The sequence below is a fragment of the Coenobita brevimanus genome, chromosome 70 (assembly GCF_032717465.1).
Source record: "Coenobita brevimanus isolate Jiangsu-jjx chromosome 70, ASM3271746v2, whole genome shotgun sequence".
Taxonomy (NCBI): Eukaryota; Metazoa; Arthropoda; class Malacostraca; order Decapoda; family Coenobitidae; genus Coenobita; species Coenobita brevimanus.
Window position 1 is genome coordinate 9,757,680 of NC_137023.1, and position 144,179 is coordinate 9,901,858.

The window sequence follows — 144,179 nt, forward strand, 5'->3', positions numbered from 1 at the left end:
GTGCTACTGTCTGTATCATTTATATACACTAAAAACATGACTGGTGCCAGCACTGAGCCCTGTGGTACTCCACTAATCACTTCTTTCCACGATGAGTAGTTTCCCCTTAGTACTGTTCTCATTTCTCTTTTTATGAGAAAATCTTGCATCCAACAAAACAGTTTGCCTCGAATTCCTCTTTGATGGTATAGTTTCCATAAAAGTCTTTGGTGTGGTACTGTGTCAAATGCTTTCTTGAAATCTAAATAGATACTGTTCACCCATCCTTCTCTTTCCTGTATTGTGTCTGTTACTCTGTCACAGTAGCTCAACAGATTAGTAACACATGATTTTCCTTTTCTGAAACCAAACTGTCTTTCTGTTATCATATTGTGTTCTTCTAGATGATTTACCCAAGCTTTTCTTATAAGCTTTTCTAATACCTTGCTTACAACACTGGTCAGTGATACCGGTCGGTAGTTGAGTGGATTTTATCTATTCCCTTTCTTGAATAAGGGGACAATATTTACTTTCTTCCAAATATCAGGTAGTTTACCTTGACTCAAGGATTTCTTGAAAATTAAAAATAATGGTTTACTTAACTCCTTTGCACATTCTCGTAGTACCCAACATGAAATTTCATCAGGACCATTTGCTTTTCCTTTGTCTATTTTACTTAACTCCTCCTGTATTACTTTTTCTGATATTTGTATATCTGGTAGTATGTGTGGGCATGCATGTTCCACATAGTCCCTCTCAAAATTTTTTTCTTCTGTAAAAACTGATTGGAAATTCTTATTTAGTGCTTCACAAATATCTTTCTCTTGTGTATAGGTGATTCCCTCGTCCGTAATGGATTGTATTACTGTATATATTTTACTTTGGTTTTGCTTCTGATGTAGCTGTAAAATAGCTTCGGTTGATCGCTGCTTTTATTTATGATATCCTCCTCAAACCGTTTTTGGGTTTCCCTCCTTATTCTTGTATAATCGTTTCTTGCCTGTTTGTAATTATTATATGCCCTTTCACTATTGTGTCTTCTGTATCTATTTCACAACAAATCTCTTCTTTCTTTTGATGTTTTACATTCTGTATTGAACCATTTCTGTATTTTCTTATCTGCTTCTTTGTGCTGTGGGATGTACTTCTGGACTCCTATTTAATAAAATTCACAGAATTTTTTATATACAGCATTTAAATCTTGTCCTCTAAGCTCATTTTCCCAATCAACTTCTAAGAAATACTTCTTTAGGTCATGATAATTTCCCTTTTTATAGTTTAGGCTCTCTTTGTAACTTTCATTGCTGTTAACTATGTCATATGCTATTCTGAAGCTGCAATTTAGTACTGCATGGTCGCTTTTGCCGAGTGGAGGGTGATATATTAAACTGTCAATATCATTTTCTTGCCTAGTAAATATGAGATCTAGCATTGAAGGTACATCGAGATCTCTTTTTCTGGTGGTTTCCCTCACATGTTGCGTTAGGAAAAACTCTTGCACGAGATCCAGGAGCTTTTGGTCCCAACAGCTTTCTTGGCTTATTATATCAAGAGTATTCCAATTTATATTTGTATTAAAATCTCCAGTTAGGATAATTCTTTCTGATTTCTCTTCCATATTATCTAGTAATGCTCTTAAACTCTGAACTGTACTCTCTGCCAGGTCCTCATATTCGTCTCTTTCCCATGTGTTTGATCTGGGTGGCATGTACTGTACAAATTGGCTACAATTACTTTCCCTTCAGATGTGTTGATCTCTACTGCAATCAGTTCTACTTGTGAGGGTATATCTAGTTTTATTTCATTGACTTTTAGATTTTTCTTAGTGAATATTATAATTCCTCCTTCTTTTTTTAAGTTTCTATCTCTTCATATATTATATTCCTCTAAGTTTAATATGTCATTTGATATCCTTGGTGTTAATTTTGTTTCAGTTAGGCATATTATTTGTGGTTCATTTTGTCTGACAATCATTTATCTCTAATAATTTAGATACCATTCCATCCACATTTGAGTACATCAACTTAATCATCTTGTTTATTTACTCGTCATGACATGGTTCTACTACCTTCCTCCTTTTTAGTCCCTCCTGTTTATGTACCACTTTCGTACCTGCAATCCTATTACTTCGTAAAAAAATGTGTTCTTCTCTTCTTCTGATCTTCCCTCATTTTTTGTTTTTGCTTCCTCCCTCTTCTCGTTCAATAATTCCAGTTCCTCTTGTGTTAGGCATCTTGTTATCGATACATTTTTGAACTCCTCTTTTTCCATAATATTCTTTGCATTTTTTAGTATCTCTTCCACAGTGTTTACACTCTGGAAAGTTACCTTTAGAGGTCTTGTCTTGCTTTTCTCGTATTTCCCTAACGTTTTGTGTTCCTCCATGTCTTTACCACAGATTTTCTCTGATGCTTCTTTCAATAGACTCATTACATTTGTCATCTCCTTTTTGTCTCTTGAGGTCTTGTTTTTTACTTCTTCCTCTTCTATACCAGTGATTACTATAGATTTGTTGATATCTACTGAATCTCTGACTAACTTTGGATTGTTTTGGATTATTATTTTCAATTCCTTTCTAATGTTTTTTTCTTCCACCCTTGTTTCTAAGTCTTTCTTTACTTTCACCATTTCAGCATACGTGGTTTCCACATCATTTTTGTAGCTTTGCACAGCTTCATTCACCTGTGTTATCTTCTCCTCATTATCACTGCTCTGGTCTATCAGACTGCTTACTTGCCTAATTGTATCATTTTTGAATTCTTCCATAATACTCTCGTGGTTGACTACTCTACTTGCCATTTCACCCATTTTCCTCCTAAGTGTACTCAATTCCACCGATAGTTCACATATGGTTGTGTCTTTCTTGTTGACCTCCCTTCCTAGTTTTTCTATTTCTTCCTTTTGCAAGTGCATCTGCTTCTTTATTTCATCAATCTCATTCTGGAAGGCCATCTCCAGTCTGTGTACACGCTCTACCAGTTTATTGAGAGTCTCCATTTCAACCAGTTCTTGGTAGAAATCATCATCTTGTGTGTGTGCGAAGCAAAGGCACAAGTTGCAAGTTCAATATTCTGGTCAGTACAGGGGTCAGGTTCCATAATAGGAATTGAAGTCCAACGAAATTTCGAAAAATCACAGGCTGCTGACCACGGCAGAATAAACTGAGACTGGCTAGTCTTGCTCGCACTCCGTCCCCGTTCTGCTTGCCAAGCTGACAGTTGCTTAATTTAAATGATCGATAAGTAACTAGCAAATTCCTGTCTAATTATTGCACATTAGTAATAAATAATAATTAATAAATTACTGATGTAATGTAGAACAAGCGATCATTAATTGACAGAACTGACGAAAGTATTATTTTTCGTCATTAATAAATACAACCAAACCGTTGGCATATCTGTATGTTCTCACCAACTCCAGACCTGTATTCGTCGCGTGAGTAGCGAGGAGCATGGTAACGTGTGAGTATGGTCAAAAAGTAGCGGTGCTGTCAGTTCCGCTGCTGGCTAAAAAAAGTAATGGCGTTACCACCATCGCTATTAAAATAGTAGCAGCGTTATGTAGCACTGCTACTAATAGCGGCGCTATTCCCAGCTTTGAGGAGCACCAAGCATCACACATAGAGCGATGTTTTGCAATACTTCCAAAGAAAGACGGAGCGACTCTGAGACTCCGATGAGACATATAGCTCCATAATCCATGCTGGAACAGATGGCCTGTGAATAAAGCGTCCGTAGGACACTGTATGAGGTACCCAGGTTGCGGTGAGAAAGGGCCCTGAGGGCAGCAATGCAGGTAGCCGCCCGCTCCCTTACATATCGGAAATGCCCGGCAAATGTTAGATGGCTGTCGAACCATACACCTAGGTACGGGTGACAGCAAATGATGTCAAGGCGATGACCCCCAAGAAGAAGGGGATGGTCAGGGTGACAAAGACCGAAAGGCAGGCATTTGGTCTTGTGAAAATTGATTTTCAGGCCAAGCTCACAGCATCTGGTGTGAAGGCGGGAAAGTGCAGTTGGTGCCTGGTTGTAGTAGGTTCTTCTGGAGAAGACCAGCGCCAAGTCATCCACATAGCAGAAGAGGGTAACCCCTTGGCCATAGTCAACAGTAAGCAGGTCCTCAACTAGTACACTGAATAGAAGAGGGCTTAGGACACAGCCCTGAGGTGTGCCATTGTCATGTGGGCAGGGGGAATATAATTTGCCCTGAAAACGGACACAAGCAGCATGGCTGTGGAAAAAGTCCCTTACCCAGGAGAGGAGGCAACCACCCAAGCCCTTCGCTGCGAGTGCTGCCAGTACTGCATCCAGGTTAGCAAGTTCAAACGCCTTTTCCAGATCAAGGAAGACAGCCATGCCATGACCACTCCTCAGCTCTCCAAGATAGGAGACTAGGCAATGTTGAGCACTTTTGCCTGGGAGGTAAGCAAAAAGCCGGGGATGGAGCGGCCCCAACCTCCAGGCAAGATGAGAGAGGACAAGCATCTCCGCAGTCTTGGCAATACAACTGAGGAGGGAAATTGGCCTCATGGAAGCCGGGTCACGTGGTTTAGGGATGGAGTGAATAATGGCTGTCTTCCACGATCCAGGGAGACCCCCTTCTAGCCACGAGTGATTGAACAGATCCAGGATAAAAGCCTTCCCTCCCTGGCTGGTGCAAGCCAGGAGGGAGTATAGAAGGCCATCAGGGCCTAGACTGTATCCTTTCTGCCACACAATGCCCGATGCAGCTCCATCACAGTAAAGGGGTGGTCTGCAATGTCAGGACAAAAGCAAGCACGTTCAACAGCATCCCTGCAGGGGCCCGCAAGGCGAGCTTGTAGGTCACTGACAGACTGTGGGAGGTTTGTGGTGGAAGTACGTGCAGCAAAGTGGGTGGCAAGGCGATTCGCCTCGCCTGCAGGGTCAGGATGTGATGGCGGTCTAGCTGGTCGGGGAGAGGAAACAGACTTGATCCTCGCCCATATCTCCCCAAGTATGGAGTGGGAATTAAGTGTCCTACACCATTTCATCCAAGCCTCATCCCGGATGCGACATTTTCCTTGCGAAACATGTTGCCCCACTGCAGCCAGATATCTCCTGGTTGGAGAGGAAGGCCGTCAATGGTAGGTCTTATGGAGCGTGTTAACCCGATGATTCAGCTCCTGGTCCCGTTCGTCGTAGAACCAGTAGTCCTTGATGAAAACCGTGGGTTGCTTGGTGAGGGGAATACTGGCTGCAGTAGCGCGATGCAAGGCATGGGCGACCTGCTCGGCATGGTCCTCAAGGGAATGCGGGGGAACAATATTGTTCAAGGCGACCTCAGCAGCTCGTGCATACTCAGACCAGTGTGCATGCCGTAAGTCCCAGCGCAGTGGAGAAGGTGGAAGAAGAGTTGCCAGCAATTCCATCACCACAGCGAAGTGATCGTTGGTGAGGAATGGGTGTAGGGACCACGTCGACACACTAGCAAGAGACGCAGAGACAAGGAAGAGGTCGAGCCTGCCGCCACTGATGTACGTAGGTTCGGACGAGTTGTTCAATAAGAAGACCCCCGGAGTTTCCTCGATGGTGATGGCAACATGTCACCCTGCCTCATTCACCGGGAGGGGTGAGGAGAGGACAGGATGTTGGGAGTTAAAATCTCTCCCTATAAGGATGGACTCAGCCGCAGCATGATGTAGGAGCTCGCCAATGTCTAAGGTCCCACTGTGGCTCTTATAAATGTTGTAAACAGTCAAGGAGGTTGTGGCAAGCTGCAAGACAACTCCTTGAACCTCAACACCCTCGCTGCAGTAGATAGGAGGGCTACACTCAGTGCAGGGGATGTGATCCCTAACCAGGATGGCACACCCCTGTGTATCACCTGGGACCTTAGGGAGGTAAAAGCCATTGTACCCTCGGAGACTAAAAGGAGAGATGTGGGGAAGGAGTGTCTCTTGTAAAAGGAAGACATGAATATCCTCCCAGATAGCCACCTCCTGGAGGTGAGGGAGCTTACTCCACACTCCTATATAGTTCCACTGAAGGACTTGAAGGCAGCCAGCATCTTCTGAGACCGTGGAGGGTGAGCGGTCTCCTGTGGGAGTCTGTGAGTCCTTCCCTCTGCCTCTACCACTGCTGAGGCTGGAGCTGGCTGGGATGATTTGGTGGTCAGGTTGCAAGGCCGACGATCTGCCTCTACCTCTGTTGAGGCTGGTGTCGGCGCCGGTGAGTTAGTTGCCAGGCTGCGAGGCTGGCACTCTTCCCCTACCCTTTCTGAAGTGTGTGTCAACCTTGGTGAGGTGTTGATTGGGCTGCGAGAACAGCACCTGGCCTCTTGCACTGCTGAGGCTGGCTTCGGTCCTGGCGAGTGGGTGGCCAGTCCGCAAGTTCAACAGCGGTGTGCAGGAATGGGAGGTGCCTTGGTCAGGAGACGAAGTCCATGGAATAGGGGGTGAGGAGCGAAGCAGTCGCTTTGCCTCCACAATGTCCATGAGGATTTGATCGACAGTGGCCACCAGGGGGGTAGTGTTGATGCCGAGCATTGTCTCCAGCATTTGAGCAAAGCTCTGAGCAATTTCCTTTCCAATCAGACACAGGTCCTCTACAGTGAAAAGAACCTGGGGAGAGCTCAGAGGGTGAGGTGGTATGGGAGCAGTTATTGCGATCGGTTGTGGGACTGTGGTCAGAGGCGGATGGTGAACCTCCACAGTATGGACTGATGGGGTGGAGCGGATGGTAGAGGCAGAAAATCGCTCACGTCTTGAGGTGAGAGAGGAGGCACTGCAGGTGTATGGCGCTGCTGGCCCCAGACAAAGGTACCTGGAGGTGCCGGTGTGGAGGTGGCCACTTGCTGCTGCTGAAACCAGGCTACCTGGCGTTCCCGGCCCTGCTGGATGTGTGCAGCTCTGGTGGGGCAGCTGAGGTGCCACGCATGATGTGGGCTGGAGCAGCTGGGGCAATGGGAGGTGACTGGCTCTTTGACTTTGAATTTCACCAGGCAGTGCTCTGTATCGTGAGGGCTGCTGCATATCCCAAAAATGACAGGCCTGTTGCAGGTGGCTCTGTGGTGTCCATATCTCTGACACCTGTAGCAACGGAGAGCTTCGGGGGTATAAGGGCGAAGATAATAAGTGCCCCAGTTCCCTAGGTCGAGAGAGGGCAGTAGAGGACCCCGCAGAGTTATTAGGACCTGGCAAGTCTCCTCCCTGGTGCGCATCCTTTGACACTGTATAGCTTCTTCTACCTGAGGGTGATGTAAAAGGAGATTGACCAGCACCCTCAGGGGATACCCCATGATAATCGCTTTGGTCGACCTGTCCCCTGGTGTGAGCTCCACCAGCCTGATGGGGTTGGTCTCGTCCCGGGTTGCCGCCTTGAGAAGATCGTACATGGCCTCGTCCTTCGGGACTAAGACGGAGCTCCCATCTTTGCCGATAATGTTCTTGGCCCTCAGTTCCTGCAGGTGGTGTTTCAAAGCTGCAACAGCATCGTAGCTCATCTTGTGTCCATCCTGGCGAGGCATACGGAAGGCTGGGTATGATGAGTGGGGTGGAGGGGGCACAGCCACAGTTACCGAAGCTCAAGCAGCAAGAGGAAGCCTGCAAGGAGCCTCGGAGCGGCATCGTTTCCCTGCTCACGGTGTCTTGACTTTTTATTGGTGACAAATGTGAAGCCATCGCCATCAGTACGGGCAGGATCAGCAGCAGAGGGAGCAAGTGAGGCAGCAGGAATGTCAGCATCCACGGTCATCTGCTCGGGGAGGCAAGCTGATTTTGCTGGCCGAGTTTTAGAAGGGGAGGCACAGGTGGCAGGCCGAGACAAAAGGCCAGAGGTAGGAGACGAGGTGGTAGTCAGGGAGGAACAGGGATCTACAGGAGCAGAGGAGTGAGAGCTGGAGGTGGAGGAGCGTCACTCCATCTTACTCCCCTTCGTGCTAGAAGGCCTAGCAGAACCTAAGCGCTGGGGCTGAGGTCGTGGGATATGAGAAGGACCAGAAGATCGGGTACTAGAAGCCTCCAGGACTTAAAGGCAGCAGACTCACAAAGAAAGACTACACACACGCTAGACACACACAGACAGCACACACACACTCCAAAAGAATAACAGAAAAACGGTCAAGTCCCTACAGTGACGGGCAACCTATGCTCCCCGCCCTCTAAAGGGTGACGTAGGAGGCCCCACCACTCCCCCGTGAGGGTCTTTCCTAATGTAACAGAGCCACCCTCATTGCCTCCTTTAACCAGGCCCTAATGGCGCTCCTTCATGGAAGTGCCCTAATGGCACCCCTTCAGGGTTCGACGTCGTACTACAGTGAGGGACACTAATGGCAGGCAAAAACACACACACACACACACACACACACACACACACACACACACACACACACACACACACACACACACAAGCAAACTCACACTCACACAAATGCAAAGTCAGACAGCAGTCTACTCTTCTGAGACAGAGTCCCAGTAAAAGTAGGAAAACAAAAAGTAATCCCACTCAGTGAAAAAGTTTAATTCCCAAAGCTGGCACAAACGGGAAAAACTGCAGAAAATCTTCCTTTATAACAAAGGCAGAGTTCAGTGCTAGAGACAGACGGGCCAGAGGTCTTGACTGCACGGTGGCTGGTCAGGGAATGGCGCCAGAGAGAGAGAGAGAGAGAGAGAGAGAGAGAGAGAGAGAGAGAGAGAGAGAGAGAAAGAGAGAGAGAGAGAGAGAGAGAGTGAGACAGATAAAGAAATCCATGTAAGGAGAAATATAATTTGAAAATAAAGGTTCACCCTCTTTGACAAATCGCCAAAAAAAAAATAAGCAAAGTTATTCAGAAAGGAATGAACTTCATTCATATGCACCAACAGTATATTCAGTTGTTGCTAATGGCTAAGCAATGCCCTATTCCAAGCCTGGGGGGCAGAATCAAGGCGATCCAAACGATCGTGAAGTTTTGAAAATATCGCCTTAACCTGCCGCGTGCCGGCTATTATTAGCCCTCTGGGTTACACCAGTGCCAGCCATTTTTTGATCTTTTTTTCTTTGGCTAGAATTATAGATTTTGATGTGGAAAGTACAAATTTCGCCATTAAAATGCTCACCAAGGCTTGTAAATGAGTTTTTTTTAGTTCTACATACTCGTTTACAGGTATAGCCACTCTCTCATGCTCACCACGTGCATGAGAGAAAACCGTTTCTACATAAGGTATACTCAGGTATTTATTCTGAGAAGGTATAGCAATGTCCAGTACACTTTTCTGATCACTTATTACTTCAGCATTTATCACAATTTGCATGTCTTTCTCACTGTGAATGCATTATCTTACACTTACTTGAAGATAGATACAACTTGACTTCACTATATAGTCCTTACACTTACAAGAAAATATTTACAACTTACACTTACATGAAAATATTTACGAAATGCCTTCACTATGTGCTGCACTGGGTGAGGCACACAGGCAGATTGAGGCAGAGCGAGCGTGAGAGGAGAAGCGAGTGAGTGTATGGCCCTGACAGCCTGGGGGATGGTAAAGGAACAGTTACCTTACATGCCTGCCAATTTTTACCTGCGAATCTTGAAAATGTGGTCACAGTGAAGTTTTTTATTGTAGTCCATTTTAAAACAGCGCTGGCACTGGCCGTGGCATTATGTCAGACCTTTTTAAAATGGCACTGGCACACGGCAGATTAATAGTGAGAGCAAAGGCAGTACTTAAAATGACACCAACAAGATAAGAGACAAAGTGTGATAGGAAACTGAACTGAAGGACGATGTGGAAAGGAATCTCGTGTGTGACTAAACAAATCATCAGTATAGCTTAATTTTCAATAATATGGGTCCGTCATATAGCTTACTTGAGTTACTATGTGGACTGACAGTGGCTGACAACAGACAGAGAAGATAAGCAACTCTTAAGGCAGAAGGTGTCAGCAAGGGGGCTGTGAAAAATATTTGGAGTTATACAAGTCAGTATCCTCACTCAGGCACCAACATGTGAAAAATATTTAGAGGTTCTGGTAAACAAATTGCGGCCCTCTCTCTGGGCACCAAAATGTGAAGAATATTTAATGTATACAAGTCGCGGCACCACTATGTAGGAAATTTCTGGTATTTCCTAATAAACAACTCGTAGGTAGTTACTTTTCCCTAAAGTTGTCCTTAAGTAAATTCAAACAAGTCTCAGAGTTAGGTGAAATGTTACTTAACCTTAACTCACCTACAATAACTATTTCTCTTCTATCTCATAGCTAATCCCCCCTTGAATTGGCCAGTTTGTAAAGGTTACTTAGCTAGTGAAGAGGGAGTGATAGATAACCGATGACGATGGGCTGCTTAGTGTAACTGCTTGGGCAAACAAGCGTCTTGTAGGTGCTTATATACAACGTGCTAGCTTAACTATGTCTAGGAACAGAGTGAGTGAACGCAGCAGGCCCTAACTCCTCATCGAATTGTGGGTTGCCAACTATTAATTAATTACAGTACTAAATACAATTAGATTACATCATGATATGTACAGGGCGAATCGAACAAATTAATCTTAGTTTTAATTAAACTAAAGTTAAACCAAATATTCCCTTTAACTGTGTAAATATCTTAATTCCACATCTGCTTAACACGAAGTTCCTTTTCATCCTCGCCACGCCATCTAACGCACAGAAGGAGTGTAGGTCAGTGGAAAATTCCATATAATTACATGTATTTACAATGTATAGTTGTCCACGAGGGTTAAACGCAGTAGCATTTAATTTATCAATAACAAGAATTATTAAAGAGAATGTAATTTCTGGGTTATAAAAACCGCTTGAACAATTAACAAAGGTCTCAAGTTTTCCTCTGCTTTTAACCTGGGATAACTCATACAAAATGTAGAAAGTGCAACCGCTTTGGGAGAAAATATTTCCCACAGTTTTGGGGCTGGCGGAAAATGATACGCTGTATCATGTAATATGACCCTTAGCCAAGAGTTCCCTCCATAGTTCTCGAGAACCCTGTGCTGCGGCCCTTCTAGGTCGCGCATCCTGACCTGTTTGATCTTCACCATGCACTGGATCCGGAGTGGCTGCTAACTCAAGGGGTACCAGTTTATCAATAGTTTTTAAGCTGGTATGTCCCCTACATTTTATTTTTACGAGTCTCAGTACCCCCTCAGAATCTGGGTGTGTTGAGATCCCTTTAGCTAATGGCCACTGGGATCTTGGCTGTTCAGTCTTCACTAAGACCACCTCTCCTATGTTAATAACTGATTTGTTGCTGGCAGCCTGAGTTCCATAAAACCTTTCTCGTAGGCTCAAAAGATACTCATCGCTCCAATGTCTATTCCAATTATCCAACACCCTTTTCAGACGTTGATATCCCTCCCACAGATGTTGTCCTAAATCATTATTTTCTTTGTTAGGATCATCAATTTTTTCCTTGATATCCACACAAGGCATTGGATGGAGCTTCCTGCCATATAACATATGAGCCGGTGTTAAGGCCTCTAGTGTGTCGCTAGTGTCATCTTGATAAGTCAGGGGTCTATTATTAATCCTGGTTTTAATTTCAGTTAATACTGTTCTTAAATCTTCTCTCGCGATCTTAGTTCTGTGTAATGTTTTCCTCAGGCAGTTCTTGACAATACCAATCATTCTTTCGGTAAATCTATTTTGCCATGGAGCTCTTGGAGCTGTGAACTGCCAAATACAATTCCGGATTCCCAGTGACGACTTGACCTTTGGGTCGTTCAGTATGTTCAACAGTAAAGATGCTGCTCCAACAAAATTAATTCCGTTGTCACTTATTAACTTGCCAGGACAAGACCTTTAGCAGCAAATCTGCAAAAGACATTGAGGAATGTCTCTGAGCTTAGGTCTTCCGCTAATTCTAGATGGACTGCCCTTGTGTAGGTACAAGAAAATAAACAAATGTAAACTTTATGGGGAGTTTCCTCACCTGTAACAGTTATAGCCCCTGTGTAGTCCACTCCTGTTATATGGAAGGGCCGACTTATGTTTACCCTATCCTTCGGTAGGGCTAGTGGTCTTGGGTAGTTATAAGGTCGCTGCTCATACCTCCTACAAATGACACAGTTTTTGAGATATTTTTTAATAACCGGTCTACCCTTAGGAATCCAGTACTTTTCCCCAATTTGGGCTAAGATCTGCGGTACACCTCCATGGAGAGTGGAATCATGGGCTTCTTTTATAATAAGTTGTACAAAGCATCTGCTCCTGGGTAATAAAATGGGATGTTTGGTTTGGATGGGCAAGTCAGCCTTTACCAATCGGCCTCGACATCTTATCAGACCATTTCCGTCTAGGAACAAGCCTAAATTCTTCATCAGCTTATTCGTTTTCCCAGTGTCTTGACCTAAAAGTTTATATATTTCCCCGTAAGAATTTCTTTGTACTCTTTTCAGCCAGTATTCTAGGGGATCTAATTTCTGAAACCCCACCTTCTTATTCAAAAATTCAACAGCCAATTTAGTAGTATTTAGAAGTTGTCTTATTGACGAGAATCGGCCGATGTCAATTACTTCTGGCTCAGGCACTACAGGATCCAAGTTCACTACACTAACCTCGGCAATACTGTACTGTTTCTGCTCAGGCCAATCCTTAGTGAGTAACCATTTAGGACCTTTAAACCACAAGTTATCTTTGATCAGTCTCCTTATGGTCGAGCCTCTCGAGAGCTGATCAGCTGGATTTTGTTTGGAGGACACATGCATGAAATTAAATTTGAAAGACAGCTCTTTAATAGTCTTCACTCTATTACGGACGAAAGGAATTTTACTGTCTTCCTTTCCAATCCAGTAAAGACAAATATCACTGTCAGTCCATATGTAAATATCCTCAAACTGAGTATCAAGAGTAGTGGTTATATACCTGTCCAATTTAGTTCCTACTTCTATGGAAACCAATTCCATTTGAGGTAGGGTTCTTCCTTTAATTGGCACAACTCTGGCTTTGAACATAATAATCTTACTATCCTCTCCTGTTGCGCAATAAGCTACTGCTTCATAGGCCCTTTGAGAAGCATCACAAAATATGTGTAAGTGCGACTTCTCATTACTGTTTATTTCCCTGGGAATACATATGCTTGATGTAGTCTCAAACTCCTTTCTAATCTGTTTCCATTGTTTCACATATGTTTCACCTAATTCAGTGTCCCAGTCTAACTTTTCTCGCCAAGCCTCCCGTACTAAACATTTGCCTCTAATAACTATAGGACTGACCAATCCTAATGGGTCAAATAGTTTGGAAACCTGACTTAACAAGGACCTCTTGGTGAGAGTGACATCAGAGAACTTAATTGGTTTCAAACTTATTACATCAGCTGTTGTATCCCAGTTAAGACGTAACACATTTTGAATTTTAGGAATGTCAGAATCTGGATACTCCTCTTGTATTTTATTCCTCAAAAGCAATGACTTTGTATTCCAGCTCTGTAAAGGCAAATTTGCCTTCCCACATTCGGAATTGGCTACTTCATAAGCCTTCAAAGCTTCCGACTCTGTTTCAGCAACACCTTGCAAATTATCCATATAAAAAGCCCGCCCTCTTTCTGGGCATTTGGCATTTTCAAAATGATGCTTTAAAGTGTTGCAAATTAGGAAAGGACTAGCACAAAAGCCAATGAGCACCGATCGGAAACAGTAAACTTTCAATGGACTATCCTCATTTTGAGGATCCTGAGGCCAGAGGAATTTTGTAAATTTCCTATCCTCCTCTCTCAGTCCTATTCTGAGAAAAGCCTTACTAATGTCTGCTGTGTAAGCATAAGGTTTCTCTCTAAATCTTAGTAACACATTCCCTAACTTCTCTGTTAGTGTAGTTCCAGAGTATAGGCAATCGTTCAAGCTAGCTGATCCCATGGACGCATTACTACTACAATTGAATACTATCCTTATGGGAGTAGTTACTGAATCATTGCTTACAGCATGTTGTGGTGAGTAGTGTCCTTCTTTGTGGTTAACAGGGAATTCTACCTCTTCTATATATTTATTCTTCAATTGATCATTTATAATATCATATACGGTCAGATGTTCTGGTTTATTTCTCAACTTCCTTAGAAGAGAATTTAACTGAGCCTTAGCTGCTTGGTAATTTGCTGGTAACTCAGAATGGTTTAGTTTCCATCCTACCCAGTACTGTCCATCCTTAAATTCCACAGACTGATTATACAAGTCCACGGTTATTTTATCTTCAGGGGTTGGTTCCTCAGAGTGTATTCCTACACTGTCTAGGTCCCATAATTTATGTACAGGTTCAATATTTTCATCCAACAAGTCATTTATCTGAGTAGGTTCTAATTCTGCACCTATTCTAGCTACCATCAATGACTGTGTGGGGGTAACAAAGACTGAGTCTACTAGTTTGGCCTCTCATTTAACTTGTTTTGGAAAAGGCAACTGACCCATAATAAGGTTACCTCCTGGACTCTTGAATAACTCTACCTTATTCCATTTGAAAGTCCTATGTAGGAATCTCCCACAATAATCAGAACCAATTATCATTTTTATGGGACCCACAGTATCTGATTCCACATTCCGTTTAGCCAACTTTATCCCTGAGCTTTGTAGATGATCAGAGGTTTCCTTCAATCCCTTTATGTATATATTTGTCTCCATATTATCAGGCACAGCTGCTGCTGTACGTCATTTATATTTGCCTAATTGTATTACAGGTCTAACTAAATCAAAGGACTGAGCTTTCTTGGTTGTTAAGAATCCTGTAATGGCTAGATTTACCTTGTCAATAATAGGTAACTTTAATTTCTTCACAATGTCTGCAGAAATGAAGGTTTTCTGAGCACCCGTATCAAACAGGGTACATACTAATTGGTTTCTATTCTCAAACAATACTTTCACATCTGCTATTGGTACTGCAGCTGGCATTACTAATGGAGCATTTCCTTTTGCAATTGTCATATTGACGCTTGCAGGTTTAGGAACCAATTTTCATCCTAGGGCATAAAGCACTATGATGATGATCTTTTTTTTGCATTTAAAGCAAAGATTTAATTTAGTCTTACAGTCCGTGCAATTATGTTCGGAGTTCATACAAATTATGCAACACCCTAGTTCCTGAAGCTTTCCTACTCTAGAAGCATAATCGGGATACTGTTGACAAGATGCACTGGAATGTTGCTCACCACAAAATACACACACTTTCCTGTCCTTTACCATGGAAGGTTTTACTTCCTTAATATCCTAAGCATGTCTGTTCCTCAGCCTTTAAGGAGCTAAGGAAAGTACCTATCTTACCTGTCTTTTCATTAGGCACATCCTTAGTTTTCTCTGACTTAACTTTCCCAACCAGTTGGTTAGTGTTTTTTTTCTTTATTTCTGTCTTCTGTTTGACCTCAGTAGTTTTTAATGTTCCTTGCAAATGTTTACAGAGTTGCATCAAGCCTTCCTCAATCTCTTCACAGGAGAAATCATCCTTTAGAGACCTACCATACAAAGCATCCTTGGTTTTTGGTGATAGCTTTAAGGACACAATTCTTGAAAGCACCCAATCTGATGTCTTAATATCTTCGTGAGTACCTAAGGCCTTTAAATTACAACTTATAGTGAAATCCTAAATTTTTGCAAGGAATCAAAATCGTGTCTAGGCGTGGGTAATTCAATTAGAGCCTTCAGTAACTGAGTAATAACTTGCTCCCTGTCTTCGTAGTTTTTTCTAAGGACGGTCAAGGCCACCTCATAATTATTTTCTTCTACTGGTAATTCTTTTATCAGTTGGTATGGTGTTCCTTTGACCTGTCCTAACAGGTATGTAAGTTTACTGACTTTAGGGAGATCTGTTACGAGTATATCGTGTACCAGATATTTTAACTGGTCCCAGAAGGATTTCCAGTTCTGCTCCCCATCAAACTCTGGAAGCGTTATTTGTGGTAACACAGCTCTACTCTGCTGTGCCACAACTTGTGTTTCCGCGGCAGTCTCAGCTAATTTTGGCACTAGTGTCTTTACTACAGTTAAGTATTCTTCTAATTTACCTTCAAACTTCGTAGTTTCTGACTATAAGAGTTCATTATCATCAGCCTTTACTATAGCCGGTTTTAAAGTTAGATAACTTTCTTCATACTTACTCCATCGATCTTTCAGGATATTTAGGAGACTATTTATTTTCTCCTTGGACAGAAGTATTTCGTCCAACGACTGTTTACAATCATTTATGGCTCTAGTTACCCATCCTGCCTTACTACTAGAAGATCTTTGCAATAAAGAAACAGACTTGTTGAATGATTTCTAATTGAATAGTTTAATTATGAATTCCAACCACAAATTTACCCCAACTTAGTAATGATTTGATTATTTTAAATTTTGAAGAGGGTAGGGATTAGGTCCTCTTTGTGCAACTATCCCTCTGGGTTATTAAACCTCTAAGGTTGCATTTACCCCCCCTCTCAGTTTCGAAATATTCATTACAGCTCATCTAATTATTCATTTAATTTTGAGGAGTGTAGGGATTAGGCCTATAATTTCAACCTATCCCCCAGGGTTATTAAACCTCTAGGGTTCTGTTTCATCCCCACACTCATTTGCCAAAACACCCATATTCCCCGAGGTCAGAATTCATTACCTCAATACTCCATAGGCCCACCCATAGCTTGTACAGCATAGAACTCTCCTTTCTTATGTTCTACATAATTTATAAACTTCTGTAGAACCGCTTCCCTACCATGACGGTTCCAATGTATACCATCAGCTTTCAACATTGCTTGGAAGGGCTTGGCATTAAAATGTATGAAATCTCTCCCCAACCTGATCCGTTGCAACTTCCTGTTCACAGCTCTGCTAATTAGTTTATATGTTCCACAACAAACTGGAGAGCCATATGGCAGGTTCCTTGGCTCGAGGAGGGTTATGGCTACTGAGGATTTACAAGAGCCCTATATGGCTCCCACCACTGCTAAAATATTCTCCACCACATCATTGACCTCCACGTCCTCATGGATGTCATTTCCTCCAAGGAACAGGACAGTACGGTCATGCTTACAATCTAATACGGCATTCAGCCTTTCATCTTCAGAGAAAGCGCTTGCCTTTCATCCCGAAGCTCTATAGACACGTACGTCCACGTCTTCCACTTCAACCGAACGTGGTAGTAAACTATGTCCCACAAAAGCAACTTTAAACACATTCAATGCCTCTGCACACATCGGCACTCCTCACTCGGTCAGGGCACCAAAAATGTGAAAAATATTTGGAAGTCGGTATCCTCACTCGAGCACCAACATATGAAAAATATTTAGAGGTTCTGGTAAACAAATCGGGGCCCTCTCTCTGGGCACCAAAATGTGAAGAATATTTAATGTATACAAGCCACGGGACCGCTATGTAGGAAACTTCAGGTATTTCCTAATAAACAACTCGTAGGTCGTTACTCTTCCCTCAAGTTGTCCTTAAGTAAATTCAAACAAGTCTCATAGAGTTAGGTGAAACGTAACTTAACCTTAAATCACCTACAATAACTATTTCTCTTCTATCTCATAGCTAATCCCCCCTTGAATTGGCCAATTCGTAAAGGTTACTTAGCTAGTGAAGAGGGAGTGATCGATAACCGATGACGATGGGCTGCTTAGTGTAACTGCTTGGGCAAACAAGCGTCCTGTAGGTGCTTATATACAACGTGCTAGCTTAACTATGTCTAGGAACAGAGTGAGTGAACGCGGCAGGCCCCAACTCCTCATCGAATTGTGAGTTGCCAACTATTAATTAATTACAGTACTAAATACAGTTAAATTACATCATGATATGTACAGGGCGAATCTAACAAATTAATCTTAGTTTTAATTAAACTTAAGTTAAACCAAATATTCCCTTTAACTGTGTAAATATCTTAATTCCACATCTGCTTAACAAGATGATCCTTATCATCCTCGCCACGTCATCTAACGCGCAGACGGAGTTTAGGTCAGTGGAAAAATCCATATTATTACATGTATTTACAATGTACAGTTGACCACGAGGGTTAAACGCAGTAGCATTTAATTTATCAATTACAAGAATTATTAAAGAGAACGTAATTTCTGGGTTATAAAAACCGCTTGAACAATTAACAACGGTCTCAAGTTTCCTCTGCTTTTAACCAGGGATAACTCATACAAAATGTTGAGAGCGCAACTGCTCTGGGGGAAAATATTTCCCACAGGGGCCATCCCAAATGGCAATTGCATCTCATAGCACATGGACAGCAGATCTTCGACGATCAAGATCGCATTGGATCTACATCACCTATAAAATGACTTCAAATCAATATCTAGTTTAGTAATACAAAAATCGATCGATGGCGACACAGAGAAGACAAAAAGTATGATACAACACTGAGCAGACTGACGCATTAGCGGTTTGTATTGCCAAGATGGGAAAGATCATGACATGATGAAAAAGAAAGTGGAGAAGTGGAATAAGAGAGAGGATGAGGAAGCAAGAAAATTTAATGAGTGTTAAATGTAAACAAGTCTCTGGGTGCATGTTCGAAGTGCTTGCAACAAACCATCTTGATTTTGAATGTTAACTAACTCCGGATCCTGGTTTTATTGCCTTCCCGGGAGAGAACACGGAAAAGCCCCTCAGTTTCAGCAGCACATCTGGAGTGACAATTTGATCCAAAAGATACACTTAACCACCATCTATCCTGTATGTGAATGTCTGAGACATGCTTATGCTGCTGACATAACATTTCAGAACTGGAGGCGGTTAATAGGAATTTCATTAACACTTCAACATAACGATGCCTTTCATATTTTATCCATCATACCTCAAAGCGATTTATTCAGCTAATGGATGACGTCATACAGTGTGATGGAAAAATGGGTGACTTTGGCTCGAGACCTTCCATCTCCCTCCTGCCTTAGGGGATAGAACACGATGAAATTTCATTGGCATGATATTTTTGGAGGTGATCACGCTGTAATTAACGAAAATGTCAGATGTCGGTTGTTAGACACTGGTACTGCTATGACCACAGTAAACACCATACACTTACCACCATATAGACCTTACAAACTTCGTAACTTGTTTCACATTTTATTAATAGTACTTCATTTTCATATACCCAAGACAATAACTGTGGCTATATAACATGGGAAAGTTTAGATTTTGTGCATCCAGTGGTACAAAGTAAGGCTTTATAAAAAAAAATCTGTATACCACCATAAAACAGCAACTTGCGTTCGAGTTTAGTTTCTTGATTTTAGAACTTACTTGTACATGAAAGTCCAAGTTAGTGTGATACAATTCCGGTATATCAAAGTATTTGTAAGTAGGATTTCATTTTTTTTAACGAAAAAAAAAAGTTTGTAGACAGTTAGGGCAAAGGACCTCTAAGGACCATAACATGACAATTACACACACACACACACACACACACACACACACACACACGACTCGTGGAGAATAAATTCATGGTATTCATCCCAATACTAATTTATCTACAAGACTATGTCTAGCGAATGGTGCAAGTTAAGATAAATTAGGGTTCTTGCACATTCTTCTTGCAATTAATATGTGGCTGGAATCTAATTTCAAAAAACTAGTAGTACAGTATTGTGGATAAAAATTATAATCCTGTACGCTCATCGCGTTGGACAAGCTCAGTGTTATGTGACGAAAAGCAGACATTCCACCACTACTCATAACGCGCCCGCAAAATATCGAAAAATCTTTTTTTTTTTTTTTTTTTTTTTGATGGTCGCTCGAGAATAAATAGTGCAAAAAGAAAACAGCTCAGAAGTTAACCTCTTCACACACAAATAACCGTTACTCTGAAAAAATGACAATGCGTACTTGTGTTACCTAGGCTTTGTGGTAGGTGGGGGCGCTCACCATCCACTCACTCGATGTAGTGCTGCTCTCGGATGTCTGCCCTTTCCTCTCCTCCCTCCTTTCCTTCCTTCCTCTTCTCTTTTTCTTTACTTCATTCTTTCCTCGTCCTTCTGCCTGCGGGTGACTTTACACTCTCTCTTTTGTCTTTCCTTCATTCCTTCCTTTTTCTTCTGCCTGTGGGTGACTCTACTGTACACTGAGTGACAAGCCGAGTGGTTTCCTGTACACCAGGAAGCCATTTACTACGCCGGGTGGTAACCATGTAAACAAATTATGGAGCCTGGTGGTTTAGTGGGTAATTGCGGCCCTCCAATCGGATTGGGCCGGTGAAGGTTTGTATCTAAGGGGTGGTTTGGGTTATTGCTCACGTAATGCCACTCAGGGATGAGTGAGGCTGATCACTCTCATCTTTAATGTCAGAACCAACTTGCCTAGTCCCGGGCTCCTACGCTCCTCATGGGGCAACGTAGGACTGGATGATGATGATGTTACCTAGGCTTGCCATTCTTCCCAAAATGTAAGGTGATCAGAGTCCCGCTTTTTTTTTACGTCTGTCACGCTTATTTATTTGCGACTAAAACGTCCCCTTTTTTAGCAAATTATCTTACATGTCCCGCTTTCAGAAAATTATTGTTACATTAGATATAAGATAACCTTCTTTTATGAAACTATGATGAATTAGTAAAATTATGCATAATCCAAACCAAATGAAGTTCCGAATTATTAATACGGAATCTGTTTTACTCACTAACTGACATCATTGATCGGCTATTTACCGTACCATACGCTATGCTCGGAGTTTGTCTAAGACGTTAGTGTTTGATTAGCAGCCTCAGAGTGAGGTACAGCTCTATGTGTGTGTGTGTGTGTATATATATATATATATATATATATATATATATATATATATATATATATATATTTATATATGTAATGCTAGGTGTTTAAGGCTCGACTTCTCGTTCGTCAGACAGCTGACACGGAGAGGGGTTCTCTTTCGAGACCTGGGCTTAGGACAAATAAGAGAGAGGCAGGACACAAAAACTCCAGGCAATAACCTTACACGTGTATTACTCAGTCAGACAAGGGACAACAGCAGATGTTACAAACACAATATTTGGTTAATTACGAACATTCATACCTAGATAATTAGTATCTCACAGGATACTATGGAAGAATACACTAAAATAACATTCGGGGCGGAGTATGCAGAGGTAGTACAGTCCAAGGTCTCTGAGCGCGTGAAGGAGTTAGAGATGATGCTCACTAGGGAAGGGTGTAAGGCACTGAGATCTAATTGTGATTATGGTAGTATGAGGCGGAGTTTATTGGTAGCGTGTTCACTTTACTATTTTCTGGGGGGCAAGGGACTTTTGGTTAATCATTAATACAAACTCCACGGCTTGGGTGTTTCTCTTACTGTGATATGATGGATATTGTGCATTGGTCTTATTCACTGTCACTTTGATTCTAAATGGACTATTCACTGTTCCACCGTGTCACTGTTAGACCATTATTAATCCGATTTCACTTAAAACACTTGGTCTGGTACTACGAATGCACTTTATCACCTCGCCACTGTTATACTACACTAGGGGTGCAGTCATTGTCTCATAAGTTACTGGGCGGCGGGTGCGGTGGGGAGACAAGCCGGCTACAGCTCTGCTGGGGCAGGGGCACCGCCAGGGGTGGCCATGCCGAGAGGGCACGGGATCACGCGCAGGGACGTCTTCTCTTGTCCGGGGCTGTAGGTGGTGAAGGTACCTGTACTTTCCGGGCTGGGGACAGGAATGTGGCCCTCAGGACTGGGGCCGAACAATTGCTTGAACCTCTCGTTCAGGTTCCTGCTGGAGGTAGAGGTCCTCCGCCATCGTAGGGAGGTCCCGCCTGGGCGTTCTGGGGAGGGCCTTGGGATCCCGAGGGCTGCGGCCCCCAGAGCTATGCGGCGCCGTCAGGGAGGGGCTGCGGCACCGGTCTGCATCAGGGTCCGTCAGGTGGGTCTTCTCCAAGGCCAGTCATAGGAAGCAGAGACCGGGGGAGGCTATAGGGCCTCTCCAGTACTCCCCTACATCCTTTGCGTCGGGGTCAGGGAAATTGTCTGATGCTGGGGCAGCGGGGCTGCTCTCTGCCACTTCCGGCCGTGGAGCCTGGCTACTGGCCGTGGCTTCCCAGGGGCGCGACCACAAGGCGGTGAGGCCCGGCTACTGGCCATGGCCTGAGAGGGTGAATAACTACCAGCGAACCCAGGGACACCTTCGGAGCGGCTACCGGCTGTCTGACGAAGGCGGGAGCGGCTACTGGCCAACTCCTGCAGGAGGGGTGGAGAGCAGTTACAGGCCGACTCGGGGACAACACTTTCCGAGCGGCTACCGGCTGTCTGACGAAGGCGGGAGTGGCTGCAGGCCGACTCCTTCAGTAGGAACAAGGAGCAGCTACAGGCCGACTCAGGGGTAACGCCTTCGAAGTGGCTACCAGCTGTCTGATGAAGGTGGGAGCGGCTACAGGCCGACTACTTCAGGAGGGGGTGTGGAGCAACTACAGGCCGTCTCTGGAAGGACACCTTCTGACGAAGGCGGGAGTGACTACAGGCCATCTCCCTGTTACCCTCAGGTTGGCTACTGGCTGATTCCTTAGTGAGTGGTGGGTGGCTATTGGCCATCCCAAGAGGGAAGACACCTTCAGAGAGGCTACTGGCCGACTCCTGAAGAAGGCGGGAGTGGCTACAGGCTGACTCCTTAGGGGCGCTGGCAGGCGCTGGACAGACAGCTCCATCCCGAGATTGGTTGGTGGAAACTCACCCAGAGGGTAGTGCAGGATTCCTGCTATGGTGACGGTGGGAGGGCTCCGAGTCATAGGGGTGTACGGCCCAGGCTGACTTGGGCCGTTGTCACACCGAGTCTCAGTGCACCGCTACTGCTCCTCCGTGGGGTCCTTGTGGGGGTGTCTGGGAGTTCACAGGGGCACTATGCTGAATTCGTGGTGGAGGTGGTTGGGCGTTCCAAGGGACACTATGCTGTATTTTACCACCGTCCGCTTGGAAAAAGTCACGTCCCCATGACTGGAGGCGATAGACGTGAGTATCATGGGTGGCGTACACGGGCTGGAGATTTATGAAGAGGGCTCGCCAGGTAGTAGTGGTGAGGTTTTCATCCTTCTCCACATCACATGTGAGGTAGAGGGTTGTAGGTGGCGGTGGATGAGCGGAGGAGGTGGAGTAGGTGGTGTGGTCCTCGGCCCCTGTGGTTTCGACTGAGGGTAGGTGCCCATACGGCCCATCGGATTCTCATTGTTGTGGTTGTTGCCAGTGGTGTGATGTGGTGCTGAATGCTGGACACCAAGGGTAGGAGACATGTTTTATGCCGGGGTAATGCGGCACAGGGTCTCTGGGGAGTACAGGTGGCTTGGATTTGGGCTTGGTGTAGCATGACAGTGTGAAGTTGAGGTGAAGCGGGTGGGGTGGGAGAGTGGGTGTATTGGGCGGGTGGGCATGAGAGGTGGCCAGAGTGGGTGGTTGTAGTTTTGAGGGTCGGTGTGGGTGAGGAAGTGGGTGTGCGGGGTGGGTGGGGGCAGAAGGTGCGTGCTTTTGGGTGCGGGGTTGGTGAGGCGGGGTGTGGGGAGGTAGGAGTGGGGGTGTGGTGGGTTGGAGGAGGCGGCGGTGGGCGAGAGTGGTGGTGGTGGTGTGTTGGCATGGGCGGGACATGTGGTGCTGGGCGTAGGGGATGGGGCAGCAGGATGAGGTGGTGGCGGAGAGTGGTGGGAGGTTGGTGGTGCAGGTAAGCTGTCAGGTGAGGTGTGAGGTGGGGTGGCAGCCGGCGAGGCGGAGGTGGTAGGAGGGGTGGAGGGGAAGGGGGAGGGGGAGGAGGAGATGTAGCACTCGTAGGCAGGAGGGGGGGGCTGTGCTGGGGCAGGAGGAGGGACAGGGTGTAGGGCTGGGGCAGTAGGAGCAGGAGCATGGAAGGGACGTACATGGCGGTTTTGGAGAGTGCGAGGGGCGCCGTGGTAATCAACGGTAACTTGATAGGGGTTGGGGATGTGGGTGATAGTGTGGGGCCCTGTGAAGCGGGGTGCGAGCTTGTGAGGGGTGGGGAGTTGAGCGATGATGACGGTGTCGCCAGATCAGTAGGGGCTGGATGCTGTGTCGGGGCTGAGGTCCAAGTTATTTCTAAGGTGTGTCAAATGGCGCTTGAGGTGGTGTAGCGGGTCTGTTGCGGGAGCAGAGGTGGATGGTTGCCAGAGCTGCCGAAGGGGCAGTAGGAAGGGTGTCTCACTGAGAATCCGCTCATATGGCAAAACTCCGTCTTCTCTGGGGCAGGAGTTGATGCCCCATTGGACAATTTTTACTTGGGCAGGCCAGTTGTCGTCTTCAGTGGCTTCTATGCATGTGTGGAGTTGATTCATGAGGGTACAATGGCTGCTCTCGCACACTGCATTTCCCTGTGGCCAGTAGGGGGAGGAGTGGGAGATGTTATATCCGAAAATTTTGGTGAGTTCCTCCCAGACTTTCCTGGTGAACTCGGGTGCATTATCCGAGTGGATGGCTTGGGGAATGCCAAAGTAGGGAAAGACGTGTTGGAGGGCATCAGCTACTGTGACAGCGTGATGTTCCTTGGCTGGGCAGGCCACAACGAACTTTGAATAAGTGTCCACGAACGTGATTATGTACTTGTAACCCAATTTTGGGGACAGAGGCCCTACCACGTCGATTGCTAGGAGCTGCCAGGGTTTGTGGGTGGTGATGCGGCCCGATAGTCCTGCGGTACGGGTGATGTCTTTTCCGAGCGCACAGGCACGGCAGCTTTGAATAATTTCCTTGGCAAAGGCGGAGGGGTTGGGTGCCCAGTATGCGTCGTTGAACACTTGCAGCAACTTTTTGGTACCCAGATGGATGCCGTTATGGGTGTGAAGGTGGCGTAAGGCATCGAGAGTGGTGTCAGGGGCCAGGAGGATATGACCAGGGGGGGTTAGGAGGTGGTCGCCCTGCCGGTATAGTGAACAAGTGGGGAGGAATCCATGGGGGTCGCTCCTTGCAGTGCCACTGCTGCAGGAAGTCTGTTTCTGGCTGGACGGCGTGGATGGGGAGCCGGGAGAGGGCGTCCGCGTTGGTATGGAGCTTGCCTGGTCTGTAGGAGATTTCATAATTGAATTCTTCTAGGGCCTCACTCCATCTGATGAGTTGGTCATTGTGGGAGTCTGATTGTCTTAACCACTGAAGGGATTGGTGGTCCGTGATGATGGTGACCTGGGTCCCGGAGAGGTATGCCCTGAAGTGTTGGAGAGCCCATATTATGCCTAAACATTCTCGCTTGGTCATGGCGTAATTTTTCTCTGCCTGATTCAGGGTACAGCTGGCACAGGCAATGATATGCTCACAGCCCTCCTGGACTTGGGCCAACACAGCACCTATGGTGGAGAGGGAGACATTGATGTAGAGGCAGAAGGGGAGGGCATAATCAGGAAAAGCCACGATGGGGGCGGAGATGAGTTTGTCTTTTAGCTGCTGGAAAGCAGCTCGTCTCTCGTCCATCCAGAGGAATGGTTCCCCTTTTTGGGTTAGGTCATGGAAAAGTTTGGCGATGTGGGCAAACCCCTTTACGAAACGGCGGTAGTAGGATGTCAAGCCTAGGAAGGCTCGGATGCCGTGGACGTCCTATGGTGGGGATATGACCACAATGGCGTGGAGCTTGTCGGGGTCTGGGGAGATTCCTGCCTGGGAAATAACATGTCCCAGGAACGAGACGGTCCGAGCAGCCAGGACGCACTTAGAGGGCCGGAGTTTGATGCCTGCCTGATGAATTCTGGTAAAAACTCGGCGGAGGCGCTGCAGGTGGTCGGCCCAGGTTCGGCTGAAGACGATGACGTCATCTAAGTACACCAGGCATATTTCCCATGTGAGGCTGTTGAGGACAGATTTCATTAACCTGGAGAAGGTGGCAGGGGCATTGCAGAGACCGAACAGCAAGACATTAAACTTGTAATGTTTGCCATTACTTTTCGAGAAGGCCGTTTTGCCCCGGTCTTCCTGTCACACAGGGACTTGCCAATATCCAGACTGGAGGTCCAGGGTGGAGAACCAGGATGCTCCATACAGGGAATCCAAGGAATCGTCGATTTGAGGGAGTAGAGTGGCATCTTTGATGGTTATGTCGTTAAGGCGGCAGTAGTCGATGCAGAAACGCATTGTGCCGTCCTTCTTTTCCACTAGGAGGACAGGGGAGGACCAGGGGATGGTGGAGGGGAAAATGATGCCTGCTTCTATCATTTCTTGTACTCGGCGGTCCTCCTCTTCCCGCTATCTAGGGTTCTTCTATCGGGAGGGTTGTCAAATTGGTGGGCCTGTCATATGAAACTCATGCGACAGGTATGTGGTATGTCCTATGTCTGCTGGCCCTGCCACGAACAGATCCTGGAAATCCAGGAGAAGGCGGCGTAGGGTGTCTGACTGATGAGCAGAGAGATGGTCAGGAATGGGTGGCAGGGGGGCAGGGGAGTGGGAGGGGGAAGGGGCACAGGGCTCGGCTTCTTCCATCTCTCCGATTATGAGCCCTTTCGGGAGGGTGAGGGGTGAAAGGGCAAGGTTCGCGATGCAGACTGCCATGCGATGTGGGGGGAGGAAAGTTGGAGACAAAGGCAGGTCGAGAGGGCTCCCAGCGGTAGGAGGGGGGAGAATAAGACAGAGGGGCCGGAGGGCCAGTTGAGGGGCACCCGGGCCTCATGATGAGGGGGAATGGTAACAGCGGCAGCAACGGTGGTGGGAAAAGAGGGAGGAGTGGTAGTGGGAGGGGGCATGGGAGGGGGGGAGGAGGGGGCAAGGGAGGGAGGGAGGGGGCGAGTCTTCTGGCTGGGGCCGTGGTGTACAGGTGCAAATGGCCCAGGTGGGGTTGGGTGGGGCACGGAACTAGAGCTGTCGGTAGTGGCAATCTATGTGGCCCCTAGCTTCTGTAGCAAGTCCAGTCCTAAGTACCCATCATAGTTCCAGCAGGAAGAGTTAAAAATTATAAACTGGTGTTGGGTTGACACCGGCTGGTGGGTGTCAACCCTTAGGGCCCACGTCTCCCCATGGATGGGCAGGGGGCCATCCCCTGCATCCACAAGGTGAGTGACTGTGGGGCAGAGCAGGCCAAAGGTCGATCTGTGGTGGGAGAAGTACTGGCTGTAAAGGCAGGATCTGGCCACTCCCATATCAACCAGAAGTCTGGCTTTTACCCCATTCAGTTTCATCTTGTGGTACACTGGGGGGCGGTACTTGGGGGTAATGGCCCCCACCACCATGGGATGGTGCGGGGGCGGGCCTAAAAATCCAGCTGTCTGGGGCCTCCTTCTTCCTGCTCCTGCTCCTGTTCCCCAGTATTGGTCTCCTCTACAAGTGCCAGTTCGTCTTCTGTGGCCTCGTCCTCCAGAGAGGACACTTTGCATGAACCTGGGGTAGTGGGCTTGCGGCGTGCAGCCTTTAACTGGTCCCGAATGTCATGCAGTGGGTACCTGGAGCTGCAGGCTGTAAACTCCCAGGGATTCACCAAAATCATGTTAGGGTTTTCCCTGTGAGCGGGGCACCGGCGCGTGGGGTGTGCCCTAGGCGGGCTCGGTGGTGGGATGGGGCTGGTGAGAGGCATGGGTGGACGTGGCTTAACTGGGGGAGCCGGAGTCTGAGTGGGAAACTTTTTCACCACATTGATCTGCTGGGGTGTCGGCCGGATGGTCAGGAGGCGTCGTATTAACTGGATGTCTTTATCCATTTCCCCAGTCAGGTCATGGATAGTGAAGTGTTCTTTTAAAACATTGGGAGCACTCTCAGGGGAGTGTTAAAAGTATGCTGTTCCCGGGTTTCCTCATCTGCCTCCGGGTAGGCAGCAGTGACCAGGTGTCTGGCCTGAATTAAGGTATCGTCTAGATTCCCGTCAAACGTAAGACTATCCATTTGGGATAGTGACACCACTTTCCCTAGTGATGGGGTGATGGCCTGCATCACAAATTTTGTGATGTTCTGCCAGGTGAGCTCCAGAACGACTTTCAGTGCTATGTTCGCCGTCACTTTGCCCAGGAGTGGGAGCATGACTGCGATTTTTTGTTGGTCATTATCAAAACCAATATCTAGTAAAGGTTTGATGATCGCCAGATGTGTGTGAACATCATACTGGTCGGGGTCCAACTTGGGCAATTGCACGTGTGGTTTAGTTGCCATTTTGCTGGTATTTCCTTACTACCTCTCTTGTATGCCCGGGTCAAGAACCACCGCTGTCCACCAGTATAATGCTAGGTGTTTAAGGCTCGACTTCTCGTTCGTCAGATACCTAACACGGAGCGGGGTTCTTTTTCAAGACCGGGGCTTAGGACAAATAAGAGAGAGGCAAGACACAAAAACTCCAGGCAATAACCTTACACGTGTATTACTCAATCAGACAAGGGACAACAGCAGATGTTACAAACACAATATTTAGTTAATTACGAACACTTATACCTAGATAATTAGTATCTCACAGGATACTATGGAAGAATACACTAAAATAACATTTGAGGCGAAGTATGCAGAGGTAGTACAGTCCAAGGTCTCTGAGCGCGCGGAGGAGTTAGAGATGAGGCTCACTAGGGGAGGGTGTAAGGCACTGGGGTCTAATTGTGATTATGGTAGTATGAGGCGGAGCTTATTGGTAGTGTGTTCACTTTACTATTTTCTGGGGGGCAAGGGACTTTTGGTTAATCATTAATACAAACTCTACGGCTTGGGTGTTTCTCTTACTGTGATATGATGGGTATTGTGCATTGGTCTTATTCACTGTCACTTTGATTCTATATGGACTATTCACTGTTCCACCTTGTCACTGTTAGACCATAATTATTCCAATTTCACTTAAAACACTTGGTCTAGTACTACGAATGCACTTTATCGCCTTGCCACTGTTATACTACACTAGGGGTGCAGTCACTGTCTCATGGGTCACTGGATGGCGGGTGCGGCGGTGAGACAAGCCGGCTACAGCTCTGCTGGGGCAGGGGCACCGCCAGGGGAGGCCGTGCTTAGAGAGCATGGGATCATGGCAGGGGCGTCATCTCTCATCCGGGGCTGGAGGTGGCGAAGGGGCCCGTACTTTCTGGGCTGGGGACTGGAGTGCAGCCCTCAGGACTGGGGCTGAACAACTGCCTGAACGTCTCGTTCAGGTTCCTGCCGGAGGTAGAGGTTCTCTGCTGTTGAGGCGTAGGGAGGTCCCGCCCGGGCGTTCTGGGGAGGGCCTGGGGTTCCCAAGGGGTGCGACCCCTAGAGCTAGGCGGTGCGGTCAGGGAGGGGCTGCGGCACTGGTCTGCATCAGGGTCCGTCAGGTGGGTCTTCTCCAGGGCCAGTCTTAGGGAGCAGAGACCAGGGGAGACTATAGGGCCTCTCCAGTACTCCCCTACGTCCTCTGCGTCGGGGGTCAGGGAACTCATCTCAAGTGGGGCGACAGGGCTGCTCTCTGCTGCTTCTGGCCGTGGGGCCCAGCTACTGGCCATGGCTTCCCAGGGGCGTGACCACAAGGTGCCGAGGGCCGGCTACTGGCAGTGGCCTGAGACGGTGAATAACTACCAGTAAACCCAGGGACACTTCGGAGTGGCTACCAGCCGTCTGATGTAGGCGGAAGCGGCTACAGGCCGACTCCTGCAGGAGGGGTGGAGAGCAGCTACAGGCCGACTCCGGGAGAACACCAGAGCAGCTACCGGCCGTCTGACGAAGGCGGGAGTGGCTGCAGGCCGACTCTTTCAGTAGGAGCGAGGAGCGGCTACAGGCCGACTCAGGGGCAACGCCTTCGAAGTGGCTACTGGCCATCTGATGAAGGTGGGAGCGGCAACAGGCCGACTCCTAGAGGAGGGGATGTGGAGCAACTACAGGCTGTCTCCGGAAGGACACCTTCTGAAGAAGGCGGGAGCGACTACAGGCCATCTCCTTGTTACCCTCAGGTTGGCTACTGGCAGATTCCTTAGCGAGGAGCAGGTGGCTACTGGCCGTCCCAAGAGGGAAGACACCTTCTGAGAGGCTACTGGCCGACTCCTGAAGAAGGCGGGAGTGGCTGCAGGCTGACTCCTTCGGGGCGCTGGCAGGAGCTGGACAGACAGCTCCACCCCGAGGTTGGTTGGTGGAAACTCGCCCGGAAGGTAGTGCAGGATTCCTGCTATGGCGACGGCGGGAGGGCTCCGAGTCATAGGGGCGTACTGCCCGGGCTAACTTGGGCCATTGTCGCACCGAGTCTCGGTGCGCCGGTGCTGCTCCTCAGTGGGGTCCCTGTGGGAGTGTCTGGGAGTTCACGGGGACACTATACTGAATTCCTGGTGGAGATGGTTGGGCGTTCCACGGGACACTATGCTGTTTTTCTATATATATATATATATATATATATATATATATATATATATATATACACACACACACACACACACACACACAAGTCACAATGTCCCGCTTTTAGCTCAGTAAATCTGGTCACTTTACCAAAATGGCTTCTATAATCCCACTCTTGAAGACAGGTTCCGGCATCCCTTTCTGCCAATAATTGTCTCGAGAAAATGAAAAGGGAAAAATGTGTAAGCTGCACGAACATTGATGGAAAATGAAAGTATGCTTAACCTCGTTTCAAAGGACGATACAAGGAGCAATAAAATGACCAAGGTGAGACACAGAAGCCCAGTTTACCTCTGGTCGGAACATTCAGGTGGTCGACCAATGGCTTAAAAAAAGAGTGAAGTATCTTTTTTGAAGGTCATCCCTCTCACTCTTTGCATAAGATTTCCACCATTGTTTGTACTGTGCATGCATATTTTGTTTAATTGACAAGGAAGTATTACACTTGTGTTCAATCGACCTATACATGTGATTCATGTTTTTTTCATTATTTATAAAGTTGATTGCATCTTCTATATTACTTTGGTGATTCATCTTGGTAACCCAAACAAAGTACGAAAGATCAATGACTGGGTGGGACAGTAATTCTTCGTAAAGCATGAGTGGTATGACAAAAAGTTAATGTCACTTCTAGATGCACGTATATCAAGGCTTTCATTCTATTAACCCCATAGCCATAAATAGCCCTCTCCAAACTTAATGAAATGATCTAGTGGCAGATGTAAAGAAACACAGTGTAACTGTGTTAGTTGTTACTTGCGGCAATGTCCAACAAGTCAATGAGTGGCCATCATTCATCTTCTAGTGGATTTGTTAAAAAGAAGCCTTTGGAGACAAAAGTTGTACCATATTTGGTAAATTGACATGGAGAATCCAAATCTATCATCAGCTGACACCTGAGGTGGCCCCATCTAGCGACAACTTGGGTAATAGTGTGTATATAAAGAGTGTCTTTACTCCCACTGAGCTCTCTAGTAACACATATTGAAAGTGACTTTTTTCCTCGGGACTTTTTAAGTTTATTAGTAGACTAAACACTTCGTTGAAATAAAGAAGAGGAATTTTTGTTTTATTCCTGATACTTAACACCGAATAAATAAACAATAATTCTCTATAGAGCAGTATATGGCAGTCCCATCTGTGTCCTGATTAGCTAGCTATTATGACGTCACTAGTTCCGCCCCCTTACCACACGTCACATGGCGGGAAGACGGTTTGTTTGTGTTAACATTCTATATTTGTAGCAATGGTGTGTTGTAATGTCGCAACATGCGCAAATAATTTGAAAAACTGAGATTTTGAGAAGGAAGTTTGTATCTTTTCATGTATTTCTGCGAAACCAACACCCTGTTACGAAAGTGGCTAGATGCCTGCAAAATAAAGAATCTGTTTCACGTCAAGCAAGTAAAACCATGGCATTTTTTTGCACTATGCATTTTCATCGTAGTGTTTTAACTTTTACCTGTCATATGACAATGTCAAACTCTCTTCAAAGCAAAGTTCGTGCACTGCTTTAAATCTACCAAGACTAGGAAACAACATTCGCAAGCCTGTTTCGTATGAAGATCATACAGTACAAGTATTTTACCAATGCTGACTTTTTGCTTCCAGAACATTAGATTTTTAGTGGAAATAAAAGATTTAAGCTTTCAGTACCATACCTTTTCAATAATCCATGGAGTGACACTATAATAATTTTGTTGTCATAGTTGTGGAAGTGCAGTACAGTATTGTCATCACACGACAAATGTTTTCAGTGCAAAGAATGGGCTACTGAATATACAGGTTGTCTTTTTTCTTTTTTATGCGAGGAAGAAGGAACCAAAGGCCATGAGCCCGCAGTAACAGTTCCCTCCAAGAGACAAACAAAATACAATAGAGAGCCAAATTCAAGATCCGATCATTTTGAGATGCCTGGACACTGCGTTTGAAAGACTGGAGATCATAGCTAGCAGGAAATACAGACAGAGGGAGACAGTTCCAGAGCTGACCTGTTGCATAAATGAAAGACTGGGAGCAACGGTTAACTCTTGCATTAGAGAGTTGGACAGAAAAGGGATGAGAGGTTGCAGCACCCGTCGTAGAGGTGGAGGAATGCAAGCAGACAGTTCAGAGGAGCAGTGACCATTAAAGTAGCGATAGAAAAGAGATAAAGATGCAACAGTGCGGCGAAGAGACAGAGGTTGAAGGGAGTCAGTAAGAGGAGGAGAGTTAATGAGATGAAAACCCTTTGACTCCACCCTATTGAGAAGAGCTGTATGTGGGGAGCTTCCCCACACATGAGAGTTGTACTCCACACGGGCGGATAAAACCCCTGTATAGAGTCAACAATTGAGCAGGGGTAAAGAAAGAGCGGAGTCGGCTTAGCACACTCAATCTCTTGGAAGCAGATTTTACAAGAGATGTAATATGATCTTTCCAAGACAAGTCCCGAGTAAATGAAACCCCAAGCACGTTCTAGGATGATGCAGGATTAAGCTGAATATTATTAAACATTAGTGGGTATACCTGTGGAAGATTTTGTTGGGTTGATAGGTGTAAGAACTGAGTCTTAGATGCATTAAAAACAACCATCTTATTTTTACCCCAGTCAGAGATACAAGCCAAGTCAGACCTTAGGTGTGCCACAGCCTCATCCCCCGCTCGCTGAAGCAACTGCCGAGATGGGCGTTGCGGGAACCGAATGGAAAGGTGAAGGGTGGAGTCATCAGCGTATGAGTGGACAGGGTTAGGTGTACAGCTTAGAAGATCATTGATGAATAAAAGGAAGAGAGTTGGTGATAGGACAGAGCCCTGAGGAACACCACTGTTGATAGATCTAGGAGAAGAACGATGGCCGCCCACAACAGCGGCTATAGAACGACCAGAAAGGAAGCTAGTGATGAAGGCACAGATAGAAGGATAGAAACCGTAGGAGGGCAGTCTGGAATTAAAGATTTATGCCAGACTCGATCGAAAGACTGAGATGTCAAGTGCAATGGCAAAGCTTTCGCCAAAGTCCCGAAAGGAGGATGACCAGGAGTCTGAAAGGTAGGTGAGAAGATCGCCAGTGGAGCATCCCTGACGAAACCCATACTGACGATCGGAAAGAAGGTTGTGATAGGAAAGATGCCTTAAAATTTTTCTATTGAGAATTGACTCGAAAACTTTTGAAATACAGGACGTTAAAGCAATTGGACGATAGTTGGACGGTTGGGAGTGGTCACCCTTCTTTGGGACTGGCTGAATGAGAGCAAACTTCCAGCAAGAAGGAAAGGTACAAGTTGACAGACAAAGGCGAAAGAGTTTGCCTAGGCAGGGTGTAAGCACTGAAGCACAGTTCTTGAGAACAAGAGGAGGGACCCCATCAGGCCCATATGCCTTGTTAGTACTGAGGCCAGTGATGGCAGAAAATACATCAACTGAAGAAATTTTAATGTCAGCCATGAGGAAGTCAGAGGGGGGAAGTGATGGAGGATCAGCACTGGAATCGTCTAAGGTGGAATTGGAGGAGAAAGTCTGTGCGAAGAGATCTGCATAATCAGTAGATGAAATAGCTACAGAACCATCAGAGCAGAAAAGAGGAGGGAAGGATGATGAGGTAAAGTTGTTAGAAAGATTTTTGGCAAGGTGCCAGAAGGAGCGGGAAGAATTCGAGTTGGAGAGTTGAGAGCATTTAGTATGGATGAAATTATTTTTAGTAGAGTGAAGAACAGACTTAGCACGATTCCGGGCAGAAAGGTAAAGATGATGTGATTCAGGGGAGGGTTGGCTCCGGTACCTTTTGTAGGCCCCCTCCTTGTTGCGGCCAGCACTAGAACAAGCGTGATTAAACCAAGGCTTTCTTCTGTTAGTCAAAGGATATGAGAAAGGAATGCATGCTTCCATGCCTGAGAGAATAACCTCCGTAATGCGCAAGGCACACTCAGATGGCTCCTGGCCATGGAAGCAATAATCATTCCATGGAAAATCAAAGAAGTACCGCCTGAGGGCCTCCCAGTCTGCGGCTCCAAAATGCCACAGACGACGTTTCCCTGGAGGGTCCACAGGGCGTACCAGAGTGATAGGACAGGTTAAGGTAATAAGGTTGTGATCGGAGGAGCCCAATGGAGAGAAAAGATTAACAGAGTAAGCAGAAGGATTAGTTGTGAGGAAGAGGTCAAGTATGTTGGAGCTCTCTCCAAGGCGGTCAGGGATACGGGTAGGGTGCTGTACAAGGTGCTCTAGGTCATTAAGGATAAAAAAGATGTAGGCTTGTTCACCAGGTGGATCCGTGAAAGGAGAGGAGAGCCAAAGGTGGTGGTGAACATTGAAATCTCCTAGAATGGAGATTTCAGAGAAAGGAGAAATGGATAGAATGTGTTCCATCGTAGAAGTAAGATAGTCAAAGAATTTTTGATAGTTAGTAGAATTAGGGGATAAGTAAACAGCACAGATATATTTAGTCAGAGAATGACAGGAAAGCCGAAGCCAGAGTGTAGAGAATTCAGAAGAATCGAGTTAAGGAACACGAGAGCAAGATAAGTCGTTGCGTGTATAGACACAACAGCCACCTTTGGCTTTGAAATGAGTATAGAGAAAGTAGGATACAGAAAAGGGTTTGCTGTCAGTTGCCTCAGACAGCTGAGTCTCCGTTAGAAAAAGAAGGTGAGGTTTAGAGAAGGAGAGGTGGTGCTCAACAGAGCGAAAGTTAGAGGAAAGGCCGCGAATGTTGCAGAAATGAAGAAGAAGAGAGTCAGACAGTGGTTCCAGGCACCTCGGGTCGTCACCGGAAGAGGGGCGGATGGTGGGGGCATTTATGGTCCCCCACCCTGGGGACTCCGAGGCTTGATGAAGAGACGCCATTTTTGTTGAATTTAGAATAGGAAGTGTAGTGTGAACTGTGCATGTAGTTTGGTGTAGATAGTTAGAGAAATTTGTACTGGAGAGCATGCTGGCCTACTCTCTGTGTAAATGAGACACTGAAAAAGTTCAGCAAAGGGGGATGGTCAGGAACTGTCTAGTGAGTTTTGTTATTAATGTTATGTTTGAAATATATTATGTATATATAGAATATTGCATTAGTTCTCCAGTACATTTAAATTTTCTTTATTTACGTGAAGATAATTTTCTTTGGATAATAATACCGAACAATTGTGTTTTACTATTGCAAAAATAAGTTAATGGAACTTTTTTTTTCTTTGGCTTAGAATGTCTTGAATAATCATCACCATTTTCTAATGACGAAACTCGCTGGACACCCTGTTTAGTAAAACAGATTTGCTACTGTGGAATTAACAGCATTTAGTTCTGTCGTTTAAGTTCTTATGTAATCAAGATTCTTATCAGTAATGCCTTAGCCTATGCCTTCCTTTTCGTAAAGTTTGGCAAGATAAAGTCTTTCAGATTACGCTTCGTATTCACAGTAAGGCATGACAGAATGAGGATTAGTTACTACGTTTTTTCCCACTTATTTTCGTTTGGTTTTGTTTCTAAGCTTACCCCATTACTGCAGATTCCTGAACTGGGTATTGTCTTTGTTAATATAACCGCAGTATCAGTTTTATGCTTCCCCCCCCCCCCGGAAGCTACTGGCTTCTTATATAGTATCTCAGTGCGTGTATGCTGATGGGCTGTGGTAAATGGGTGTGGCCAGGGCGGCCTTGAGTAAAAGATGCCAACTAGTCGATTTCCTTGAGCCCCACATGCACACACCTCTCTTTGTACACACCTTGCTTAGTTCAAGGAAACTGTTTGACACAAAAGCCTCGCCTCAGGTCTCACAGCAATTCTACTCTTGCTTTGGAGAAGGCTGTTCCCAACCTCTTCACTACAAGAACTCTACCCTAATCCAAGTAAACCCAATGAATACACTTTGTAGTCACAAAATCAGAAACAATGCAGGGTTAATGTGTTACACCAATTATGTGCAGTTTTTATATTCATCAAATGGAATGTGAACAACACAGTATCTTCGAAAACTAAATGTAATGGTTACACTAATTTAAATCCAGGAAAAAATAATTTAGCAGCTCTTCTGAGGTCACTGTTACGTCCAAGGAGGTATATTTCTGTGAAGACACACATTGATTATGCATATCAGTATCTTCCTGAATAGAATACGCAAAGGATAAAGTACTCAGCAAGATTGTTTAGAATGTTGTATCAGCAAAATAAGTTTGAATTAAAATGACTGCAGTGGCTCAATCGGTAGAGAGGTGGCCTGCAGTCCTACCGGAGCCAGGTTCAAATCCCGGCTGGGGCAGGGAACAGTTTAAGGATTTGAATTTCCTAAAAATCAGACTTTATTCATCTACCAGAAGACACGCCGACATGTCGTAAAAATACCCCCGCTAATAGGTACATTTTACATTTGTCTCAGAAACCGGCTAACTATATGCTTAACTATAACCAAATTCTTTTCAGATAATGAGAGGGACCACAGCTATATTTCTGTAAAGTTAGAGCTTTACAACTTTTGAGGTTTTCTCTAAAACGTGTTACAAACAAAACACTGGGTAGATTTGAATTCGGTATGTTCAACTATGTTAAATGGCAAAATATTCAACCAAAATTATCAGCAAACTTTTTTATCGTAGGAATTACAACCAGATAGCTGTATCTCAATTAGTTTATGAAATATTTCGGTTTCAAATATGCATTTTTTTGCACAAAAAATGAATATATAACCTTCAAGAATAGGCCAAGGTCATTTACATTTGGCACAAATATTTGTCTTGTCCTAAAGGTTGCCCTAAGGTACCCTCTTGTATAATATCATCAAGATCTAAGGGAAAAAAAAGTGTTTCGAAAAATAATAATATTACTTACCAAAACAATAAGCTTTACTATATATATGGCAAAGCTTAATCTTGCCAGGGCGAAAGCAAATTATAATATCCCCGTGTCTGACCACAGTGATGAAGAAAAAAGAAAAGAGTTATAAGCAGTTTTTACAAACAAAAATAAGGACAACCACATTGCAATCAGCTTCAGAATGGATAGATTTTGTAAACGACTTCCCTCATATTCTTTATATGAAAAAGTTAGAGTTTCAAAATTGAAGCAAATAGCTAAAAATCAGTATGATGATGAACAGGAGTCTTAGCACCACCGTCATTTGTTGAACAGTTTACATAATGGAAATATTTATCACATTTTAGGAACAGATATTGCCACTGCACCTGCGAAGAAAGGGATCTTCACTAGTTTTATTATGGTTTAATGAAATCCCAATTTTAGGGTAAAATACATGAGAGACAATCATGGATATAATTCTTTCCTTCAGAAGAAGGAAATTACTCCCGATGGTACATTTTGACTCCATATGTAGCCATACAATTTTTCAGCTAATTTTTCCCCTGCTACTACAAACTTGATGTACCGAGCTAAATGCTCAAAATTTATATTACAGTAGAGATTAAAATCGGTTGGAATTTTGTCCGCTAAACCTCATAACATCGTGTGGAGATTGGAAAAACAAAAATAAAAATCCATCATCATACAGAATAGCCAATTGCACTGTGGGATCACACTAAACACAGACTAGTTCGGTGGTTTCGTGGAGTTCAAAATCTTTGTTTGTCTGTGTCAGTTTCTTGTTTGACGTTTCTGGCAGGATAAGGACAAGCGTTGCAGCAAACAGGGAAGTCAGGCTAAACACAACACTGGGTCCCCACACCACCACCTCACCCTGTAACACATACAGCTTTTAAATAAGACTGCTATCTCCACTTCGCCCTGGAACAACTCAAATCTACGCAACCTGGAGTCAAGTTCAGGCATAAACTCGGGTACTCTTAGGTGTTTATTAGATTATGGTACAGGTCGGAGTTGTTGTGATGAGGCTGAACTCTACAATTTAACTGCCAACCTGCCTCTTGCCAGTCACCCTTTCGGCTCTCGTCCCATACTGCTTACGGGCAAAATTCAGAGCCATTCCTAGCTGTCCCAAACTGGTACTCAGAGTCATCAAACCAGGTACCAATGTCACAATCGGCATTAACAATACATGATATGAAATGAAAAGGGTTTACCCCAGGTAAAACACTATCTATCTATCTGTCTATTGCCAGACGCCTCAATTCCGTTTGGGGTGGCCACAAACAAATCGCCTCCACGTCGCCCTGTCCCCCGCCATTTCACTGCCCTTCTCCCAACTCACACCTCCTTCTCTCATATATATTTTTTTTATGTGAGAAAGAAGGAACCAAAGGCCATGAGCCCGCAGTTAACAGTTCCCTCCAAGAGAAAAACACAATACAAAAGAGAGCCAAACTCAAGATCCGATCATTTTGAGATGCCTGGACACACTGCGTTTGAAAGACTGGAGATCATAGCTAGCAGGAAATACAGACAGAGGGAGACAGTTCCAGAGCTGACCTGTTGCATAAATGAAAGACTGGGAGTAACGGTTAACTCTTGCATTAGAGAGTTGGACAGAAAAGGGATGAGAGTTTGCTGCCAGACGGGTGCTACGCGCCCGTCATAGAGGTGAAGGAATGCAAGCAGACAGTTCAGAGGAGCAGTGACCATTAAAGTAGCGATAGAAAAGAGATAAAGATGCAACAGTGCGGCGAAGAGACAGAGGTTGAAGGGAGTCAGTAAGAGGAGGAGAGTTAATGAGACGAAAAGCCTTTGACTCCACCCTATTGAGAAGAGCTGTATGTGGGAAGCCTCCCTACACATGAGAGTTGTACTCCACACAGGGGCGGATAAAACCCCTGTATAGAGTCAACAATTGTGCAGGGGTAAAGAAAGAGCGGAGTCGGCTTAGCACACCCAATCTCTTGGAAGCAGATTTTACAAGAGATGTAATATGATCTATCCAAGATAAGTCCCGAGTAAATGAAACCCCAAGCATGTTCAAGGATGATGCAGGATTAAGCTGAATATTATTAAACATTAGTGGGTATACCTGTGGAAGATTTTGTCGGGTTGATAGGTGTAAGAACTGAGTCTTAGATGGATTAAAAACAACCATATTATTTTTACCCCAGTCAGAGACACGAGCCAAGTCAGACATTAGGTGTGCCATAGCCTCATCCCTTGTTTGTTGAAGTAACTGTTGAGATGGGCGTTGTGGGAACCGAATGGAAAGGTGAAGGGTGGAGTCATCAGCGTATGAGTGGACAGGGTTAGATGTACAGTTCAGAAGGTCATTGATGAATAAAAGGAAGAGAGTTGGTGATAGGACAGAGCCCTGAGGAACACCACTGTTGATAGATCTAGGAGAAGAACGATGGCCATCTACAACAGCAGCTATAGAACGACCAGAAAGGAAGCTAGCGATGAAGGCACAGATAGAAGGATAGAAACCGTAGGAGGGCAGTTTGGAAATTAAAGATTTATGCCAGACTCGATCGAAAGACTTTGAGATGTCAAGTGCAATGGCAAAGCTTTCGCCAAAGTCCCGAAAGGAGGATGACCAGGAGTCTGAAAGGTAGGTGAGAAGATCGCCAGTGGAGCGTCCCTGACTGAACCCATACTGACGATCGGAAAGAAGGTTGTGATAGGAAAGATGCCTTAAAATTTTTCTATTGAGAATTGACTCGAAAACTTTTGAAATACAGGACGTTAAAACAATTGGACGATAGTTGGAGGGTTGGGAGTGGTCACCCTTCTTTGGGACTGGCTGAATGAGAGCAAACTTCCAGCAAGAAGGAAAGGTACAAGTTGACAGAAAGGCGAAAGAGTTTGCCTAGGCAGGGTGTAAGCACTGAAGCACAGTTCTTTAGAACAACAGGAGGGACCCCATCCGGCCCATATGCCTTGTTAGTACTGAGGCCAGTGATGGCAGAAAATACATCAACTGAAGAAATTTTAATGTCAGCCATGAGGAAGTCAGAAGGGGGTAGTGATGGAGGAACAGCACCGGAATCGTCTAAGGTGGAATTGGAGGAGAAAGTCTGTGCGAAGAGATCTGCTTTATCAGTAGAAGAAATAGCTACAGAACCATCAGAGCAGAAAAGAGGAGGGAAGGATGATGAGGTAAAGTTGTTAGAAAGATTTTTGGCAAGATGCCAGAAGGAGCGGGAAGAATTCGAGTTGGAGAGTTGAGAGCATTTAGTATGGATGAAATTATTTTTAGTAGAGCGAAGAACAGATTTAGCACTATTCCGGGCAGAAACATAAAGATGATGTGATTCAGGGGTGGGTTGGCTCCGGTACCTTTTGTAGGCCCTCTCCTTGTTGCGGACAGCATTAGAACAAGCGTGATTAAACCAAGGCTTTCTTGCGTTAGCCAAAGGGTATGAGAAAGGAATGTATGCTTCCATGCCCGAGAGAATAACCTCCGTAATGCGCAAGGCACACTCAGGTGGCTCCCGGCCATGGAAGCAATAATCATTCCAGGGAAAATCAAAGTAGTACTGCCTGAGGGCCTCCAAGTCTGCAGCTCCAAAATGCCACAGACGACGTTTCCCTGTAGGGTCCACAGGCCGCACTGGAGTGATAGGACAGGTTAAGGTAATAAGGTTGTGATCAGAGGAGCCCAACGGAGAGAAAAGATTAACAGAGTAAGCAGAAGGATTAGTTGTGAGGAAAAGGTCAAGTATGTTGGAGCTCTCTCCAAGGCGGTCAGGGATACGGGTAGGGTGCTGTACAAGCTGCTCTAGGTCATTAAGGATAGAAAAGATGTAGGCTTGTTCACCTGGTGGATCCGTGAAAGGAGAGGAGAGCCAAAGGTGGTGGTGAACATTGAAATCTCCTAGAATAGAGATTTCAGAGAAAGGAAAAATGGATAGAATGTGTTCCATCGTAGAAGTAAGATAGTCAAAGAATTTTTGATAGTAGAATTAGGGGATAAGTAAACAGCACAGATATATTTAGTCAGAGAATGACAGGAAAGTCGAAGCCAGAGTGTAGAGAATTCAGAAGAATCGAGTTCAGGAACACGAGAGCAAGATAAGTCGTTGCGTATATAGACACAACAGCCACCTTTGGCTTTGAAATGAGTATAGAGAAAGTAGGAGGATACAGAAAAGGGTTTGCTGTCAGCTGCCTCAGACAGCTGAGTCTCCGTTAGAAAAAGAAGGTGAGGTTTAGAGGAGGAGAGGTGGTGCTGAACAGAGCGAAAGTTAAAGGAAAGGCCGCGAATGTTGCAGAAATGAAGAAGAAGAGAGTCAGACAGCGGTTTCAGGCACCTCGAGTCATCACCGGGAGAGGAGCGGACGGTGGGGGTATTTATGGTCCCCCCCCTGGGGACTCCGAGGCTTGATTAAAAGACGCCATTTTTGTTGAATTTAGAATAGGAAGTGTAGTGTGTACTGTGCATGTAGTTTGGTGTAGATAGTTAGAGAAATTTGTACTGGAGAGCATGCTGACCTACTCTCTGTGTAACTGAGACACTGAAAAGGGGGATGGTCAGGAACTAGTCCTGAGGGCTGATGAAACGGGAGCTCCAGCACTCCCTGTCATCAGCTTTCCATCCACCTCGGGAGTACTGCCCTGTTCGACTGGTGCTACAGTCTACTACTCTACCTCTCCAACCCATCCCTCCATCTCATCCTCGGCCTCCCCCTCCCTCTTCCCCCCTCCACCTCACTCATATACACTCTCTTCGTCAGTCTTTCACCCTCCATCCTCTCCATATGGCCAAACCACCTCAGTGTGTTCCTCATAACGCTTCCTATCACATCCACATCCACATCCACACCACGACGCTCCTTTATATCCTCATTCGTCAGCCTGTCTCTCCATGTAACTCCACAGGCTCCTCTTAAATAATTCATTTCCACTGCTCTCACTCTTGACTTGTGTCTTTCCAACAACGTCCAAGCTTCACTTCCATACGTTGGTATCACAATACTGTCATGTAGTAACTTTTTCACTTCCATGCTCACTTCCCTGTTTCTTATCACTGCTTTCAAAGAACCAGCAACCTTTCTTCCCTGCTGTACCCTTTCAAGCACTTCACCTTCTAAACCTCCATCCTTACTCATCACACTATGCAAGTACTTAAACGTACTCACATTTTCCAATTCCTCACCATCCAACCTCGCTGTACATTCACTGACTTCACCTCTCTCAAAGACCATCACTTTACTCTTCCCTAATTCACCTTTAGATTCCGTTTCTTACACATTCTCCCAAACTCATCCACCAAGCCTTGCAGCTCCCCTTCGTCTTCACTCAACAACACAGTATCATCTGCAAACAACAGTACAGGGAGTTTCCAAACACTATCCTCTCTCACCAGGTAAAACACATTTTACATTAAAACACATTGATACTAAACACTGTACTCCTTGCCTTATCATTACCCCTTGTCCATATGACAAGACTATCTAAAATATTTATTTACTAAAATGCTCATACATATAACTCAGCATTATGGTACAATTACATAGATATGCATCAATAAATCTCGTATAATAATCATTGAGATCAATATCACTTTTTAATAATCATCATCCTTACTGCTTTCCCCTAGTTCATTACGTCTCCATCATCCCATTACCCATAGCTTCGTCTCTATGTTCCTCCTGATCAGAGCTATATCTCCTACTTGGATCCACTTAGAGTCTGCCTGGTGAGCGGTGGGTGTGCGATGAGCATTGCATGGTTCCCCAACTGTCATCCTGCTCCGGGTACGGGGAAAGTTCTCTCCCTTAATGTTACTCTTCCCAGGAATACAGGTCCATTGGTGCCCTTTCCAGTTCATCGAAATGCCTTACTGTATCTCGGCCACATGAATTATCCAAGGGAGCAACTTGATAGGACCAACCTCGTCTCAGGACTCTGACCACTCAGTAACGCTTTGACAGACATGGTAGCATCGTCTTGACCTCTCTCATTTGCCTCTCAGCTGCTGACAACTTCATTCAGACCAAATCACCAGCTTGAAAAGCAGTCCCCCGACTCCTGTATTTCTTGTTTCTTCTCTTGTATGCTGTTGCAACGTTTTGCTTAACTGCCTGTGGTGCCCATTCAGTCATCTGCATCTTTCTTCATACTTAATGCCTAGCCATCTCTGTGCTACTGAGGTCAAGCAGATGGTGGTCTGGATCTGCATTCTGTGCTGCTTCCTGTATCATACGTCCTGGGCAGTCTCGGAGTTGCATTTCTGAAGGTGTTATGACTAAACTGTACACGAGCCATCATTTCCCAACACAGATAGATAGATAGACAGATGGATTTTATTGACGACAAGTACAAGAAGACACATTTGCCTTCAGCTGATTTTGCCATTCTACCTGGATTCTACGTGGATGATGAAGTGACCCAAAGTTTTGCTCGATTCCAGCCAAGGGACTCATTGCTTGAATGTGTCTGAATAAAAGCGAGATCCTGTGCCTGATGACAGGCAACATGGTAAACCTAAATAGACAAACCCACTAATAAAAAAAAAACTGCTGAGTGGAAGTTTCTGCTGTGCAGTCATCATCATGTAATGATTAAGGATGTCTTGAATCTGCAGCATATATCTGAGGTTGTGGGTTCCTTGACACCGGAAATAGTACCAGCTCATTGAGGTAGCTTGGTATTTCTGTGTTCTGGAAGGAAGCCCTGCCCAGATGCTTTGTTCTTTTGTTTATTCCTTATGTCACACCAACTGCAATATCCACCATCACATTAATTTTCATGTTTGGCCACCAGATATTACTCTTTCCCATGTCTGGTGCTGCCCGATATGGCCACTTAATGAAGCATCCTGTATCAGATGTAAGGCCTGTATGCGTAACACTTTCGGCACGACTGATGCCCAACTCTCTCTTGCAACACATGGATGTACCAGTCTTTTTCGGGCCATCATGTATTACATAACACAAAACATCATGATTGGACATCCTGAAGCGAGACTGGTAAGGAAAACATCTCCCCTCTTAAGATCCTCTTCATTAAACCGGCCACCATGTGTGCCATCTCATCATCTTCCTGTTCCTGCTTCAGTTTGGCTACATCCCAAAAAGTCCGAGTGAGCTGTGGAACTGTACGACCCACTCCAGCAGACAATACCTCCTGGTCATCTTTATTCAGTACACCCAAGATAGGTAACCTACCATTGATATCGTTGGTCTGCGATCTGTCTTATGCACTGGATTATTTCGAATTTTTGCAGATCCATCCACCATCCCCATCTACCTCATTCTCCACTCATATTCAGTGAGTTCAACCAGTGGAGAGCCGGAAGTTGCATTATCAGATCAAAAGGAGCTGCCGACATATACATCCGGACGTAAACAACCATCTGGTCTATGAGCACATACGTTTGGGGCTGGCCATGGACTGCTCAATTTCTGGATGACTTCCATTCCTGCAATTTATTCAACTCCGTTCGAATTTCCTTCTCACATTGAGGAGACAATCTTCATGGACGTGTTGCAGTAGAAACTCATGGGTCTACCCTGACAGACTGTTCAATCCCTACCTTCACCACTGGCAATGAGCCCCCTCCCCAGCATAAAATATGTCCGGGAAATCTTGTACAGTACGTTGCATAAAATATGTCCTGGAAATCTTGTACAATACCTTGCATAAAATATGTCCTGGAAATCTTGTACAGTACCTTTGAGTTCCTTCACTTGTTCTGCCACCAATTCATCTCCAGCCTCCACAATGTTGTGGATGTCCTCCGGCTGCCTCTATGTTTGCCTGCTCTAGGGATCTGTTACCTCAGTTAGTGGTTCAAGTACTCCCAGACTTTTCTCTCATGTAGGGTCTCAGTTGTACTCGTTACTTTGGATACTCATAAGAGTGTCTTATATGCTGATGACCCGCTAATGCAGGTATGACCAGGCACCACACAGGAACCCACAGTATACAATAGTTTCCCCAGATACTGTTCCCCAGGAACCTGGTCAGGTGCCTTGGGTTGTATTAATGCTTTGGTGTAAGGAGGGAGAGCCACAAGATGGTCAACCCTGGCAGTAATTGTTTTCCCTGGTTTATGCCCTCCTATCTAGGTCTCATTCAGAGCCGTCGTCATTACCACTGGACGTGAGCCATGAATCAGTATGCAACATTCTGCGATTTAAATCTACTAAAATGTCTCCAATATGTCCTCAGAGGTTCATATCGAGAATAACGTTGGTGATTAGTCCTGACACTACCACGAATCGCTGTCTGGGGATGTTTGTTCTGCTTTATGTTCATCCATACTTCTCCCCCAGTAGGTATCTCTTCTTTACACAAACTGTATGCACTACTGTATTGTTGGATGGTAACATATCTCTCCATTAGTTTTCAGTTATAATGTTCCAATTCACCAATGGAAAATCACCACCTGTATCTACAAATGCTTTATATCTCCAGTGCTGTAGTGGAATCTCCACATAAATTGGATTTCTTCTCACTAAATCGTCAAGTTGTTCTGGATGGGGTTCGTGGTGCTGTGCACCTTTATTCCGTCTCTGCTATTTGGTCGATTATATTTTCCCCTCTCAATTTTAGAGCAAATATCCGTTCCATTTCCATTTCTTGATACTTGGTAGTTTTCGTCCTATCTGTTCCTGCTCCTAGTCCACTCACCATTCATGTGCTGGGTGGATTTTAATGAAAATCCAGGTTTCCTGTTTGTGATCCTGGTTTCCAGTCCGGATCCTCCCTAGGTCTCTTTGTGCAACTGGCCCATCATCCTCCAGGGTTTAAACCAGAGCAACAGTGACCCTTCAATGCTCTGAGCCGGACAATCCCTCTGGACTGTTGTCCTCCACTCTTGAAGCCCAACTAGAGTCCTGTAGTTGTTCCCATTGGGCTTGCACTCATTGCCTGATCTGGCACTACCTGCCTTCGGTTATACTGCACTGCTGTTGATCTGTGTTGTCCCAACACTTCACCACTGCATGTTTGCTGACCCCACCTGTACCAAGTTTAGCTTGACATGGTGATTGTCCTGTTACCTGGGTTGCATTTTTAGCTGCCAATGCATTCTCAGCAATTTTCAGCATCTCATCTTATGATTTAGTTTTTTTGTCTGTCTCCATTCACTTTTCCTTAACCCGCCCCGTCCTGACCACTTTTCCACCACTGACACCCCCAATCCCGACCATTTTTGGACCAAAATTTTTTTGGCTCAAACTTCCGCTTTTGGTGAGAAACAATGGTCAATCACAAAAAAAGTGTTCACCGGGGTCCATAAGTGGCCTAAACAGGTATACCTTCGTTACACCTGGTACCGTGTTCTGTGGAGGTGGTCTGTGGCTCTCACGTTTTCTATGCTATTATAAGTCTGGGAAACCAATAGAAGTAGGTAGATATGTATTTATTACAAACAAAAAAAATGTGGTAGAAGAGTAAATTGGATTTTATACAAAAATAGAGGTAAAATAAGCATTGTTCCATTGGGCGAACCAAGTGAAATCGCCCAAACTGTTCACTGATGAATTGCTAACATTGCTGATTCATCATACATATCATTTTTTCAACTTACATAATACATCTCCAATAACATTATACCATTTTCCACTTTAGAGAACTGTTTTTACGAATTCACAGGCCTTTCGATAATATTTACCGTAATGTTAACGCATATTTACGTAGTGAGTGAACTCGCTATGACTGTTGTTTCAAGTCGCATTCTGTTTTTTCAACCTACATAATACTTTTCCAATAACATTATACCCTTTTCCATTTTAGAGAACTGTTTTGAGATAGTTTCAGGCCTTACGATAATATTTAGCGTAATAATAGCGCATAATAACACAGCGGGTAAAGTCGCTATGACTATTGTTTCAACATACAACCTATTTTTCTACTTATATAATAATTCTCCACTAACATTACACATGTTTCCACTTTATATCATTGCTATCACTTATTTGGAGATCTTACTATTCTGCTGAGCATCACATTATCACATATTTACACAGTGAGTGTAATCGCGATATCATTTGTTTCAGCTTACACTATTTTTGAACTTATAAATTACTTTCCCACTAACATTACACCCGTTTCCACTTTATATCATTGCTATCACATATTTACAGACCCAACTGTTCTACTGAGTGTCATATTATCGCAGATTTACACAGTGGGTGTACTTGTGATATTAATTGTTTCAATTTACACTATTTTTCAACTTATACATTACTTTCCTACTAACATTACACCCGTTTCCGCTTTATATCATTGCTATCACATATTTACAGACCAGACTGTTATACTGAGCATAATATTTTCGCAGATTTACACAGCGGGTGTACTTGTGATATCACTTCTTTCAACTTACACTATTTCTCAACTTATATAATATTTTACCACTAACATTACCCACGTTTCAACTTTATATAAATCTTATCACATACTTACTGGCCTTACCATTATACTGAGCATCATATCGCCATCCCACACAGTATCACTAGTGTAGATAGTTAAGATATTCTCTGAAACAGGGCTGAAGGCACAACGGAACATTGCACTCTGCACGCTCGTACCTTGTGTCTTTTCTCTGAGTGGCTGGTTTTACTGTCAAGTGCTTGCATACATGGCAGCGGCGCTGGGGTTTACGACGGTTTGATTGGGAAGGGATAGTGCTCGGGTAGTGGCGTCCTGTGAGGCGTAGGGGAGTCTGGGCAGCCATGGGGGTGCGGGTGCAGTGTGTGGGCCTGTCCTGTGCTTACCTGGCGATAATTTCACGAGACAGCTCCCTCACAAACCCCTCAAAGATCTCAGAGATTCCCGTTGTCATGGCGTGGAGGTAGTGTGCGTTGAGGACCGTGATGTCGAGCAAGTGGAAAAAGAGCTTTTTGTACCACTTCATCGTGGTCCTGGCACAGTCCACACTGGAAATCATGGAGTCTGACTGATCCACTTGCCTCATGTTGAGATTATAGTCCAGTACCGACTTAGGTTTCCAGACGTGGCGCCTCCTCTCGCTGTGGTGATCAATGGAGTCTGTGTGGTGCATCAGGGGACTGTGTACAGCCGACAGGAGGCAAACTTCCCTGTTGTGGTTCCACAGGGTGGCAAGGATGTTATTTGCTTGGAAGAAAACCACCTCTTTCTTGTCAAGTTTCCTCCCTACCTTGACCATATGGCGATGGTTTCTCTTTACTGTACCATAGACTCCGGTGTCGTGTTGCTGGAGGAACCAAGCGAGAAGAGGGCTAGTGTACCAGTTGTCCAGGTACAACACATGACCATAATGAAGGTACTCCTCTATCATTGTCTTCACCACGGCCCCTGAGAGTCCAATACTACGATCTTCTGTTATGTCTGTCTGTGTGCCCGTGTACAAGACTATGTCTTGCACATAACCAGTCTTACAGTCACACATAATGAAGATCTTGAACCCGAAACGGTGTCTCTTGCTGGGTATGTACTGGCGAAAGGAAATACTGCCTCTCCACAACACAAGACTCTCGTCTATGGCAAGGTCTCTGTAAGGATAAAATGATGAGTGGAACATTTCCTGTAGGTGGTCAAAAACAAGCCTAATTCTCCTCATTTTATCTGTGTTATTGGCATTAGCTGGGTCATCTGCATAAAAAAAGTGGAGGCGGCTGAGAATCTCCTGGAATCGATTACGACCCATTACCTTTCCAAAGAAAGGTGTGCTGGTCATTGGGTCAGTGGTCCAGTATGCAGGAATTTGATTTTTTCTGACAACACCCATCAAGAGAACCAGGGCAAAAAATAAGAACATCTCAGCAAGGGTTACAGGATAGTCATATTGCAGGGAGTGCCTGCTTGTAGTACCCAGACGTTCACTTTCACGGTGCTGGCTTCTTGCAAAGAGGTTCATCTGCTCCACTATGCGGCCCACAAACGCCTCCCCAAAGAACAGGTTGAAGAAATCCACCCTAGTGGAGCCCGCATGCATACCTCGAGCCGTGCAACCAGACCGCCACTCCTCAGTGAAAGGGTGAATGATGGGAGTAAAATTACTCCCATCTTCCCAGTTCCACGACACACTACCGTCTCCAGCCTCGTCCCCATCGTCGCCTTCGTCAGGATGGGGAGGGGAAGGTGGTGGGGGAGGTTGGGGAGGTGAAGAGTGGCGCCGTTCATCACTCACACTTCTCTTCCCTCTCCCTTTTCCTTTCCCCTTTCCCTTCGCTTTCTTTCCTTTCCCCACATCATGGGGCTGTGGGGAGGAAGTGAGGGAATATTGTGGGGCAAAAGACGTGCTAGGGAGCAGCTCCACCTCGCCTCCCCTATGCCAACGTACACCACGTGCTCATGCTGCCTCCCTCACACCACTTTCCCCTTCATCGCTCACTCCCGCCACACCACTGTCCCTTTCACCCTGCACTTCCACCTCGCCACTTTCCCTTTCACCCCTCACTTCCGCCACACCACTTTCCCTTTCACCCCTCACTTCCGCCACACCACTTTCACCTTCCCCAGACAATAAAGAAGAACCATACCTGATTTGCCTTCTCGCCGCACCTTCTGATCCTCGAGGTGAAATTTTCTTCCTCCTCAACCACGAGGCAACATCACGTCCTACGCCGCCATCCTCGTCCTCATCCTCGTCCTCATCAGAATCTCTCTCTAGGGGCTGGAGAGAGGTCCGTGCATGTGTATGGGGTCCAGGCTGGCCTTCCCTCGCCTTATGATACGTAACATACCGCTTTTTTTCGGTGAAGGGACCTCCTCATCACTGCTGGTTATTTCCTCCTCAGGCTGCACATAATCCCTATCCTCCACATTGTCATCCAGTGGAGAATCACTATCTCCAGTGAAGGCATCCAGGGCGGATTGTATTTCGTCCTCAGAGAGACCTTTACGCAGCATGTCTGACCTGGGTCACTGCTAACACGTGAGTGACCGAGACAAGGGCGCGTGTGGGTCACGTGGGGTCTGGGAGGCTGCCTGCCTGGTGGCAGGTAGGGGAGGCTTGCCTAGGTGGGGGAATCGAAAATCTCGCGCGAATTTTGAAAATTGTGCAAATTATGGACTTTTCAATTGCTCCGCGTTAAAGTATGTCGATGGGATTGGCAGTGACGAAACGTGTGGACGTTAAAGAACGTCGACGGGACACTGCGGGTTAATTTTCTTGTGCCTTACATCTGTCTTTTATATCATCCAGGAAATGCCACTCAACTCTTTTCCGTATGACATTGCTAGCTTCCTTCATGTATGCCTGATTTGATAGCTGCTGTAAACAAGTCATGAGGTCACTGAAGCTCTCACCCTGACCTTGCATTGCCTCCTCGAATCACAGGATCCGTATTTCTATGGCATCTGCTGTCACGAACCTTTTTTCAGCCTGTGCTAACATAGCCTCATCATCCGCTCTTCACTTTTAATTCAATGTGGTTTGTTGTTCCACATATACTGCTGTGGTGCTGCTTCAACTGGAATCTCAACATCATGGCTCGGTATTCTGGATTTTTCCAATCTTTGACTCCCCTCATTTTGTCTGACTCCTTTACGAGTTTGTAGTGCGAAGAATGCTTGAAAGACCGCTGGAGATAACTCCTTACCAAGTGTTAAAGTTAATTGGACCTCCTTTACTCGAACTGCTATGGTATCCTTGATTCCCATCTTGCTTTTATTGTTTTGCTGTTGCTACCAAAGAAGGCCAAGCATAAACTCAGGTACTCATTGTTTTTCGTTAGGTAATGGTACAGGGAGGAATTCTTGTCATTAGTCTGAACTCTACAGTCTAATTGCCAACCTGTCTCTTGCCATTTACTTTCCTGCCTCTGGTTTCACACTGCTCACATAGAAGCAAACATGGTTCAAACACTTAGCTAGCTTTCCCGAACTGATACTCAAACAGGCAGCAAACTAGGTACCCAAGTCACAAATTGCATAAAAAATACAAGATAGTAAATGAAAATAATGAATAGGGTTTACTGTACAATGCAGACTGTTGCACCGGTCAAATAGGACGATACTTCCAAGGTCGATGGAAAGCTGATGACAGGGAGAGATGGATCTTCTGTTTCATTAACCCAGAGGCTAGCTTCTGCCCATCCCTCTTTGTTGAACCTTGCAGTGTTTCAGTAACACAGAGAGTAGGCCAACACATACAGTTTCCCCTAGCTGTCATCACTAAACTACATCATCGTTACACACAACACCTCCTATTCCAAAATCAGCAAAACTGACATCTCAACACCCAGCCTAGGAGTCCGGGGGGAGGGGGGGGACCATAAAACCCCATCCCTCTCCCCATGATGGCCGGGAGAGGAGTGGCTGTGGCACTTTGAAGCTGTTGATTGCGAGGCCGTCAGGTAATACTTCTTTGATTTTCTCTGGAATTATTATTGTTTCCATTACGAAGGTTTTTCTCTCAGGCATGGAGGTTCAGATTTCTTTCTGTCATCCAGGGACTAATGAAAATATAATCCTTGGTTTAATCACCCTTGTTCTGATGCTGCCAACAACATGGAGAAAGCCTACAACAGGTGCCGGAGCCAACCCTCTCCTGAATCACATCTCATTTATGTCTCTTCCCGGAACTGTGCTAAGTCTCTATTGAAAATAATTTCATTCGTTGTAAATGCTCTAAACTCTCTGACTCAATTTTTTTCCTGCTCCTTCCGGCACCTTGCCAGAAACTTCTCTAACAACTTTAATTCATCATCCTTCCCTCTTCTCTTTAACTCTGCTGGCTTTGAAACTGTTTCTTCTACTGATAGAGCAGACCTCTTAGCTCAGACTTTCTCCTCCTATTCCACCTCAGACGATTTCAGTGCTGTTCCTACATCACTTTCCCCCTCTGACTTCCTCATGGGTGACATTAATATTTCTTCAATTGATTCTTTTTTTTTCTTTTTCTGCCATCAGTGGCCTTAGTACTAATAAGGCATATGAGCTTCATGAGGTCCTTCCTGTTGTCCTGAAAACTGTGTTGCTGTGCTTACACCTTCTCTAGGAAAACTCCCTCACCTTTGTCTGTCAACTTGTACCATTCCTTCTTGCTGGAAGTTTGCTCTCATTCAGGCTGTCCCAAAGAAGAAGGACCATTACCAACCCTCTAACAATCGCCCAATTGCTTTAACATCCTGTATTTTAAAATTTTTGAATTCATTCTTCAAAAACGTTAAAGCACCTTCTCTATCATAACCCTCTTTCTGGTCGTCAGTGAAGGTTCCACCCGGGACACTCCACTGGTAATCTTCTCATCATCCATTCAGACTCCCTGTGTCTCCTTTCGGGACTTTGGCGAAAGCTTTGACACTGCACTTGGCTTCTCAAAGGCTTTTGATTAAGTATGGCATAAATCTTAAATTTTCAAACTGCCTGTTATGGTTTCCATCCTTCTATCTGTGTTTTCTCTCTAGCTCCCTTTCTGGTCGTTCCATAGCTGCTGTTGTAAACGGCCACCATTCTTCTCCTAGAGCAGGGGTCAGGCAACTTTCTAGGGTATTACCCAAAAATCTGAGTAAAATGAAATAACCCCCAAGCCTCAAAGTAAACAAAAACAAAAAATAAAATTAGCCAGGTCTGTGTACACAACTGTCAATAGTATGGAGGAAAAACAACAAATATTATGATAAATGATACATGGTTTTACATCATGTCCGAGAAAAACTTACATTTATGTGAAAAATCAGTAATATACCGCATGCAGTACTCTAGAAATGTTTATATTTACCTCATTTGGGATAAGTTACCCCTGTTTCCCTACCCCAGCCTTAGAGCTATCAATAGTGATGTTTCTCAGGGCTCTGTCCTGTCACCAGCTCTCTTCCTTCTGCTCATCTATAACCTAGGCTGTACATCTAACCCTATCCATACATACAGTATGCTGTTGACTCCACCCTTCACCTTTCCATCCGCTTCCCGTGAAGTCCATTTCATCACTTACTTCAGCAAACAAAGGATGAGGCTATGGCACACCTAATGTCTGGCTTGGTTTATATCTCTGATTGGGGTAAAAGTAATACTGATACTGTTATTTTAATGCATCAGAAATTCATTTCTTACATTTTTCGACCCATCTGAATTTTCAAAAGAAGTATCCTTTAATTTTTAACAATTCAGTCCTGGATCATCTTTGAACATACTGGTGCTTTCATTGTCTCCGGGTGACATGTAGAGGCGCATGTTATGTAGGAGGACTACTGGGCCTTGGAAGCAGGCTGTGAAGCCTACGCCCAGAGTCGGACAAAAAAAAAAAAAAAAAAAAAAATCTAGGAAAGATCATATTATTTCTTTTTAAAAATCTTTTCCATGGAATTAGGTGTGCCAAGCCAACTCCATGTCTTCTTTATCCCTTGCACAGATGTTGACATTATACAGTGGTTTTATTCACCTATGTGTGGAGTACAACTCTCATAGGAAAGGAGGCTCCCCACATGTAGAGTCAAAGACTTTTCGTTCCATCGACTCTCTTCCTCTTACGGATTCCATTCAGCCTCTATTTCTTTGCCGCACTGTTGCATCTTTATCACTTTTCTTTCGCTACTTCAATGGTCACAGCTCCTCTGAACTGTCTGCATGCATTACTCCACCACCATGGCGGGTGCGTAGCACCCATCGTGTAGCAAACTCTCATCTCTTTTCTATCCACCTCTCTAATGCAAGAATTAACCGTTACTGCCAGTCCTTCATGTATGCAACAGGTCAACTCTGGAACTGTCTTCTTCTGTCTGTATTACCTGCTGCCAATGACCTCCAGTCCATAAACGCAGTGTGTGTACGGACCTCCTATTTAATGGATCATGAATATGGCTCTCTAGTATCTTGTTTTTATTTTCTCTTGGAAGAAACAATCTTGGTAGCTTCTACCCTTTGGTTCCTCCTTCCTTGCACAAAAAAAAAAAAAAAGGTAAAATACATTTTACATTAAGATACCTTTAACCTGCCCCATCCCAACGTTTTCTGGGCAGTGGTACGCCCCAGTCCCGACATTTTTGGATCTTTTTTTTTGGCTCAAACATCCGCTTTTGGTGAGAAACATCGAAAATTCATAGAGAAATCGCTCACCTGAGGTTTAAAATACTCGATCTAGGTACGAGTACCTCCTTACCTGACTGGGTTTTCTAACAGGCTGGCACCAAAGAAAACGAGTTCTATGGGAGGGTAACTATTTTATCCACTCATAAACAGTATTTATTAATTTACTTGGTACGAATTTATAAGTAGTACAAGAGTATATTGGTTTTCAAACAGTAATATAGGCATTATAAGCATTGTTTCACTCACCAACTCATCACCATTCATGACCTTTTTTTCCCACATTACCTGATCATCATTTCTGACTGTTTCTTCCTCTAATGCTATGTAAACTTTGTCCTCCACATTGTCATCGATTGGGGAATCACTCTGGCCCTGAATGTCTTTATTGGCCAGGTCACTGGTAACAGGTGAATTGCCGAGACAATGGCGTGCAGGGGGGGGGGAGAGGTTATGCGGTGTAAGGCATTGTCCCTGCTTGGCATCTTGTAGAGGAATATAGGAAGGTGTCCCGAGTATACGTGCCAAAAATCACTCGCGAAAATTGAAAATTGTGCAAATTAGGGACCTTGCAATGTTGCCGCGTTAATTCACGTCTCCGGGATATGAGTGCACATCATGTGAGGGCGTGAATTCGTCTCCGGGACGTGGCGGGTTAAGGACTTCACAAGGGTACTACCACCTTATCTACGAACACATAACTCACCACTGTAGGGGCGAGCTGTGACGATTCGACCAATTTTCAGAATATTAAAAAATATGTTGATTGCAATTACAATTTCTTAGAGCCAAAATGTTATCCTATCCTTCGGCTGCTAATTGGGGAATGTTCAAAGCTGTAGATCTTTAAGTATCGAGGAGGAACTCTGATACTCAAGGGGTCTAAGATGTAACTGCCAGGAAGGTTCGGGCACAACAGTGGGATGAATCGGACATGTATTATACTTGTCCAAGTCGCATAATAACACGATGGTGATTAATCATGAAGGAAAAAGTTACTAATGAAAATGTACTCAATGTATTTAACACAAAAATACTGCTCCATATACAGTACTATACTCGATATCCTTTATTGCATTAAATGTTTTTCCCTCGAAAGTGGTAAAAAAAGGAAATATAAATAATTGATTCACACACACACACACACACAGAGTGTGTATGTTTGCGCGCGCGCGCGCGTGTGTGTGTGTGTGTGTGTGTGTGTGTGTGTGTGTGTGTGTGTGTGTGTGTATTGTCATAGAACTGCAACATCTTAATATAATACCTATATTGTACATTTGTATGAATAAGTAATAATATCCTTTCACCATCACAGAGATAGTTAGGTCTCCAACAAACCATCTACTGGCTGAACCATCTTGAAACTACATAATAACTTCTGAGGGCACTTCCATCTGACACATGAAAGATAAGCATCGATTTGCCACGGCAATGTCTTCCAGAACAAATAATATTAACACAATATATTATGCATACGAACCCACACATATTCATGGTCCCAAAGCTTTTTTTCTTTTTTTTTTTATGCTAGGAAGAAGGAACCAAAGGCCACGAACCCGCAATTAAACTGTTCTTTCCAAGAGAAGAGCAAAATACTAGAGAGAGCCAAATTCAAGATCTGATCATTTCAAGATACCTGGACACACTACGTTTGATAGACTGGAGATCATAGCTAGCAGGAATTACAGACAGAGGGAGACAGGTCCAGAGTTGACCTATTGCATAAATGAAGGACTGGGAGTAAAGGTTAACACTTGCATTAGAGAGGTGGACAGAAAAGGGATGACAGTTAGCTGCTAGACGGGTGCTATGCGCCCATAGTAGAGTTGGAGGGATGCAAGCAGACAGTTCAGAGGAGCAGTGACCATTGAAGCAGTGATAGAAAAGAGATAGAGATGCAACAGTGCGGCGAAGAGACAGAGGTTGAAGGGAGCCAGTAAGAGGAGGAGAGTTAATGAGATGAAAAGCTTTTGACTCCACACTATCGGGAAGAGCTGTATGTGGGGAGCCTCCCCACACATGAGAGTTATATTCCACACAGGGGTGGATAAAACCCGTGTATAGAGCCAACAATTGTACAGGGGTAAAGAAAGAACGGAGTCAGCTTAGCACACCCAATCTCTTGGAAGCAGATTTTACAAGAGATGTAATATGATCTTTCCAAGATAAGTCCCGAGCGAATGAAACCCAACGCATGTTCAAGGATGATCCAGGATTAAGCTGAATATTATTAAACATTAGTGGGTACACCTGTGGAAGATTTTGTCGGGTTGATAGGTGTTAGAACAGAGTTTTTGATGCATTAAAAACAACATGATTATTTTTACCCCAGTCAGAGATACAAGCCAAGTCAGACATTAGGTGTGCCATAGCCACGTCCGTTGCTTGTTGAAGTAACTGCTGAGATGGACGTTGTGGAAACCGAATGGAAAGGTGAAGGGTGGAGTCATCAGCGTACGAGTGGATAGGGTTAGATGTAGAGCTTAGGTCATTGATGAATAAAAGGAAGAGAGTTGGTGATAGGACAGAATCCTGAGGAACACAGCTGTTGATAGGTCTAGGAGAAGAACGATGGCCGTCTACAACAGTAGCTATAGAACGAGCAGAAAGTTATAGATGAAGCCACAGATAGAAGGATAGAAACCGTAAGAGGGCAGTTTTAGAATTAAAGATTTATGCCAGACACGATCGAAAGCTTTTGAGACGTCAAGTGCAATGGCAAAGCTTTCGCCAAAGTCCAGAAAGGAAGATGACCAGGAGTCTGAGAGGTAGGTGAGAAGATCGCCAGTGGAGCGTCCCTGACAGAATCCATACTGCTGATCAGAAAGAAGGTCGTGATAGGAGAGATGCTTTAAAATTTTTCTATTAAGAATTGACTCGAATACTTTTGAAATACAGGATGTTAAAGCAATTGGACGATAGTAAGAGGGTTGGGAATGGTCACCCTTCTTTGGAACTGGCTGAATGAGAGCAAACTTCCAGCAAGAAGGAAAGGTACAAGTTGACAGACAAAGGCGAAAGAGGTTGCCTAGACAGGGTGTAAGCACAGAAGCACAGTTCTTGAGGACAACAGGAGGGACTCCATCAGGCCCATATGCCTTATTAGTATTGAGGCCAGTAACGGCAGAAGATACATAAGCTGAAGAAATTTTAATGTCAGCCATGAGTAAGTCAGAGGGGGGAAGTGATGGAGGAACAGCACTGGAATCGTCTAAGGTGGAATTGGAGGAGAAAGTCTGAGTGAAGAGATGTGCTTTCCCAGTAGAGGAAATAGCTACAGAACCATCAGAGTAGAAAAGAGGAGGGAAGGATGATGAGGTAAAGTTATTAGAAAGGTTTTTGGCAAGGTGCCAGAAGGAGCGGGAAGAATTCGAGTTGGAGAGTTGAGAGCATTTAGTACGGATGACATTATTTTTAGCAGAGTGGAGAACAGACTTAGCACGATTCTTGGCAGAAACGTAAAAAAGATGTGATTTGGGGTGGGTTGGCTCCGGTACCTTTTATAGGCCCTCTCCTTGTTGCGGACAGCATTAGAACAAGCATGATTAAACCAAGGCTTTCTTGCATTAGTCAAAGGATATGAGAAAGGAATGTATGCTTCCATGCTCAAGAGAATAACCTCCTTAATGCACAAGGCACACTCAGATGGCTCCCGTCCATGGAAACAATAATCATTCAATGGAAATTCAAAGCAGTACTGCCTGAGGGCCTCCCAATCTGCAGCTCCAAAGTACCACAATCGACGTTTCTTTGGAGGGTCCACAGGCCGCACCAGAGCGATAGGACAGGTTCAGGTAATAAGATTGTGATCAGAGGAGTCCAACGGAGAGAAAACATTAACAATGTAAGCAGAAGGATTAGTTGTAAGGAAGAGATCAAGCATGTTGGAGCTCTCTCCAAGGCGGTCATGGATACGGGTAGGGTGCTGTACAAGCTGCTCTAGGTCATTAAGGATAGAAGAGGTGTAGGCTTGTTCACCAGGTGGATCGGTGAAAGGAGAGGAGAGCCAAAGGTGATGAACATTGACTTCTCCTAGAATGGAGATTTCAGAGAAAGGAGAAATGGATAGAATGTGTTCCATTGTAGACGTAAGATAGTCGAAGAATTTTTGATAGTCAGTAGAATTAAGGGATAAGTAAACAGTGCAGATATATTTAGTCATAGACTGACAGGAAAGCCAAGCCAGAGTGTAGAAAATTCAGAAGAATGGAGATCAGGAACACGAGAGGAAGAAAAGTCATTGCGTATATATATACACAACAGCCACCTTTTGGCTTTGAAATGAGTAAAGAGAAAGTAGGAGGATACAGAAATGGGTTTGCTGTCACTTGGCTCAGACAGCTGAGTGCCAGTTAGAAAAAGAATGTGAGGTTTAGAGGAGGAGAGGTCGTGCTGAACAGAGCGAAAATTAGAGGAAAGGCCGCGAATGTTGCTGAAATGAGGAAATGAGTCAGACAGTGGTTCCAGGCGGTTCGAGTCGTCACCAGGAGAGGGGCGGATGGTGGGGGCATTTATGGTCCCCTTCCCCTGGGCACTCCCAGGCTATAAGTCTTGAAGCCACGATAAGTTTTTGAATTTTGGAAAAGGAAGTGTAGTGTGTACTGTACATGTAGTTTGGTGTTAATAGAGAAACTTGTATCGGAGAGCATGCTGGCCTAATCTCTGTGTTATTGAGACACTGAAAAAGTTCAGCAAAGGGAGATGGTCAGGAACTAGTCCCGAGGGCTGATGAAACGGGAGCTCCAGCTCTCCTTGTCATCAGCTTTCCATCCACCTTGGGAGTACTGCCCTGCTCGACTGGTGCTACAGTCTACTCCTCATGATAGTCAACGGAAAAATTACATGTGATTTTACACACACACACACACACACACACACACACACATATATATATATATATATATATATATATATATATATATATATATGGACTATGTGGTTGTGTCTAGGAATGTAATAGGAAGATTGTTGGATGTGAGAGTCCTGAGAGGGGAGGGTGGAGGCATGTCTGACCACTACCTGGTGGAGGGAAAGTTAAGAGTAGGTAAGAGATGGGTGAGAGCTTGGAGGGTTAGGTGTGAGAAAAAGATAGAGTATCAGGAGAAATTGAAAGGTGAGTGGAACGCAGTGAAAGATCGGAAAAATGGCAGTGTGAAGGAGGAATGGCAGTTTTTTAAGAGTGCTGTGGTGGGGCATGCAGAAGAGGTGTGTGGTGTGAGACGTGTGGTTGGTGGTGTAAGAAAAGGAAGTGAATGGTGGTGCGAGGAAGTAAGTATGGCTGTGGCTGAGAAGAGACGTGCATATGAAGTGTGGCTGCAGAGGAAGGATGAGATGTTATATGAGAGGTATAAGGAAAAGAGGAATAGGGCGAGAAGGGCTGTGCGTGATGCTAAAGTGGCAGAACATGAGAGGTGGGGTAGGTGGCTGACAGAGAATTTTCAACAGAATAAGAAAATGTTTTGGAAGGAGGTGAAAAGGGTGCGAAAGGGAGAGTCTGGGAAGGAAGAACGAGTAAAAGCAGAGGATGGAAGGATGTTAATTGAGATGGATGCAGTAAGGAAGAGATGGGCAGAGTATTTTGAAAGACTGTTAAATGTAGAGGAAGAAAGGGTGGCTGATATTGTGGCGGATGGAAGGGTGCAAGGAATAAATGTGTTGGGAGAGTTGAATGACTCTTTGATCACGAAGGAGGAAGTGGAGAAGGTAGTAAAGGAGATGAAAACAGGGAAAGCTGCAGGTATGGATGGGTGTGCTGTGGAATGCCTGAAAGGTGGTGGAGTGACTATTGTTGACTGGTTAGTAAGATTGTTGAATGTGTGCTTTGTGAAAGGTATGGTGCCAGTTGACTGGGCAAGTGCTTGTGTGGTTCCGTTGTATAAAGGCAAAGGTGATAAGTATGAACGTACTAGTTTTAGGGTTATAAGTCTGTTGAGTGTTGTAGGTAAGGTGTATGGTGGAGTGTTAATTATGAGAGTTAGAGAGGGTACAGAGGGAGTGATTGGTGATGAGCAGTGTGGCTTTAGGAGAGGGAGGGGATGCGTGGATCAGGTGTTTGCGGTGAGACAAGTGTGTGAAAAGTATTTAGCGAAAGGCAAGGATGTGTTTTGGGCATTTATGGATTTAGAGAAAGTGTATGATAGAATTGATAGGGAGGCTTTGTGGACTGTTTTAAGATTGTATGGACTTGATGGTAGGTTACTAAAAGGGGTGAAAAGTTTTTATGTAAATAATAGAGCGTGTGTAAGGCCGGGTGCACATTGAGACGCAGGCGACACAGGCGACGCAGCACAGAGCAGGGCAGAAAACTGCATCTCACTATTTCAAATGTAAGCGCGCACGTTGTCACGCAGACCAGCACAGCACAGCTGCAGACCTGTGTCGGCCTGTGCTGCGCAGCCTTTGAAACGCAGTTTCCTGCACACGTGTGGCACAGCCAGTCATTTTGTAAGTTCTCACAATGTCATCCACCGAGGAACTTATAGAGGCTGTCTGCCAACAAAAAGTATTGTATGATACTACTTATCCTGAGTACATGAAGGGATCTTACAAGGACGAGATATGGGCTGATATTGCAAGAACTCTGCAGTATAACGATGGTATGTATATTGCTGTATGAAAATTAATATCATGAATCAGCATATGGATTTGACTGCTGCTGTGTGCCGTTGCATCGTGTGTGTGTGTGTGTGTGTGTGTGTGTGTGTGTATGGAGAGACAGAGAGAAAGAGAGAGAGAGAGAGAGCTCGTACCACTGGACTGTAATAATGCAAATGATCACAGTACAGCACAGGACGACAGACTGCTTGAGCCAATGTGCGCACCACGCCTATGCTGTCCTGCCCTGCTCTGCCCTGTGTCTGCCCTGTTCTGTGATGCCCTTCGTCTCAATGTGCGCCCGGCATAAGAGTGGGAAATGCTGTGAGTGATTGGTTTCCTGTGAGAGTGGGGCTGCGACAGGGATGTGTGATGTCGCCTTGGTTGTTTAATATTTACATGGATGGTGTTGTAAGGGAGGTGAATGCAAGAGTTTTAGGTGGAGGTCTGAGTCTGGTGAATGTTGATGGTGGAGAGTGGAATCTGATGCAGCTGCTGTTTGCAGATGATACTGCACTGGTGGCTGATTCAGAGGAGAGATTGAGACAGTTGGTAGAGGAGTTTGGAAGGGTGTGTGAAAGGAGGAAATTGAAAGTAAATGAGAATAAGAGTAAAGTGATGAAGTGTATGAGGTTGGTAGATGGTAGGGGGATGAATATACTGTAGTTTTGAAAGGAGAATTGCTTGAGGAGGTAGAGTGTTTTAAATATCTAGGGTCACATGTTGCTGTGGATGGAAGAATAGATGCAGAAGTGAAGTTTAGAATAAATGAAGTAGGAAAGATGCTGGGAGGAATGAAAAAAGTGTTTAGATGTCGTTCGCTTAGAATGGTTGTAAAGAGAAGGCTGTATGAGGGTGTTGTGGTACCGACTGCATTATATGGGGCTGAAACATGGAATATGGGTGTAGCAGAGAGGAAGAGTTTGAATGTAATGGAGATGAGGTGACTGAGGAGTATGTGTGGAGTGACGCGTATGGATCGGGTGCGGAATGATGAAGTGAGAAGGAGAACTGAAGTTGTTTGGGAGATGGCTGGTAGAGTTGAGCAGAGGGTGTTCCGATGGTTTGGGCATATGGAGAGAATGGATAATGAGCGATTGGTGAAAAAGATAACTAGATCTGATGTGAGAGGTGTAAGGCTGTGAGGAAGACCACGAATAGGATGGATGGACAGTGTGAAGAGAGCGCTGGATGCGAGAGGGACGTCTGTTGAGCAAGGAAGAGTGGCTGTGCGTGACAGAAGTAAATGGAAAGAAACTGTGAATGAATAAGTGATGACGCAGCCCTGAGGGGATATTCTCCCGCATTTGGTCTGATCAGCTATTTCAGGTCAGGTGCGGGTAAGGGGATGAGTCTGTTATGATGTGGCAGAGGTAAACCAGCTCTGCTGTCGGGCCCTGCTGCGGATGTCACTGATTGCATTGCAGTTGACCCTTGTGCGGTGTGGTACGGTGAGGATCTGTCCGTTCTCCCCTTTGGGGCTAAGATGCGAATCAATGTGTTTGAATGGATGAGTAAATGGGGAGTGTATCGTCCTGTCTCGGCTACCTCCCTTTCCTTGGGGGAAGCAGCCTATATATATATATATATATATATATATATATATATATATATATATATATATTTTACCAGAATAGTATCTATACTATTTCCCTGAAGCATATTTCCGTTCTGTGTGCATATTTGTCTCACCACCGGGAACTAGGCTTGCTAACTATCTGAACTACATATCCGGGAGGTAGTACACAAACACGGCATCCTAAGTGCAGCTGCAGTTTCCCTTGTTTCTTTTAGTGTACTGTGACTGAAATAGCGTGATCACTCGCTGATCACTTCAGGCTGGTTTATATTCTTTATATACTTAGATAAAACAAGTTTTTTACTATAAAAATTAAACGGGAATAAATAAACTAATTCCTGAAATAAAGAAGCTTTTATTTGAAGGTGTAAGAGTAGACGAAAACAAATTATTGAAAATCAGTGTCAAGGGACAACTTTCTTAACACTATGAATACCATGTCTACATTTTTCAGTGGAGAAAGTATGTATGATAAGGGTTTTATCATTCATGTTTCCTTCAAAAAATGATTAGAGGATTGCATCAGCACATCTCCGACTGCTATCATGCGTGACACGTCACGCCTGGCGGGAGTAAGTTGCGTTACTGACGACGGGACTGGACCAGGGTTCAGCAGCTGATCCGTCTCCACCACCTATCTTATGCAGAACGTGTACACTTACCTCGTTGATTGTTGTCTGTTCTGTCACGTTTTGCGTTACATTACGTTTAGAAAATACTGTAATTACATATTAAATAAGTTAATGTGTTACACTGCTACTGCATTTTACTGAAAACAGAATATATTTGTCTAAGATTCCGGGAGATTAGGAATCCATTTCGGGAGACGGGAAATTATACAGGAATCCGGGAGAATCCCGGCGAATCGGGGGGGGGGGGAGGGTGTTGGCAAGCCTACTGGGAACCCTCAGCCAGGAATGACGCTCGCCCTCTCGTTTCAAAAGTACCCATAGGCATTTCTCGAAAAGATGTTCATTGTGTTTCCCAGGCAAAAATACGACCTTTATAAAATCTCACTAGGGCTGCTTGGCTGTGGAGGCTGGCTGTAGTATTGAGACGAATAAGCATACAGAATGGAAATATTCTTTCGGGAACGTCAATGTCGGAACCATCCCACCGTCCGAGCCATCCTCACTCTCACCTAAAAATTATCACACCACCAACTGACCTTGGAACACAGCACACCCTTGCAACACGTAGCAGTCATTACTCATCTCCCCTCTGTCAAAGACCATTAGTTCACCAGTTTTTTTTTTTTTTTTCCAGCATATTGCAACCTGGTTTGACCACCACGGAATGAGATTTGTCCAGGTCCCAGTAACTGCAATGCAAACTCTACTGTGTTCATAAAAGCCAATAACACGTGAGCAACGCTAAGTACGTTTTTGTGAAGAGTTTGCAGTTAACTGCTCTTAATGAACCTTGACCTGGGGGATAATCGAATCCTCGGTCCACGGATGACAGGTCACATTGGAACCATTGAATATTTGAAAGTCTTATACAGTTCTTACTCAGAGTACTATATTCACTGTTGAAACTTACCAAGATATCATTTATGTACGGGGCCATAATGCTACCGATCCTTCCGATAGTACAGGCCTCCCCAACAGCTCGGGACCGATATTCAGTGGAGAACAACTCTGTTGTGTATATCCACATCAGCTGCAAGGCTGCACTAATGGCCGTCTTACCACTCAGTGACAAGAAGAGCTTCACTCCAGCTGGCACTGAAAAATCACCAATCATATTTACAGGTGCTAGAAATAGTTTATCATTGTTATTATCCACTGCAAGTATCAACGTTTACATTAGCTCAAATGAACCTGGTCTGGGACAAAGCTGGTTTGAATCAGCCACCCCTCCGTACGTCATAGAGTACAATATTATAAATACCATTAATATCCAAAAATATAGCACATAACCTTAAGAATGTGTAATCAACTGCTAGAAACCAATTATTTGTGTCATCAGTACCTCCATATAAAATTACTATATTTAAGAATTATAAATATGCAATTATACACAAACCAATACCTATGCATAAATTTGCAAAGAATATGGTGTTGTCTTGGTGTAAACAGTAGGTATCTGATATTATGTATCTGTCTGTCATCCAATCCATTATTTCCCTGTCACAACTATAGGGGCTCCAGGCTAGGCTACATAATCCAGCCATTTAAAGGTGATCAGTTATTAAATTAGAAACGCAAACCATCTACGAAAGTAATCCCTCAAGGGCTACATCCAGCTGCAGTTCCTTAACGCCTAACTTGCATGTGTTCAGCGGAGCCATCTATGAGTGGTGAATGAGAAGCTTTCTTACTGTGTGTTATATATGACTTGCGGACCTGCAGGGCTAAGCCGGGCATCTCCACAATGGAGGCATTCGGCCCACTTAGCACCATAAGCCACATACGTCGGCCAGTTAAGTTCCTTGCATAACCATTAAACCTTTCCAAAGAAAGTTTATATTAGTGCCAACTTGAATGTGATGAATCAGGCTGTGAAAAAATCCGGCGGTGACAAATCCGACTGCCACAAGATCCGGAAAAGCTGGTTCGGCGGTTAAAGATCTGGGAGTAAAACTCCTGCAGCAGATAATCTTGCACTTTTCTTTATGATCAGAGCTTCGCGGCATTATTTTCGCATAAAACAGTTACTGAATGCAGTTTTACTGTAGCAAAAAGACCAAAATTTCAAAGTAACGGATATCCACGATTTATGCCTAAAAACCTTCCCCATGATGCCAGGAGTGTGTATAGAAAATTTCAGCTTGTTATCTCCATTGATCCCCGAGATGTGAGCGTTCGTCATTTCAGATTCGTATATACAGAGATGAAATGAGCTCTGAGAGAAAGGTTTATATGCATATAAGACTGTTGCAGCCCCAAAACTGTTTATCTGGAGGGTTCATAAACGCGAAGATAAAAGGTATATGTATTAACGAATTGAAATTTGTATGTGCATCGTACATATTCATATAGTAATGTTGACATTCTATATAATGTCGCCTGCTTGTAAATGCAAAGACATTCTGGCCGTGACAAGCTGTGTGCAGCATCCTCTTTGAAGAACTGACATCCGGAGTCTGTGCCTCTTCCCGGCCCCATCCAGTGCTTCTGTTAACCATATTCTGTCTTCTGGCCATTTCTATAATGCAAAACCATACAACCACTGGTACACTATACGCTGAAACACACACACACACACACACACACACACACACACACACACACACACACACACACACACACACACACACACACACACACATAATACAAAGGTCGAGTGTGGCTTCCTTAAGCTCACCTATTGTCTTGGTACAATGCCAGTGTCAGTAATGTGTATACTGTGTAGATTTATATCGCTTTAAAATGTTAACAGTATGATAATAAATTATTTTAATATTTATCATCAGTATGAACAACACCACCACACCACAGCATTACACTTCACCACCACAACCACACCGCCAGTGCCACCGCAACAATACTACCATCAACACCACCACCACCACCATCACCACAATCTCACCTGCCAATTAATTCTGTTCCTACTAATTTACTCAGGTTCTGCTTATCATGTAATAATTTAGTTTGGTAGTCCTGTGCCGTACGATTCTTTAAAGTGCAAGTGAAAACCCATGTTGAGTAAAATGGAGCATACAATTATTTTAATTAATTAATTAATTTATTTATTTATTTATTTTCGCACCGACAGAAACTAATTTTCTTCAAACTCTTACACTACAAAACTCTTGGACATAATTCAGTTCTGCTTGTCACATCGTGTTTCCAATGATTTATCTCTTCCAACAGTACCATATTCGTGTCCATGATTCATAATGCCTCAATAAACAATTAAGGAGAATACACAGTACTTACAAATCTTTGAAACACAAAAATATTGGGCCAGAGTGCTTGGGAGTAACTTTTTTTCATAAACCTAACTTTCTCTGGTCCTGCTTACCGCTTAGTATTCCAGTTTGTTATATAGCCTACTCACCGTAAAGAGTTTTCAACAATATAAGTGAATATGTTGTAAGAGTAAAATAGTGCATACAGATTTTTTCTATCGAGCGGATGGACTTTTTTGTTTTTTTCAACAATGTAAAGGAACCTGCGATTAGAGTAGCAGAGTATATCAAGATTTTTTTGCGACTAACGGATGGATTATTTTCTTCTTTCAAACTATTTTATCTTCAGAGGTACCAAGTTTTAGATCTGTTTGTTGCATCCTCTAAAAATATGAAAAGTGCAAGATTTGGCAAAGGAGAAAAAGCGGCTTATCAAATCCTTGACTCCGACTGATCTGTTTTTTCCCTCGTCCTATTTAGTTTTGAGGCTTTCATGTAAAAAAATCAATCTTTTATACGATTCATGGCATCCTTTGTATAGCATCATGCTTGTATGTGGTGGCGCAAAAACCTGATGTAAAAAAAAAACATTAATTTAGCGCATGCTTTAAACGAAATATCTGTCTCAAACCACTGTGTCCACTTAGAAATTTCTAAAAATGAGACGTATAAAGACACCCGACCTCAAGGGTGTTAAAAAATCATACCCATCATTTTTTACGAAGAATACATCACTACTGCAATATCATTGTTTCACAAGAAGGCTTTATTTTTTTTTATGCAAGGAAGAAGGAACCAAAGGCCAGGAGCCCACAAACCGTTCCTTCCCCCCCAAAAAAAAAAAAAAAAAAATACAAAGGTGAGCCAAATTCAAGATCCGATCATTTCGAGTTGCCTGGACACACTGCGTTTGAAAGACTGGAGATCATAGGAAGTAGGAAATGCAGACAGAGCGAGACAGTTCCAGAGCTGACCTCTTGCATAAAAGAAGGACTGAGAGTAACGGTTAATTCTTGCATTAGAGAGTTGGACACAAAAGGGAGGGGAGTTTGTTGCTAGATGGGTTCTATGCACCCGTCGTAGAGGTGGAGGGAAGCAAGCAGATAGTTCAGAGGAGCAGTGACCATTGAAGAAGCGATAGAAAAGAGATAAAGATGCAACAGTGTGGCAAAGAGACAGAGGTTGGAGAGAGCCTGTAAGAGGAGGGGAGTTAATGAGACGAAAAGCCTTTGACACCATCCTGTCGAGAAGAGCTGTATGTGGGGAGCCTCCCCACACATGAGAGCCGAACTCTACACAGCGGCAAATAAAACCCGTGTATAAAGTCAATAACTGTGCAGGGGTAAAGAAAGTACTGAGTTGGCTTAGCACACCTAATCTCTTGGAAGCAGATTTTACAAGAGATGTAATATGATCTTTCCAGGATAAGTCCCGAGTGAATGAAACCCCAAGCATGTTCAAGGATGATGCAGGATTGAGCTGAATATTATTAAACATTAGTGGGTACTCCTGTGGAAGATTTTGTCGGGTTGATAGGTATAAGAACTGAGTCTTTGATGCATTAAAAACAACAAGTTTACTTTTACCCCGGCCAGAGATACAAGCCAAGTCAGACATTAGGTGTGCCATTGCCTCATCCCTTGTTTGCTGAAGTAACTGCTGAGATGGATGTTGCAGGAACTGAATGGAAAGGGAGGAATCACCAGCGTACGAGTGGATAGGGTTAGATGTACAGCTTAGAAGGTCATTGATGAATAAAAGAAAGAAAGCTGGTGATGGGACAGAGCCCTGAGGAACACCATTGTTGATAGATCTAAGAGAAGAACGATGGCCGTCTACAACAGGGGCTACAGAACTATCAGAAAAGAAGCTATAGTTGAAGGCACAGATAGAAGGATAGAAACCGTAGGAGGGCAATTTGGAAATTAGACATTTAGGCCAGGCACGATCGAAAGCCTTTGAGATGTCAAGTGCAATGGGAAAGCTTTTGCCAAAGTCTCGAAAGTAGGATGACCAGGAGTCTGAGAGGAAGGTAAGAAGATCGCCAGTGGAGCGTCCCTGACGGAACCCATACTTACGATGAGAAAGAAGGTTGTGACAGGAAAGATGCTATAAATTTTTTCCGTTAAGAACTGCCTGGAAAACTTTTGAGACACAGGATGTTAAAGCAGTTCGGCAGTAGTTAGAGGGTAGGGAATGGTCACCCTTCTTTGGGACTGGCTGAATGAGAGCAAACTTCCAGCAAGTAGGAAAGGTTAAAGTTCATAGACAAAGGCGAAAGAGTTTTCCTAGGCAGGGTGTAAGCACAGAAGCACAGTTCTTGAGGACAACAGGAGGGACTCCATCAGGCCCATATGCCTTGTTAGTACTGAGGCCAGTGAGGGCAGAAAATACATCAGCTGAAGATATTTTAATGTTAGCCATGAGGAAGTCAGAGGGGGGAAGTGAAGGAGGAACAGCACTGGAATCGTCTAAGGTGGAAAGGAGAAAGTCTGAGTGAAGATATTTGTTTTATCAGTAGAAGAAATAGCTACAGAGCCATCACAGTAGATAAGAGGAGGGATTTATGATGAGGTAAAGTTGTTAGAATGGTTTTTGGCAAGGTGCAAGAAGGAGCGGGAAGAATTCGAGTTGGAGAGCTGAGAGCATTTAGTACGGATGAAATTTTTTTTAGTAGAACGAAGAACAGACTTAGCACGATTCCGGGCAGAAACATAAAAAATATGTGATTCAGGGGTGGGTTGGCTCTGGTACCTTTTATAGGCCCTTTCCTTGTTGTACACAGCATTAGAACAAGCTTGATTAAACCAAGGCTTTCTTGCGTTAGCCAAAGGGTATGAGAAGAATGTATGCTTCCATGCCCGAGAGAATAACCTCCGTAATGCGCAAGGCACACACAGATGGATCCCGGCCATGGAAGTGATAATCATTCCAGAGGAAATCAAAGAAGCAGTGGCTGTGGGCCTCCCACGCAGCAACTCCAAAGTGCCACAATCAACGTTTCTTTGGAGGGTCCACAGGCCGCACCAGAATGATAGGACAGGTAAAGGTAATAAGGTTGTGATCGAAGAAGCCCAATGGAGAAGAAATATTAACAGTGTAAGCAGAATGATTAGTTGTAAGGAATAGGTTAAGTATGTTGGAACTCTTTCCAAGGTGGTCAGGGATACAGGTAGGGTGCTGTACTAGCTGTTCTAGGTCATTAAGGATAGAAAATATGTAGTCTAGTTCACCAAGTGTATCAGTGAAAGGACAGGAGAGCCAAAGGTGGTGGTGAACACTGAAATCTCCTAGAATGGAGGTTTCAAAGAAAGGAGAAATCGATAGAATGTGTTCCATCGTAGAAGTACGGTAGTCAAAGAATTTTTCATAGTCAGTAAAATTAGGGGATAAGTAAACAGCGCAGATATATTTAGTCAGAGAATGACAGGAAAGCCGAAGCCAGAGAGTAGAGAATCCAGAAAAGTCGAGTTCAAGAAGGCGAGAGCATTATAAGTCGTTGCATACACATACACAACAGTCACCATTTGACTTTGAAATGAGTAAAAAGAAAGTAGGAGGATACAGAAAAGGGTTTGCTGTCAATTGCCTCAGACAGCTGAGTCTCAGTTAGGAAGGGAAGGTGAGGTTTAGAGGAGGTGAGGTGGTGCTCAGCAGGACGAAAGTTAGAGGAAAGGCCGCGAATGTTGCAGAAATAAAGAAGTGAGTCAGACAGTGGTTTCAGGGAGCTCGTTGAGTTGTCACCGAGAGAGGGACGGATGGTGGGGGCAATTATGACCCCCCCCCCACAAGGGGACTCCGAGGCCCGGTCATTTGTTGCCTTTTTTTTTTTCTTCTCTAGTTTTGAAAGGGAAATGTAGTGTGTACTTTGCATGTAGTTTGGTGGTGACAGTCAGAAAAATTTTATTGGAGAGCATACTGGCCTACTCTCTGTGTTACTGAAACACTGAAAAGTTCAGCAAAGGATTCTTGCTGAATTTTCTATAAAGACAGTTGTTTGTCATAATTCCTGCTAAATTATGTACAATGACAGTGCTAACTGTGAAGATGGCCACATAAGAGCAACCACTAAAATTAGTAAGACAGCAGAGATGGCGAGGAGACGAGATGATGTGGGCTTAATTGAGGCAAGATAATGTGTGTTAAGATGAGATAATGTACACTACCTACCTTCAGACAGCATATACATAAGGGCAGCCAGTACAGCGATGGAAGCACCGGAGACGAGGTAGAGAAGTATGCATGTCTTCTTCCTTCCCAGTTTGGTCAAACCCCCCCACAGCAGCAGAACGGAAGGGATCTCCAGCATCCCACACAGGAATGTGTACACATACGCATCCAGGCTAGGGAAAATAACAACAATGTGTAGAAAATGGAGAGTTTCTTTGTTTTTTTACTACTGACGTTGCCGTCTTTGGTGTACTGTATAACATAATTGAAAAAATATGATGTAATAGATTAGTTTAATATTAGTTAGATATTCTCAGATGCTTATCCAACAGTTTCTCTCTATATTTAGGCACTCTCCTCTCAGTATTGAGCTTACCCTGTTACTGGTGACGGATGTGACAAAATCATGAGATAAACATAAAAAAAAAAAAAAAATCACCATACATACTCTGCCAAAGTGCAGTATTACCAGTCTTTAACAGTTATTGATTTCCTTTGAAGGCAATACTTTTTCCAGGCTTTGTTCTTTTCGTTCCATATTAATTTGTGATATATATAGCTCAATCAGTCCTAATTATAAGTCAGCGACGAGTTCTAAAATAAAATGAATGGATCTTGAGTTCACCTTTGTTGAATTCTACCTAAAAGAAACAAATTTTTCAGGATGCCTGACTTCAGTTCTTCTTCTTCGTCTTCTTCTTTCATTAACCTATAATTCCGGCAGAGGGAAACACTGTCGTGCCACTGGTGCGCAAATAGGCCTGACATCGATTTTTATGATTTTCCTTGTTGAATTTCTGGTTATACCAACACATAGAGAATATGATTTAATATATATGTATCATTTACTGTGTCAGAGTGTGCTGCAGATGATTCAATGCAATGTCCTTAAGCTATGTATTTTTAAGACACACACACGACGACGACTGAATGTCAGCCGCCATATATTTTTGAAATACAGATATGCGTTTTGTGAATCGTTGTGACTGAATTCCGTAGATTTTTGCGAATTTTCTTCTAATATGGTTTGCAGGTAACTTGTCATTAGCCATCAACATATTTTGACGGGCGATTAGCATTCAGCCCCTGAGTGCTTTTCTTTCATTTTTAATACTGTCACGTTGACCACGTGGTGAATTTCCCAGAGACGAACCAGGTTTAACCAGTGACTTTCTACGTCACTTTACTGTATTATGACGACCTTGTGTGTATCCTCATCTGAACAACTTTTTGGCAGAGATGGTGATCAAGGTAATTTCAACGTATGAAGTAGATTATGTATGGCGATAATGAAGCTGGCTAACGATGTTTATCACTGTTTCGGCTTCTTTCAAATCTGATTAAGCAAAATTCTGGACTGAAGTGAGTGATCCTCCACACACACACACACACACACACACACGATTTAGTGCTGCCTATTGTTCCTTCACCTTTATCATTCTTGTTCGATGTCTGCCCTCCTCTCCTCTCTTCTCCCATCGTTCCTGTCACTTTTTATTACTCTTTTCCTTTTAAGATGGCTTTACACTGAGTGACAAGGCAAATGGTTTCCTGTAAGCCAGGAAACCATGTACAACTCTGACTGTAACCATATAACCAACCCATATGTGTCCCCTACGTGTCAACAAGTTGGTTGGCAGCAGGTTAGTGCCCCTCCCCATCATACAACTAAAAGTCAAATGGCCACCCCTTAGGGTACGGCCACACTGAACGCGATTTGCTGGGAGGGTAGAGGGTAGCATGCTGCCTAGCCGCGCCCTAGCGAGTGAGAGGCAAGAGCAAACACACTGCATTATCTAATGAGGCTGGGCATACTGCACTAAGATGGAGGGTTCCCGCCAAGCTTACCCGCTTCTCCCCCCCCCCCCGCTATGTGAACCAACATGTTGGTTAAAATCGCCTAGTGGCTCACGGACGCCAGGTCCTGACCCACAGCAGATCAGACGTAATCCAAGAATGAGTAGTGAAGAAATAATAAGCACTGTTTTTCAGAGAAGGGTGCTGTGGGACCCCCACGGACCCCCTACACAAGAATGTAGGTGTCCTCAAAAAACTCTGAGACGATACATGTAAACAACTAAATATAACATGTAAGTTATAAGTTGAGCTGACTCATTGATTAGTTTGTCATGATTAGGTTATTGTTAACTTCTTGGTTGGGCCACCTTTCTCTGATGGGGGCAGTGGATTACTTTTATATGAATATTGTTGAGCATGTAGCTGTTGATTCACTGTGTAGTATGGCATAATTAGGCTATACTAACTTATTTATCGGTAGAACCACCTTTCTGTTATGAATAAAATGGATTAATGATGGATGATGATATATATATTTTTATGAATACCAAGCATGCAGCCCATACTACAATATAAGAACTTCATATCTGACAAAAGGCTGTGCCTATGTCTACTAAAGGCCTACATTAGACGTAAATCTGGAATAGAATTATAGGCTGTAGTAAGTTTGACACATATATTGAATTTACTGATATTCTAAACAGAACATGCATAAAAATAAAGGAAAATAACATATGTGCAGTGCCGGTATATTTGATGTGTTAAAATCAGACCCAGTGGAATTATCTTCTTTTTACTGATCATCACTGAGTTAAACAGATGCGTATCATAAAAAGACTGGTAATGCTATCCAAGTAGGCTATATAATACAGATATTCTCCATGCAAATGATACTATTTAAATATAAAATGTGATAGGTTTAACAATATAATTAGCCATTACCTGTAGCCATAACGTTTTCTGGTAAAGCATAGTCATTTTGCCAGGGAACAGCTCCAATTCCATTGAAATAAGATTTCCGTAATTCTTATAGCGTTGTTTTGGGAACGATACTGACAGCATCGAGGTTGTAGTCACCTTGAAATTGGTTCTTTAGGAACACATGAATGACGAGAGTCAGGACCCTCTATCTCAAAGATGTAGTTGTGGAAAACACAGACAGCTTTAACAACTGATGACGCTGTTTTAACAAGTTTCAGTCGCATTAAGTAACACTCCCCATTTGCTATACAGAATCACAAAACCACACTAATCACTTCTGCGGGCTCGTGATAAGACACAATCTCACCTAGAAGCAATTTTCTAGAGACTTTTGACTGTGACATTGCACCGAGTGGGTGTGACAGGCACTGAACTATGACATCTCGCGCGATTTTCACTCTTCCGACGTGGCCACAGCATCGCTTGCCTCTATCCGCTAGGCAGCCTGTTACCCTCTATCCTCTCAGCAAATAGCATTCAGTGTGGCTGTACACTTATGGTATTATGGCGTTTATCTATAGATAGATCGTTCGATTATCAAAACAAAACGTGGGGCAGTAACAGAGGTACTGCATCGACATCTTGTGAAATGTGGTGAGGGATAAGAAAAAGCTTAGAAGAAAGAAAATTTGTAAGCTCCATTTTTGCCTTAAGCCTAAAGTTTTTGTAAAGCAGCAAATGTGAAGGCAGCCTTGCTTATGCAATACATTAACAAGTTGTTATGCATTGATGAGAAAGAGGACACAGTACCTTAAAAATCGTTAGATATCGTCTTTGCCAATGGTTGGTTGTGTCTGCAATGTAATACAGGCAAATCGAGGCAGTGACTGAGATACCAATGAAAACCATTGTATCACTCCTTGCATTAGGGAATAAAATATTAGCCTGCCTCTATGCTCCTGATGAAGAAATAAAGAACTGGATTGGAAACAGGAAATAGTGTGCAACACCTGAATGATATTTTTCTTATGGTTCAGACTGTACAACCAATCACTGTGGCAATACCTGCTTTTCTGATTATACCTGAGGTTGTACGAGTTGAGACTGACGCCGAAGTAGATGGATGTAGAGATAGACCACAGGCAGAAGACAACAAGAGCCCTGACCCTCACCTCCGGGGTGACCAGCAGTAGGAACATGTACCGCATTACTGATTTCACCATGACGGCCACACTGCCACCAAACCTATGGTTCATCTGGGATGTATTCTCCTGTTTGGAAACAAGCTTAAATTAGATCCAGTCCCATACCTCTAGGGTCGCTAGCACAAGAAACATGTCAAGTATCACTGTCTCCACCTTAGCCCGCCATGTGCCGGCTATTTTTAGCCCTATGGGTCACCCCAATGCCGGCCATTTTTTGACCTTTTTTTTTGGCTAAAATGATAGATTTTGATGTGGAAACAAGGAATTTCTCCGTTAAAATCCTCACCGAGGCTTGGAAATGAGTTTTATTGAGTCCTACATACTCGTTTAAAGGTATAGCCACTCTCTCGCTCGCCATATATGTGAGAGAAAGCTGTTTTCTATGTAAGGTATACTCAGGTATTTATGCTGGGAAGGTACAGCAATGTTCAGTATACTTTTCTGATTACTTACTACTTCAGCATCTATCACAATTTGTGTGTCTTTCTCACTGTGAATGCATTATCTTATACTTAATTGAAGATAGATACAACCTGACTTCATTACGTACAGTCCTGGCACTTACAAAAAGGTATTTACAACTTGACTTCACTATATAGTCATTACACTTACAAGAAAATATTTACAACTTACACTTACATGAAAATATTTACAAAATGCCTTCACTATGTACAGCACTGGGTGAGGCACATAGCCAGAATGAGTCAGAGTGAGGGTGAGGGGGGGGAGCGAGTGAGTGTATGGCCTTGACAGCCTGGGGGATGGTAGAGGAACAGTTGCCTTACATGCCTGCTAATTTTTACCCACGAATCTTTAAAAACGCGGTAACAGTGAAGTTTTTTTATTTTAAACCGTTTTAAAACGGCACTGGCACTGGCCGCGGAATTATGTCAGACCGTTTTAAAATGGCACTGGCGCACAGCGGGTTAACCTTTATACTGTCACCCATCCCATACTGACCATATTCTGGTGACATGCCTCTTCATAAAAGGGGCTAGATAAACTCGTGAGCCTTGTGCGAGCAGAAAGTTAAATATCATTATAAAAGTATGAAAATTAAGTTGTTTCATATTATGCACTTCACAGTGAACGGTGCGTAGGACTGACTAGCTTGTCTTGAACATTTATGGGTAAGCAACTGGCTACTGTCCTTGGCTGTATACTGCATATCCCAGTCCGAATTTTTGTTAAGCGTGTCAGTCTTTATTTTGCTCTTGTCATGCCACTTTTCATGCCACTAAGTTCATAGACCACTAAAGCTTCCATTCTGAAATATGCTAGGGTTATCTCATTAAGTAATGAAAGAGAGTTTTTATAACATGACATTGGGTCTCAAGAGGACATGACTGTTTCAATCAGTCAGACTGTTCGCTACCCAATTTATGGATCATATTTATGCCTTCAAGTATGCAGTCCACTCATATGTCAATTGACCACCACCTTTGCAGCACAGTTTCACCAGCAATCTATCTATTTGGGTGTGGTTAAGCTATAAAGTACTCGCATAAATAAAAATGACAGAGTAATATATCACATAATGGGTGGTGTGGCAGTTGGTGGCGAGCATCATCCAGTCACTTATATAGTGCTGTCTACATGTTTCTTAGGTTGCTTTATACTGAGTTGCAGGACTAGTGGTTTCCTGTGACCCAGAAAACAATTGACAGTGCTGAGTGGTAATCATAAAACCAAGTAACGGGGTGATGTCGAGCCTACTATGGTGTTCCTTTTTAACTGGGAGATGTTTATGCAGCGTCCATCCAGTAACCAAACCTCCACGCTCTTCCCCATGCCTTGCTGTAATGTGGCGCTGTTCACCGTAAAGAAACTTCAGTTCACTGCACGGGATGGCCATGTAGAAGCAATTGCTTGCCTGTGGTTGAAGGGTTTGCTCTGCTAGACAAAATATAGTTACTTCATTACTACTACAACTACTACCACTAAGCTACTCAATGGGTGTGCTCTCGTGCAATTCAAGTGATTCCGAGTATTTATTGTTCATTCTGTTCATTACTGTAGCCTAGTTCAAGGGCCTACAGTGGCAATGGAGCCCATCAGCTGCTGCCCATCATATTAATGAATGATCATGAAAGATTCACTAATTTAGCACACATGACAATTCCCTCCATATCTGTGTATGTGTTATCTAAATACCAGAAGGGATGAACATAAACAAATCACTCTTCTGTCACCCTGTCATTTGCCATTAGGCTGCTTTCCCTTCAGCTCACACCTCTCCCTCCTCCCCGGTTTCCTTCTCCCCTTATCTTTCCTAACTTCATTCACACACAATATCTCAATCAATCTTTCATTCTCTATTCTCTGTGCATGACCAAACCATTTCAGTGCAGAACTCCTTAAGGATTCTAGCATATCCGCATCAACATCACTGAGCTCCTTAACTTCAATATGAAGCCTATTAATTCTCAAAAATGTAATGTAACTATGCAGTGTAATACATCACTGAGGGGAGAAGGTTTTTGTTTTACTGGAAATTAGCTGATTTGATATAGTTTAGTAAAGTCACCACCTCAGTCGGGGCGAACACCACAGAGTGCATAACCTCACACTCCCTCTAACTTCACACAAATTTGTCCTGCAATGCAGACCCTTCAAGTATTTCCTAACAGTAACGATTGACATACTCCAGTCATGGGTTTTGCGGCCATGAGCATACAAGAAGGCATTTCACTGGGCAGGCGAAAGGACTTTGCTCTGAAGATTCACGAAGTTGCCCTGATCCACAAATGAATACTACTAAATATCCATGGTACACGAATATATGTGTGCCAGGGTGGTTCTTAAATAGCACTTCACAAGAAACACATGATTGTACCTTATGTGTTGCTAACGTGACTCGGATGTGCAGTTGTGAGCATGGGTTTGCAGTAGAGGTAGAAACTAAATAAATGATGCACGGTAGACACTGATAATTCTAAGCCGTTCCTGCAACACAGTGGTAACAGCCCAGCAGGTTAGATGAGGAACGTTATATACTGACCATTCTCTACATAAAAATAATTTATGTGCGAGTAATTTATATGTTGAAAATCTTATGTTCTGATCCACATTCACATTAAAACTTATAGTACATAATTACTATTTATCAGACCAAACTGAAAACAATTAAATCAATTTACCTACACATATTAGAGAAAATACCTTAAATTTGCGAGGATTTGACTAGTTTTAACCATAATTTCATCTATTGTGAAGGTAGAGTACCAGTTCACTGTTAGAAGGATGTACCATGAAATTCTGTGTTTTCCCTGAAAAATACGTTTTTGCCCTGAAAAAGACATTTTCCTGGTCCAAACGCCCATAAAACTGGAGCTGGCATTAATATAGTAACTGTGTAATAGGCCCAGATTCAGTGTTATGCTGTAGTCACTTGTTATACATCTGGTCATATCAGCGGTATCTCATGACCCTGCAAAAGCACTTGGTACCAAAGGAGTCAGTTCTCTGCACCAAAGCACTGTCTACTGTCCATGCCTTCATGCCTCACTGGCAGGGAGCACGAGTGCCTTAAAGATGTGGATTTTCGTTCTTCTATGGATGAATATCAACAATGGCTAATGTTCAGATAAAGTAAATCTTTGACACCATAAGCTAGACCAGTGTGACGGGAGGTCTCATCATCTGACCTACAATTAATATTATTATGATGACGTTTATCCTATGATGAAAATTCCTTTACCAGATTGAACTACTTAGTGCTACAAACCATTGAATGCTTGGACCTTGGCATTGGCCCAAGAGACCATTAGTCTCAGTGGCTTCACCTCCTCATGAAAAGCCTCGAGAGCACTCATGAGTCCCTCCCGCAACTCTGCTAGAAGTGCGTGATCAGCAAAGTCAAGGGCAGTTACCTTCATATTACCAACTGATATTCTACAGTGACTTCAATCCACAGCTCAGCTTAGTACACCATCCATGAAAGTGTTTAAAAGTGAGGGGGTAAGGGCATATTCCAGTCTCATTCTAAATTTTACTGGAAATTAATCTGATGTCTCCCCTTCTCTCCCACACACACACACACACATTTGACAATACTAATTCTGAATACAGGCCAACTATCAGCTGGATAAATCGTGTGAGGACTCACAAAGTAATGGGAGTTCCTAAAGTGTATCAAATGCCTTCATGAGTTATTTTTAGGTTGTTAAATGTCCTTGGCAAAACTCATGATGATGTTCCATGAGAACTTTAAGGGCTAGAATCCGGTCAACTCTATTTCTTATTTACGGATCTGGATTGCACAGGCCTCCAAAACTTTAGCAAATGATTCCATATATATATCAAGAGCAAGTGAGGAAGACCTGTTGCCTGGCACACTGAGCATAGTAACACCATGGTAGTTACCATAGTTACATTGGTCTCTCCCTTTCCAAACACGATGATCAAACCCCTTTTCCAGTCAGGAGGAATGATTCCAGTTCACCAATTGCTACTGTGACCACATATAACCTCTGGATCATAGTGTTGCCCCCAGTCTTGATCAGTTCTACAGGGATTGCACAAACTCCAGCTGCTCAACCACTTTTCAGCCTTGCCTCTGCCTTACTGTTTCCATATAGAAAAAACGTTCAATCATTAGTTGGTGGGACAGCAGCTACTCGTTGCACAGCAGCCGACTAAAGCAGTTAATGGGGGCTTCCATGTATCTCAAGGCACTTAGCTCAACAAACCCTATACTCTTCCATCCTTGACAGGATCCTTTAGTCTACTGTCTGAGCAAAGCTGATCTGAAAGGCGGATCTGGAGTGGTCCTTCTTTAAAGCTCGATAACCAGGTCAGTCATCTGCATGAAAATGATCTCCTAGTCTCCTACCTCCTAAGGGATTTCTGTACCCCATCATGTCCTTTTGAGGAAAACATACCCGACGAGATGGAAGTCTGTGCTGCTCCTGATGCCTAGCTAGTCTGGCACCATGACTGTAGCCAATATTCCCAGCGAGATGGTCTCCATCACATTCATCATATATTCCTCGAGTAACACAAAGGTATCCAACACTGAGCACCCCAAACTGATTCGAGACTGCCACTTTATACTCATAAGCACTTTTTATCCCTGAGTTTCGAATGACGGTACTGTTTTCAGTATCTAAGCTTTCAATTCTCTCAGCTTTGATTTGCATCCTTAGAGAGCAACAAATTCTGTTATCAATATCAGATAACTCAGTACCCTTGAAAAGCTTGTAATTCTGAAGAATTCTCCAATGACTGCGTACAAGAACGTGGTTAATCTTTTTACCAAATCCTCTGATACTGCAAAGCCAACTCCACTCAAGATCAGGTCAATTACAGGTTTTTGCAAAATCCAAAATTTTAGAATTACCAGAATGCCCTGTTCCAGAGCTATTGGATCCACCACATTCCCTGTTAATGCCAGGACTGCACCGGAGTTGTCCAAGACCAACAGTGTATCCCACAAGTGACAATGTTCCATAACTGAATCAAGTCTGGCGTAGAACAGTTCTTTTTCTTCGAGATCTCTCATCTCAGTAGGAAAGTAAACTACAGTAAGAGAGATAAAATCCAATGAGTCCTCACCTTCATTATACGCATATCAACCGGAGTGACCTTGTTGACAGAAGAAACTAAGCAAAGCAAAAGTTGCCACAGTCAAACTACCTAAGATGGACACCACTGTCGCTGCCAGGCAAGTAGTATGTGTAATCATCACTTCTCTTCTCACCATGGTCAGGCCATCTCACCTCTGAGAGTGCAGCTGTGCCAGTCCCAGTCACCCAAACTCGTGAAAACAAAGGAAGTCTGTCAGTCTCTGAGAAGTTTGGAACATTTCAAGTCCCATCCAAAGTGCCTCTCAAGGTTAACCCCCATAAATGGAAATTCTGACTTGGTACAGAAATACACCATTTCAGATTACGAAATACTCGTATATAACCTACTGGTACCGTATCAACTTTTTTTCACAGTTAAGGCAAATATAGGTAGGTGAGGGCATCTACCATTCACTCACTTGATGTGGTGCTGCTTTCATGTGCCTTAACACTGATTGACAAGCCAGACGGTGCCTTGTAAGCTAGAAAATAATTTACAGAACTGCGTGATAACTATATAGCTGCCACCTGGTGATTTAGTGGGGTAAGGTGCTTCAGCCGCGTGGGATCGATAAGTCTTTACATCCGAAGGATAGTTGGTATTTATTGCTCACATAATAGTTCGGTGCAAGAAAGGCTGGTCACCCTTGCCTCAAATGTTGAGACTAATCAGCCTAGCCACGGGCTCCTACGTTTCTGATGGGGCAAAAAATAAATGATAAAGTGAATGATGTTAAGATAAAGTTCAGTATTAGTTACTGTCTAGAAAGTACTCGTGCTTGTGCCAGTGACTTACCGGGAGCTCTGCTTGACAGTTTTTACTTCTCATATAAGTTATGGTTTTTCCTCAGTTTTAGTGCATTGGCAATATAATTGCTTTTTTAAATAACAGCCTATACATTTTCTGTATAAGTAAATAAATAAATGAAATAGCACAATCATATGCATGGCCAATTATTGTGTGTCCTTGTCACTCACTCACTCACTCAGTGGGTCTCTGAACCTTCTCGACAGATGGAATATGACAACTTGAAGCCATAGAACTGTTTTTTAGGGTGTGACCAAGGGTGGAGGGTATTGGTGGCGAGGTTAATGTGCGTCTGTGGCATATCTGGGGTGTGTCTGAAGTGTGTGAGTGATGTGCAATATTAGCATGGGAATGAAAAACATGAGTTTTATAATTACATCATTAGATATGGGTGCTTAAAAGGTGGTACAACATATTAGTAACTACTCATAACAACTTGTTCTCTGCTTCTTATAATCTTCACTGGTTTCCAAAGGCTCCATATACCTAAATTCTTTTACATTTTTCCAGGTGCAACACAGGTGTAACTGAAGCATCATTCAGTTGTTTTCTTTCTATGAGATCTGAATAACACAGACTTAATCACTGCTTATATAAATGCAGCAAGTAAGATATCAGGCAAAACTAAAGCAAAAGTGAGAACACGGAAGAGTGTTACAAATCCACCATCTGGTCCCCATGGAAAGTTGACTCAGAATGTATTTCTGCTTATAAGGAAAGCTGTGTTACATACAAGACATCAAATTACTCAGTATGGAATTTAAAATAATCCTCTTGCAAATTATGTTGTCTCAAGCGTGTCATTACATGTGGAAGCAGTTTGGAAAAAGGGAAAGTATTCCCACATATCAATACCGGGTCATCGCACGTAACAAGGAATGCTTCCAGAAACATAACACTTTAAGCCACTAAAGGGGAGAAAAGGAATGCAAACTTTATGGAGAGTTATTGGAAAGATTCAGAGAAGATGCCGAGAGAGTTTCATAATTAAAGCCTCCTGCAAATGTCTTGAGTTTTCCACATGCCACTGTGAAAAGGAAAAGAAAGTTCCTAGAAAACGAAGAGGAATTCCAAATTGACCAGAATACTAGTAGGAAGATGGTAACTGGAACATTAGATGTGTCAGCATCGAAGAACTGAATTAAGATAGAGAATAAAAGGAGAGAACAGAAACATGTTTCTGCATTGTTATAAACTTTGGTGGATCAAACATTCATGTATGTAAAGAGTGTCACTGATTCAGATAATGGCTCAAATCATTTTCTTCCTGAAGCAAAATCTCCGAAATGAATCTGCCCTAGAAGAGAATGAAGCTTCCAACAGTGGCAAAAGAGTGTGCAGATGAGGTCTGTCAGATCGAACATGGAGCTGTATTTCAAGATCTTGGGGAAATTGATCACAGTGATTGATCTGTAGCAGATCACAAAATCAGACGAGAGGGGAGGTTTTGGGAGTACCTGTCAACAACTGATAGCTCAGTACCGGCAACAAGTCTTGGATTATATTCTGACTGTAGAAATTACTTTACATGCGTTATGGAAAGAAGGTGAAATAAAGTTTACTCCACAAGATTAAAAGATAAGCACTCCTCTCACAGATGAACTAGGTTCAACTTGCAGTGGTGAATGGTCATGTTACTCCAACCTGAGTAAAACTGTTGCTGTTGCAGAGAGGATTTACTGGGAACTCCCTTTATACAGTACTTATTAACCCGCCCCGTCCCGACGACGTATGGGTACGTTGCAACGATTTGCATTTGCCAGTCCCGGCGATGTACCAGTACGTCGTGCAATTGCAAGGTCGCTAATTTGCACAATTTTCAATTTTCGCACGTGATTTTTCGTATGTATACACGGGACACCTTCCTCTATTCCTGTACAAGATACCAAGCAGGGACAATGCCTTACACTGCATAACCTCCCCCCCCCTCACGCCATTGTCTTGGCAAAGGACCTGTTACCAGTGACCTGGCTAGTAAAGTTATTCAGGGCCAGAGTGATTCCCCAATCGATGACAATGTGGAGGACAATGTTTACATAGCATTAGAAGAAGAAACAGCCAGAAATAATGATCAGGTAGTGTGGCAAAAATAGGTCAGGTATGGTGATTAGTTAGTGAGTGAAACAATGCTTATAATGCCTTTACTACTGCTTGAAAACCAATATACTGTCATACTACATATACATTCGTACCAAGTAAATAAATAAATACCGTTTATCAGTGGATAAAATAGTTACCCTCCCATAGAACTCGTTTTCTTTGTGCCAGCATGTTAGAAAACCCACTCAGGTAAGGAGGAACTCCTACCTGGATTGGGCACTTTAAACCTCAGGTGAGCGATTTCTCTATGAATTTTCGATGTTTCTCACCAAAAGCGAAGGTTTTAACCAAAAAAAAAAATTTCGAAAATACCTCGGGACTGGGGGATGTCAGAGGTGCGGAAAACCTCGGGACGTGACGGGTTAAGAGAAAGTTATTGCACTTGGGTGAGATCTAACTGCCGTTAACACTGGTAATGGGAAGGATTGTAAGATTACTAGAGCAACATTTTAAGAAATATTTGCAGTGTTCATCAGTTTACTACCTTATTGGAACCCGTTCACCATGCTTCATGGGGTGACGCATGGACCCAGGACATTACGAGGACCTGTTAGCAGTTTCCTAAGGGTATGCAATATGATTGTCATAGATTTTGAGCCAAAACCTGGTCCTGTACTGCCACAGATGTATATATCTCAGACGAGTACTGAACAGAAGTATATGTATCGAATGTATGGAGCAGTTACTAATGGTTAATGTGGTGAAGATCTGGGAAAACTCTGTCCTGGTCCTCTAACTTAGCCCACTGTGGCCGGTTAGCAACTGCTTGTAGAATGATGAGGCTGGATACTATAACCAAGGGACTTAAGTTACCTTATTTACACTACTTGGGTATGTTGTAAAAATTTATGAACCAGTCTGGTTTGTAAGTAAATCAGTGCCATCAGGCGTTGATGGTCCTCGCCATTAATGGAAGCTTTTAGATATCTGCTTGATCATCGTCGTGACATTGTCAGTAAGATAATCAGTCGCAATGCTTTCTTCGCCCACATTAAGTATTCTGCTGGCCATGCTAGTGGGTGAATGTCCACGAATTCGAGAACGGGCTGTACTTCTGTCTGTCTGTCTGTCTGTCTGTCTCTCTCTCTCTCTCTCCAGATAAACAGAGGAGGGAAACAAATTTTGAACAAATCCATATACCAGACTACAGGTGTCCTCCGTTCATAAATAGTTTGTAAGAGTTGGACTTGAACTGCTTTAGGTCAAGTTTTGGGAGAAACCAATCTGGAGACGCAGGTTCCAAAGAGAAACAGTTCTGGGTGGCTAGACCATCATTTACTAATATTTCTTCGAAGAGGCATTTCACAGTACTCTACTTGAGATTAACTTTGATGCCACTGACTACTGATCCGTACGGTGCAATGAACTTCGTTTGGAGCCTTCTGTATGGAAAGTCATACCAGACGAAAAATTACCGTGCTACAGGACGAGCCTTTTAGCCTTCAGAAGACATATATCGATTTCATATCACTAGCTTTCTCTGCCACTCGCAAGCTGTTGAATGTATAATCAAGCTAGTTATTGAAGCATCAATTTCATTTCATGGTAAAAAACGATGGCATTTTTTTTTTTCTGCTTCCCATAAAGCGATGCCTTCTTTTGATGCAAAGCCTGATTATCAAACAAATTAAAACACAAGAACGTGCCCACATATGGATAAATGTTGGGTGGTCATGAGTGAAATTCAACATGGAGCCACCCCCTATTGGTTAATTCTGGGCGATTTAAGCCAAATATCCTGCTTAAATCAGCAAAGAGCTGCATAACACACACACACACACACACACACACACACACACACACACACACACACACACATTGTATATTAGTAGTGATGCTCATTGGTGTGCCTGCTATTAGTGAATTTTAAATTCCTCTGGGACCAGTGAAGATGGGCAGATAGAGCATTGTTATTTTAACAGATCCTTTCATCCTTCCTGGCGCTATATAACAGCTCGTTGAAAACCATGGCCCGTGGAATTCCCAAATCTGTGTTTGACATCACTTTATTGTATTGGCTGAGAAATGTGTTCAAAGACAAAGGAAACCTTTTTGAACATGCCGGGGTGATGAATAAAGTTGGGGTTGATGTGGCTATCGAAGATTTCATTTGTTTTGTATTTCGAAGACCTTCTCTCAGTCTTGAGGGACATCTTTGTGACCCTCATTTGGGATGAGACCTGAAGTTTGGGCACTACTGCTCTAAATATTTTGTACCAGTGCCCAAAGCTTATACAAAAAGTTGTTTTGTTTCTAATGTTGTCCATATTAGTATAGATCTCTTTTGTTGGAAGATGATCTGGTTAGTGTTATTTTAACTTAACTTTCCCAATTTGGTGAGACCCTTTTTTCGGTCATCGATGGTCATATAACGATGCCTCAGAGAAACATAAATTTATGCGTCATGTGCTTCTAGAATATCTTAATCCTCAGTTTTTCAGTCATCATGACGACCATGCATAGAACTCCACATTTTTCACCCTGTGTTGTTTTTTTTAGAGCATTCACGCCAATGACGGGAGTGAGGACAACTGAGCAGTCATCAAACAACCACTGTCCTTCAGTCTCAAAGGGGGCAGTGATGACAGCTTTTCCTGGTACTCAGACTTGGAGAGGTTTCACAGTGATATTTTCATTATACTCCAGACTAAAAATTTATGTACAGTGGCTTCCAGTGGCAGTATATTCTTGTTAGGTGCTATGAACTTAAGTATGGTGGTGTGTACTTGCCTTATGTGAAAGTACTGCAAAGCAGGCTCTAGTCTTGCCACCAACTGTAGTATATACCCACCGACGCCGTTCTGCGTGTTCAGTTGTCGTTATATTATTTCTTGTTCAGTACAACCTCATCGTTAAGTGAGGAGTACTTGTATCGATCAATATAGTGTCTAGGTTACTACACTGTCTTGTGTCTGATAATGTCCATGTCATTACAGTACCATGTGTCTGGAGTGGGTCATACTATTGGTAAGAGGACATATGTTGGTATCTAGTGTCTATCACTGATCATGGCTTTTATGAGAGTGTATATATTAGTACCTTATGTATGTTGTTAGATGTTGTCCGTAACATTATTCAAGATTCTGCGCTAGTGTCTTGTGTCATGATGTGTTCATGTCGTTGATAAGAGTGTTTACAAGTACCTTGAATCTGATAGTGTCCATTATGATTTCGTGGCCACTGTCTTGTCTGAATGAGGGCTAACTGTATTCGTAAAGTCCATCATCCACCTTTCCAGGGATTGGAAGGGGGGTAAGGGAAGTTTTTATGACCAGACAGTACATTGGTCTGGTTATAACAGTGCCACTAGGAGAAAACATCTCTGTCACTCACATGTCCAGAATGTTGACAAGAGAGACAATGTTTTTACCTTGTGTTTGATGTTTTCCATGGCTTTGATTAAGGCGTGGTGTGATGGCAGGGTTGTGCGGTTGATGGCTGCTGCCTGCTTCAGCAGCTCCAGCGCTTTGTTGTAGTTCCCATTTAGGATCAGCCACCGGGGTGATTCTGGCAGCATCCTACATAGCAATGTTGCATTAGCTTGACATTATAGCCACAAATTCTGTTCAATATTTGTTATTATTAATTGTTAGGGCCATTCATTAACGACTGTACACGATGGCGGCTTCATAGCCATGGCAACACACAGCCATATCCTGAAACTGAGAGTGTGATGGTGTATGCAAGGCTCCAGATTCTTTAAGTTGGTTATGAAGCAACTGTGAGCATTACAGGAGGCGACAGCTTAGCTATACTCGTACAAGAATTTAACACATTCTGTTCACAGACAAACTGATTTGCAATTGAAGTTCGTTCAGCCATTTTCCTCAGGATATGGATCGGGTAAATACAACAACTTCACTCACCAGTAGTAAACGATAGTGGAAAGGAGTGGCAGTGAAAAGGCTGCCTGCAACCACCTCCAGGGCCTCACCAGGTAGGCTATACCAGGTAGAATCACGTAGCCCAGCGACCACGGTACAAGATAGAATGACCCAACATAAGTCCGCTGTGACACTGCACTCACCTCCATGGCTAACAGGAAAATGATCTTGTTAAAAAAAAAAAAATGCTTGTATAGGTGTAGTTCAAAATTAAAGGTTGTTAACACTTTTTCAGTCAAACAATTTATAGTCTATAGAATGGCACGCTGTGATGCGCTAGCAATAGCAGAACTCCAGTATTTGGGCAGCTCAAAGCATTTGTCTAAATGATTATAATGCACGCATAAAATGTTTATAATCAAACTGCTCCCTCATTGTGTCATCTGATGTTTATAGAGCTGAACAACATAGGATCGTCTTGAATGTAGATTTACACATAGCAGTTTAAAGACAGTAGATGTGTACCTTTGCCTGAATGGCGGAGGATCCTGCAGTGGTCCTGATATAATTCATCCATCTGTCCCTATCTTTAGTCACTTCTAGCAGTGTGTGAGCATTGCGCCTCCTCTTACTCAGAAAACTTCGTAGTTCTTCCGTCTTCAATCTGGTAACATTATGTTTTCTGAATTTCCGTCTCTCTTTTGTCTGTGCATAAGTTCATTTCGAATGTCTGACACCGAGAGCACACGCAAGGTATGAAAATCAGCTCCCTTATCACTTTTGTTCCAAGAACTAAAGCTCTTCATCTCTTCCTTGCCTAAATATAATCGTTTCCGTTATTATTATTTTTTCCAATTGCGTTCAAGTACAAGTATCTATCTATCTATTCTCAGACGCCTTAATCATGCAAGGGATGGTCATAAACAAATCGCCTTCATGTCGTCCTATCTCCCGCCATTTCACTGCCCTCCCCCTAGCTCACACCCCCCTCTCATATAACTATCCACTCCATCCCATCCTCTGCCTTCGCCTTCCTCACCACCTCTCCACTTCACTCCCATACACTCTCCTCCTTAGTCTCTCGCTCTCCATCCTCTCCACATGGCCAAACCTCCTCAGCGTACTTCTTCTAACGCTTTCTATCACATCCAAATCCACACCACAACGCTCCTTCACTTCCTCATTTGTCAATCAGTCTCTCCATGTGACTCCACATGCTCCTCTCAAATAACTCATTTCCACTGCTCTCACTCTTGACTTCTGTCCTTCCATTAAGATCCAGGCTTCACTTCCATACGTTAGAGTTAGTATCACAATACTGTCATGCAGTGACTTTTTTACTTCCATGCTCACTTCCCCATTTCTTATCACTGCATTCAAAGAACCAGCAACCTTTCTTCTTTGTTGCACCTTTTCAAGCACTCCATTCTGGAAATTTCCATCCTTACTCATCACACTATACAAGTACTTAAATGCACTCACAGTTTCCATTTCCTCATCATCCAACCTCATTTTACATTCACTGATGTCATTTCTCTTGAAGACCATAACTTTACTCTTCCCTACATTCACCTCTAGATTCCGTTTCTTACACACTCTCCCAAACTCATTTACCAAGCCTTGCAGTTCCCCTTCGTCTTCTCTTAACAATGTAGCGTTATCCGCAAACAACAGTACAAGGTGTTTCCAAATGCTGCCCTCTCTCTTTAGGACCGCTTCATCGTCCACTGCCCTCCCTTGTACCTCTTTTATAACCCCATCCATATACAGATTGAACAACGATGAAGACATGACACATCTCTGTTTCAGTCCAACATTCAAATAGAAAAATTCATTTAGTTAACTACTCACACACACTGCAACTTTAGCACCCTCATACATACCCTTCACGGCATTCAACAACTTCCCATTTATTCCACTTATTCTTAATATTTTCCACATTCCTTGTCTATCCACTCTGTCATAATTATGCTTTCTCCAAATCCAAGAAAGCCGCATACAACTTCTTTCCCTTCTCTAGAAACTTTTCCACCGAAGACCTAAGGATGAATATCTGATCTACATAACCTCTTCCCCTCCTAAAACCTCCCTGTCCTTCTCCTACTAATTCCTCTGTTATTAGGGTGCTAATAAGTATCCTACCATATACTTTTCCTGTTACACTAAGACAAATGCCCCTATGATTACCACACACTTCTTTTCCCCCTTTTCCTTTGTACATGGGAAAATTATACCTGACTTCCAATCCTCGGGGACTCTACCTTCTTCCTAGGCCAATCTGCACATCTTCCATATCCATTCTACTGCTATCTCTCCCCCATGCTTCAGCATTTCACCACACACTCCATCAATTCCTAGGGCTTTCCCCATTTCATCTTTCATTACTTCCACAACTTCCATCCTACTGATCGTTTCCCCCTTCTCACCTCCCTTCTTCTCCCAGTCATTCCCCAGCCACTTATACTCGCATTACTTTCATTTTTTACATTCAACAATTCCTTAAAGTGTTCTGTCCATCTGCTCACTTTTTCTCCCTTTTCCACTACAATCTACCATTTTTATCTTTCACTCCTCTACTAACTTCATTATCACCCTGTCAAACTCTCGTTACCTCCTTCCAAAATATTTTCTTACATTTCCTCTATTTTACGCTCAAATTCCTTCCAAATTCCTCATCCACTCTCTTCATACTCTCCCTTACTAATCTTTTCACCTCTCTCTTCCTCACTACATATAACTCTTTCTTCCGTCTCTCACCTTCTTACATGCCTCTGCTTCCCATCCACTTACTATGTGCTTTCTTCATTTGTGCCACAGCTTGCCTCACCTCTTCATTCCACTATGCTGTTCCCTGCACCCCTTTCATCTTCTCTTCACCCCACACACCACCTCACATGCTGTGCAGATTTCTTCTGTGAATTATTTGCACACACGTTCCACCTTCCTCATCTACTCCAAATCATATTTGTAGTGCCACAAATTTAATATTCATGTATGTGTTTAGAGGTACTGTGATTTTTAAGTTAGATAGGGTGTAACCTGAATACTAGTCTATAAATTCCTGTCCTAAGCAGTAATTCATATGTTAATGATTGATGTAGGGTTAACTTTATTTTTATATGTATGTATCTCTGTATCTATGCATTGGGTGATGTAATTGTGGATGTTGAGCTACGGGAATTCCTCCATCTGGTCGAGTAATGAATAACAGATGCGCGCAGCTTTTCCCCTCCTTTGTGTGTCATTATTGGGTGCCGAGTTTAAACCTTAACCCTTTAACCGCGGGTGTCATTCCAGAATGACGTTGCAAAAACTGGACCAAACCGCGGGTGTCATTCTCGAATGTTTGTGAATATTTTGAATACCCCGCATTTTTTCCGTGCGCCAATTGTTTCAAGGGAGAGTAGCTATTAAGTTCTTTCACTCCAGCCGACCCCCACCTCCCTCTTTCCCCCCTGGGGCCCCACCTCCCACCCCCTGGGCCCCCCACCCCACCCCTGACCAAGTGCGCATCAGTATCTGTCCAGCTGTGTGAGTGACAACACATGTTGATGTGGCAGTGAAGTGCAGGCAATTACAGTGCCTTTTACCTGTCTCAGTGAACACAGAGTGGGTGTTTATCGTATGTGCAGTGTTCATATATGTTTATAGTATTATTATCAGAATGTGACTGGCATTTGGTAATGGTGTGTGAGCGAAAAATAGTGATTACAACACCGCTGATGTGGCAGTGAAGTGCAGGCAATTACAGTGCCTTTTACCTGCCTCAGTGAACACAGAGTGGGTGTTTATCGTATGTGCAGTGTTCATATATGTTTATAGTATTATTATCAGAATGAGGTTGGCATTTGGTAATGGTGTGTGAGCGAAAAATAGTGATTACAACACCGCTGATGTGGCAGTGAAGTGCAGGCAATTACAGTGCCTTTTACCTGCCTCAGTGAACACAGAGTGGGTGTTTATCGTATGTGCAGTGTTCATATATGTTTATAGTATTATTATCAGAATGAGGTTGGCATTTGGTAATGGTGTATGAGCGAAGGTAATGATGTGTGAGCGAAAAATAGTGATTTTACACCCCTCACTTCTAACGGCACTGCCCGTCCTGTGAAAGTCAACAAAGTCATGAAACCTACATCAATGGAAAGCTGAAGGTTAGTACTTTCTAATGGTACCTTATTTTTTTCTCTAGCTTTATTCTGTGCAGAGTTATTAAGGTTTAAAGGTTTGTTTACATTTGGCTGAAACCCCCGCGGGAGAGGACAGTCAGACCAAAACAATACCCGCGGTTAAAGGGTTAAACAGAATAATGATGAGTATACAATTCTTTCCGTGTCCTAGTTGTGAAATGTTTACTAATGAAGCTGCTAGAACCCAAATATGTGAGATTAACAGTCAAAAAGGCCTAAATAATGTCATTTGTGAGGATTTAATGGTCCCGTTTGCCTTAGCCGTCACTAGATGGCATAAGCTGCCCCAAAATTCAAGGTGGGATAGTGGTAAAATCAGTATCTAAATTAAGTAAGGATTGAATTCCAAATTTTCCCCAATCCAATCAAAAGTCCTGGCGTCATGTATATACTGCTAAATAAATTGTGAAGAGAATTGAAACCCACCATATTTCAAAAACACCACCTCATTTGACCTAGCAGTGGCCTCCCAAGCGTACCCAGGAAGCCGCACTTGTTGCCCAGATGTCGTGTATAATGGATGTTGGTTCAGGTGAGGTGTCCACATTTCTCCTTTCCCCCCCCTCTTTTTCATTGTTTAATCCTTACTTGGCATGGACCATATGAAGTAATATTGTTGAAAGCTTAACGTAGACTTGTTGCCCAGACATCGTGTATAATGGACGTTGGTTCAGTCCCCAGACACCGGCGACGTCAGTGTGAGCACGAGGCCTTCCCGTGGTATTGTCCATAGACTAGTCTGCATACACACTTACACTACCCATGAATTATTTTATAAACCAAATGTAATTGAAATAGTATCATTGATCTATCAAGTGAACTTTTTTTTGTAAATAAGGAATAGAAATTTAAAAGTGATGTGATCTGGTAACGGAAAGGCGAAATTCAAATCCATTAACCGTTTTCTTTCTCTTAAATTAATGTTAGGAAATTAGGAGCGTGGAAGGGAACTTAGTGGTTGTGAGCCATAATGTAATTTTGAATTGTACCTCGAGGCTAAACAAGCCCGAGTGATTATGTATTCTTGGTGATTATGCAATTTTTGAATTGTACCTCGAGGCTACACAAGCCCGAGTGATTATGCATTTTTGGTGATTATGTAGTAATGATGATTATGAACTATTAATAATTATGAATTGAAAGTGTTTGTGGATTATCGAGAATTACATGATGAGAGTATACTATTCGGACGAAATAGAATACGAGTAACTATTTTTATTGGTTCGAGGCTATGCCAGCCCGAAAAGACAACCCAGGCTCGTAAAAAGGTCCCCGTCTTGAGGCTATTGTCGAGCCCAAGAATAACTGACAAAAAGAAAGTAAGGTACAATGACCTCAGAAATCGCTTGTATGTACCAAATTGTTTTCGCCTGGTGACAATGTTGGAGGAATGATCACCCAAACCATGGTTTTAATGTACAATCTCCTTTCATATGACAAAGGGTCATGTAATTAAAAATGTCTTTTTTTGAAAACCAGCATAAAGTTATTAAAGTAGAGTAAAGTATATATCATCTTTCTTGGTGTACCTAATCAAGGGAATTAAGTCCTCATGCCTAATTCACTCCCCTTCCAATTCAAGATTCCTTCGCTGAGGGAACGACGACCACCTGTGGTACTGACTAAATCTAGGCTCGGCCAAAAACTACAAACGCTACCAAAATTTTCTTAAACAATTATCATCTACCATACCAAGTCAAAACACCACCCCCTCCCTCCTTTTGTTTTATTAAAGTGAATTTTTTTTTCTATTAACCAAGGAGGGGAGACTAAGTCGAGTACAATCTATATTATCAATGGGTAAGTTGACCAGTACCAACAACCGGCAAGATTATAAATCTCTAGCGTTACACTGGTGTCAACCGGTGGGATAAAAATTCTTACCATTACATATTTACCCAGTTGCTCCTCCATTTCTCTTTTATATTCTGCCCGTTTTTCATCCTCTTGTAAGATTTCTACCCTTGTTGTATGGAGTACTTCCTCCTGTCCTTCCCTCCTATTCCTCCATTGCACTTGAATATTGACTTTCACCACCACCAAGTGGTGGTCAGAAAATCCACTCCCCCAAACTCTGAATGCTCTAAAATCCATTACATACCTACTCATTCTCTCATCCATACACACATAATCAATTATTGTCCTCCATTCATTCAGTTCACCACCCACTCTTCTCATCACTTGCCACGTATACCTAAGGATCATTTTGTGTCTGAAGAGGGTATTGGCTATCATCAACCTCCTTCTGGCACAAATGTCCACTAAAGCACTGCCATTCTCATCCATCTCTGCAGGCACACCCCACTGACCAAATACTCCATCCACCTTCACATTCCCAACTTTTCTGTTTATATCTTCAGTCAAAAACACTCTTATTCCTTTCAAACTTTTCCGTGCATGCTTACCCATTTGTCCAGAACTCTTCTCGCACTCTGCTTGCACGATCTTGCGTTGGGACATACACACACATTTGTAGTCCAACTTTCAATCTTACCCACACAATCCTTGAGCCAGCTGATCCATACTCTCGTATATTCCCCTTCCATCTGTTACTCACAACAATACACACTTTTTCTTTTGCCCTCTCGTTCTCACCTACTCCCACTCATATACGCCATCCATAGTCCCATTCTCTCATACTCTCACCTCTCCATTTAGTTTCAGTTAATCCACATAAATCCACTTCCGCACCCTCAAGTACCTGGACAGTCTCTTTCACCTCGTCATTTGCACCCCTTACATCCACGTCGCAATCCGTACCATGTTCTTTGTTCGGTCTTTAGTCGTCACCTTTTGGTCAGTCCTGGTCTGAGGCTTCTTGTTCGTATTTTTAGTTAGTTGTTTTCCGGGGAGGGGCACTAACTCTCCGCCAACCCACTAGTTGCCACGTAGGGAACACGTGTTGGTTGATTGTAAGGTTACCACCCAGCGTTGTAAATGCTTTCCTGGTTTATAGGAACTACTTTGGCCTGCCACTTAATGTAGAGCTACCCTAATAACAGAGTACCGCTACACTAAGTGGGTGGATGATGGGCACCCCCACCTACCATTAATATTTCTCCTCAACCGTTATCCTACCATACAAGAATAAGAGTATATTTACTGCCACGAACCATTGTAGAATATATTTTTGCAGCCTTAAATTATAAACGTTATATTATTGGAGAGAAATGAAGCAACTGTGCATGGTTCCTATTTACAAAAGGTGGCAGATTATTTCAGATGACAAGACCATATTGAGTGTCCATCTGGAGATTCAGCCATTATGTTGGAAGTGTATTTTATTCTCATTTTTCCCTGGCTCTTGTTGCACCTTATATTGTATCATGATCCGGGTAAGTAACTGAGACCTTAACCCGCGGCGTCCCGTCGACGTACTTCTACGTCCTCACGTTATGTCACAGCTAATCCCGTCGACGTACTTCAACGTCCTGCAATTGCAAGGTTCATAATTTCCACAATTTTCAAAATTCGCGCGAGATTTTCGATTCGTACCCAAGCCTTCCCTACCTGCCGCCAGGCGGGCAGCGTCCTAGACCCCGCGTGACCCGCACTCGCCCTTGTCTCGGTCACTCACCCGCTAGCAGTGACCCAGGTCAGACATAGCGCGGAAAGGTCTCTCAGACGAGGAAATCGCATCCGTCCTGGAAGCCTTCACTGGAGACAGTGATTCTCCACTCGACGATGATGTGGTAGATTGCGATTACGTCCAGCCAGAGGAAGAAATGAGTAGCAGTGATGAGGAGGTCCCTTCACCCTGAAAAACGCGGTATGTGACATACAGTAAGGCAAGGGAAGGCCAGCCTGCTCCCCAACCACGTGCACAGCTATCTCTCCATCCCGAATCTGATGAGGACGAGGATGAGGACGATGAGGATGACGGAGGCTTAGGACGTGATATCGCCACGTGGTTGGGAAAAGAGAAAATATCACCACGAGGATCAGAAGGTGGGGTGAGACGAAATATAAGGTATGGTGAAAGTACTTTGTCTGGGGAAGTGGCAAGTGGTGTGGTGGGATTGCTGGGAGAAAGGGAAAGTGTTGTGGCGGCAGCGCGGGGTGAAAGTGAAAGTGGTGTGGGGGTAGTGCGGGTTGAAGGGGCAAGTGGTGTGAGGGAGGCAGCTCGAGCACGTGGTGCTCGTAGGCCTAGGGGAGAGGAGGTGGAGTCACTCCCCAGCACTTCTTTCGCCCCTGAATATTCCCAAACTTCCTCCCCACAGCCCCAGGATGTGAGGAAAGGAAAGAAAGAGAAGGAAAAGGGTAAAGGAAAAGGGAGAGGGAAGAGAAGTGCGAGTGATGAGAGGCGCCGCTCTCCACCTCCCCAACCTCCCCCACCACCCTCACCTCCCCACCCTGACGAAGGGGATGATGGTGATGTGGCTGGAGACGGTGGTGTCACGTGGAACTGGGAAGATGGGAGTAATTTTACTCCCATCATTCACCCTTTCACTGAGGAGTGGCGGTCAGGTTGCACGGCTCCAGGTGTAAATGCAGGTTTGTCACGGGTGGATTTTTTCAACTTGTTCTTTGGTGAGGCGTTTGTGGGGCGCATAGTTGAACAAACTAATTTTTTTCACAATCACAGCGCCGTGAAAGTGAACGTTTGGGAATCACGAGCAGGCATTCCCAACAGTATGACTATCCCGTGACAATTTCAGAGATGTTCCTATTTTTGGCCCTGGTTATCTTGATGGGTGTGGTAAGGAAAAACCAAATTCCTGCCTACTGGACAACTGACCCAATCATCCTCACACCTTTCTTTGGAAAGGTGATGAGTCGTAACCGATTTCAGTATATTCTCGGCCGCCTCCACTTTTTTGATGCAGAAGATCCAGCCAATGCAAATAACACCGATATAATGAGGAGAATTAGGCTGGTATTTGATCATTTACGGCAAATGTTCTGCTCCTCATTTTATCCCTACAGAGACCTCGTCATAGACGAGAGTCTTGTGTTGTGGAGAGGCAATATTTCCTTTAGGCAGTACATACCCAGCAAGAGACACCGTTTCGGGTTCAAGATCTTTGTTATGTGTGAGTGTAAGACTGGTTATGTGCAAGACATAGTCTTGTACACGGGCGCACAGTCAATTCTTAATAGAAAAATTTTAAGGCATCTTTCCTATCACAACCTTCTTTCCGATCGTCAGTATGGGTTCCGTCAGGGACGCTCCACTGGCGATCTTCTCACCTACCTTTCAGACTCCTGGTCATCCTCCTTTCGGGACTTTGGCGAAAGCTTTGCCATTGCACTTGACATCTCAAAGGCTTTCGATCGAGTCTGGCATAAATCTTTAATTTCCAAACTGCCCTCCTACGGTTTCTATCCTTCTATCTGTGCCTTCATCGCTAACTTCCTTTCTGGTCGTTCTATAGCTGCTGTTGTAGATGGCCATCGTTCTTCTCCTAGATCTATCAACTGTGGTGTTCCTCAGGGCTCTGTCCTATCACCAACTCTCTTCCTTTTGTTCATCAATGATCTTCTAAGCTGTACATCTAACCCTATCCACTCATACGCTGATGACTCCACCCTTCACCTTTCCATTCGGTTCCCGCAACGCCCATCTCAACAGTTACTTCAAGAAACAAGGGATGAGGCTATGGCACACCTAATGTCTGACTTGGCTCATATCTCTGACTGGGGTAAAAATAATATGGTTGTCTTTAATGCATCTAAGACTCAGTTCTTACACCTATCAACCCGACAAAATCTTCCACAGGTATACCCACTAATGTTTAATAATATTCAGCTTAATCCTGCATCATCCTTGAACATGCTTGGGGTTTCATTTACTAGGGACTTTTAATGGAAAGATCATATTGCATCTCTTGTAAAATCTGCTTCCAAGAGATTGGGTGTGCTAAGCCGACTCCGCTCTTTCTTTACCCCTGCACAATTGTTGACTCTATACAGGGGTTTTATCCGCCCCTGTGTGGAGTACAACTCTCATGTGTGGGGAGGCTCCCCACATTCAGCTCTTCTCAATAGGGTGGAGTCAAAGGCTTTTCGTCTCATTAACTCTCCTCCTCTTACTGACTCCCTTCAACCTCTGTCTCTTCGCCGCACTGTTGCATCTTTATCTCTTTTCTATCGCTACTTTAATGGTCACTGCTCCTCTGAACTGTCTGCTTGCATTCCTCCACCTCTACGACGGGTGCGTAGCACCCGTCTGGCAGTAAACTCTCATCCCTTTTCTGTCCAACTCTCTAATGCAAGAGTTAACCGTTACTCCCAGTCTTTCATTTATGCAACAGGTCAGCTCTGGAACTGTCTCCCTCTGTCTGTATTTCCTGCTGCCTATGATCTCCAGTCTTTCAAACGTAGTGTGTCCAGGCATCTCAAAATGATCGGATCTTGAATTTGGCTCTCTATTGTATTTTGTTTTTCTCTTGGAGGGAACTGTTACTGCGGGCTCATGGCCTTTGGTTCCTTCTTCCTCGCATTAAAAAAAAAAAAAAAAAAAAGATATAATAGAAGATCGGAGTATAGGACTCTCTGGGGCCGTGGTGAAGACAATGATAGAAGAGTACCTTTATCGTGGTCATGTGTTGTACCTGGACAACTGGTACACTAGCCCTCTTCTCGCTAGGTTCCTCCACCAACACGACACCGGAGTCTGTGGTACAGTCAAGAGAAACCGCCGCCATATGGTCAAGATAGGGAGGAAACTTGACAAGAACGAGGTGGTTTTCTTCCAGGCCAATAACATCCTTGCAACCCTGTGGAACCACAACAGGGAAGTTTGCCTCCTATCAACTGTTCACAGCCCCCTGATGCACCGCACAGACTCCGTGGATCACCGTAGCGAGAGGAGGCGCAACGTATGGAAACCAGAGTCTGTACTTGCCTATAATCTGAACATGAGGCAAGTTGATCAGTCAGACTCGATGATTTCAAGTGTTGACTGTGCCAGGACCACGATGAAGTGGTACAAGAAACTCTTTTTCCACTTGCTCGACATCACGGTCCTGAACGCCCACTACCTGCACGCAATGACCACTGGAGTATCCGAGACCTTTGAGGGGTTTGTGAGGGAGCTGACACGTGAAATAATCGCCAAGCATGCCCAGGACAGACCCACACACCGCACCTGCACCCCCATGGCTGCTCAGACTCCCCTACGTCTTGCAGGACGCCACTATCCCAGCGCAATCCCTTCCGACCCAAACCGTCGTAAACCCCAGCGTCGCTGCCATGTATGTAAGCACTCGATAGTCAGACCATCCACTCAGAGAAAAGACACGAGATACGAGTGTGTCGAGTGCAATGTTGCATTGTGCCTTCAGCCTTGTTTCAAGGAGTACCATAATTTCCTACACTACTGAAACTGTGTGGCAAGGCGAAATGACGCTCATTATAATGGTAAGGCCAGTCAGTAGGTGCTAAGTCAAATATAAAGTTGAAACGGGTGTTATTTTTTCAGAAAAGTAATGTATAAGTTGAGAATTAGTGTAAGTGGAAAGAATTGATATCAAAACTACACCCACTGTGTAAATCTGGTCAGTAAATATGTGATAGCAAGGAAATAAAGTGGAAACGGGTGCAATGTTAGCATGAATAAAACGTATAAGTTGAACAATAGTGTAAGTTGTAATAATTGATGTCACGAGTACACCCACATTCTGGTCAGTAAGTATGTGATAGGAATTATATACAGTGGAATTTGTTGTAATGTTAGTAGTAAGGTATTTTATAAGTTGAATACTAGTGTAAGATGAAACAAATGATATCGCGATAACACTCCCTGTATAAGTACGTGCAAATATGACGCTCAGTTCCACCGTAAGTTCAGAAATTATGTGATATCAATTATATCAAGTGTAAACATGTGCAATGTTAGTGGAGAATTATTATATAAGTACAAAAATAGGTTGTAAGTTGAAATAGTTGTCATAGCGACTTCACCGTGTGTGTTATTATGTGCTATTATTACGCTATATATTTACGTAAGGCCTGAAATAATCTCAAAACAGTTCTATAAAGTTGAAAAGTGTATAATAATATTAGAAAAGTATTATGTAAGTAGAAAAAACACAATACGAGTTGAAACAACAGTCACAGCGAGTTCACTCACTACGTAAATAAGCGCTAACATTACGCTAAATGTTATCAAAAGGCCTGTGAATACGTAAAAACAGTTCAATAAAATGTAAAATGGTATAATGTTATTGTAGAAGTATTATGTAAGTAAAAAAAATTATATGTATCATGATTTTAGAATGTTAGCGATTCATCGTGACCAAGTTGGCCGATTTTGCTAGTTTCACACGATGGTACAATGCTTATTTCTGCTCTGTTTTTGTATAAAATCCAATATACTCTTTTATCACATGTTTTTATGTTTGTAATAAATACATTTCTACTTACTTTCATTGATTTCCCAGACTTATAATACCATAGAAAACGTTAGAGGCTCAGACCGCCTACGGAGAACACGGGGCCAGGTGGGACCAAGGCATACCTGGTTAAGGTAATTAGGGACCCCGGGGACCAATTTCTTTGCCACTGACCATTGTTTCTGACCAAAAGCAAAAGTTTAAGCAAAAAAAAAAGGGTCGAAAAATGGTCGGGATTGGGGGGTACCAGTGGTCGAAAAGTGGTCGGGACGGGGTGGGTTAACCCGTCACGTCCCGAGGTTTTCCGCACCTCCGACATCCCCCAGTCCCGAGGTATTTTCGATTTTTTTTTTTTGGCTAAAACCTTCGCTTTTGGTGAGAAACATCGAAAATTCATAGAGAAATCGCTCACCTGAGGTTTAAAGTGCCCAATCCAGGTAGGAGTTCCTCCTTACCTGAGTGGGTTTTCTAACATGCTGGCACCAAAGAAAACGAGTTCTATGGGAGGGTAACTATTTTATCCACTCATAAACGGTATTTATTTATTTACTTGGTACGAATGTATATGTAGTATGACAGTATATTGGTTTTCAAGCAGTAATAAAGGCATTATAAGCATTGTTTCACTCACTAACTAATCACCATACCTGACCTATTTTTGCCACACTACCTGATCATTATTTCTGGCTGTTTCTTCTTCTAATGCTATGTAAACATTGTCCTCCACATTGTCATCGATTGGGGAATCACTCTGGCCCTGAATAACTTTACTAGCCAGGTCACTGGTAACAGGTCCTTTGCCAAGACAATGGCGTGAGGGGGGGAGGGGGGAGGTTATGCAGTGTAAGGCATTGTCCCTGCTTGGTATCTTGTACAGGAATAGAGGAAGGTGTCCCGTGTATACATACGAAAAATCACGTGCGAAAATTGAAAATTGTGCAAATTAGGTACCTTGCAATTGCACGACGTACTGGTACGTCGCCGGGACTGGCAAATGCAAATCGTGGTGACGTACCCATACGTCGTCGGGACGGGGCGGGTTAATATGAAAAGTCTCGGAATAAAAAGAGAAATGAAGATGGAAGAGGAAAAAAAAAAAAATTGTCTGCATGCAGATTTCAATGTTAGATGGACCGTTCTGATCAATTACAGTTATTTTAATGTTTATTGCCATTAGTTTATTTAATTTTACCCGAGTTTAAGCAAGAAAAAGGTCAGTATATCCAACAAGGGGAGTTTAACTATTAAATTGGGAGAGCTTGGAGCAACAAGTTAATACACTTGCTTATGCTGCGGGGAATTGAAACTTTTCCAGACCTTGGACACACGTATTATTTTTCAGCCACTGTCAGAAAATTTTACTCCAGCAACGGTATTATCTTTCAGGTGACGGTGGTAACGAAGTCTTTGGTCGGAGGCAGACCATTGGTAACGCACGTGGTTCGAATCCATGAGGTGGCTAAAAGTTTTTTTGCAATGTCAGTGTAGTCTCCTGCGTCTTTGAGTAAACTGAACTGCTTTAGCTCAGCCTCAGGCCCTCGTATGGCCCGGAATAATAGAAGATTGGGTGCTAATGTTTGGCTATGTGCATGCGCTGTGATAAACTATTTTCATTTCCAACGAGTGTGTCTGCAATTGTAAAGTTCGGATAAGGTGATAATAACGATGAAAATTGTGTGTGTGTGTGTGTGTGTGTGTGTGTGTGTGTGTGTGTGTGTGTGTGTGTGTGACTTACCAATAATAAAGCAGCCAAGGTAGCTGCCAAGTTCAACAGCACCAAAGAGAAATTTGAGAAAGATATAAGTCTCTATGTTTGGTGCCGCTGTGATGAGGAAGCTAACCAGTGCTGACAGCGCACAAGCAATCAGCACTCCCTTTCTCCTTCCAAACCTGTGTAATGCAAATTTTGTATAAGTACCAGCAAATGTCAGAAGATTTTATTCAGCTTAGGCTACACAGGGGACATGTGGAATCCCTATCTGAGTCCTAACCAGGTAAGATGACGTAAGGGATAAATACTATACAGATGGTTTTCTGCTCTTACAGGTGATGAGTCTCTTTGCTACTGTTCATAAGAGAGGAAAGTGACGGATATGCACTGAGTGTGAATAATGGCAGACTTCTGACACAGTTGTACCTATGCAGGACGTGCCCATAACAGATGCTGCTGAAGAAGATTCCTGCCTGCGTCATCGCCTGTGTGGTTGAATACAGGGCCCGTCTCTCGCACGTTAGGTCCCACTGGTCGCCAGGGTACAGCAGGTAGAGAATCGTTAAGTTATGATAAGATAGGGCAGAGATATAGTACAAGGCAGGGTAGGGTAGATCAAGGACAGGTGGGCGGGGCAAGGCAAGGGAGACACGTCGTGGGGCAGGGCAGGGAAGAATGGATAAAGGAGGGATGGGGCATGCCGCAGATGTGGTTATGATAGGGAAAGTCAAGATTAGGAAGATCAAAGACAGGCATGGCATGGCACGGCACAGCAGAGTAGTAATAGGGTAGGATATATGAGGGAGGGGTAGAGTAGGACAGAAATGATGTTGCGTGAGTTAAGAATGCACAGAAAAGGGCAAGGCAGGTTCCGTACAAGACAAGGTCAAGCATACTTTTATATCATTACTTCTTCTCCTGTAGACTCAGGTTCAACGTTCTGCCCTACTCTCACCCAACAGACTCTTTCAATCCGATGGGGAGATTTTTCTTTAGTCAAATCACCACCAATGATCTTATTACATTTAAGGCTGTTAAAAATAAATGGTTAACAAAGGCTGTATCTAACCCTTCCAGCTTGAAAAGTATCCTTCAATGCGAGTAAATTAATCTGCAGGTGGCATATATAAAAAGGGGAAATGTGTCACACGACGAAAGGGCTTCAAGCATTGTGGTTTGCTACTGAGTGATAGAACTGTGACCCTTATTTAATTCTGAAGTCATCCCTCTATTAGTATTTTCAACTTACAACAAATCTCTAGTAGAGATATATATTAAATACAGGATATATCATGTCTGGTTACAACAAATATCTTCTTTCATTTACTCTTCTTTTTCCTAGTGCCCCGGAAATTAATGAACAACCAAAGAAACATTATTAACAGGATGATAGTTTAGTTTCATGAACAATTAGTGTCCAAAGCACTGCATCCCAAACCTCAATTTCGTAACTCTGTCCCCGAAGACGACGTTGTTAGTTTTGGCGTGGCAGATCCACAAAAACACTTTTCTTTTCGTTCGTCTAATCGCTCACATTGTATACATCGCAATTGTGAACCATGTCACGGGGGGATGTAAATTCATGAATGAATAATGCTAGATGTTACTTGAAAACAGAGACAAGGAATTAACTTGTGAAAATCTAGCAGCAAGTTTTACTTTATGCCGGCTTACTTTGCCGATTCTCTAAGGACGAGAATTTATAAACTTTCTAAACAGTACACAGCAGAGACTAATTCACGTGTGCTGTTTGTTAGTACTGTTAGCCTCTTGAGAAAGTGACTCCACCCCTGACAATCAATAACTAATGCTAATAATAATAGACAGGTTCTTGACGATGCTTAATTTCTGGCTGGCACAACGGATTTAAGTTTGATACAAAAGAACTGGCCTAAGTACCAGTTATGAATAATGCAAAGAGTTTGTGCAAACTAGGAGCGGCAACTAAAATAAGCTTAAAGTGGAGAAATGAAACACGAGTTTAATTACATTTAGCTCAAAGAAAAGAACTGTAAATTTATTGATTACAATGAAATAAAATTACGTTATATGAATCTCAAAAATTATTTCAAAATAACAAGAATACACTCACTCGCTCATTCAAAAGCTAAACACACTTAAGCCTAGAAAAATGAATAAAATTACTGTTCAGTGGAGGGGAGCTGAGCGAAAAGACTGGGCACCTGTGCTGAACATCAAACGCTGCAATTCACTAAGCCCGCTTCACCAATTCATCGTCTAGGTGGAGATTCAGGAACTCGCTGTACAACGGTGGCGAAGCCTTATGCTGGGCACAAACGGCCCTACCCTCAAGGCGACTGAAAGCTGACTAAATTCAAACGGGGAAAAGAGGTAGGGACCAGCCGTGTTTGCCAGAAGTAGGGCGTGGCCTAGCTTCAACAGTCAACAGAAAGAAAGTGAACGATATAGGCTCACAATAAATCACTCAGTGACAGCTCTAATGTCGTGGATAAGAATGGTCACTTGTGAAACAGTGACAAATGTTCTGAAAACTATCCCCATCAAAGCGAATACAAGGACGGTTGAACTGAGTGATGCCCATTGGGAATTCCACTAGAATTCATGGTTTTCTCAGTAAAATACAATGTCAGGAATTTATAAATATGCTCGTGTGAATTCGTGACATTACGCCCCATCAAAATCAAATTTTTCTTCAGAAATTTTTTTTTATACATACACATATAAATCCTAACACAGTCACACAAGATTCACGCTGTGGTGTGTGTACTATCCTGCTACAGGAGAAAATCACATTCGCCCATGAGTGTAAAAACCTTGTATTTACGTTAATAGAAGTAAGCTTGAGGAAAAAACTCCATGACGACGGTGAAAAATCCTGTACTCAGGTCAAACTGAGCGAAAAGTTTGCTACATTTACATTAACAACTAACTGTTATGTAGCGTGATGTATGTAATACATGGTGTAGGTGTGACAGTTGTGGAGTAACTGTACCTACGTGTAAAATTATGTAATATAAATCAATAGTAAATAAAGGCAATGAGGCAGAAGAGAAGAGGCGGCAGCATGCGGCAGAGATGATCAACTGATCTCCACGACAAAATTGCTACACCCGCCAGCTGCACCTGCGAAAGCAATCAAGGTGGAACATCAAAAGAGTCAGTGCGACAAACAATCTTTATTAAATTACAATTTCTCTGCCTAGTAGTCAGTACTTATGTTACAAAAAGTACTACCTAGGCGAAAATTTTAAGTGACAGCCAAGCTTTGTACATTCGAGGTCGCCATTATTTTTGTATTGGATACATTATTAATCAGGAAACGTGGTCTCAGGACAGAATCTCAAAAGACCCTTATAGTTTACTGGTTAAACCCTAAATCTACATTGTTATTAACCAGGAAACGTGGCCCCAGGACGGAATCTCAAAGGACCCTTATAGTTTACTGGTTAAACCCTAAACCTACGTTACTATTAACCCGGAAACGTGGTCCCAGGACAGAATCTCAAAGGATCCTTATAGTTTACTGGTTAAATTATTAACCAGGGTGGTCCGAGGACAGAATCTCAAAAGACCTTACTGGTTAAACCTAACTCTACACTTATGATTAATATTGGCAAGCTGAGAATCACTACGCAGTCTCGAGCAGGTCACATTTTAACCCCACCGTGGGTGTGAACACTCATGTGGATAATGTGCATTCTCTGGCAATCCTCAGACAGGCCCACAGCTCGAGACACCAAAAGGTAATTCAAATACAGCCTCGCATTGTCTCTGCAGGGTACTCAAACTTCTCCCTTAACCTACGGTACATATGTACGTACAGGCCCTGGACATAATGTGTCCTGTGGGGCCAATGGGGGAGACGTCAGGTCTGCACCCATATTACCACTGCCCTGTCTCTCAACTGCTTCAGAGATTATGGGTGTGGATTCAAATGGCACAGGAAGGGCATGTCCCTGATTGGTGGTACATTGACACACATTGCAAGAACGCACAAAGCTATTTATTTCCTGTCCCATTCCTGGTCAGAAAAAAGTCAGCACGGATACGGCCCTGGGTTTTCCTTTTGCCCATGTGACCTCCTGAGGCTGAACAATGACCTCATTCTAACACTGCTTGGCGATACTTAGCAGGAATGACAAACTGCAGTTGAACCTCGCCCTGGAGTGTTCGTGACTCACGGTAGAGCCGTCCTTGTTTACGAAGGAACCTGGCTTGACCTCTCCGTGAATACTTAATCTTTCTACCCTTTTGCTTCTTCCGCACGGCAGCAAGTGTTGGGTCAGACTGTTGTTCTTGGACAACATCTTGGTTACAAATCAGATCTTGCAGCGATGCAATGGTCACTGGGGTGACACAGTTTGGAGCCTCGGCCATGGCTCATGTTACTGCAGCCGAAGTCTGAGTAGCATCATCTATGGTGCAACTATACTTGGCACCTGGAATATTGCCTATTATTAGGTCATACAAAGGTTCTGGCATGACAACTGTGACTGTCATACCAGTGTAAAATGGAGATGCCACCTGGATACGTGCCTCTGGGAACAATCTCATTGATCCATCAATAAGCTGAGTGTGGATCTGTCGACCTGTGTACTCCTCAGGCCGAACTAGACTTTGCCTGACAGAGCAACATGAGGAACCATTGTCTCTCAGGACCTTCACAAGAATGCCTCCCACAAACCCTGGCTGAACAAGGAAGGCACTGTTACCTGTGGGAGGTCCTGTGGAGGAAGCAGCCAGCCACTGATGAGGCTGCTGAATGAATGATGAGGCAAACATGGTGCCCTGAGAATCTGATACCTGAGGGATCGTACTCACCGTCTGGGGATATGGAGTGTTGATCACCTCTGACGGAGGGTTCTCTGTCGCTGGGGGACTAGTGAACTGCGGAGAAGTAGCTGTACTGGTAGGGTTGGCACCACTGTGCACTTGTTGTGGAATGAAGGCTGCATTTGCTTCCTGCCTCCGGTACACTAAAGTCGATTGTCCTGACTGAGGGTTACGTGGTTTGTCCTTGCCCTGCTGCTGCTTGAAATACCGGTACTGCTGCTGGTTAGGGTTCTGCTTGTTGTACCGTTTCTACTCAGGTATCTGGGTATTTTGCCCCTGGTCCTTCTTCTGCGGTTTGTTTGAACCTTAGCCATTATTCTGAGAATGGCCTTGTTGCTGGGGTTCAGTCTGAGACGGTTTCCCAGATTTGTTAGCTTTCCTGTTCCAGGTGTGTTGCTTACGAGTTTGATATCCGTACGCAGTGAAGAATGCATCAGCCTTCTCCACCATTTGGCTGGCATCCCTTACCTGGCAGATCTTAAGCTGAGCCATAAGCTCAGCAGGCCAAGACTTTTCAAGCTGCATGCACAGCATGAGGTCAATTATCCCCTCTTGCGTGGGAGGAGTTTCATCTTTCTCCATCCACTCATCTAAGTAAGCAGTAAGCCGATCAAGAAACTGAATAGCAGTCTCCTTTTCTTGTAGACGTGCCCTCATAAACTGACTCCTGGCGTCGTCAACTTTGAGACCGTACACTTTGATGAGTGCAGCCTTCATCGCCTCATACGTGAGATTGTCTCCACGAATTTTGTGGAGAATATCGAGAGCAGGGCCCTCAAACAAACGAAGAAACTGGAGCTGCTTAGCTGCCTTATCTAGCTGGTACAGCTGAGCCATGTCTTCGATACGTGCTATGAATGGCTCAATTCGCTCGCCTTCCTTGTATGGAGGAAGCTTGATGTGTGGGGTCGCCAGAACATGTGCAGGGAGAGCGCTCGTGGAGCTTGGGTTAGCTGCACTGTCTGAAGCCAAGGAGTATCGCTTGAGCTTCAACATCTCAAGTTCATGTTTCTCACGTGCCTCATGCTCAGCACGTTCGTGCTCTCGTTCTCTCTTTCGTTGTTCTCGCTTGTATTCACGCTCTCTCTCTCGTTGTTCTTGCTCGTGTTCGCGTTCTCTTTCCTGTTGTTTTCGCTCGTGTTCACGTTGTTTTTGCTCGTGTTCACGTTCTCTCTCACATTCCTCGCACTGTTCTCGCTCATGTTTGCTTTGTTCTCGCTCATATTCACATTGAATTCTACGCTCTTCACGAGCATCATTCTCACGTTACTGCTCGTAACTAAACCGAGAACATACTTCTTTATTTGTTCGGGGTCACTAAGCCCCATATCTTTGGCTTCCTGTATATAGGCCTATATATTAGTGGTCATGATGCTAACTCAATTAAGGCTGAGTGGGCTAAAGACTGAGTACTTACTGCAATTTTGCTGAGAAATGCCAATAATCAAGAGTAAAGAATATAGGCACAGGTTGGTGGTGGCCAGTTTTATCTAGTTAAACTGGTAAAGAAAGAAAATTTAAAAAGAAGCAACTGACTGGGAAAACTATTACGTAAAATTAATAAAAATGAATCAATAACCACCAGTAACATAGTGCCTACAGACTTTAATGATAAATACCTAAGTATGAGTGAGTGGGTATTATCTCGTTAATAACTTTAGACCTAGGAGTTAATATCCTGGAATGAGGTCGCCAGATGTCACGGAGGGATGTGAATTTATGAATTAAATATTTCTAGATGTTACTTGAAAACAGAGACAAGAAATTAACTTGTAAAAATCTAGCAGTAAGTTTTACTTTATGCCGGCTTACTTCGCCGATTCTCTAAGGACGAGAATTTATAAACTTTCTCAACAGTACACAGCAGAGACTAATTACTCATGCATGCTGTTTGTTAGTACTGTTAGCCTCTTGAGAAAGTGACTCCACCCCTGACAATCAATAACTAATGCTAATAATAATAAACAGGTTCTTGCCGATGCTTAACTCCTGGCTGGCACAACGGATTTAAGTTTGATACAAAAGAACTGGCCAGGTACCAGTTATGATTAATGTAAGGAGTTTGTGCAAACTAGGAGCGGCAACTAAAATAAGCTTAATGTGGAAAAATAAAACACGAGTTTAATTACATTAAGCTCAAAGAAAAGAACTGTAAATTTATTGATTACAATGAAATAAATTTACGTTATATGAATCTCAAAAATTAATTCAAAATAACAAGAATACACTCACTCGCTCATTCAAAAGCTAAACACGCTTAAGCCTAGAAAAACGCAATAGAAATACTGGTCAGTGGAGGGGAGCTGAGCGAAAAGACTGGGCGCCTGTGTTGAACATCAAAAGCTGCAATTCGTTAAACCCGCTTCGCCAATTCACTGTTTAGGTAGAGATTCAGAAACTCGCTGTACAACGGCAGCGCTGCCTTATGCTGGGCACAAACGGTCCTACCCTCAAGGCGACTGAAAGCTGACTAAATTCAAACTGGGACAAGAGACAGGGGCCGGCCGTGTTTGCCGAAAGTAGGGCGTGGCCTAGCTTCAACGGTCAACAGAAAGAAAGTGAACAATATAGGCTCACAATAAATCACTCGGTGAAAGCACTAATGTCGTGGATAAGAATGGTCACTTGTGAAACAGTGACAAATGTTCTGAAAACCATCCCGATCAAAGTGAATACAAGGACGGTTGAACTGAGTGATGCCCAGTGGGAATTCCACTAGAATTCGTGGTTTTCTCGCTAAAATACAATGTCACGAATTTATAAATACGCTCGCACGAATTCGTGACAAATTAGTTTTGACAATAAAGGTACCAAATGAATCCTTTCCCGCTGATGGTGAGTCCTCATCTTAGTGGTTGACACCCTTAGGTCTTCTCTATGGAGACAATGATCGAAAAAATGTCTTGACCAATCAAATGGGAATACCTTGTGGCGTCATCAGCTATGTCACAGCTAGTAAACCAATCACCAAACGTCACCTCCATCTCCATGGTGTCCAGTCTCTGCCCACGCACGTATTTGTTTCCTTGTTAGAGATTTGTTTGTTAGAGATAAATAGATAGATAGATAGATAGATAGATAGATAGATAGAGAGAGAGAGAGAGAGAACGCTTTTCCTTTAGATTCTAAATTAACCTGTATTGGCAGGAAGGTAGGCAGGGATGCAGGTAGGTAGGGAGATAGTAGCAGGTTGGTAAATAGACCGACAGTGAGGAAGACAGGGAGGTACGGAAGGTAAGTAGGTAATTACTATAAGCAGGGAAGTAGGTACCGTAGGTAGGGAAAATTGACAGGAAGTTGAGGTTAATTTTCTAAACACTAAGGATTAACATGCACATTTATACCCATTGGTGATAGGATTACAAAGTCTAACAGTGTGGATGCAAAACTTGAAATCAACGAATAACAGAGAGTCTGCTGAATACGACAAAGATCTTACGAGACTTCGTCCTCGGGAACTTAGCGTGGCAACCCGCAGCTAGTGTAAGATTCGATATGGTCTTTTAACTGTGACTTTTAAGGTAAGCAGAAGCAAGAGTTCTCTGTTGTATAACGATCAGTCCAGAGTATGAATTCCAGGTCTCTGTTGTACTTCTGTGTGACCTGAGGAAAGGTTCCGGTTGATTCAATATAACATGAAACAAAAATAAGAGGTCCTTTAGCGAGTTTATTCATCCACACCTATGCTTTGGATCTCAGATTAATTTTTCCAGCTCACATGACGTACTTCCTGCTTTTTTCTCTCTTACCTGAAGCCAGTTTGTTCAACTTAGGAGAGTTTTTGAACTCAAGGGGTTAAAAGAAGCTTTATTTAATCCTTGCAGTACAACAGATCTAGCCTTTGCTATATACAAATGTCTGGCTGTCTCAAGAACTAAAAATAATAAGTCAATGGAATGAAGGGCTTAAATGAAAGATTCAGATGCCTATTCCGGAGTGCCGAGTGCAGTTACTCGTAAATGCATGATCTAATAAATTTCTTAGATGCATGCCAATGACCTGCACAAGGGTTACTGAGGCAGATTTCTAATGTGGAACTAATACTTGGAAAGAGATGGTTTTTCGACCTTCACCGACCTTTCCTCACCCTTGGTCTGTTTCTCTCTTTTTGCATAAAACTACATGCAGAGAGGTGCTGTGTAGCTTTAGTTACTACATCTTAGCTCTCCGGAAAGGATGCTGTGATACGGAGTTCGTTCAGGGTGTTTTATAAGATGGATAAGAAAATGGGAAAGGAATAAATAAAATTGTTATTAAGATTTCCATATACTCGTAAAAGCAATGAGGTTTGGAATAGTTTTGATAGTTGTCCGAGTTTATTTAGAGTTTGAACTTCAATTTGCATCTTTCTAGGCATGAGTAGTGAGGAGTCATGGACCTTGAGTGTAGGCTACACTCAGTAAAAAAAAAAAGAAAAGAAAAAAGAAAACTAGTAAGTACTGGGACTCTGTTTTACGGTTTGAAACATATGACGAAGATGAGTAAAATGTGGTATTGTATGGAGTCTATGGACTTTTTCAGTAACTATTAATCACTTTCTATATCTTCCAGTTTGATTAAATAATAATAAATGAATCGATCTGTGGTTCACTTCCATGGCCACTTTGTTCATCTGCACGCTTTTATAATCTCATTCTCGTATTTTTGCATTCTACCTATACTACTATTATTGACAAATAAGGTTATTATGGTGATGATAAAGATGAATAATATAATGATGGTGATGATGTTTCAGTAGACGACAGCCCACCGGAATCTCCCTGGACTTTTCTTCATATTTCTTGGCATAAACAAATAACTGAAAGACAGCTGCAGAATTATAAGAAATCATTTTTTTTCTAATAAGACTAGGCAGAGTCAAAAATGGCTTGGCGGTTCTTACATAAGCATGGTACTGTACTGACCTCAGTAACTATTGTGGACTTGTATTGACTTGTGTTGTAGACTCTGGAGTGGCAAGCGATGAGCTCCTCCCCTCTATTCCTGATAGCGGACACATTTGACATTGTCAGGTTGAATCCACGTATAGCAGCAGCGGTGTAGTTGTAGTTGTGGACCAGGCAACCCTCATGTTTGCCACTGGAACTACAGCAATAGGTTTGAGGTTTTAGTTGTAGACAAGGAAGTATTCCAGTAACGACTGACGTTATAGGTCAGCTGGTAGTTTCTTTTAGAAATAATGCGCCAACAGCTTTGGAAATGTGTTTCTCTGTCTATATTTCCTACTGCCTCTGATCCCCGGTCTTCCCACAGTGTATCCAGGCATCTCAAAATGAGCGGATCTTGAATTTGGCTATTATCTTTCTATTTTTCCTTGGAGGGAACAATCTTACCAGCTTCTAGCCTTTGGTTCCTTCTTCTTTGCATTAAAACAACTAATTAATAATAAAGAACAAATTTACATTATTCCAGTTATGCCAAGGAGTTTCGATAGTATTTAGAGGGTAATGAAAATAATTGTCTACCTGTTATGGCCAAAAGATTAACCCCCGTGATACTCCATTCACATTCTACAGATTGTGGGCCATGGAGGCAACAGTCGTTATACTCGTATGAAAATGTAAAAAAGTACTTCTTATAGGCCTTCCAGTTGAAAGCATTGTTGTGCCACAGACGTTGCTAAAGAGGGTCCACAGACCTTACTGGAGTGATAAAACAAGTTATTATAAAAGTATGAACAGACGAGTCCAGTGAGCAGAAAAAAAGGGCTCAGTTAGCAGGATCAGTTGAGGAAGAGTCCCGTATACTAGATTCTGTATGATAGTTGGGTATAAATGAAGATTACTATGCAAACTGTTTGTTAACCCATCGTGTCTGGCATACCCATCCCCCAGCCGGGTATTGCAGAGAAATATCACCTTTTTTTAAACCTTAATATCTCTGCTAATACTTAATCAAAAATAAAAAAAACTAAGTGTCATAATACTCACCAAATCCTTCAGCTTAGCTCATTGCCTCAGCTTGTCCGAGAAGTGTGCGTAGTCAGAGAGAATGAGTGGGGAAAGGGGGAAAGTTTTCTTTTTTCTTTTTTTTTTTTTGCCATTGTCCGTATGCATGGCTGGCATTCGGTGGCACAACTAAGGCTTATACTAGCCTTCTACTACTACGACCATTACTACTCGTACCACTACTACTGCTACTGCCACTACTACTACTACCACTACTGATAACTACTACTGTTTTTATTTTTCCTAAAAAATCACCTCCATCCATTGAGGAATTATACTGTGAAGATCAAAACCAACCTTTCTAATACAGTTCACCATTTGGAGTTGTAATATGAAGGTTAACACTAACCCTCATATTAAAATCAGTTGGCCCCAAGCACGCCGACGGCTGTGGTTACCAACCATCTACTACTACTACCACAACTACTACTAATACTATTGCCCTACCACTACTACTACTACTGTATTACTACTACTACTACTACTACTAATACTACATAAAACCTAAATAATTATATTGTGAACAAAATAGTTATCCACATACTATCCATAATCCATTATAGTTTCCACTATAACGGAATTGTTTTCTTGTATGTACTTTTTCACCATAACATATGTACACACACGAAAACATTAAGTAAAAAATAAGGTACTGATTTCATCATGAAACAAACTTTCTGCTTCCATTATTCACATGAATATACACAGTGCTGGTGTGAGGCTCGCCCTACCGTGCTTCTTCCTCCCTCCCTCCTCCACCTCCTCCTTTCTCCAGTCCACTGTATTTACAACTATAACAGATTTTTTTTTTTTCCTGTGATTTGTAGTTTTCATCATAATAAATATATACACACACAGAAACTTTCAATAAAAAATAAGGCACTAAGTTCATCATGATACAAACATTCTGCTTCCATTACTCACATAAATAAACAGAGCACTAGTGTGAGGCTTGTCCTACCTAGCTTCCTCCTACCTTCCTCCTCCACCTCCTCCCTTTCTCCACTCCCTACCTCCTCTTCCATCTCCTCATCCGTGCCAAAATCCCCCTCTCCAGGATCGTCAATACCCTGGGAATCATTCCCATCATCAGAAATAGCAGATGAATGTACAGGGGAAAACGATGGGTGCACAGTGGAGGACTCACGTGATCCACCCTCCTCATCCGACACATAAATATCGACACTCATCATGGTCGTTGCTTTCCTCAGAGGAAGAGTCACTTTCTCCATTCACAATTGGCGATAATGTCACCCTGAGTTCTGTCCCTATCGCACCATCACCAAGGCCTTTTCATTTCTGGCGTTTGGACTTCATTGGTGTTGAAGTTGGTGGCTTAGGGCATTCAGCTGAGGATCCAGACACAGGGAAATCTTTTTGCATAGGTCTATCCATTATGGAGGTAAGCAGGTAACTGAAGCGTGACTCGGATGAGTGCAGGAGGGTTTGCCAGTGGCTGCATGTGGTGAAAATAACCTGCAGAATATTCAAACAATGCTGCAAAATACTAGATCATGTATTTGTGTCACCCATGCATCCCCAGGCCATCACGTATACATGACACCTGGAAGCCATGGGTTAATAACGATAGAAAAGATGCAGATTAATGTTGACCAGGTGAGTCTGTGGACAGAGTAAAGACACTGCTGGCTGTGAACATTACAGAGTCATTGCTGTTTGTTCATATTAAAAACTCTTATGAATGTTCACTTTAGGATTTCTGTAATTTATAGTTTCCTCTTAAAAGTATCAGATAAATTGTAATGGTTGGAACAGATACCAAGAGACACTAACCCCTGGAGCTCAGCTCAGTAACTATGGCCTTTGAGCTTTTGGAGAGTTATTCACCCACACTTTTGAGATACAATGCCCCTGCATTGTCCTGGTGCACTTGAGCCAGCAGTTTAGTAGCTAGAGATGTTAACCATTAGACCACCGTGGGTGAAGGTAGATCAAGGTCAGTATACCCGTAGATAACTTAATTAGGTAATGACGGAACAAAAGATTCAAATCTGCAGATATGACAGACTTGAACAGTGGAGGAGTTTGCCACTGAACCCTAGAAGGTACCAGGAAAAAGAAAAACATGGCTGTACAAATAATCTGGTGACACTTGACAACTCCCTTGCTTGCACGAGATTTACCGGATGTTTACGTCAGTTTAGACTGGCGTGTGTTCCTGATCACCTGGTTGGTTGGCATCGAGCAAAGTGAACTCAATGACTCAGTCGCCCAGTGCTAAATGAGAGTCTGGGTTGGCCTCTTCAATGCTCTGGCAAATATAAGGCAGCTGCACACAGACATGGAATGGTCATCTTGACTCGAAAATGAGTGTTGAGAGAGTATGGGTTATAGAAAAAGAACTGATGTCACTATTCTTGGACTTGTTCTCAATAATTCTGTTATGAGGGGAGATGATGCTCCAGGAAGCTGAAAATAGAGAAAAGTCAGAAGTGGAGAAAAAACTAGCCAGCAATGGTCAGGATTCCTCTTGGGATTCCTGGGATTGTCAGCAGAAAAGAGACCACTAAAAGGATTACAGGTATTTGTGGGTCCTTGCCCATTGGAATCTAAGGTACTATTGTAGTTAGTCAGAACATATTTTAATTCTTTTCAAAAGACGGTGTAGTGGCATAACATGAAAAACAGTGCAAATCTCTGCTTCTCATACGAGGCACCCTGTGGTAATAAGTGTCCAGTGGTGGGTAGACATACATATGCTGTGATGCGTAGAGTGTGGAGGAGATGCCGGTGGAAAGAGGGATCTAGAGCCCTGAAAATCTTTAAGTTGGCCCTTAACATGGCTTTAAAATGTGGATGACCCAGGGTATCCACAATTGTGACTGGGGATGGGGTAGTGACATATCCGGGATTTTGTGTGTGTGTGTGTGTGTGTGTATGTGTGTGTGTGTGTGTGTGTGTGTGTGTGTGTGTGTGTGTGTGTGTGTGTGTGTGTGTTTGTGTCTTGGGAGGCATCAGTTCTAGACAGCCAGCTAGTCTGAAATGCAGTACCAACAGAGAATTAATCTCTGCTTGTAATGCAAGTAATCTTCATGGAACTTGCATTAATTAGTGAATGTAGGTATCAAAATGGCTACCGGAAACCTAACCCTGTGTATAATACATGTTTTCCCAGAAGACTGACAGATCACTAATATCTCATGATAATGAGAACTGGTAAACAATGGAAGCAGAAAACAGACACTGATATTAAATGACTGACTTAGACACACCCATAAGCAGGCTTCACTACCATTTCAAACATTCATTACAGTATTCATCAGCTTTCCATCCGATCCATATACATGCGCCAAACCTTCCACAGTCCCATTCTATTCATCTTGTTTTATATAATTAGAGGGAGAGAGAGAGAGCGAGAGAGTCAAATCCAAAAATATCATAAATGCCTTTTCTGTCGTTTTTGCAAGTTTCGACATGGCAGATATTTGGTTCACACAACCCATTCCACTCATAAAGCCAATCTGTGGGCCACTCCCAGCCATCAGATATAATTTCTACCGAATCTATCCTACTTACTCCAGATGAATCACCAGCAAGAGTTGACAGGCATATACCATGGGGACTGCAAAAACCAAAGCTAAACCAGTTCCTGAGGTACAATCAAAGACAAAATACGTGTCGTGGTTTTGTCCGAAGATTAACTGTGACACGTCACACACTATGAAAGCTCTGCCTCAGTTACATATTCATGGATGGCTAGCCTGACTTTCTTTTAGCATCATATCTGCTGCTAATGGGTTGACAGTGTGAACGAACCTCAGGAAAATCTGAAAGCCATAACATCCATTCGCGAGAGTTGCTGCATCCGAGAGACGAAATGTGAACCATGTTCGGTCAGGTGATTATTGTCTGGCAGTTACATCTTCCCACTAAATGTCGAGAATGGAGAGGGCAAACAACATGCACCCAATTACTAGGAAACTGAGAGAGGACATGGTACACCTTTATTCAGTGGGAGATAATCCGAAAAAATAGTGCAAACATTTGATGTCAGCAGGCATTTCTGGGAGGAAGGCACAATGGAGAGCGATCATCGTTTAGGTCGCCCTCATGTAATCACACCCATAAAGGACCAGGAAATAATCACAGCGGTGAAAGGTAGTACCTGCAAGCAGTCCTTATGCCATAAGAGACGAATTGCACCCAAAATGAAGCTCATGAATAGTTGTGCGTTGACTTCGATTATGTTTTTGAACTCCAACCTGTGGGATTCATTTCACAACTCAAAACAAAACATTCGATTAACATTATATAGTAACTATATAGTCTGGATAATTCTGTCTAATGACACTGGCAGATAATGACAATCGCAGCTTATAATTACCAACTTAAGAAGTTAAATTAATAATGAAGAAGAACTGATTTCCAGGCAAGTCTTTAGCTAATTGAATTGCAGTGTTGCTGACATGGCATAATATAAAAAAGATGAAAAACTGTTAATATACAAACCAAGTACAAGCAGCAGTTAGGAAAAATGCAGTATATAGCCTTCTTTCACTTAGCTATGAAAAAAATATCCTCGTATCCAAAGGTTTGTCACCTGGAGAAAATGGCAAATCATGAGAGTGTTACCAACCATCTGTCTGACACAAAGCAGAGTGCACCAAAACTTGAGCCTTTCAGCAGATGTTTTCACCAAATTTCAGGACACGGCTTTTGTGTTTGGTTGTACAACATGAATAAGAATCAGGAGGAATGGTTGCTGCATGGGATGGAAGGGATTTAGAACTCTGAAAATCATTTTTTCACATGAAGAAATAGCTTTATTACTGAGATAATGTACACATGAGTTGCTTTGCCTGTTGATGCAACTTAAAGCAGTGGCAATCAGCAATAAAGCAGTATCCTGCCACAGATCATGGAGCGTAATGAGCTAGCAACAGCACACCACTAAACCTGTAGTGTCCTTGCTTTAATCCCTTAACCACGAGACATCACTTTCGTGATGCTCGGGCACAATGGATCATACTGCAAGGTGTCACTTTTGTGATTCTGTGTTATTTTGAATTCTCCCTGGCTTACAAGTGGTGGCTTGTATCATCTATCAGTACTGCCAATGTCCAGCACTAGTCAGCACTCCTAATCTCATCTGTACTCCCATCCATTGTTGACAATTTAGCCATTTTTCCTTGTTCTTGACTCCCCTCCCTACCTGCCCTCCATTACCCTCTCCTCTCGCCTGCTCGGCCGCGCAGCGCTAAGCAAAGCTTCCCCTGAATTTTCCACTGATTTCATCCATTGAAATAAGCCCTATGCCCTATTCTTATACCAAATAATATATACAAAAAAGAAATAAGGTAAGTGATAGTGCCATACACCTGGAATTGGCTAATTATCACCTGACAACACCTTACGTGCACTCGTTGGCTAATTTCCCCTGGTAATTTCCCATTGAAATATGCCGTATAATCTATTCTCGTAATAAAAATATATATATGAAAGGAAGGGAGAAGCCTAAGTGATATTTACATTCACCTGGAACTACCTAATTTATTATGTACTGTCTAGATTTCCTGCCAATCATTTCATAGCGTATGTATTAGCAGCTGTCACCACGCTGACATTGGCAGCCCTTCACTGCCCATAGGCTGCAGAATTCAGTTTATTGTCATCTTTCAAGGTGAAAAACACGTCAAATTCGTGCCTGTCCAATTCCGCCGCTTTTTAGCCACATGCAAAAGGCCTTCTGACCTCTACCCCTATTAAACCTCATGTGGAAAGGGGTAAAGGGCTAAGTGACTGCTGTGGAACGTGAACTGGCTAATTTATCAATGATAATGATGGACAATGACTATGATCTTTCTGGTGACTCTAAAACAGTGCAAGTGGAAATGTAAGTAATGTGTAAATAATGTGTGAACAGCAAGTGAAAGCAATGAATGTAAATATAACTGAACAGTGGATAATAATTTTAGAAGTTACTGCAAGTGACAGTGCATAACATAATGTAAATAAAATAGAAATGTAAATAACGTAAATAAAATAGAGAATGTAAATAGAAATGTAAATGAGTAGTAATATAAGAATATGAGTATATATACTAAGAGTAATGAAAGTGAAAGTTTCACTCTAGCATGTATGAATACTATGATTTAGTAACATTTGCAGGTCAGTCTTCTAACATCAAAAACTTCACAAACAGCTTCCCGCAAGGATCTGTTTTGTCCCCTACACTCTTTAACCTATACATGCACGACGTACCCACACCCCACGCACCACAGATACACATAGCTTCCTATACAGATGATATAACACTTACATGTACGCACCAAAACGCAAACAGAGCTACACACATCATTCAACCTTACCCCAACACACTATACGAATGGTTCACCACAAGCAGGCTCAAAATAGCCCCAGCCAAATCTACAGTGACTCTTCTCACAAACTGGACAGCAGAACAGTCACATCCCACACCTCACCATAAACAATACTCCCCTACCACACACACACACACACACACACAAAATCCTTGGTGTAACATACAATACATCAATGTCATTTAAACAACACATCACAAACATTAAAAATAAAATAACAATAAGACTCAATGCTTTGAGGTCACTTGCCCATACAACATTCGGACACAAGAAAGAAACCACCACCACAGTATACAAACAATACATATGTTCAGTGATGAATTATGCAAGCCCTGCCTTGGCTTCTAACCTCACCAAAACACACTACAACACACTACAGACCATACAGAACAAGGCCCTAAAAAGTGTCACGGGCTGCACAGCTACTACACCCACAGACCACCTACATCAAGAAACCAAAGTCCTCAAAGTCAAGGATCACCTTGACATGAGAGGCACCCAGTTTCTTGCTGCAGCCTCCACAAACCCACAACATCCACTACAGTACATGGCAGCACATCCACCCACACCAAGGAACATCAAAACAACACCCAGCACACGATACCATACACAAATACTGTCATCTCTCCCCCCTCGTCCACCTCAGACCAGCTTCCAGGAGCATATCCACACTCAGATCACTCGCCACCTCATTCAGTCACTTAAAGACAACACAGCTGCGTGCACGGCCTCCCGACATCCACCCTTCTGAATCCTATCTTCCCCGTGAGGACAGGGTCCACTTGGCCAGGCTGAGATGTGGGCACCATCCAGCCCTCTTAAGCTACCAGAAAAGGCTGGATGACTCCGTCACTGATGCCTGTCCAGGATGCAACACAGCACCTCATACTATTAAGCACATTATGGAAGACTGCATTGCACACAATCACCTACGCCAACAACACAACATACACTCTTTGAGAGCTCTGTGGGAAAGCCCGGTCTCGGCCATGGCCTTCCTAAGGGACTCGGGGCTGTTCGGCCAGACTGCCTAGGGAACAACTATTACTACTACTACTATTACTATGATTTATGAAAGTGAAAGTGAAAGTGAGATTCGCTCTCAATGCTAGTATACAGGACGAGAAAGTGAATGCTACGTATTTTACTGAAAAAGAAATTGAATGCCTACAGTGACAATAAACTACTATTACTGAAGGAAACTTATGGATAAAGACTGCAGATATACATAAGTGTTATATAGTAATAGGAATATAAAGTGTGAGTGTTTTTATGAATAATAAATGACAGAATACCAGCAGGGAACGAGCGCAAGTGGGAAGCTCATACGCTTTCGTAATTTTCATTGCTTTCACAGTGTTTTTTTTTGGAGTATGGATTCCAAACTATTTGAAAATCATAGAACAGTGTTTCTAGTGATAATATCAGGCAGTGGTAATCATATTACGGGGTGTTGGGAAGTGTAAATTGGAGACTTCGTTACCTAGCTTCAGAGGTCTCCACAAGTCCTACGGTACTCGACAAAGACTCAACAAATATCCCAGGAGAAAGCTGAAGGTATGTGCCATATGCATATTTAATTATAATATTCTAGGACTAATAACTGATTTTAGGCAGATATTTTTACATAGTCTGTAGGAGTGCGTATATCCCTGCAGGACATGCAAGGAGCACCAAAAACCCCGCGGCTTAGGGGTTAATGGAGCAATTCACTGAAGTAAGAACAGCAAACCACCAAAATCATAACATTCCTCTGTTGCCTGGGGGACAGAGTGAAGTTACCACCAAAGAGACTGGAAAAGGCGAGGTACCATATAACTGATTAAGCTCCCAGAGACTCAGTAGTATATCCTACCTGAGAGGGATGGCAAGTGCAATGATCTGCTCCTCTGTCCAGTTGGCCTCGACCAAGGCTGGCACGTGGCACCAGTGATCTGGCGTGGCCCCCAGGAACTCATACGACATGAAGGCAAATGGGCTAAATAGGGATGCTGAAAGGAAACATGAGAAAGATTAGAAGGAGGAGCAGGAGGAGTAGGAAGGAGAGGAAGAAGAAGGAGGAGAGGAATAGTAATGATAATGATAAGAAGAAGAAGAAGAAAAGAAGGAGAAGAAGAAGAAGAAGAATTTGCCCACATCTGGTATGAGAGGCTATCCAGAGGGGAACACGCTGCAGGGAAACAGAAAGAAAAGAAGACGGGTGGAAAAAGGAAGAAGAAATTTAAGACAAGGAAGATGGTTCGAATTATTTGTCCTAAACTGGAGAGCAATGCTGGTTAGTGGGTCATTAAGCTGTCTACCAGAAGGAACACTGAAAATGCTGTATGTCCTCATTTTAGGTCACATTGGTTTACATTACATAGCTTGTTCTTGAATCTCCCGACGATTATATAGATTTCATATAGTGTAAGGCCGTTGGGTGTATAACAAGTGCTTTGTATAATTCATTTTTTAATTCTAATTTTGATTATTTATTTTTTGCTAGTAAACCCTTACCGATTTACATAATTTTCATTATTTGCCAGACTATGTTACCAAACAAAGGGGAGACGAGCTACAATGAAGCAAGTAGAAAAAAGTTCCATATCATCTTTTCATTACAAAAAAATCTCCCCACTTAGCTGAATAAGATGCTTTGGTTGTGGTAACAGTAAAACCTGAAAGACTTTCTTGCAGTGAAATTGTTAATTCCAAACAGTATTACAGAAAAACCGCAGCTTAACCCCTTACCTGCGGGCTGTCACTACAGTGACACTCGTTATAAAAGTACCATACCGCAGGGCGTCACGTCTGTGATCCACGGATATTTTAAATCGCCCAGGCTTTCAAGTGTGGTCTTGTATCATCTGTCAGTATTGCCAATGTGTAGCTATAAGCAGCATTGCTAATACCGCTAGTACTCGTATCCAGTGTTACCAGTTTAGCCATTTTTCTGTTTGCCTCGCCTCCCTGCCTCCCCTCCCTTACCCCTTCCACCGCGAACCTACAGCCTAGCCACACAACACAACTCCCAGTCAGTTTTTTTCCATTCGCTTTTTCCATTGAAATGTGCCCTATGCCCTATTCTCATACTAATATATATATATATATATATATATATTAAGGAAAAGGCTAACTGATACTTCCATTGGCCATGAAGTAGCTAATTTATCACCTGGCAACACCCCATGTGCACTTGGTTGCTAATTTTCCCTGTTCATTACCCATTGAAATGTCCCTTTGACCTCTTCTCATACTAAAAAATATATAAAAAAGAGGAAAAGGCTAAGTAATACTTCCATTGACCTGGAAGTAGGTAATTTATCGTGTTTTTTCTAAATTTCCTCCTATCCCTGTGGGAGGGGCACGAGGCGGTCCAGCCATCCCCGAGGGTAGGGGGTTAAAGTGTCCTTGTTACATACAGGCTACAACTGCTTTACCAATTTCTTTTCATTTTGCTTTCCAGTTTAATGACAATGTTGTGAAATTTTGAAATTAATTCCTGAATTACAGTGAAGAGTGCCTGCAGTCTGAGAGGTAATCTTAGAAGTGTTCTATTATTTTAAACATCGACTACACAATGGTCATTCAAAGTTTAAAGTCGTAAGCCACAAGGCATCATACAGACAGGAAGGAACTGGCTCCCATGCACAGTTGGGAATGAGTGCCCTGCACAATGCCAAATGGCTGCGGTGGCAACTTTCCTCTAAATATGGCGTCATACACAGAGCCTCTGTCGGAAGGCATTATTGAGGCCCCCCCCAAAAAAAACACCGAAAAGTCGGCAAGTAGCTGTAAAGGCATACCGGGTGAATTCAGGGTCTGCCTGAGTTTGAGAGAAAAATGTCCAATAGAATACAAATTTGAACCCAGGTTCTCTTGATGAGTGGGCGATGACCTTAGTCATTGCTGCACCACGAACTTTTTTTTTCTTAAATTTTTTTTTTTTTTTATTCATTTGTTTTTCCTTCCTCTGTTCTGTTATTAAAAAAAAAATCTGACATCAAAATCCCAACAAAATCCCATACTGTAATGTTGGGTTAGCAAGGACAGTGAGTAAATGACAATCACTGTCAATATGTCCAGTCTAAGAATCGAACTCGGGTTCTATAGCAACAAGCTGATTGTGCTTGCCATAACGCCACCTGTAGCAATAGTGAATGCTGCCTACTTCCCCATCAGGAATGTTAAGTATTATTTGCAGGTCTTGGCCAGGGATTCAAGTTAATGTTCCACCACCACATGACCTCTACACTGACTGGTGCCTTTGACCACTAGATGCATGTTGCTGACTTTGAGAAAATGTCAGTACCATTTATACTGTATGTCTTTAGGAGTGCTGAGAGCCGTGAGACTAATCTACGATTGGCCAGAACACTGACCCATTGATTATAATGACAGCTCTAGAGATGGACACCTTATTGTGGTAGCAAATGCACCTGGATGAAGGACCTACCCGGATACACGAGCATCCCACAAATTCCTCCCTCTCCCAATTGGTTGGAGGACATGACCAGATGCATATACATCCCTCAGCTCCTCACACCTCCCCAAAGATGGAGGATAGACTGCAGGACCGGTAAGAAGCTATGCTTCTGTATACATACTCTTCCATGTTTTTCTTATACAAACGCTACCAATCTTTCTTGTTCCTCCAAATCGGAAACACTGAATCCTACCAATTCGTACAAATACACATGTCCTACATGCAACACGAACAATTCATGAAGACTTTTCAATCAGAGGCATCCAATGTAAAAAGAATGCAACAACTGCACTAATCGCATACATACACACATCAGAAATCATAGTGGATATGGAGCTGCAGCAGCACTGAAAACTACAGAGGACCCAAATGAAGAAGCAAAAGAAAAATATTTTAAGATTTAATAACTAAACAGCAATGGAATGTATATATATATATATATATATATATATATATATATATATATATATATATATATATACACTATAAATCTATCTATATCATACAGAGGGGCTAGTGAGACCACCCGGGGGAAATGAGACCACCTTAAGACAGTTTTACTTAAGATGATTCCTAGGGAGAATTAATAAATTTAAGAAGATGCTTTTGGTATGATTATGTAGGTATGGTAAGCATATTATTCCACTGATCCCAGAAGTACCCCTAAATCCTAATTATGTATTCGTATTATCATGACAGGAAAATTCAACTGAGAATGCTAAGGTGTGCTATAGCCGAGCCGTATCCCTCAGCCAGTCCATATTCAAGGGATATGTAGCCTTGTATCCTACATATGTATACAGCCAATTTGGTAATGATCGACATTAATGTTTACTCTGAATTAATGTTTATATAACATGAGGTATTTGAGACCACCATACCGGGGTAATTGAGACCATTGCTTAAGTTATGTACTTCCTGTTTGTTTCTGAACGGTGTGTCATTATAAGAAAAAAGTGACATCCCCTAAGGTCCAATACACTCCTGAGACCATGACACGGGCTGTTGCTGCAGTAAGGGATGGAATGACCCAGCGTCAGGTAGCCAAGAAGTTTTGTATCCCCAAGACATCATTAAAACAAGTCGTGTCAGGGAGATCTAAGGAACCTGGAAGGGTAGGACTGAAGACATCTCTGCTGCAGTTTGAAGAGGAGTCTATTGCCCAAAACATTGTTGCCCTTGGGGATTTTGGTCTTGCGTTTGATATGTTCCACCTACGGAAATTTGTAAAAATCCACTTGGATCGTCAACACAGACATGTCGAACAGTTTAAGAACAATTTTCCGGGGGAAGACGGGGCACGTGGGTTTCTTAGCAGGCACTCAAATATTCTGACGCACCGGATGTGTCAGGATATAAGCCGGAAACATGCAGCTGTCTCAGAAAATGAAGTTTAAAAGTATTTCGTAATCTGGAAGACGGTGTCAGTGGAGTACCTCATCAGTTATGATGAGACAAACTTAATTTACAATGCTAAACAAGTAAGCTTAAACCGGGTTGTGTGGCCTTCAAGCTGCCAGAAACTGAAGACGAGGATGTTATAACTGTCGACAGAATTGTGCAGAGGGTAAAAATTGATGATGAGATAAAGAATAAAGTTGTAACAAATTTACAATTCAGGGACTTACTGTGTGCTAAGTTTTGTGGGCTAAGTGGTGGACTTAATGTGCACTTGGTAAAGTGTTAATAATACAGTACAACACAGCAAATATGATGATGAAAGGACATTTAATTTCATTTGACAAGGAAGTTCTTTATTGTTATCTAAGTGGTAGGCTTAATGTGAGATCAGTTGTGGACTTATTGTGTCCTCAGTTGTAGACTTGTTGTTTGCCAAGTATAAATGTTTAGGTTATAGTACAGTACAGCAAATATGATGATGAATGGTACATCCCTTTTACCTGAAACAGAAGTTTTTTAGTTGTGGTCTTAATTTCCCCATGCCTGGGGTAATTGAGGCCACTTTATCAGAAATTTTGAACTTAGGTTTATATTTCACTGTTTTTCTTCAAATTTTTGTGGTATGTTCTCCAAGGTTCTACTAACCTCTCTTATTCAAAGTAAAGTGATCCACTGTATAGGCTGGGTTTTTATTGACATTTTACTGAGAAAAAAAAAATGAAAATCCGGACTCAACTGCCCCGCTGTACGTATACATACATTTATATATATATATATATATACATATATATATATATATATATATATATATATATATAATAAGAAAGGCAATGGATGTTGCAGAAATGAAGAAGAAATGAGCATTTCCCTCCTGGGGACTCCGAGGCCAGGTGCTGAGATGCAATTATTTTTTATCGTCCGCCTTTTAAAGGAGGAGCGATAAAGTTTTTTCCTGCCTGTGTGTGTGTGTGTGTGTGTGTGTGTTTGTGTGTGTGTGTGTGTTTGTGTGTGTGTGTTCCCATCATATTTCATGAACAGCTTCAGCTATCAACATGAAACCTTCAGGGCCTCAAGATATGGCCAAAATCTTGGAGGAGATCAAAAATGGGCACTCGGGGTCAAGATCAAGCTCATCAAAATGGCTGCCAAAGGTCAACTAGTTTTTACCGCCCGCCTTTAGCACCATTTTATGTCATGAACGGCTTGAGCTATCAACATGAAACTTTCAGGGTATCAAGATGTGGCCTAAATCTTGGACTTAGCCAATAGCATATTCTAATGCTTTTCTTTCATTAATTTAGAAAAGGAAGTGGGGTGCATAATGTGCATGTAGTTTGGTGTTGACAGTTGGATAGTACAGTATGCTGGCCTACTCTCCGTGTTACTGAAACACTGAGAAAGTTCAGCAAAGGGGGATGAACAGAAGCTAGTCCCGAGGGTTGATGAATCGGGAGCTCCAACTCTCCTTATATGCGGTGAGAGGTTTTGAATAGTCTCCCAATAGCTCTCCACACTTAAGTTTTTCTCTAAGCATGAAACTGTTTGGAGGCAGGAATGGAAGGGTTACAACAATGGAATGATGTCTTCTTTTTACCAGTGTATACTTACAGTAGGTGTGTGTGTGTGTGTGTGTGTGTGTGTGTGTGTGTGTAAGCAGTCTATGTTATTTTGTTTTAACCATTTTTCTCGTAAACTAGAAAGTATATAGTCATAAAATGTCTAATCACGATAAATGTGTTTATCTAAAGGTAATCATACCTATACTCAATATAACAGCTTGGGTAAGTCCATCCTTTCTCCTGATCGTGCATCTACTTGTTCTCAAACTTTTTAACCCGTCACGTCCCAAGGTTTTCTGCACCTCCGACATCCCCCAGTCCCAAGGTATTTTCGAAAAATTTTTTTTTGGCTAAAACCTTCGCTTTTGGTGAGAAACATCGAAAATTCATAGAGAAATCACCCACCTGAGGTTTAAAATACCCAATCCAGGTAGGAGTTCCTCTTTACCTGACTGGGTTTTCTAACATGCTGGCACCAAAGAAAACGAGTTCTATGGGAGGGTAACTATTTTATCCACTCATAAACGGTATTTATTTATTTACTTGGTACGAATTATATTGTGTAGTATGAGGGTATATTGGTTTTCAAGCAGTAATAAAGGCATTATAAGCATTGTTTCACTCACTAACTGATCACCATACCTGACCTTTTTTTGCCACATTACCTGATCATTATTTCTGGCTGTTTCTTCTTCTAATGCTATGTAAACATTATCCTCCACATTGGGGAATCACTCTGGCCCTGAATATCTTTACTAGCCAGGTCACTGGTAACAGGTCCATTGCTGAGACAATGGCGTGAGGGGGGGAGGGGGGAGGTTATGCGGTGTAAGGCATTGTCCCTGCTTGGCATCTTGTAGAGGAATAGAGGAAGGTGTCCCGTGTATACATACGAAAAATCACGCACGAAAATTGAAAATTGTGCAAATTAGGGACCTTGCAATTGCACAACGTACTGGTACGTCGCCGGGACTGGCAAATGCAAATCGTTGCAAAGTACCCATACGTCGACGGGACGGGACGGGTTAACCCTTTGATTGCGCAATTACCTTTTTTATCCCACCCTGTGGTGCGCAAAAAACGAAGGAAAAAAAACTTTTTTTTTTAGTTTTTGTTTATTATAAACTTGAAGATGAACATCCAGGGCATCATCTGGTGAAAAAAAAAAAATCTCTCCGTCTGCTTAGGGCCATGCGTAAGTTTAGCCTACGTATGGGAGTAGTGAAAATATGAAAACAAAATTTTTTTTTTTGTTTTGTTTATTATAAGTTCGAAGATAAACATCCAGGGCATCATCTGGTGAAAAGAAAAAATCTCTCTCTCTCCGTCTTTGCGTAGTGCCATGCGTAAGTTTGCGCAGGGGTCGAGTTGTTTACAGTGATGCACAGCCAGCACAGCCAAAGATGTGGCTTGCAACGTAACGCTACCCAGCCTGAGCTGTGGCTTGCAATCCACGGGTTAACCAGTTATCCCCCTCCCTTTCCCTCTAACCCCCCTTCCTCCATCCTAGACATTACCGGGCTGCCCTCCCTCCCCCCCACCATCACAATAGTCACGAAGCATCACTCTGAAGTTGACATTATCGTACCCTGGCAACCTACTTGTCAACAATGCGTCCGATTTCGTATCATACACGAATCATATAATTACACACGAATATTATTATACGTGAACATATTATACATGAATCACATGTATATCATATTATATAAGAAATCGGAAGCGCTGTTGATAGGTAGGTTGCCAGTGTATGATAATGACACCCTCAAAGTCATGCACCGTCACTCTAGTGGCTTGAAACCATCCTTGTATTCAATTTGTATTTGTGATGTGATGGGAACAGATTGGGAAACTATTGTGTTTGGGGACCAGAAGTGCTCTCAGTGTCTTTAGTAGCTGTGAGGAGGAGAGAAATTCCTACCTGGGAGTAATTTCCCTTTGTGTAGAAAACGGCATAGGGAACACCTGCTCCTTATAGGAGGCAGTGCCCCACCAGGCCAACCGAGGTCCTCCTTGCAGGACATATAGTTGGTTGGGGAAGTTCTGCTCCCTGACAAAATTGCAATTGCATTTCCTTGCCTGGCTCACTGAGGAGAGTCCTCCGCCTACCTTTGTAGGATTCAGCCTCATAGACAAAGAGGTCAGCTGGTGAAGTTGCTCGTCCCTGCCGTCTTCCATTTTGGGAAGGGGTTTTGCTTCCCCAAGTTTGCCGTGTGTGGCATCCCGTAATGCTGGGAAATGGGAGTCCTAGAGGTTGAACGATGTGCCCTGCAGCTAGCAACACACCTCTTTCGTCTTTTATTCTGGCTACATGGGCAGCTTGGTTGGGCTCGACCAGGCCAATCAGCTGGTCACTTGTTGGCTAGGGTCAAGTGGGCACTGGGGGCCTGGTGGCTCTTATTGTCCTGGAGTCACGCTTGTATAGGTCCCCCATTGGTTATCTGTTTATACTCTCTCACTACCTCTGGGGTCGTCAGCGGTGTTTTACCTGTCACATGACCTCTCCTTGTTAGGCTCCATGTTGGGTGGAGGATAGAGGGAACAAAGTCCTTTCTTGTTTTAGCTACTTGGCTAAATCAGTAATTCTGTTGCTGACCCTGTATCTCTGCCTGATTCTGTATCACTCATTAGTCCCCTGGATCCTTAGTTGGCCCCTAGGGACTGCCCTTCACCTCAGCATCCAGCTGGGGTTGGAAAGCATTCCTGTCAGGCTGGTGTGGCTTTGGGGTCAGTCTTGGGTGAAACGACACCTGATTCATATGAAGAATATCTAGTCCTGAAATCCTCTGTGGGTGGGTCAGTATTAAATATTGACATTCTTAATTTGCTCTGTGCCATTGTTTCTGCTTGTGCTTTGGAACCTAAAATTTCTTCCCAGGGGGACAGAACCATCCTTGATGAGGTGTCCTCCCCAGTGGAGAGCTCCCTCCTGCAGGCTCTGACTTATGTTTCTGGTGAGAAAGTATCTTGTGTTCCTCACGCTACATTTAACTAGTGTAAGTGTGTCATATTTTCCCATGACTTCCTCCGATACTCAGAGGCACATTTGTTGGAGAAACTGCTATCTTCTGGGATGGAAACTGTTGAGCACCTGCAGAAGAAAATTGATGGTATGCTGACCCCAACTCCAACCTTGTTCCTGACATCTCAAGTTAATCTTGCCTGCATCTGTGAAACGTGCTTGGCTGTCACTTCCTGTGAAACCGTATGTGTCGAGCTCAAAAATCGGTATTTCTATTGGCTAGGGTATGGACATGTTAGCTGCTTTTGTTGCCGTGCACAGGCTTGCCTTCCTGGAATCTGTGTCTACAGTGGCTGACGACACCTTACTGATGACTGTCCATGACCCTTGAAATGTTATCACCTTGGGGGGTTCCATGCTGTATCCTCTCAAGACTGTCCTTGCTACTGCCTGGAGAAGAAGATTTTGTCCATTTGTACATATGAGAAGGTTTTGTTTCCTAAAGCAGATGAGGGCCTTGGTTTGCTTCTTCCAGCCTGGGGTTACTTATGCTTCTGTCTTTTCTGGAGTGCCTGTCGTCGTCCTGGGTCCTGGAAGCCGCCTTGACCGATTCCAGTACCCAAGACTCCATCTGGTGATTTGCCGGATGCTGTCCCCGAGGTTAGTACTGCTTGTGAGACTGGTGTTTGGCCACCCTTTTCTTCGACTGACTCTGTCCTTATTTTGGTGGCTGAGAGTTTGCTCACATCCGTGGTGGCAGTGGATGTCCACTTTGACATGTTTTCTTGTTCAGTCTCATTTGCCTACTTGAAGTTCCACTTGTACCTGGCAAACGTCACAGTGGTTCATCAGAGTCCACTGAGCCTGAAGACTGTCCATCCAAAGTTTCTGTTGTGGAATCTTCTGTCGACCTCTCTACTGTTCCTTCTGCCTGGAGTCCCTGGAGTTCAGTCAGGTGGAGGTTGAAGTTGATGGTTTGCCTGTGGTTTGGCTCTCACTTGGGGATGGTGCTGCATGGATCGTTGATGTTTCATTTCTGACACATAGGATATCATTACAGGGTTCTGGTCCTGTGAACTCTACTTTTACTTCTGAGGCATCTGGTCGTGGCACTGGCTGCCCTCCTTCACCCAGGGCAGCCTGCAAGCCAACTTCCAAGAAACCTGTTCTTATGCCTCAGAGGAGGAATGTTGTAAAACTCTCTTTTCCTTTCCTAACATCTGCTTTTGGGTGATCAGCATAAGGTGCGGGTTCCTGTTGCTGGGCAGTCCCTTTCCAAGGGCCTCCCTAAGCAGCAGTCCAAACCTGGTTGATTGTTAGGAACTGTACAGTCCTGCACCTTAACCAGATCATCCCTCCGCTATGGGTTCTGTTATTCCATAGAATTCTCAGGGATTACATGCCATCTGGAAGGAAGTGCATCATCTTGCTGCACAAGTTTCTCCTGTGTTCATACTATCGGTCGCAAAAAAATCGTTGCACAGGGGGTCCAATGCCTACCAAAAACATTCGAATCCCATGATTCATTACCAACGTCTCACTGTGTATGAACAATGTCTATTTATATAAACATAACATTTACTATATGTTAGCATGAGGATATTGCTAGGTGGCGATGTATGACACCTCCTGACATCAGGGCTACCCACATGTGGTAGGTTGGACACTAAATATTTCAATGACTTTCGTTCTGTGGTCCAAAAAGTTTCACGTATATTATGCACCGATACTTTCGAGACCCATAGGACATCCAGGAGGCCACGGTTGGTGATGCTGTTCCTTCCGGTCCTTCTGGTTATCATGCCTTTATCCTGATCCTGTCCCAGACCACGGACGTCATGGAGATGCTGCTATCTTCCTTCACTGTGATGTTCCATTCACTCGTCTGGACATTTCCACTCCACTGTTACTGTCCAAGAGTTTCTGCATTGTTATTACACAGTTTGTGGTCTTTATCTTCCCCCTAATGCTGCTGTTGAAGGGGCTGATCTGTAACACTTTCACGGCCTTCCTTCTCTGTCTCTCTCTTCCACTGGGTGACATGAATGGTCCTCATCCACTGTGGGGTGACAGGGAGGCCAACCCCTGACGTGGAGGATAAGGAGTTTGAGGTTTTAAATTCCAATGAGATGACGTATTTCCATAGCTGGACTGAGACTTTCACTGCTAAAGATTTGTCCCGGTACTCAGCTGATGCTGTTTTAGATTTTAGGTGGGATGTGTTGCCAGACCTGTGTGACAGCAACCATTTCCCATTACTTTTAACTGCTGCTGAGGGTGGACCTCAGCCTTGTCTTCCTTGCTGGTGTTTAGATAAGGCTGACTGGACACTTTTTGTGGCATTAAGTTCCATTGCCCAGTCTGTCAATGATTTTGGCTGTAATACTGAGGCAGTGTCTTATTTCACTGACAAGTTGCACTCAGCAGCCCTGTCTATTCCAAGAACGAGGGGTCCGTTTCATAAACGACTGGTTCCTTGGTGGAACCCTGAGTGCAGTTCTGCAGTGAGCACCAAATGAGTCGCCTTCACTCAACTCTGTCACCACCGTGGGGATTTTCAGTATTTGAAGGCATAATGGAGGGCACGAGCTCATATGCAGTGGGTTTTAATTAAAGGAGGCCTGACGATCATCCTGGAAGGGTCATGTTTCCTTAATCAGTTCGAGGACTTCCCTCACTCAGGAGTGGAATCGGGTGAGAAAAATTGCGGGAAAACTGACTTTTCTTTTCCCTGCCGTTTTGTCTGCAGTAGGTGGAACTGTGGCTGATCCTTTTGCTGTTGCAGAGTTGCTTGTTAATCATTTTGCCAGTGTATCACAGAACTATACAAATTCCCCTTCAGCATGGCATCGTCAGCTCCAAGAGTCTCGTGGTCTCAGTTTTGCCTCTTCTGGAGGAGAGTCTTATGATGTTCCTCTTTTCAATTCCTGAACTCCAGGCAGCTCTTCCGCAGTGCAATGGTTCTTCTCCTGTTTGTGATGGTATTCCTTATCCCTCTTTACATCTGATGAGTCCCTTTGATTTTTCCTGTCATTATTTAATAAAATTTGGTGTATCGATGGGTTTCCACTTTATTGGGGTGTTGTTATGGTTGGCAATAGCCAACACCTACTTTCGGCATAAGATGATCCACCGGTATACATGGAGAGTAATGAGGAGGATGGATAGTGAGCTTGTTGAATGAAAGGCAATGATAGACTATGTGTGTGTGGATGAGCGAATGAGAAGACAAGTGTTGGATGCAAGAGTGTGGAGAGGGTGGGAGAATGGAGTCTCGGGCCATCACTTAGTGATGGCCAAGGTAAAGCTGCAAAGAAAATGGTTGAGGAGACGAAGGGGAAGACAGGAGGAAACAACTCCTGTGAGAAGAGTGGAGAATTTGCAAGATAGTGAGAAAATGGCAGAGTATAAGAGCATAGTGGAAGAAAGATTGGGAAGGTATGAGCTAGAGCAGATGGAAGGGGTGGAAGATGTATGTAAGATATTCACGGAGGAGATAGGCGCTGCGTGTGAGGTGGTTTGTGGAGTGAGGAGGTGATGCAAGGGTGTGCAAGGGACAGAATGGTGGAATGATGAAGTGAAACGAGCTGTGGAATAAAAGAAGAAGGCATATAGTGAATGGTTGGCGAGTAGAGGTAGGGGAGAAGATGAGAGAGAGAAGAGAGAAGTATATGTGAGCAGGAGAAGGGAGGTGAAGAGACTGGTGAAGGAGAGTAAGAAGAAAGTGGATGAAGAGTTTGGGAGGAATCTGTGTGTGAAATGGAGGGAGAGTAAGAAATTGTTTTGGAAGGAGGTAAAGAAAGTAAGGCAGTGTGAAAGGGGAAATAGTAGGGAAGTGAAAGATATGAATAATAGATTGTTGGTGGAGAAGAGAGAGAAATTGAGGAGATGGAAGGAGCACTTTGAGGATTTGTTGAAAGTAGAGAGTGAGAGCACTGCGAGTATAAGTGGAATGGCTGGGAGAAGAAGAGATGAGAGGAGGGAGGAAGAGATCAGTAGGGCGGAAGTAGGGGAAGCAATGAAGAAGATCAAGTTGGGAAAGGCCCCAAGAATTGATGGAGTGGGTGGTGAAATGCTGAGGTATGGGGGTGAGATTGTTGTGGAGTGGATATGGAAGTTGTGTAGATTGGCTTGGGAAGAGGGAAGGGTTCCAGAGGACTGGAAATCAGGTATAATTGTTCCTTTATACAAAGGAAAAGGGGAGAGATAAGTATGTGGTAACCATAGGGATATTTGCCTTCTTAGTGTGACTGGTAAAATATATGGTAGAATACTCATTGATAGGGTTAGGCATATGACAGAGGAGCTAGTTGGAGAAGAACAAGGGGGATTTAGGAAGGGAAAAGGGTGTGTAGATCAGATATTTGTTCTAAGATGTTTAGTGGAGAAGTCTCTAGAGTAGGGAAAGAAAATGTATGCTGCCTTCATGGATTTGGAGAAAGCTTATGACTGAATAGATAAGCAAGGTATGTGGAAGGTATTAAGAATATATGGAGTGGAGGGGAAATTGTTGAGTGCTGTGAAGAGTATGTACGAGGGAGCTAGGGCTACAGTGCGAGTGGATGGTGAGCTGAGTGAGTTCTTTGATCTCAATATAGGACTGAAACAGGGTTGTGTGATGTCTCCATGGCTGTTTAATATATACATGGACGGGGTTGTAAAGGAGGTGCAAGGTAGGGCAGTGGATGTGGGGGTGGCTCTAATGAATGAGGGTGAGATTTAGAAGATTCCGTTGTTGCTGTTTGCTGATGATACGGTATTGTTGAGTGAAGATGAATGGGAGCTGCAAGGTTTGGTGAATGAATTTGGGACAGTGTGTAGGAGGAGGAATCTGAAAGTTAATGTAAACAAAAGTAAAGTTATGGTGTTTGAGAGGAATGAAGTCACAGAATGTACAATGAGGTTGGATGGTGAGGATATGGAGAATGTGAGTGCATTCAAGTACTTGGGTAGTGTGATGAGTAAGGATGGAACTTTGGGGGATGAAATGCGTGAAAGGGTACAGCAGGGAAGGAAGGTTGTTGGTTCACTGAAAACAGTGATGGGAAATAGGGAGGTGAGTATAGAAGTTAAGAAATCACTGCATGATAGTATTGTGATCCCTACCCTGACGCATGGAAGCGAGGCGTGGACCTTGCAAGAGGGGAACAAGTCAAGAGTGAGAGCAGTGGAAATGAGTTACTTGAGAGGAGCATGTGGAGTGACATGGAGGAAGAGGTTGACGAATAAAGAAGTGAAGGAACGTTGTGTATTGGATGTGGATGTGGTTGAAAAGATTAGGAGAAATACACTGAGGTGGTTTGGACATGTGGAGAGAATGGAGAATGAACGACTGACTAAGAGGGTGTATGTAGGTGAGTTGGAGGGAGGGAGAGGGAGGGGTAGACCGAGGATGAGGTGGAGGGATGGAGGTGAGAGGTATATGAGGGAGGGGCGGTGAGTTGGGGGGAGGGTAGTCAAATGGTGGGTGACAGCGACTTGGAGGCGTTTTGTCTGCGGCCACCCTTTTGCGGGATTAGGGCGTCGGGCTATAGATAGATAGATAGTTATGGTTATGTCCATCCCCAAGCCATGTAAGGACCACTACAAGCGACAAATTATCGGACACCAGAATCGAAGAGAGTGTGCTGAGTATGTTCATGTGAAGAGAATGAATAACAACAAAGTGGTGAAAATGGTATATCTGAGCGAATTTGAAGGAGGAAGGAGGCGAGGTAGACCAAGGAGAAGGTGGATGGATATGGTGGATGAGTGTGTGAGGAAGAGAGGTATGGAAATCGGTGAGGCTAGGGGACTGACAAGAGATCGAGCTGGCTGAATGAATGTTGTGAGAAGAAGTACATGATCAGGGATTTGGCACCCCTTTTTAACGTGACAGCGTTCGGATTTACTCTATCGGATACGTTTATGTGAAGCTACAGAATGTGGTGCCGTATCAGACAGAACCAGGATTCCGGGGGATTGAATGGTGAGTGAATGGAAGCGTGGAGTGGGCAAACTTGGGCTGTTTGGACGTTGTTACTCCTCACCCTGCCCTTGGGTGAGAAAGTGGGTCCAGATGATGATGATAATGATATGTGTTTTAGGGTTTATATTTTTACGTGTGTGTGTGTGTGTGTGTGTGTGTGTGTGTGTGTGTGTGTGTGTGTGTTTACATTATTGACTGTTCTTATTCTCTGTTGGCGTCTCTCACTTTGACGTCCGGGGGCATATGACCCTGACAGTTGTGCCACCATTTTTTTTTTTTTTTTACATATAACCCATTAACTGCTCTTTACAGCCTGGGCTGTTCCGGGTGCGACTGCTCATTACAGCCCTGACGCACAGAGTGTATGACAAAGCTAGCGAAAAACTATACGTTCCAATATTGTACAAGACACTTTGATGTTCTTCCACGGCTTTACCAAGGTAAACATTGAGCAATATTTCTTTACTATATACTTTGGCATGTGTTCTCTCAATTCCTAAGATAAAATTTGGCCTTTGAGAAGCTTCATTTTTACCTCTATGTCTGAGCACCACAGACACCTCCAAAAATCAGCCATGAGCAATGAACGGGTTCCATTGATCAATCCTCCTCGCCTTGGGTGCTGAGAGCCACGAAAGATAGGCTCCTCTCCAGTGCCGGTTTTTAAGTACTGGGTGTTTTGTGCAAGTGGACCAGTTGTGTTTGGACCGAGACCGCTGTTTTTGTGAGCAAGAGAGACTGCACGTGTCAGAGAAGGATCCTTGATGGGACGTGAAGATGCAAGAATCTATGAAAATATATTACGGTCTACTCTTAACGTCTATTCCTGGGCGGTAGTGAACAAAGACTTAGAATTCGTTGTTATGTGTGTGTGTGTGTGTGTGTGTGTGTGTGTGTGTGTGTGTGTGTGTGTGTGTGTGTGTGTGTGTGTGCTGAGAGGGGCAAGATTACGAGTAAGTCCTTGATGAAGTACAAGGTTTTAAGAACTGTTGTGTCTTGTTAAGGTATATTGTGCTGTTTTGTGTATTATTGTGCTGTACTGTCTTCTTGTGTTGTACTGTGTTGTGTGTTGTACTTTCTAGTGTTGTTTAATGTGTGGTGCATTTCGCTGTGTTTGCTGTGTTTTGTTTATGGGTTTGTGTTTTTTATATCTTGTGCTATGTTGTGTTGTAATGTGTTGTGCTGTGCTGCATTGTTTGTTGCACTGTGTTCTGTTGATTTATTTGTCCTGTGATGTGTTGTGTTGGTTTATCTGTTGTGATATGTTCTGTTGTGTTATGTTATTTTTCAGCTAATGATCATTTGGTAACTCACTCGTGGAGCACACTAGTCCCTGTAGGTAATGTTGAGAGACTGACTTGTAAACACAAATCATAGCCTGAATTAAGCCATAACAAAGACGTCGTGACAGATCAACTTATAATTCTTGTTTACTACCTTACATAAGTGTAATTAATGTAACCTCATCCGCCACACTCTTTTCCTTCGAATAAGGTTGACACGCACTGACATCATTACAGACGCCATACCCTTTCATTATACGTAATTGTAAAATGTGAGGTGATTTAGGCTGTCACTCTCCTTTTGTTAACAAAACATTCATGTGACCACGCATTTCCTAGCTATTGGTTACCCTACCTTACCTTCAGTTATTCTATTTATGACATTGGCACCTCATAATACATAAATGGAAAGGGAACATTACAGCTTACGGCACCAAGCCAGCCTCGTACAAGATTAAAATTCCATGTTGGACTGCATATAAAATGACTAATACTGAATGCATGGCACAATGACGTGTTATCACTAAACGTTAGGACGACCCAAGGTTAAGTGACATTACCTACAAAAGGTATAGGGCAGCGCGCAAACAAACACGAGAGAACCTCGGCTTTTAACGTATGAATTAAACACCTTTCCTATATTAATACAAACTACTGACAAATCCCCGTTAACCTTTGGAGGAGTTACGAAATCGAGTCAGAGAAATACTGTACATCTACCTTTTTCACATTGTTTCCATGTTCATTGTTCATAACTCCAAAATGAACGAGCATGTTATGCAACAAAACGCTTCGTAACAACCGGGGATGTGCCTTTTTTTGTACTGTTAGCAGTATTTTAGCTACAATATGCAGGTTACAGCCTATAGACATTCTCTGGCATTCAGAGCTATTCTCAAATATTTTAAACAAAACTCTACGGGTTCATGTTGCCCCATTTCACATAATGATTTTACGTATCCTGTTTCAATGATTTCAGCAGCGATTATCAAGCAATTAAATATCATTTTCTTGTACTGCTACTGTGTATTTGGTAGCTTGCAGTAGAAATATAATTAACTAAAAATATATATCTTGTTAAGATGTAATAATAAAAATCAGCACACAACAAAAATAAAAATAAAGCGTGAGAGCATTTAGGATGAGAGGACAGTGTTCCTTACATATTACTACACTCCTCCAGCTACAAACGTTTCGTGAGTACAGTAATGAATATGGGAATGGGTACATCCCAGTTGCTCTCTTGTTTCTGTTTTTATTTTTCTTTATTCTTTTTCTTAAATCGTTTCCTGCAATATTTCTGTCCCCGCATCTTCACACTTTTTTTTTTTTTTGTAAACTTTGAAATGCATAGGAATACATACATACATACATACATACATACATACATATACCTAGGCTGCTTCCCCCAAGGAAAGGGAGGTAGCCGAGACAGGACGACACACTCCCCATTTACTCATTCATTCAAACACATTGATTCGCATCTTAGCCCCAAAGGGGAGAACGGACAGATCCTCACCGCACCACACCGCACAAGGGTCAACTGCTCAATCCAATCAGTGACATCCACAGCAGGGCCCGACAGCAGAACTGGTTTACCCCTGCCACATCATAACAGACCCATCCCCTTACCCGCACCTGACCTGACTAGCTGATCAGACCAAAATGCGGGAGAATATCCCCTCAGGGCTGTGTCATCACTTATTCATTCACAATTTCTCTCCATTTATTTCTGTCACGCACAGCCACTCTTCCTTGCTCAACAGACATCCCTCTTGCATCCAACGCTCTCTTCACACTGTCCATCCATCCTATTCGTGGTCTTCCTCTCAGCCTTACACCTCTCACATCAGATCTAGTTATCTTTTTCACCAGTCGCTCATTATCCATTCTCTCCATATGACCAAACCATTGCAACACCCTCTGCTCAACTCTACCAGCCATCTCCCGAACAACTCCAGTTCTCCTTCGCACTTCATCATTTCGCACCCGATCCATCCGCGTCACTCCACACATACTCCTCAGACACCTCATCTCCATTACATTCAAACTTTTCCTCTCTGCTGCACCCATATTCCATGTTTCAGCCCCATATAACGCAGTCGGTACCACAACACCCTCATACAGCCTTCTCTTTACATCCATTCTAAGCGAATGACATTTAAACACTTTTTTCATTCCTCCCAGCACCTTTCCTACTTCATTTATTCTAAACTTCACTTCTGCATCTATTCTTCCATCCACAGCAACATGTGACCCTAGATATTTAAAACAATCTACCTCCTCAAGCAACTCACCATTCAAAACTATATTCATCCCCCTACCATCTATCAACCTCGTACACTTCATCACTTTACTCTTATTCTCATTTACTTTCAATTTCCTCCTTTCACACACCCTTCCAAACTCCTCAACCAACTGTCTCAATCTCTCCTCTGAATCAGTCACCAGTGCAGTATCATCTGCAAACAGCAGCTGCTTCAGATTCCACTCTCCACCATCAGCATTCACCAGACTCAGACCTCCACCTAAAACTCTTGCATTCACCTCCCTTACAACACCATCCATGTAAATATTAAACAACCAAGGCGACATCACACATCCCTGTCGCAGCCCATACTCTCACGGGAAACCAATCACTCACAGCATTTCCCACTCTTACACACGCTCTACTATTTACATAAAAACTTTTCACCCCTTTTAGTAAATTATCCATCAAGTCCATACAATCTTAAAACAGTCCACAAAGCCTCCCTATCAATTCTATCATACGCTTTCTCTAAATCCATAAATGCCCAAAACACATCCTTGCCTTTCGCTAAATACTTTTCACACACTTGTCTCACAGCAAACACCTGATCAACGCATCCCCTCCCTCTCCTAAAGCCACACTGCTCATCACCAGTCACTCCCTCTGTACCCTCTCTAACTCTCATAATTAACACTCTACCATACACATTACCTACAACACTCAACAGACTTATACCCCTAAAGCTAGTACATTCATACTTATCACCCTTGCCTTTATACAACAGGACCACACAAGCACTTGCCCAGTCAATTGGCACCATACCTTTCTCAAAGCACACATTCAACAATCTTACTAACCAGTCAACAATAGTCACTCCACCACCCTTCAGGCATTTCACAGCACATCCATCCATACCTGCAGCTTTCCCTGTTTTCATCTCCTTTACTGCCTTCTCCACTTCCTCATTCGTGATCAAAGAATCATTTAACTCTCCCAACACATTTATTCCTTGCACCCTTCCATCCGCCACAATCTCAGCCACCCTTTCCTCAACTACATTTAACAATCTTTCAAAATACTCTGCCCATCTCTTCCTTACTGCATCCATCTCAATTAACATCCTTCCATCCCCTGCTTTTACTCGTTCTTCCTTCCCAGACTCTCCCTTTCGCACCCTTTTCACCTCCTTCCAAAACATTTTCTTATTCTGTTGAAAATTCTCTGTCGGCCGCCTACCCCACCTCTCATCTGCTGCCACTTTAGCATCACGCACAGCCCTTCTCGCTCTATTCCTCTTTTCCTCATACCTTTCATATGACATCTCATCCTTCCTCTGCAGCCAAACTTCATATGAACGTCTCTTCTCAGCCACAGCCATACTTACTTCCTCGCACCACCATTCACTTCCTTTTCTTACACCACCACCCACAAGTCTCACACCACACACCTCTTCTGGATGCCCCACCACAGCATTCTTAAACAACTGCCATTCCTCCTGCACGCTGCCATTTTCCCGATCTTTCACTGCGTTCCACTCATCTTTCAATTTCTCCTGATACTCTATCTTTTTCTCTCTTTTATCCGACTCACTCACTTTCAAAACCTCCCTGCCACACCTAACCCTCCTAGCTCTCACCCATCTCTTACCTACTCTTAACTTTCCCTCCACCAGGCAGTGGTCAGACATACCTCCACCCTCCCCTCTCAGAACTCTCACATCCAACAATCTTCCTATTACATTCCTAGACACAACCACATAGTCCATCAAAGCTCTATCAACAACCCTTCCACCCTCCTGTCTCACCCATGTATACTTATAAATATCTTTCTTCTCAAACAGCGTATTCCCAATCACCATCTATCGCTCAACACACATCGCTATCATTTGTTCCCCATTTTCATTTCTTCCAGGCACACCATGCATACCAACTACGCCTTCAACTGCTACATTTCCCACTCTAGCATTCAGATCTCCCATCATTACCACATTCACATTCGCTCCAAAACTCTGCAGACACTCATCAACATCATTCCAGAAAGACACCCTCTCTTGTTCATCCCTTTCATTACCAGGCCCATACGCACTCACAAACACCCACAACTCACGTTCAAATTTCGCTTTCACCCACATCAGTCTCGATGACACCTCCTTCCATTCAATCACACATTGCTGTACTTCCGGACTCACTAACAAGGCCACACCTTCTCTTGCCCTTCCTCTATCAACACCTGACAATCTTCCATTCACACTTCCAAACATAGATTCCCCCTTCCCTTTCATCTTCGTTTCACTCAAAGCTAACACATCCAACTTTCTTCTCACAAACATTCTCCCAATCTCCTCCCTTTTAGCCTCAATCGTACTACATCCACGCACATTCATAGACCCAATCTTCAGGGTACGGGGATAACTCCAGCCCCCATCCCTTTCTCTGGCCTGTCTCTTTTTAGGAACTAGAAAACAGAGGAGGGGGTCTCTAGTCCCCTCACCCCGCCCCTTTTAGTCGCCTTTTACGACACGCAGGGAATACGGTGGCAGTATTCTTCCTAACAACCTGGCCGCAGAGTAGTAGTACCACCCCATAGTGCGGGTCTTTGACACAGGCTGTGAAGACCATGCTGATTGAAATGACTGTTTCTTGAATGGCGTAGGACTTCTCACTGAGTAATCGTACTGTTTACTGTAAGACTAAAGACTACTTATTGAGCAGCTCAAGACTATTTATATAATGACCTACGTATCCTCCATGAACATTTTTTTTTTTTTCTGACTCTGGGCATGGTCTTCACAGCCTGTGTCAAAGACCCAGCAGTCCTACATACCATACACCAGCACTTGTCACCGTCCATACTGAATACATGCTAGGGCTGTCTCATACAGGGCTAGAGTATTGGTATTAGCGGGGGGGGGGGGTTTACGGTATGTCTGCGGGTCGTCTGGTAGATCAGTAAAGCCTGCGCTATGAAATTCAAATTTTTAAACTGTTCCCTGCCCCAGCGGGGATTCGAACCTGGGTCCACTAGGACTGCAGGGCACCTGTTTACTGATTCAGCCACCGCCTCATCTTAGTGCTACTTATTTAATGATTTAGGACTAGTTACTGAAGGGATTACGAATAATTATTTCGTAATTTTAAAAGTATTCACTGAATCGCTTAATATATCTTGAATAACCTACGACGACATACTTGATGGCACAGAACTACCTACTAAATGGTTTAGGATAATAGGACTACTTAATTATAATTACTAAATGCATTAGGGAATTCCTTAGGGCTACTGACCTACTGTTAGTTTCTTCGGGCAAGTTTCTTAGAACTACTTTCATAGAACAACTTTATGATACTACTAAGGTCTGCCCGGTTCGAACTACTTATATCTGCAATATTAAAACATTTCACTGGGTGGACTACTTACCAGATAAGGCGGTGATAATAACCATAAGATTCCATCTGCCTTTGGTTCCCACAATCTCAAGCAGTTCCTCAAAGCTCGTTATCTTCGATACACGTTTGTCTATCTCGCCGTCTGTGTGTCCTTCTTTTTCTATGGTTGTGTCTTCGCCAGTCAGGAGTGTGTTATTTGTGGTGGCACCAAGGTCTGTGTCAGCCAGGAGTGTGTCATTTGTGGTGGCACCAAGGTCTGTGTCAGCCAGGAGTGTGTCATTTGTGGTGGCACCAAGGTCTGTGTCAGCCAGGAGCGTATCATTTGTGCTTAAGCCAGGGTCTATGTCAGCCAGGACTGTATCATTTGTGATGGCACCGGGGTCTGTGTCAAGCAGGATTGTGGCAATGGTGATGTCTCTAGGGTCTGTTTCATCCAGTATTGTGTCACTTGTAACATCAGGGTCTGTGTCAGCCAAGAGAGACTCAGTTTTGGTGGCATGAGGGTCTGTGTAAGAGTCAGTGCCATTCCTTGAATTGGCACCATTAGGATCACTCTCCAGCTTGTTGTTGGCGAGGTTCATTATCACACAATCTTTTCGTCTGCAGTAAAGGAGAAACTGTCATATAGTATATACAGGGTAGTATGCACGGGTATATAGCATCACGCTGCCCCCAAAACACTCATCTGGAATATCTGTGTGTTAAAGGGATGCATCAGCCTCTCGGTGAGAAAATGCAGATATTTTGAAGGCCTCGTGTGAAAAATGCAGATACTTTGAAGGCCTCGTGAAAATACTAATCAGACAATAATCAGTGGACGTCAGGAAGCAGGCACTGTTGATCATATAAATGAGATAAAGGGTAGGCAGAATTATTTAGGATAGACGCCGGTAACACTAAGTGAGGAGTCCCCGCAACACAACATTCGACAACTAAAAGCAACAGAGTGCATCACGAGGTGTGTTCAACAAGTATCCGGACTTATGTCAATACATGAAGTGCATGGTACCTGCATTTTTGTTCATTATATATATATATATATATATATATATATATATATATATATATATATATATATATATATATATATATATATATATTGGTTGTAGGTGGGGGCACCCACCATCCGCTCACTCGATGTAGTGCTGCTTTGGGTGTCTGCCCTTTCCTTTCTTCCTTCCATCCTCTTCTGTCTTTCTTTCCTTCATTCTTTCCTCTTCCCTTTGCCTGCAGTGACTTTACTTTCCCTCTTCTGTCTTTTTTTCCTTCATTCTTTCCTCTACCTTCTGACTATTGGTGACTACACCGAGTGACAAGCCAAATGGTTTTCTGTACACCAGGAATCCATTTACTACGCTGGGTGGTAACCATATAACCAAATTATGGCGCCTTGTGGTTTAGTGGGTAATTAAGGCACTCCAATTGAATTGAGCCTGTGTAGGTTTACTCGTATATGTAAGGGGTGGTTGGAGTTTATTGCTCATGTAATGCCACTCAGGGATGATTGAGGATGGTCACTCATCTTCAGTGTCAGGACCAACTTGTCTTGCCCCGGGCTCCTACGCTCCTCATGGGGCAACACTGGATTGGATGATGAATATATATATATATATATATATATATATATATATATATATATATATATATATATATATATATATATATATATATATATATACAGTATATATATATGCAGAGACTTCACTTCACCGTGAAGATATGTATGCAAAATAACCACAGGAGAAATGAAAGGAGCGACAGTGAGTACTTTCTTATATTACATCTTCAGACAGAGTGAGACAGAAACGTAAAGAGTAGAGGTCTTTTATGCACACCCGCAGCAGGTAATGGCACACAGAACAAAGGATGACCTGAATTTTTACCTGCGGCTTAACATATGGTCACCTGCAGCAGGGAGTGGAACACAACAAAGGATGACCTGAATCTAAAATTGGGTGATGGGTGATAGGTACCTTTCTTTTTTCTTCCTTAGGGATGCACGTGACAAAGGAGGAGGGAGTAGGAGGGGAGGAAAGGGGAGGGGGAGGGACCTTAAGACCTAGAGGATTAGTGCTTGGTGTGTCCCACTCAGGTGTGACGACACCACCAGGAGATGACAGGGAACAATCACGTGTTAGTCTGGGGGATACTGCTTTAAAATTAATTTAGTTAACAATTTATCACACTTAAAATGATCATAGCTCATGTTTACATTTTTTTCATATGTGCCAGAAATTAGACAAGATTCTATTACATTTCTTTCATCTAAGCTTTTTGATCTTGCTAGAATCTTGAAGCCTGTCCAGTCAATATGGTGTTCACTGGATGCTTTGTGCTGAAATAAACCACTACTCTGTTGGACTGTCCTTACACTGTATTTATGTTGTGGGATTCTAGTTTCCAAATCTTTTCCAGATTCTCCTATGTAATATTTGTTACAGCTTTTGCACGGGATTTTGTAGACAACGCCTGAATTACTGAAAGGGCTGTTCTTGATGATTATTTTTTTTTTTAATGGTGTTCTCATATTTGAATACTACTTGTACATTGAGTTTCCTCAGTATGTGAACAACGTCAAGAAAATTTTCATGGAAGGGGAGGACAAGGGTTCTTTGAATATTCTGGCGATCTGGCTTATTAGTTTTCCCTTCAAGGAATCGTTTCTTGGCTGTATTGCGGCACTGTGTTGGTATGCTTTGTGGATATTTTAGCTTCTTTCCAATACTCTGAATCATTTTTAGTTCATCATCTAAAAATTCTGGGTCTGAAATTCTATATGCTCTTAGGTACATTGATATGAACACAGATGTTTTTACATTAATGTGATGGTTTGAATAATAATGCACATATGACATAATATTTGTAGGTTTTCTGTATACCTTAGTCTTCAAAATATTTTGGTCCCTGATAACTTTTACATCCAAAAATGGCAATTCATTATTCATTTCCATCTCATGAGTAAACTTAATCGATGGAACTAACGAATTTAATTGCAGGAGAAATTCATCAATGGGAAGACTGTTGGGCCAGAAGCACAAGATATCATCAACATATCGGTGCCAAACTATGTTTTGTTCCTTTATGGAGGTCAGTAAATGTTTCTCAAAATATTCCATGTAAATATTTGCCAGAACTGGGAAGAGGGGATTACCCATGGCCATACCAAATTTTTGTGTATAAAATTTACCTTCAAAGGTAAAAGAAGAGTTCACAATGCACATTTTGATTAGCTTGATAATGTTTTCAGAGGGAATACCATCAGTGTT

At 43.3% G+C, this 144,179-nt stretch overlaps 2 protein-coding genes across 2 annotated transcripts; both read right to left on the reverse strand.

The window, feature by feature from the left end:
- Positions 1–23,872: 23,872 nt before the first annotated feature.
- Positions 23,873–27,489, reverse strand: LOC145406385 (uncharacterized). The gene is made up of 3 exons (XM_080277549.1): positions 27,118–27,489; positions 25,052–25,403; positions 23,873–24,876 (listed from the first exon to the last, which is right to left on the reverse strand). Exons 1-3 carry the CDS (start codon positions 27,487–27,489, stop codon positions 23,873–23,875), a joined length of 1,728 nt encoding a protein of 575 aa, XP_080133675.1.
- A 2,452-nt stretch (positions 27,490–29,941) lies between these two features.
- On the reverse strand, positions 29,942–108,339 carry LOC145406386 (solute carrier family 22 member 21-like). Its single transcript, XM_080277551.1, has 7 exons — positions 108,275–108,339; positions 85,844–85,991; positions 73,877–74,064; positions 70,076–70,248; positions 63,592–63,776; positions 60,250–60,365; positions 29,942–30,002 (listed from the first exon to the last, which is right to left on the reverse strand). Exons 1-7 carry the CDS (start codon positions 108,337–108,339, stop codon positions 29,942–29,944), a joined length of 936 nt encoding a protein of 311 aa, XP_080133677.1.
- Positions 108,340–144,179: the final 35,840 nt, after the last annotated feature.

Excerpts from the sequence above, each read along its gene's own strand:
- LOC145406385 (XM_080277549.1), bottom strand. The coding sequence starts at position 27,489 with ATGGATAAAGACATCCAGTTAATACGACGCCTCCTGACCATCCGGCCG. Across the intron at positions 25,404-27,117 it reads CAGAAGACGAACTGGCACTT|GACGTCCACGGCATCCGAGC; the intron begins GTAGAGGAGACC and ends TCCCCACCATAG. Across the intron at positions 24,877-25,051 it reads CGCCATGACCAAGCGAGAAT|ACCAGGCAAGCTCCATACCA; the intron begins GTTTAGGCATAA and ends AATCTCCTACAG.
- LOC145406386 (XM_080277551.1), bottom strand. The coding sequence starts at position 108,339 with ATGGAGATGGAGGTGACGTTTGGTGATTGGTTTACTAGCTGTGACATA. Across the intron at positions 74,065-85,843 it reads TGGAAAACATCAAACACAAG|GAGAATACATCCCAGATGAA; the intron begins GTAAAAACATTG and ends GTTTCCAAACAG. Across the intron at positions 60,366-63,591 it reads CGTACATAAATGATATCTTG|ACAGCCTCTATAAGTTCCTC; the intron begins GTAAGTTTCAAC and ends TTTTGTTGGCAG.